Raw genomic sequence first — 129,054 nt, 5'->3', positions numbered from 1 at the left:
ATCTGGAAAAATAATTCCATCTAATTTATCACTAAAAGAAAAAAAATTGCATTGTCTTTTTCTGTTGTAAAACAAATACGTGATTTGGAGATCTTATGTTACTCATAAATCATATTTGTCAAACATTCAACTTCTGTCCATTGTAGATTGTTTCCAATAAATAACTTTTTATGGTATAATTTTTTTATTGTAAGGAAAGTTCCAAATCCTTCTTTGGTCTTTATCCTCGTGGATTTTTAATACTTATCAATAATACTGAGGTTCTCTCTATTCTTAAGTACTATATTCAGTTCTTCTAACTTTCTTTTAAAATTATGGTTAATGCCACTCCATGCAGTAGCCACCAGATGGTAATGAAGAGCAGTGTAGCTTCGTAGTCTTCTGAGAACCAAATATATTACCACTGTGTCATGTTACGTGTTCCTGTGCTTGTTTGGAAAATTTAGTTCCAAACGCTGTGTTGGTTTGATGGTCAGCCAGTATACACCTGTGATACTTCGATTATTTACTTTGTGTGAACCTGATTTGTGTGTTAGATTCCGTATTGAGGATTAAAAAAAATACTGAAAAAGACATACAACTACCTGACATTATGCTTTTCTTCAAAAGCTTTTGTTATTTAAACAATTTGAAAGGGCAAAATATTTGTGTCTATAACGATTAGTGAAAATAAATACATCTTTAGGCTAATTTAATTTTTCTTCTGGTTATGAATATATTTGAAGTAGGAGTCTCTTCATATCACAAGTAAAAAAATGATAAAAATAATGTGAATACATACAATAAAATTGCATAAAATACACAATGTATTCCACATCTCTACTACTTGGGCTTATTTAATTGCCAAATATTTTCACTACATACTGTTTTTCTTAAAGTTTGCAAAGCAAATAGTGATATTTCTTCAAAGGCTTAAGCCCTTTTTTCCTTAAAGAAAGTTAAAAGGTGTTTTATTTGAATAATTGTACTGTACATATTTTTTTTTGCTAGTGTTATATATTCTCCAAAATTTCTATAATGAACATATATTATTTGGCTGATTAAAAAATCAAAAAGACAAACACAACATTGTAAATCAACTATACTCCAATAAAAATTTTTTAAAAATCAAAAAGACAAAATTAAAATATAATGATTCATTTAGAACCTCAATTATGGCTCATGTACGTTTAACATTTATACATGCTCACATATCATAAGTGAGTCCTTACCTGTGTCACAAAAAACTGCCCATCCTAAGAACAACAATGGCAATAAGTTATTATAAGATAACATTCAGGATTCTATAATAATTTCATACCACTTATTTGGGGAAGGATTTAATGGCATTTGAAAGGTAAGAAAATAATTACTTGTTGAATGGACACAGCATTCAATTTTTCTCATACCCAAAAGATTCAGTAAACATTTAGTCTTATATCCCCATACCACTTGTGTCAGATTAGGGCTCTGCAAATAAACAGAACCAACAGGGATTGAGAGAGAGAGAGAGAGAAAGAGATTTTAAGAAATTGGCTCACACAATAATGGAGCCTGGCAAATTCAAAATCTATAGGATAGGTTGGCAAGCTGGCAACCCAGGGAAGAGTTACAGGTTAGATCTGAAGGTCTGCTGGTAGAATTCCCTCTTCCTCTGGGTAGGTCAGTCTTTTTCCTTAAGGCCTTCAACTGATTGGATGAGGCCCATCCACATTAGGGAAAGTAATCTTTACTTAAAGACTTCTGATTTAAATGTTAACTTCATCTAAAAAGCACTTTCACAGAAACATCTAGAATAATTTTTGACCACATATCTAGGTACCATAGCCAAGCCAAGTTAACACATAAAATTAACATTCACACCACTCATATAAAATGCTATTCAATTTTTCTATGAAATATTTCAGGCACAGAGAAAAGTATATGTGATAACTAGTCTTCAAAGATGGCCACCCAATGAACCATGCCTCCCATGTGCATCCTCTTTTTATGGATGTGGCTTGGTCCTATAACTTGATTTGACCAATAGAATGCAATAGTGGTGACACTCTAACTTCTAAGGCTTAAGAAGTTTTGCAGCTAAGTCTGACTATCCTGAGACCATCCTGTTGTGAGGAAATCCAAGCTAACTAAGTAAGGAGGCAAAAGACAGAGATCGAGAGAGATCTAGTCAACCCTCCAACTGTTCCAGATATCCTAGCTGTTGTGTCAGTCACGTGAAGCATTAAGCTATCTTCATAGACAGCTCGGTCAAACCTTCAGAGGACCACAGCCCCAGTTGTCATCTAACTGCAACAGGGTGAGGCACCTCCATGGAGAACCACCAGCTGAGCCTGGTTAAACCATGAACACTGAGAGATCATCATAAATTGTTGTTTCAAGCCAGCGAGTTTTGTAATGGTTTATTATACAGCCATAGATGGTCAGAACAATACCAAAAAGCAATATAATGAAGACTCAAGTTCTTACAACCAGATTTATCAATATTTAACATTTTGCCGTATTTGCCTCATTGGATAAATAATTGAAGTAGCCAATGTTCCTCTTCCTATTCTATTCCTTTCTTCAGATAGCCATTATCTCTAATTTGGTGTTTATTTTTTCATGCAGGTTTATCACTACATGTATACCCATAAATAATGTAAAACATTATGTTTCATGTTTTAAATTTTGTATAAATGATAATTTATTGAAGGTATTATTCTGCCACTTGTTTATTTTGCTTACATTATATTCTTGGCATATATCTATATTGATATATACCTGATTTCCTTAATTGCTTTATAGTGCTTCATTTACACCACAGTATAATGTATCCATTTCCCTGTTAAAGGATATTTAATCTGTGGCTATTTCCCCACTATTACAAACAATATACTATTGTGTAGGTCCCTTGTTGTGAATATGTATGAGAGCTTCTATGGGCTATAAAACAGGCATGGGATTGCCTCATCATAGGTTATGATCATGTTTAACTTATGTATACGTATTGCCAAACAGCTTTCCAAATTGGTTGTAATCCCGTATTACTCTTGAAACAAGACAACGCAGACAGAGAAAGACAGATACTGTATGATCTCACTTACATGTAGAATTTAAAAATTAAACTCACAGAAACAGAGTAGATTGGTGGTTGTCAGGGTCTGGGGGTGAGGGAAATGGGGAGGTGTTGATCAAAGGGATTTCAAACTTTCCATTAAAAGAAGAATAATTTTTAAGGATCTAAAGTATAGCATGAAGACTATAATTAACAGTACCATATTGTACACATGAAATTTGCTGAGAGTAGTTCTTAAATGCTCTCACCATACACACACACACACACACACACACACACGCGCGCGCGCAAGGTAACTCTGTGAGGTGATGGATGTGTTAACTAACATTATTGTGGTAATCATTTTACAATATACACATATATCAAAATAAAACAACGAAAATAAATTTTATCAAGTGGTTCTTCAAGGAAATGGAATAAAATCTTGACCCTTCTCATTTTCTGGTCATGTAACCACGAGAAAATTATTTAACATTTTTAAGCCTCAGTTTCCTTATCTATAAAATGAGCAAAATAATACCTAACTGTAAACATATTTTTCTGAAGATTTAAATGAGATTAACTATTAATAAAGGATAATTGCTATTATTATAATAAAGATTATTATTATCATCATTATTACTATTGACATAAAAAAAATCACATATGTCTTTGTGGCTTAATGAATTTAAAAAATCATTACATGCACATTACTTTCATTTTGTTTACTATATATAGTTGAAGGCAGATCACCACTGTTACGTGCTGAATTGTGTTCCCGCCAAATTCATACATTGAAGTCTTAGTCCCAATGCCTCAGAATGTGACTCTACTTGGAAATAGACATTTTAAAAAGGTAATTCAGTTAAAATGAGGTCTTTAGGGTGGACCTGAAAGGTAATTCAGTTAAAATGAGGTCTTTAGGGTGGACCTTGTAAGGTCTGGTGTCCTTACAAGAAGAGGAAATTTGGACTCAGATGCACACGCATACAGAGAAAAGTCCATGTGACACAGTGAGAAGACGACCTCCAATAAGCTGCAGAGAGAGGCCTCAGAAGAAACAACCAAGCTGACATCTAGATCTCAGACTTCTAGCCTCCAGAATTGAGAGAAAGTTAACTTCTGTTAATTTAGCTAAAAAAAAAAAAATAAGAAAAATAATCAAGACAATATACTTATCATACGATAGGCACTTGGCAGCAAATGTAACGATATGTTTAATTTTGAGCCCTATTGGTTATGCATAAATTGCCCTTGCTAATCATTACTATTAGGTGCTGAAAAAAAACTATCACTCAGTATTTTTTTTCAGAAACTTTGAAAATACACACATGTACGTCACTGCAATCAAGGGAATGTTCCTTCTAATACTTAGTACTTTGTATAAAGTTTATAGAATATTCACACACAAAAAACAATCTTGGCTCTTTGGAGTCTGGTATAAAATAGTACCTCTGTAATTACTCTGAGAATTCAAGGTCTAACAAATAAAAGAATGCTTCGTGCATCATTAGTTATTTGCAAATAAGCCTAAAAGTATTTATTAAATTCATTACTTGGATTCCAAGCCCTTAAAATGTATTCTTTCTACTTATTATAAACTGTTGGACTTTCAAATGACGCAAAAGCTGATATTGGAGAGCTAGTATTTCCTATTATAGTTTAAATTAATGTGGGATCTTGGAGACTCTTAAGTGTGGATATACTTTCTTCGATGTCCAACTTGGTCATGGACAATCACAAAAATATTCAATTAATAATTTAAAATATTTACTATAATAGCTGACTTACCAATTTCATGTATAGAAATTATTTGGATAAGATACACATATTGCTTAAATGTTATTTTCTTTCAAGTAATCACATTGGAACAACTAAATCTGCATTAACTATATGGCCAAGAAAAATAAACACTTATTCTGAAAGTAGTAATCAATTATGAAATATTTATTCAAATAGATTCTGTTAAGGTACCCCAGCTTATGTCATTTTTAATGTAGTAACCATTAAAACAATAGACACGGTATTGGGATGTCTTAATAATAGAGATAAAAATCTACAACTAGACAATAATAACAGATTAGCAAACAGGTAAATTTTCATAGAAGTGTTGTTTTAATACAAATGAGGAAAGGCATGATTAGAGAGCATCAAATCAATTCTTCTCACCTGTCCTAAATATATAGGACAGAGAAATGCATTAATGCAAAAATAATCAATAGCTTCTATATTCTCAGAATTGAACTATTTCAACTAGATGTATATACACAAGCCTTCAGAATTTAAAGCAGTAATTCACATCATTACCCTCTTCCAATAGTTAAAATTGGTTCAATCTTTTACCAAAAATAATTGTAGAAAGAGAAACAGGTTGAACTATTACAAATTATTCATTTTATTACCACCCCAAATTTTTGTGTACCAATCTAGTTGCCATTTAATAAATTGATAAAAATCAGGCTGAGTACTTTCAAAGGAGACTCAAGATCTACATAATAGTCTATAGAAACTGGCAATGGATAACTTTATCAAATGGGATAGAGATGTTTGTCACATATTAGTTACAAATGTTTGTTTGCCTGTTTGGTTGACTGTTCTATTATATATGTCATCTTTTACATTAAAACATTAGTCCATACTATGGGTGTTCATAGCCTTTGAGAATCTGATAACAGTTTTGAAGAGTCACACAGAAAAAATGCGCATGCTTACATGAATACAAAGTTTTGTATTAATTTTCAGGACATTTCATAGGCATTGTGGACAAAGTGTCCATCCTAAGACTTCAGCAGTAAGGTGATCTGTATTACTTGCATCCCACCATATCAAATGTAGACCTTTATGATACATTTATAATATGTTGCTGACTTAACATAATAATGTTTGGAGGTAGTGCACTTGAATATAGCAATCAAAGACTTATGTCAACTTTAAAGAAGGAAGTTATAGGTACAATTTTAATACCTTCATACTTCTACACAGCTATATACAGGAAAAGTTCACTCACAATCTAGGCCATAATGGATAGGAGTTTATATGGAAAATAATAGAATATTTAATGATATTTGTAGGTGAAAGTAAATTGTAATTTTTTTGAATACTGGATTTATTTTAAAACTCATAGAGACAAGACATATATATATGTATATATATATTTTTTAAAGATTTTAGACAGTAAAACCCAACATATAACTTTAATAATACAAAGGTAGCATAAATGAAAGGCTATGTTATAAAATAAAATGAGATATAAATATCTCTACTGTTATCTTCAGCTGATCTTAAGTACTATATACCAGTTAAGAAAAATATAATTGGAAGTAGCTATATATAAAGAGGAATCTTCTTTTTATCCCTTTGAAAGTTTTAGTTTCACATACTTAAAATTGGAATTTTAAAGATAATTTGTCTTTAACTATGTGGAACTTTTTTTCCTAAGGCCATTGCTTTCTATTCTTTATATATATATATATATATATATATATATATATATATATATATATATATATTTATTTAAGTGGAATTGTAAGGAAAAGTAGAAAATACTGAATTAGGTTTTAGAAAGTATAGGAAAGCACTAAGATTGGAGAAATAATATAGTACGATATAATAATACTATAATGTATTAGCAGCTTTTACGTGGATAATCTGAGGAGACAAATGCTTTCACGGCATATTTGGGGAATACACTAGTATTTCCATTTTTTCTCCAAGAGGGTGAGCTTGAATTTCATCCAAATTAATTAAGATGGATCTGGAAACAAGCGATTCATTAATTCGTTTAATTGTTCATTCAATAAATATTTATTGTCCTTGTACTAGGTGCCATGCACTGTAATAAGAGAAAAAATAAACTCAGATAAACAAAAATCACCCAGCCCAGGCCCTCAAGCAGATTACAGTCTTTAAGAGAAGAATGATACAGATAGAATTAGGATAAAGTATAATAAATGCCATGAAGGAAGCAATATACAATACCATGAGAGTACATACCTCTGGCTATTATGCACTTTTGGCAATCAGAAAAGGCTTCATCTTTGCAAGAAAAACTTTAACCAGGAGATTGAAACAAACAAACAAAAATAAACAAACAAAACCCCCATACTCCCTTGGTTTGATTGTTTCCATATCAAATCAGTCCACCAGTCATCAAACTTTGAACAAACCGTCAAAGTCCTAAACAGAACATAATTATCGGTAGTGACTGGTTCCAGGGACCTAACTTTACGGAAATTACTTAGGTCATTGATCCATCATATAAACATTTCCATATGCATCACTATTAAGGTGAAAGACACCTTTTCCCCTTGGAACCAATAATTAACATTTTTGAAAGTTCTATTGGAAGTGCTTATCTCTGTTCAATAAAACACTAAAGTTATGGTGCTTAGTGTTCCTTTTCAAGTCATTAGTGAACTGTGAGGCTTCCCTTCTATTTTAATCTCTCTCTCTCTCTCTCTCTCACACACACACACACACACACACACTTTCTCTTTTCCTGCTCTCTCCTCTCCCTCTCTCCAGCCATCCTTTCCCCCTCCCTGAAGCATTCTGGAAGTCGAGTCAGCTCTGTTGTGAAAGAAAAAGAGCGTCAACTGTCTCAAGAAGTGAAAGTGATTTTGACCAGATGTCCCTTTTCTCCACCTCTTTTCTGCCCTCCAGAAAAAGGATGGAGCAACAAAGCAGAGGGCCTGTGCGTGCCAGGCGGCTACGGGTACCGTAAAGGAATTTGGTATCTTTGCAGCAACAGCTTGGCAAAGGAGTTGACTACAGAATGAGGAAGGAGTTGACTGCAGAATGGGGCTCAAGTCCACTTCCTAACAGTTTGGCGAGAGTCCGCCCAGTGAGTTGCAACCCCTTTTACCAGGAAGAATCTTCTTTCCTTCGGCGCCCCCCAACACCTGAAGGGGAGAGTCCCAGAGGTTGTTTTCCGTTCAGATTTGATCCCCTCTCCCTATCCTGGTCTTCCACTCCCCACGCCCAGCAAGCCCTGCCATGTCGCCCTTTCTCCACCTCCAGCCTTGAAAATGGGTACAAACAGGTCCTCAAACAACCTAAAGAGAGAGGAGCTTCACGCGTTCGATCCACATCCCAGCGGGAGGCAGAAGTGGAGCCTAAGCTTTGCTGTGGGAGGGGACACACCTGTGGTGGGGCGTTGCGAGCGCGAGGAGGGGCGGAAGCCCCCGGTTCTGCTGCCTGGGGTTAAAGGTCGGAAAGAACTTGGCTCAGCCCTTCGGTGCCAGCGCCCCAGGGTTAACCCCAGCAGGCTCGGGGTGCGGGCACGAAAGGGTGTGAAGGGTATATACACAGCTCTCCATACACTGGAGAGCTCGGCAAGGAAAGGAGGGGGCGAGGCAAGGCAGGAACCGCCTCCCCGGCCCGCGTGCACACACGCGCCCACCGCGGCTGGGGCTGGCTGAGCGCAGGCGAGTGTGAGCGCGGGCGAGTGTGAGCGCGAGTGTGCGCACAGCCGCGGAGAGCCTCTGCCCTCGCCTCGCACCCTGCTCAGGGCATCTGGAGAGCCTGGAAACCTGAACAGGCTTAAAGTATGGCATGTTGCAAAGATGGTTTCTGCCAAGAAGGTACCCGCGATCGCGACGTCCTTCGGGGCCAGTTTCGCCCTCCTGCACTTCCTGTGCCTGGCGGCTTGGTGAGTTCCCCGAGGTGCTGGGGGCCAGGGGAAGGTGGAGAAGGGGCCAGCTCTGGGTCCCCTCTGGCCGCCAGCCCCCCCTCCCCCTCCAGGGCGAATTAGACCCTCTGGTCTCCGCTGTAAGGTCAGCGGCCCGGAGCCGGGCTTTGCTCTGCCCACGTAGACGCCGAGAGCCGAAGGGGCGCGGGGTGCAAGAAGAGTGTGGATATTGGGGTCCGTGTGCGCGGGGTGCGCCTTTCCTGACCATTTCTCTCTCTCCCCCATCCCTCCGCCCTGCCTCCTTTAGTTTGGGGCAAGAGACTCTTTTCCTAGAAGATAAATCTGTTTCCACCTGTTCGCTGATCAATTCTTAAAATAACCCCCTCCGCCCCTGTTTTGTGTGTGTGTGTGTGCGTTTGCAGTTTAAACGAATCCCCAGGACAGAACCAAAAGGAGGAGAAATTATGCCCGGAAAATTTTACCCGCATCCTGGACAGTTTACTCGATGGTTATGACAACAGGCTGCGTCCTGGATTTGGGGGTATGAACGATTTCAAACGCGCAAGTGTGTCTTGTCTGTCTCTCTCTGCGTCTGCCTGTCTGTCTGTCTGTGGGAATATCATTAGGTATGCGTCGCGTGCAAAAATGAAAAATCTCTCAGTCTCTCCCTCTCTCCCTTTCCCTCTCCCTCTGTCTCTTTTCTCTCTCTCTCCCCTCTTTTCATGAGACCTCTGACCAGAAACCCGCCCCCACCCGTACTTTCCCATCTCCCTGCCCCCTCAGAAGCTTGGCCTCTCCGGAACACTAATTACCTTCCGGGACCTGACTGCCGGGTGGGCGAGGTTGAAGGGGAAGTGTCCAAAATGGGAGCTCGAGGCTCAGCTGCCCTGCTGCGCTGCGCCCCGAGAATGGACGGCCCCCCAACCTGGCCACTGCTCAGAGCAGGTTGCACTTGACACAGCTGATCCGAAGTCCCCTGTCCTCCCACGTGGAATCAGTCCCTCTGCCAAAACCTCGACCCTGTTCTGCCTAGGACATGAATCAGGGGCACAAGCTGCCTGCTCTCCTAGAGAACCCAGTCCTTTCCTATTCTTTTCTACCTTGGGATGAAAGTTTACTTTATTTGGAGAGGTGGCATTTACTACCCTCCTAAGACTTTGGAGTCAGGGGTATTTCTGCTATATTTCTTCCTTCAGTAAATGTGTATAAAGGGTCTAATAGAGGCACATCCATTAACAGCACTGTTGTTCTTTTCCATATTCATAGCCCCTTTGCTTATGTAATGAGAATCTGTGTGGCAAGCCTTGTGCTAGGCACCAGGTTCACAGAAATCTCAAGATATTATTCTTAACCTCAAACACCCTCTCAGTCCAGTTCAGAGAGAGAACATGTGTCTTCACCCAAAGTGTTGGCCCATGGCTTCTGACCACCAAGTTCCTGTTCTTCCCACTTCTCTGAGCTAGTTACCCTCTTGGGAAATGAGTTGAATAAGACATAGGCTCTATCTTAAAGGATATAGATACTTTACTGTTTAACCCTCACAGCAACCCCAAGAGAAAGCTATTACTATTCCTATTTTACAGATGAAGAAATTGAGGCTTGGAAAGATAAGCAACTGGTCCAAGTTCACAGTTAATAAGTGTCGTGGGCAGGATGTGAACCCAGATCAGGTTGTGTATTTAAAAGACAAACCCATGAAGACTGGGATGCTATCAGATACTCTGTGATGAGTATCATAATATTAGAAGCACTGAAGCATTTCATTTAAGCTTCCTATGGAGGGTGTTTAAGAGATAAGATGGGGAGTGTAGAAGGTAAAAGGGAGCAGGATATTCCTGGGAAAGAGGACAGAATTAGACATTATTTCAAAGGTGTTTGGTCCCAGCCTATAAAGAATTGTTGGAAATAAAAGAGAAGTGGATAGATTAGAGCTGGATGAGTCTTTAGAGTCTGTCTAGTCTTGTTCTCCTCATGTAACAAAGGAGAACACTGAAGATTCAAAAGAGAAAGTGATTTATACAGGGAAACATAGCATATTAACGATAGGCTGGAATCCGGTCTTCTGGAATCAGGAGCCACTTTTTTTCTGGATTTTATTGAGAAGGTTACAGGGAGCCATTGAAGGTTTTAATTCAGTTTTTGTATGTTGACAGTGATAAAGATGGATGAGAAGGATGAAAGATTCTCTTGGTCCTTTTCACGTTGCCTCTCCAGGGGTAGGATGCTCAGCACCACATTTGGCTTCATGCAAATCTGAAAAGAGGCTTCCTTACAGAAGTGAATCATTTGTCAATGCACGATCTTTCATAAGTGACTGGGAAATTATCACTTTAGATTAAAAATAATTTTGTAGAGAAGGTTTCAGATGATGTGATGCCATTCAAGGCTATATTATATCAATAAAAGACGATTTATCTGACCATAAAGTTTTTAAGCTTGACATTTCAAGTAAAGAAAAAAATGATGGAAGTATGAAATCACATGTAGTTTAAATATTCATTAGTGAATTGATGTCCCTGAACCTAAATTAAAGTGAAAAGTTATTGAAATCATATGGTTTTATTATTTAATGTTGAAAATTAAAATCATATCTACGCAGTTGGTTATAATGCAAGTTTTAATTCAAAAGAAGAAGGGATCCATTGGAGTTGCATCTTTTTTACCAACTACCCTCTGCCATGATAATATATAGACAATAAAATGAATGAAATCAACCTACGTAAGACATTGCTGGATTTTGGTTAGCTGCAGTATTGCTAAAGTGTTTCAAGGGCAATATTAGTCATCTTATTTGTCTCTGCCAAGTGATCTTCATTGCCCACCTGGAGATCCTTTTATAGCTTTATGGGAAGGGGTTGAATTCACATTACTTTAAGTGTTAGCAGTTGATTAATTGTTAATAACTTACCATGTAGCACAATTTTGGGGGTTGTTGCTCATAAATATTTGTGGTAAGTGTAATTCATTTTTTAGAAGTGGGTCATTCTCTGTAAATACGTAGTATTCCAAATGTGACAGAGGAATAGTAATTCTCACCTGCAGAAAATGTGTAATCTGTTTACAAGATGTTATAAATGAGCATCACTGAAAATAATAAGAAAAATCATTGCTAGCAGAGACTCTTGGATGCCACAGGTATGATCCCTTCTTTGACATTTTATACTTTGTGGAAAGTTTGACATTTTATAAATGAAATGAAAACAATTCAGATTTTGACCAGTGTGCTATAAATACAGATTTACTCCCTGGTTCCTTTAATCCTACTTCTGCTCTCTGTAGAGCATTTACTTTATATCTGTTTATACAACTTAGCAGTGTTCCATATAAAATAAAACTAAAAGCAAAGATCTGAATTGAAATTGGAAGGTTTGTGATTGCTCAGTAGGCCAGGCAAGGGTTGAAATAGATTTGGAAATGAAATTATATATTTTTAACTCAGCAGCACAGATTGCAATGGGGAAGTAAAAGGAACTGAAATGGTTCTTGCTTTTCATCCCTCCAGGATCTCCTTTCCCTTGTCTCCCACATTCTCCATTAGAGAAGGAAAGGGGAAAGGTGAGAAGGGAAGGAAGGAGGCAGAGTGAGAGAAGCTAGATTGGGACATCTGAAAGGGTAGAGTTCTTCCAGCTGTTGACAAATCAGTCTGCTACCATCCAGAAGTAGCTTGCAGCTGCTTAGAAGCAGCACACAGTAAACCATGCCACAAAGGAGCTAGAAAATCATCCCCTTGGCCCGTATCCACTTTCAACACTGTTACACACCATCTTAAAAATGCATAGCTAAGGTACTAACCACCAGGAGATAGCTTAGGAAGCCAGCCCTTACCCACTTCCATTTATTGAAGGATTATACAACCTTTTGTGCATGTCAGTCTTTTGAGGCAAATGATCTGGAATAATAAATGCTTCCAGATACATATAAACAGAGATGATTGCCTTAGATCATCTTCTACAATCTCTCTGAAATGGCAATGGAGCACTAGGGTCAGTTTTGCAAGGTTGTTCACCAACACAGTAGGACTTCAGATGAGTAGGGTTTTCTACAATTTTGAAAACATTTTCACATACAGTGTCTAATAAGATTATCTCAACAAGGCAAAAAGATAAGCAGGGCAGGCATCATCCTTCTGTCAGAGAGGAGGCATGAATTACCCAATAACACTGTAATTGATAAGTAATTGACAAGCAATTGACAAGGCCAGAACTCACTTCTCATTCTTTAAACCCTTAGGCAGCTGGTCTTCTGCTACAACCACTTGTAAGACTTTTTTGCATCCTTCTGTTGAACAAGAGTCAAATTTTCATTAACAGACCTTCTTGTTACTAAGTAGGTCATTAAAATAAGCAAAACTACATTTCCCCCAGAGGAGTGAAATGAGAACTTTTATTTTAAAGCTCTAATAACATTTTTAAATGGAAAAGCAAACACTGGGGGAGTGTATACGCTTAGGTAAATTTGGAAGAATTTTCCCACAGAAATGAAAACATCTTTGCAGTGTTTTCAAATGATCTATATCTCAACCTAAAAATTAAATTGATGTGCCATGTGCTAGCTTTATTAATTGAACATTGACAGAGAATATATCTTTTAAAGTATATAGATGAAATGAACACTTGAAATGCCCAGGGCAACAGAAAAATAAAGCTTCATTCTCTTCTGACTTGTCACGTTCATTCATTCATTCATTCATTTGTTGAACTAATAGATAGTGAGAGACTGTTATGTGCCAAGAACAATGTTAAGTTGTGAAGATATAATTCTGAATCAGATACAGGCTAAGCAGTGTAGAGAGATAAAAATAACAAGGAAACAAATAACAAAGTAAATAAAGACAATGCTGTGGAACAATCCAATAGGATGCTAGAATAAATTGGGTGAGAGATCTATTTCAGATACAGTGGACAAGGAAGTCTTTTAAGCTAAGACCTAAAGGTGACAGACATGGAAAGAGTAAGCAAAAGTCGTTCTCAGGCAGCAAAAAAAGCGAGTGCCAAGATCCTAAGGTAGATAATAAATTAGTGAGATTTAGACAGTGAAGGGTGTCCAGTGTGCCTGGAATCGAAAAGCAAGAGGAAGAATCTCACGGGACTAGCTTGGAGTTGTTAGCAGAGGCCAGATCATACAAAACCTTTGGTAAAGGAGTTCCCTTTTATGAACCTGGACATCATTGGAGATTTTTAGGTGGAGGGAATGACGTGGTATGACTTAGATTGTAACATGATCCCTCTGGCTGCTACATAAGAAAAAGAAAGGCTTAGATATGAAGTTGGAACAATATTAGAAGCAAGGAGACCAATGAAAAAACTTTTTATTCCTTGGTTCTCTCCATTAAGTTAATGGTAGCTTGGAATAAGATGGTAGAGGTAGCAAAGATGAATATAAATGGATAAAAGTGAGATATATTTTGAAGGTATAATTCAGCAAAGAATTGGTGATGGATTCCATATAGGTGGTAAAGGAAAGGGAGAAATCAAAAATGACTCATGGATTTTTTTAAGAAAATTGACAGAGAATAGTGTTATTTAAATTGGAGAGGATTGGAGGAGGAACAGTAATGGGAGGGAGGGTGAAATCAAGACATCCCTGGATATGTTAAGCTTAGCATACATGTGTGGCATCCTAGTGATTGTACTTGTCTGGATATCAGAGGAGAGTTTTGTCTGGGGTCATCAGTATGTAATGCTGTGAGAACAGATGTCTAGAGAGGAGTATAGAAAGAGCAGAGAAAAGAGCCCACAGCCAAGCCTCAAGGAACATTGACAACTGAAATAAGGGAAGAAAACGTAGAATTGTCAAAGGAGAATGAAAAGGAGTAGGCTGTGATATAGGTGGGCACTAGGAGAGTGTGAGTTACAGTAAAGAGAATGGAATATCTTAGGAAGGAGGGATGAGACACCTCTCAAGTTCTTCTAAGATGTTAAGTAAGATAAGAACTGGCCACACGGAGATATTTCATTTTATTCACTTTCATCAAAAATTCATTGAGGGGCTTCCCTGGTGGCGCAGTGGTTAAGAGTCCGCCTGCCAAGGCAGCGGATACAGGTTCCAGCCCTGGTCTGGGAAGATCCCACATGCCGCAGACCACCTAAGCCCATGTGCCACAACTACTGAGCCTGCGCTCTAGAGCCTGCGAGCCACAACTACTGAGCCCACGTGCTGCAACTACTGATGCCCGCGTGCCTAGAGCCCGTGCTCCACAACAAGAGAAGCCACCGCAATGAGAAGCCTGCACGCCGCAATTAAGAGTAGCCCAGCTCGATGCAACTAGAGAAAGCCCGTGCACAGCAACGAAGACCCAATGCAGCCAAAAATAAATTAAAAAATAAATTTGTAATAATAATTTAAAAATTCATTGATCATATAATATACGCCAGGCGCTGTTCTAGGATGGCACTGGGGATACACTGGTGAACAAAGGAGACACTGTTTTCTGCCCTCCTGAGCTGATACTCTAGTGAAAGAGACAGAAAAGGAGCAACAGAAATAAGCCAAATATAGAGTATGTCAGATGTTGATAACTCCTATCGAGTAATACAAAACAGGAGAGGAGGTTGCAATTTTAACTAGAGTAGTTAGGAGGGAGAGACTTGAATGAAGTGATATTTGTTTTTTTTTAATTAATTAATTTATTTATTTATTTTTGGCTGCTTTGGGTTTTCGTTGGGGCGTGCAGGCTTTCTCTAGTTGCAGCGAGCGGGGGCTACTCTTCGTTGTGGTGCGTGGGCTTCTCATTGCAGTGGCTTCTCTTGTTGTGGAGCACAGGCTCTAGGTGCGTGGGCTTCAGTAGTTGTGGCACGTGGGCTTAGTGGTTGTGGCTTGTGGGTTCTAGAGTGCAGGCTCAGCAGTTGTGGCGCACAGGCTTAGTTGCTCCGCGACATGTGGGATCTTCCTGGACCAGGGCTCGAACCTGTGTCCCCTTCATTGGCAGGTGGATTCTTAACCAGGGAAGTCCCTGAAGTGATATTTGAACTATGATTCATAAGAGCATAAGCTGTATTTGGGTGGGGTCTTCTGGTTAGAAGTAACTCTACGTGCAGACATGGTAAGCATGGAATTGTCACTGCAGTGAAGGTAACAGGGCTGAGGAGTAAGAAAGGGTCAGTGTGATATAAGGATGAGGTAGTATAAAGCTTTGCAGGCTGGTGAGAACTTTGCTTTTACTCTGAATCATGTCAGAAGTAAATGGAGGGATTCCATTAGGGGCGAGACCTGAACTGGTTAATTTTCAAAGGCTCACCTTGGTTGCTGGATTGGGAACAGTGAGTCCGGGTCAAGGGCAACTGCAGAAAGGTTTTTAGAAGCAACCAGGCAAGAGATGATGGACATTTTGACCAAGTTGGTGGCAGAGAAGTTTGTAAAATTGTAAGAAATGGTTGGCTTCTGGCTATTTTTCAAAGTTCTAGTCTACTGGTGACAGCTAGAATATGGGATGTGAGAAAAAGGGAGGTGTCGGGTGTCACTCCAGAGTTTGGGACTTGAACATCTAGAAAAATGGAGCTGCCAAGACTGTGGCAGAAGCAGCTTAGGGATGTGGCTGAACAATTTGTATGTGAATATGTTACGTTTGAGATGCTCATTAGATGTAAAGTGAAGATAGGCTTGGAATTCAGGGATACTGGGTATGTCAATAACGTATGGTATTTAAAGCCATAAAACTGAAGAGATCACCAAGGAATTAATGGTGATAGGGAAAAGGTACAAATACTGAGCTCCAAAGTCCCCAGTGTTAAGAAGTGGGGAAAGAGGTGGAGGAATCTCTGTCCCAGGAAGACTGAAAAGTAGTGACCTTTGAGGTAGGAGGAAAACCTCAAAGAGAATGTACATACCAGATGTTAAGTAAAGAAAGAAAACAGTATTTCAGTGTGGAGCAGGATTGGTCGATTATGTCTAATGCTCCTGGCAGACAAAGAAAGATAAGAACATAAAATGGACCACTAGATTTAGCAATATCTACATTTTCAGTGAGTTTGACAAGGGCAGCTTTGGTGGCATGATGAAGGTGAAAGTCTGATTGCGTGGGTTCCAGAAAGAATGGGAGGAGTTTCTTTCTGGGCATTTGTACAGAGGAGCAGAGAAATGGGCTGGTAAATGGAAGGAGAAAGTAGCATCAAGAGAGCTTTTTTAAAAATGAGAGAAATAAGATTTTTTTAAAAGTTTGTGGGAAAAGTGCTGTAGATAGGGAAAAACTGGTGATATTGACAAAAGGAATTTTAGTGGGTCCTGAGCGCGAAAACTAGATTATAATAGATGATGGAGTGAATAGAAAGGGGAGAATTCCAGGCAGTAGGCATAGGTTTTTTTTTTCCCCCAGAAGTTTAAATACGAAAGAGAAGAGAAAGAGGGAAGGTTGCCTTTTTTAAAGCTGTTTGTGTACCACTGGAAATAGACAAGTAGAGAATAATATTAGAGTGGAGGGAAGGGATAACTGAAAGAAAGATGCCTGTGTGACTGACAAGAAGAGACTGTAGAATCCAGAACACAAATTTACTTTCTTATGCTCTTAGTTTAAGAAAAAAGATGTACTGGTGCTAATATATATTTACAGGTTCTTTAGGGCAAGAATATGCAAAATGCATTTGTTGTTTCCTAAAATAAGCACTAAAAATCTAGATATAGGTTATCAATAACTTAGTGGACATTTAGATGATATTTCACTGGGATGTTAGCTTTCTTTTAGATGAAAAAATACATCAACTTGCATTTCGTATATCATTAAACAAATAGCTGCTTTATTGTCTAGGCCTTTTTTATGTATTTATTTTAAAAAAGCTTCCGCTGCACAGAACTGGATTCTGGATTAATAATCCGTGGTTCATGACACACTCCCATGATTGGTCCCCATATCTGTGGACCTTCTTTTTATCTATCCATCTATTCATTCATTTACTATAATAAAATAAAACCTACTTAAATAATTAAACCTTGACAACTTACTCTGCTATATGGTCTCCCTCATCCTATTTGCCTGTCTTCCCCACTCAAAGTAACCACCATTCTGAGTCCTTTTTAAATTATTGCATAGCATGGGACTTCCCTGGCGGTCCAGTGGTTAAGACTTCGCCGTCCAATGCAGGGGGTGCGGGTTCGATCCCTGGTTGGGGAGCTAAGATCCCACATGCCTCGTGGCCAAAAAACCAAAACATAAAACAGAAGCAATATTGTAACAAATTCAATGAAGACTTTAAAAATGGTCCACATCAAAAAAAAATCTTAAAAAAAAATAAATTATTGCATAGCTTTATTTGAATATCATTTTAGCTCAACTTGACTCTTTAATAAATTGAAATTTTAAAAATTTAATTGTTTTGAACATGCTATTTACAATCTTTTGATGCTTTTTTCACTTAATTGTGTATTCCTAAGACTCATTCTTATTGCTGTGTATTGCTATAGATCATTCATTTTGACTGCTGTGTGATACACTCATCGCACAGGAACCAGCTGATTCATCTGCTCTGTTGGCAATAGGCATTTTGCTTGTTTCCAGGATTGTGTTGCTGTGAATATTCTGGCCCAAATTTCTTGCTGTAAATGTGCAAGAGTTTCTTTTGCATATATATCCAAGAATGGATTTTTCTGGATCTTAGTGTAAGTGGGAGTTCAACTTGATGAGATAATGCCAAACTGTTTTCTATGGTAGTTTTACAAATTCAAACTCCCATTTACAGTGAATATGAGATTCAGGATCCACAAACCCTTCAACACTTTGGAAAAGAATATATATATGTGTATATATATACATATATATATATATATACATATATATGTGTATATATATGTACATATATGTATATATATATATACTTGAAATGGTATTTTAATGTGAAATGATTTGTATTTTTCTGATTTCTAATGTGGTTGAACATCTTTTCAAATCTTTATTGCCTACAAGAATTTTCCTTCTGTGAATTGCATTTTCATCTTTTGCTCACATTTTATTGCTGTTTTTAGTACTTTATTTATTCATTTATTTGATGCCTTTAATATTTAAAAAGTAGAGCTGGATTGATAGGATCATACCATAAAGGAAGCACTAATCTTTAAGGTCATCTAAATAAAGCTCTATAGTTATTTGCTTTCTCAACAATATCAGTAGACATCTGTTCCCTGTTTAATATGCAGGAACGCTAGTTTTTCTATATTTTGTAAGTGACAAAGAGAATTAGAGCCTTATTTAAATATTTCACTAAGATTCCTTGCTGTTGTTGTACCTCTTAAGTACTTTAGGTCTCTTGATTTGGGAAGACACATTAATAGTGTTTTGTAAGATGTAGCTGGATGCATGGATTTAGGGGGCCGAAAACCCAGAAATCTTTCCTCAAGTGCGTGGCTGGGGAGGCAATGTGGAGAACAGGGAATGAGTCGTTTCAGCATCTGCAGAACTGCTTAAGTCTCTTTCCTGGGTGTGATAGCAAATTGGATCCTATTACTGGAGAAGAAATTAAAAAGTGATATTTTTGTCCAGGTCTCTACAGCTGAAGTAAACAGTGGGAAATTTTCTGAAATGTTAATTGCCTTCCCACTTTCCAAGCAAGTTAGATTCATTAATAAGGTGGGAGTATTCCTCTGAATTTGATCCTGGTGGTGTTGGCTCCTTCTTTCAAAGACTGTTGAAGATCACTTTGCCTTAGGAACTGTCCACTATATTTGGGGGATTAAAAACTATTTCCCTATTAGCAAAGTAGTAAGATTTTAAAATAAAAGATGTCTTTTATGTTACACAAATGCATAGAAAATTATGAGAAGTCCTTCCAAGCTGAAAATTATCTGGTTTCTATGTAATTATGCTCTTAGGAGGGTTGATTTGAACATCCTAAACAGCAGTGTTAGAGGAAGCGTCTCTAAGAATTATTCTTAATTGCATAGCGACCGTGATTCATTGAAAACTGATTTATTGGAAACCTATTACATGTAAGGCCTGGGATTTGTTCAGGGAGAGGATATAAATATAAATAAAACACGAATTCTACTTTAATCAGGAAATATTTTTAGCTTAACTGATGTAACAAATGAATCCCAGTACTTTTTCCTTTGGGGAGATTTTAAAATCACTGCTGGAATGATATTAGGAACACAATCAAATACATAGTTTTCACTACCTAGTATGTGTAAAGCACTATGCTCATTTGGGATTTCCAAGAGGATTAAGATTGGTCTTTGCTGTTAAGGAGAGAAAGACTCAAGCAGGCTACAATAAGAATAAGAGCAATGCATAGGAAGAGCTGCAGGAACGTAGTTCAGAAACTACTCATGAAACAAAATGGGAGAGGTAGGTATGGCATGTTATGTACTAGATAGAAAATTATATGTAAGTAATTAATGGTTGATTTATTATTTAATGATATAATTAGCATAGTAAATCTAGAACATACTTTGTAGATCAATCCAGGGGGTTATAATTCTGGCTCTGGAATATAATATTTAACCTCTGTGAGCTCAGTTTCCATGTCCATAAAATTCTCATGAAATATCATCCCTGGAGGGTGTTGTGAGGATTGAATGAAATAGCATATAGGAAGAGCCTAGTATCCTGCTTGGCACATAGTAGGCCTTAAATAAATAGTAATAGTATCTCTGCTTATTGTTCTTTGGGAAAAACCCCATTTCTTGAGAGCAGTTCCACACATACATGCCCCTTGATCTGTCCACTCTCCATCCCGACTGCCACATCCTTAGTCCAGGACACCGTCATCTCTCACCTGGCCTAGTACAGCAACCTCTTAGAAAAGCCTTCTTTTACTCTTGCCTTCCTGTAATTCGCTGTCCGTACAACTGCCAGAGTGTTTCAGATCATATATTTAGATCATATATTTTCCTTACATCAAACCTTTGATGGTCTCCCAATGATTACGGGATACAAATCAAACTTCTTACCACAGCCTATATACAGAGGCAGAGCTGGACTGCGTATCAGAGGGAGAACACTTGGGGAAAGAACACAGGACAGGTGATTAACCTCTGTGTTCATTTGCTTCAGCTTCCGTAACAAAGCACCACAGACTGGGTGGCTTAAATAACAGCAAATTTATTTTTTCACAATTCTGGAGGCTAGAAGTCCAAGATCAAGATGTCAGCAGGGTTGGTTTCTTCTAAGCTCTCTCTTCTTGGCTTGTAGATGGCCATCTTCCCTCTGTGTCTTCACATGGTTTTTCTTCTTTATGTTTCTATGTCCTAATCTCCTCTTCTTATAAGGGCACCAGTCTTATTACATTAGGGCCCATTCTAGTGACCTCATTTTAAGTTTATTCCCCTTGTAAGGACCCTATCTCAAAATATAATCTCATTCTGATGTACTAGGTGCTACTTCAACATATGAGTTTAGGAGGAACATAATTCAGCCCATAACAACCTCTCTCATGAAGATTTATACAAGTTTAAAACAGTGACAATAACATATATTATAAATATGTTGCTTAAAACATACCACTTTCAGAATATGGCCAGAGAAGTAGGTGCTCTGTCCGAGCCTTTCCCCTTGAAGTTCTCCTCACCTGAAATGCATTCTCTCAGCTCTTCCAATGGCTCGTGATTATCATCCAGATCTCAGTTTAAAAGTCACTGCTTTGAAGAGTGGCTAAATAATCTAGAGTGGCTCTCCCAGACTCTCACTCTGTTACTGGCCTCTTTTGTTTCTCTTATGAATGACAGCATTCTTCCATTTAATTCATTTCCTTATTATTTATATTTTCACACCCCCAGTAGCATGTTAACTCCCTGAGGCAGGGAACTTGTCTGGTTTACCATTGTATCACCAGGGCCTAGCATGGAACCTGGCATACAGCAGGTGGTCACTCAATAAATGTTGACTGAATGGGTATCCGAATGAAATTTCTCTACCAGTTATACATTTTTAGGATCTCATTCAATCTCAAAGACCTTTGTGATCTTATAAAACAAATACTGAATAATGTCACGAATACCAAGCAGTTTTCAAGAATCATTGAAAAAGTAGTATGTTATGTAAGAATTTGAAAAGATTCATTATTATCATGGAATCATTGTAACCTTAAGAATTAGCATAAACCCACACACCTTAAAATAAATGTATAAGGAAAAATATGATTGGCCTAAATCCTCCCTCTCCTACCCTTCCCCCACTTCAATAGAACACCTATGGTATTAATATTTTACAGGACATGGTTTGGTAAATAAATACTGTTCTAGAAAACAGATAAATGCTTTCTGTGAACTGAAGTGAACAGCATCACCTAGGAACTTGTTAGAAATGCGAATTGTCAGGCCCCACCTTAGACCTAATCTAACAGCAAGTCTGGGGTGGAGTCCAGCAATCTGTACTTTAACAAACCTACCAGGTGATTCTGATCCAGTTAAAGTTTGAGAACCAGTATCCTAAATTGATCTTCAAAATAACTGGATTTCTCAAGATTCTCATCAAACAGTCCTGTTGTCAGGACCTACTCAACCTTATTTGTTCTGAGTAACTTATCTCTCCTTGTCCTGACTTGCACTGAAGTAGTGTTTTTAACACTTTAGCAGTTGTCCTTAAGAAACAAGCAGAGTGATTTTTCCCACTTTTGAATCTTTTTGAATGAAATCTCCATCTACTAGGGTTCAACACAGATTACCTATCTATTCCTGAAACACTTTGGCTTTAATAAGCTTGTTACTATCATATTTTTGTTGTTGTTGTTTTCAATTTCTCATTCAAATAAAAGTTCAATTAACTTCTCACACTTATTCTCTCTGTTTTCCAAAGGTGTTATTTTTTAAAAATGAAAACTCATGGCAGATCAGCCTGATCTCTACTTTTTCTCTCACTATACTTCCAAAGGATATATTTTTCTTAGGATACTTATTCAAAAAAAGAATTTTCTTTCTCCTTCAAACTATTTTTCTTTCTGTGGCTCAATCTTCACCATATAGAGGGAGAGATATTCTCATTTGTTATATGAGGGTAACTTTAGACCTAGGGCATTAAGCTATCCCAATTGTTCTTTGTCTTTTTTGACGTTAAGTCCAATTGCCCAACCATTATTCAAGGGAAATAGTCCATCTTGATAGCAGATGTTATTCTTTCCAGTATGGAATAGGTAGCCCCTGGACATACAGTGTTATAAACCATCATTTAAGAAATGATGTTCAAGATTGCAACAATTTAAAATGTTTATTAGTAATTAAAATTGATATGTATAATAACAATTGCTATCATTATTGAGCACATTATGTTCTGGAGACTGGGACAAGTGATTTACATGTATTATTTCAGTTAATAGTCATTAAAACCTTTACCTCTGATGATATGTGACTTGACCAAGATCATACAATTAGAAAGTGTTAGAGCCAAAATTGAACTCCAGAATTTCTGATTTTAAGCATTGTGCTAAACCCAGATTGCAGCAACTTTCCTTTGTCTAAAATCTGTCAGCCCATTGTCATGATGCTCCCACATTTCTCTTCTGCCAGGCACACCCATATACTTGTTCCTGAACCAGTTTTATTTAGACGTAGGAAAGAATCTCAGTAGTGGCCATTATTGGAAGAAAAGAGAAATGAATACCTGATAAGTACTTTCATGAGAGAGTAACTGTGTTCAGGGTCTCATAGGAGCAATTTCATTCGATCTCCATCAACAGTCTTGCCTGATGGTTATGGTTGCTGCTGTTGGGGAGTTAAGTAACTTGCCCAAAATCACACAGCAAGTAGGTGGTAGAGCATAAATAGGTCTAACTTTTAGGAGAGCTTGACTTTGGTCCTAATTACCAGTGGATGCTTTACCTATTGTTAAAGGTGACATGACTCATTTTTGTGTTTAAGTTATTTACCAATATCCTTAACTTGCCAAAGATGCATTCCTTACAGCCATTATGGGTTTTCTCCTCCTCACTCTTGTGGTTAAGTTCCCTCTTTTTAACAGCTCACTTCTTTACTAAAGGCCAATCAGATGATGGACTAAAAAAAATCACAAAGGCTAAAAGCTTTTGTTCCCTGCACTGCCTGTTGTAACAGTGCCCAGGGGTGATGTATCTTTGAAGAAATAAGGTTCCTGGTAAGTAATTGGGGTTTCTTTTTGACTGTAAGTAAACATTGCTTTCTGGTTTTGTTGTTCTTTTGTCTTCATTTTTTGTAGAGCTGCACTGTCTCACTGAAAATTTAAGATGCTCGTAAAAACATGATATATAACCTGTCTTTACTTTTTAATTATCAAACCCACCTTGCCTATAAGATTGGTAATTATTTTTTCACACTTATTTACTTCATACTTACTAGGTCCTGTTACAGAAGTGAAAACTGACATATATGTCACTAGCTTTGGACCTGTTTCTGATGTTGAAATGGTAGGTATTTGGGAAATTAAATGTACTTTTTGAGGTTTGAAAAAAACATGCAGAAAAGAGGGCAATTAGCATTTATTTTGTAATCGATCACACAGAGCTAGAAAGTCAAAGAACAGCCTAAAAAGTTTACAAAAGTAAGACGTTGAACTTGCATTTCAGCTCTAACATTTGAGTATTTTTTGATTTGGAATCATTCTCAACAAAGAAAAGAACGTTCTATTACTAGTCCCCATAGTGCAACATGTATGTAGTATTTTTTTCCCTTAGAAAATTATTGAGGAGGAGAAAATTAGAGAGTGTAATTAGTTTTGGTATGAAACTATATTGTAGTCCTAACTGCATTTAGAATTCCTTGTTGGCCCAATTGCTCACTACCCCTCCCCCCCACTTCCATCTCTCAGGCATAAAGAGCTTAGAACATCAAGCACTGGTCAAGATAGATTTGTCCATTCAGTTGTGTTCTCTCATATTAAAGATTTTCAGTTTCCAGGTCAAAGAAACTACTTAACTTTTTTCCTTGACTCTAGGCAAATGTGAATAAATTCTGTGGTCATAAAATTTCTCTTACATATTTTACTTTGCCTTAAAGAGATCCCTACAATTTTATGATTAGTTATGCAGTGATATTTGTTACACATTAACTAATTTTGCCACTTGATTTAAAACAAAGTACAACCGTAATTACCTGGTGCTGGTAGTTTTATTAAATTATAGTAATTATTCTTGAATGATTAATATGTATGATTATTTATCTAACAAATGTAGAAGATTAAGGTATAAAGATGGACATAACATGCTTTAATTGCTGACACTCTTTTTTGCTCCATTCATTTTTTTTTTTAAATTTTGCTCCTATTTGTTTTTATTTGGGGTAGTCTTTTTGGAGTGGGAAAGAGACTAGAATTTAATATATTTTTCTGCATATTTATGTGTAGTCATCTGTGATTGAATGTGTCATAAACTAATTTCCCTAGGAATACACAATGGATGTGTTCTTCAGACAGACATGGATTGACAAAAGACTAAAATATGATGGCCCCATTGAAATTCTGAGATTGAACAATATGATGGTAACAAAAGTATGGACTCCTGATACTTTCTTCCGGAATGGAAAGAAATCTGTCTCACATAATATGACAGCTCCAAATAAGCTTTTTAGAATTATGAGAAATGGCACTATTTTATACACAATGAGGTAGTCATTTTTCTTTTTTGCTTTTTATCTTTTTAACTCTCTTTTTTCCTTTCTTCCCTTCCTTCCTGTCTTTCTTTTTTTCCTTCCTTCCTGCTTCCTCATTGAGGGATCTTTAAATTACTTTTAAAGAAAGTGTTGATTTTGTTTAATTGCCTTTTTCCATCATAGACTCACCATAAGTGCAGAGTGTCCCATGAGATTGGTGGATTTCCCCATGGATGGTCATGCATGCCCTTTGAAATTTGGGAGTTGTAAGTTACAATAAAAATGTTGTTAGAATTTATGATTATCTCACGCAAGCTGATATTTTTATATGTGCATGATTTTCCATAGTCCAACATTTAAACCACTGTCCCTGACAACAACTGTCCAAGGTTTGACTTACAGGAGACTGTTTATTATCTAATATATTTAAATAAAGAACTAAAAACAACCCCTTTTCCCCCAAAAAGCAAAAACATATTTCTACTTACCTAGCCTACCTAGATAGCCTAGGTAGATTGACTCGTAATTAATAGGTTGATGATCCGTGGTGAAATTTAGGGGCCTCTGAACTCCATGTGTTGGTGGTGTAACATAGAAAGTATAAATGATTTTTTTGTTTTTGTAATTTAATAGTTTCTGTTACAAGCAGAATCCTTTATGGCAGACTTGAAAAAAGCAGAAGAAGGTTCGGGGCTTCCTGACATGACATAGGTTAGAATAGCATAAGCAGCACTCTTAGTATAAAAACGACCAAAGCATGACCAAAACAGAGTAGGAGGTGTGGTCTGATATGTAGACAGAGCAAGACAGTATAGTGCCTTATAGACCACATTAAGGAGTTTGGATATTATTCTAAGTGCTTTAGAACACCTTTGGAAGGATTTACTAAGGGGTGTGGCACTCTTTGACTGACATTTCACAATTTCACTTCAGCTTTTCTACCTAGAAAGGATTGTAGAGATGCTAGAGAGAAGCAGAGAAGAGTTGGAGGCTGTATGTGTTAATATGGATACCAAGATGGTGGTGGCTTAGACTAGGATGGTACCAGAGGAGATGTGAGACAGATGGATTTGGGATATTTTGTGGATGTGAAGGCAAGAGGATAAAATGAATGGGTAGGACAGAATATGGAATTCCTTTCCCCCAAGCTGCCTTCTCAGAGATGGCAGCAAAATGTGATCGTCTCTTCTAACGTCTGCCTCAAATATTTGACTCAATCAGAATCTACCAAAAATAGATGCTGGCTTTTACTATTGCTTCACATTATTAGTCTCACTGATTGTGAAACTGTTGCCTGCTGTTATCATTGCTCATTGCTTAACTTAATGAGACTCGGCAGTCACCATTCTTTTTATAAACCCCCAGTAATCACAATATTCCGTTGGCCTAACTTGAAGCTAGAGTGGGTCCTTTGCTCCCTGACCAGTGATTTAATGAGAGAAGATAAAAACAGAAAAAATACGTGGACAGAAAGGTCGATCTTACTGGGGCCAGAATTTAAAACCATTTGTGCTATAATTTAAATTTCACCCAAGATAGCTCTAATCTAGGGAAAGTCCTTTCCCACCCATCCCCCACCACCACCCCCAGATCTCATGGAACACTCTTCAGAGTGACTTGAGCATAGTTGGTCCTCCATCAGGGTTTATATTAGAATAAAGAAATTATTCCTTGGAAGCTGATGATTTGGGGTTGAGAACTGAAAAGAGAGGCCCATCACACTTATCAAATAAAGATACTTAATTACTTTGGAAGGAGAAGAATAACATTTAACTATGTTGACAATTCATAGGCATGAGAAAAAACAGGGGGAAAAATGGTTATAAGATAACCAAGAGTAGGATACCTGATTTAAAATATCATGCAGGATCATAGCATTCTGGGACTTTAAATGTATGATTAAGCATAAATATACTTCAGAAGATAAACCTTGACACACAATTGTATAGTGCTAAATGACAACACAAGCCTTATAGTTTGTTTTGCAAAGTCGCTTATAAAGATAGTCTCCCTAGGTATCAATTCCTTTAGTAGAATTAAACACTTTCACTGAGGACCTACTGTGCTCTAGGCCTTTTAGGAAGGTTTGCAGAGGGTAGCATACAATTCCTCTTTGTTCTTCTGAACTCATTTGTGTGTGAGCCAAGCTATCTGTTCTGGGTAGACTGGTAAGCAAGCAGCTGGTCTCCATTTGTACTGAACACCAAATAATAGAAAATGGGTTTGAATTGCCGCTGGGAGGGATTTGTTGAAGATGGAAGGGAAAATGTTCTGATTGTGAGAGTTTAACGGTAGTAGAACTGGTTGTGTAAGTACATTCCCTGGAGAGCTTTATAAACAGCATAGCCAGTTGTTACCACAGAGTGGTTCCCAAAAAGCATGGGTATTGCCCAGAGGCAGAGTCTGGAATAGGTGACCCCTGGAGAGCTCTCCCAACAGTAGGATTTGCTCTTTTTGTTTTTGTTGTTGTATTATTATAGGCAGGATCTGGTACATTTCTAATTGGCAGAGCTGCATGAGAATGGAAGAAGTCGATATTGGTCAAATACTGGAAGTGAGTTAGAAAGGAAGGGAGTAGCAGTTGGACAGTACTTTTGGAGGGTTTATTATTTCTGCTTTTCAACTGTTTATCCTATTAGTATGGAAACATACCATGTGCACTGATGCATACATAGCATTTTAGTTGCCTTAGTTGTAGTCTCCCCTCCAAACCTTTGGCATAAAAATAAGAAATATGCCCAGTTGCAAGCCTGTTTATTTAATCTCTACAGTCTTCTCAATCTTAAACGTGTTTGAATAAATCATAATGATTCTTGTTTTCATTTATTACATCTTTCCTGAACATGTGTAATATTCTTAATCGTTGACCATCAATGCTGATGGAAAAGGAGCTCTGAATCTAACCACATTCTGTGCTCTCATCCAGATGCCTATCCGAAGAGTGAGATGATTTATACGTGGACAAAAGGTCCTGAGAAATCAGTAGAAGTTCCAAAGGAGTCTTCCAGCTTAGTTCAGTATGACTTGATTGGGCAAACTGTATCAAGTGAAACTATCAAATCCATCACGGGTGAGATGTTTAACAATTTGAGTCAATATGCTACCTGGCATTAGCAATGGAGTTTTGTCCTAGCTTCTTCATTGAAATATCTCGTGTTTTCAGGGGACAACTAAAAGTTTCCAGAAATAGAGTTGATGCATAAATCACAGTTCAGACTTTATTTATATTTAAATCTTGTTTTAGTTTAAAATAAATTCTGAGTTGGTGACATGTGAGAAGTGAGCTGGTTTTCTTATTCAGAAACAAAAGCCAATAATCAAATATATCAAAACTATTTTCAACAGAATTCTGAGGCAGGAAATCTGACCATTGATTTTTGAGCACTGGATTTCCCTGTTTTTTGGTGCTTTCCCCAAATCTTTTTTTAAAAATCTCACCCAATTTTTGTGGTGCTACGCTACCCTCTTTTCAAAAGTAAAAGCAAAATATAAAGCTTAATTATAAAATATATTAAGGGTGTATATTAAAGCTGTCACATGAGTAGATGGATGATTATTATTGATGATTCTTGGTCTGTACTTGCTTTGGAGATGTGAATGGTAAGAAGCATAGGATTTAGTTTTTGTCATATTCAATGGGGAAAAACAGCTAATTATTGCTTGTTCTAAAACTATTCCTTACATACACATATCACCAGGAAAAAATTTTTTTTTGAAGACATTTCTTTTCCAGCCTGTAAGTGGGATTAAAAATACATTTTGGGAGGATTTGAGGCTTCTGAATCTTGGGCTTCACAGTCTGAGAATAAAGCTACTGCTTCCTAAGGAACTTTCTCAATACGTTACTTTCAGATGTAACATTAAAAATATTATCAAGAGCTACCAGAAATCTTATGGTATATTTACTTATTAGCTTTTTTAGGTTTTTGTCTAAATGCCAATAAAACATGCCTGAACTCAGGGATGTTACGTATGGCTCTATGTTATATGTGTTTCTTTGTATTTTTCTTCACATATACCACATTTAGAAATAAAGCTCTTTCCTAAGACTAAGACAGTAAGGTAACCTTTCCCTAAGCATATATGTATGTATAATGTATACCTGTGTATTGCAATTCTTTCTAAAATTAAACTTTACATTTTCATGTGTGTGTGTATTTTCATTTTTTTCTAGTGATTTTCCATAGAAGTTAGGTCTAAATTCTGCACTAGAAAATGCTGAAAATGAAAGCTAATTGCTTTAAAATAGAAAGCACTGCAAGAATTTTTATAAAGTTATAGCCCAACTTATTAAATTGCTTAATTACTACATGCAACAGAAATGTTTTTCTGTGTAATGACGTGCAATATCATTCCTCCCCTAGTTGGGAACTACATATTTCTCAGTGCTTGTGTTGTTACGCAATCCGATACTTTCTTTGCCTAGAATACTGTTTGTTAGTCTGAAATATGATTATAAAGCCATTGAATAATTGCCTGCAGAACCTATAATGTATTTTCCCCATGTTTCATTCGCAGGTGAATATATCGTTATGACGGTTTACTTTCACCTCAGACGGAAGATGGGTTATTTTATGATTCAGACGTACATTCCATGTATTATGACAGTAATTCTTTCTCAAGTTTCATTCTGGATAAATAAGGAATCAGTTCCAGCTAGGACTGTATTCGGTAATTATAATCATTTCTTGGGTATTTTTGTCCACCTTACATTTTGATCATGGGAATAACCTTTAGATATCATCTCTAACAAAATATTAAACAGTAATATATCTGGCTGTGCTAAGTAAAGAATCACATAAGGTTTCATTTTTATCAGCCAATACAAAGTAACAAAGCTTGAGAGGATATGGGCAGTCCATCCCTTCCTTTGGGGCTCCACCAGTTTTCCTTTATTGAGAACTAGCAGGTGGAGACCAAGTGTGAATCTGAATATAATTTCACTTTGGGTGATGTTCTTGGGTTCCTAGCTTAATGCTGTGTAATTGAATTAAAAATCATATCTATGTGTTGAAATGAAATGCATTGGGAGCTTAAAGTAAAACAAATAAAAGTCGTGGATGAATGAATATGAAAACCTTAGAATAATTTGCCTTTTAATGAAGAGGAACAAAAGGCAAATGGTTTAAATGCATGGAATTGGAAGTATTATATGCTTAGTTTATTAGCTCATTATTATATTCTACCTACATCTTTTTTTTCAGAATACTACACATTTTATTCTTTTTGTTTTTACAGTGGCTTCCTATATATCATATTCTTAACCATATGAAGTCCAGAACACCTGAGTTTTAAATTTTTATAGCTGAAAATAAGCCTTTTGCATATCAGTCTTGCTTTTAAATATTAAAATTAGTTATAATGATATTTATTTAATTTAACGGATCTCTCTATTCTTTTTCTGTTGATTGTGAGTGGCAAAAGCATTCAGTTATGGGATGAAAATGATCAGAATTGCTCTGGAATGGAGGTATAGTCCTCACAAGAGATGCCAATTTCCCTTTTGCTTTTTCTACTTGGTAGAAAGCCAGATAGAAGCCATGGTATAATATCCCTCATCACACAATAGTTGAAGGGATGCTGGTGAGAAGGAACTGGAGAGAATGGGAACTTCTCATCCCACCCCTGATCCATTTAGAGAACTTCTGATATAAGGGCATCTTAGTGTTCTCAGTGGACCTGAATGTGGGGTGTTTGCCACAGACACCCTCCCCCACCCCTTTAGGTTCACTCAAGAAGGTTTTGGAATCCTACCAGGGATACTCTTAGAGGAGGGTCAGTGCTGGGGGTAGGGTGTGACCTCACGAAGGCAGTGAACAGGTGTTATGGCACTACCTACTTCGTAGAGTTGCGAGGGTTCATTGCAAGTGTTGAGTAAATTTTAGCTATTAAAAATAGGTGTGAAAATGAAAGAGAAAAAAACACATCCAAGCTTTGGACTCCAATAGGTCAGGTTTTAAAACCCACATCTGCCACTTATTTTCTCCATCCATAAAATTGTGATAACACATCTCTCCTTCATAGACTAGTAAAGATTTAGAATTATGTGCGGTACTCATTACAGGGTATATGGAGCACTTAGCACATATTAGTTACTCTTTCCCATATGCTCTATTGCGTAGGGGAGATTTATTTTGTTATGACCTGGTTTCCTTGATTATTAACTGTTTTTAAAAGAAAATATGCATTATTATGTAATGCCAGACACTCTGCTAAATGCTTTTTTTTAAATGAAATACATTTTATTTGCAGTGTTGTGTTAGTTTCAGGTGTACAGCAAAGTGACTCAGTCATATATATATATATATATACACATATATGTATATTCTTTTTCATATTCTTTTTCCAAGGTTATTACAAAATATTGAGTATTGTTCCCTTTGCTATAAGTAGGTCCTTGTTGTTTATTTTATATATAGTAGTGCATATGTATTAATCCCAAACTCCTAATTTATTCCTCCCCCCACTTTCCTCTTTGGTAACCATAAGTTTCTTTTCTATATCTGTGAGTCTGTTTCTGTTTTGTAAATAAGTTCATTTGTATCATTGTTTACATTACACATGTAAGTGATATCCTATGATATTTTTCTTTCTCCATCTGGCTTACTTCACTTAGTATGATAACCTCTAGGTCCATCCATGTTGCCGACAAGGGATTAATCTGCTAAATGCTTGATGTCCATTCTCTCATTGAGTGCAGTGAGCGCTCAGTTAACCTTGGGTCTACACATCATGTCCAGAGGCAGCCTGACTGGGCAGGAGGTATCTGCTGAGGCTGAGAACCAGATCAAAGTCCCTTAACTTTTCCTCATACAAAAAAATATTAATATTTCAGGAACTCTCATCATTGAAAATAAAAATAAAATTACTTTTACACATATACCATCTTCTTTCTATGTTCCTAAATAATTTCTAGAACAGATAATATTGACCCATTAATGATGCCTTTGATTAAGAGGTAGTCATGTCAAAAGTGCAGACTCTGGAGCGAGACAAAAGTTGTAACCCCAAAGTCTACCACTTATTAGCTGTGAACCTTCAGTGAGTTATTTCTGCCTGTTTCCTCACCTGTTACAACAGGATACATTGTTGCTACTACATAGGGTTGCTAGGAGGATTCAATGAGTTAATTTGTTTTTGTTTTTGTTTTTGTTTATTTTGGGATTTTTTGCTTTTTTTTAAATTTTTATTTATTTTTGCCTGTGTTGGGTCTTTGTTGCTGCACACGGGCTTTCTCTAGTTGTGGTGAGCTGGGGCTACTCTTCGTTGTGGTACTCAGGCTTCTCAATGCGTTGGCTTCTCTTGTTGCGGAGCACGAGCTCTAAGCGCCCGGGCTTCAGTAGTTGCGGCGCATGGGCTCAGTAGTTGTGGCGTGTGGGCTCTAAGGCATGCGGACTTCAGTAATTGTGGTGAGCGGGCTCTAGAGCACAGGCTCAGTAGTTGTGGCACACGGGCTTAGTTGCTCCGCGGCATGTGGGATCTTCCCGGACCAGGGATCGAACCCATGTCCCTTGCATTGGCAGGCGGATTTGTAACCACTGTGCCACCAGGGAAGCCCCCAATGAGTTAATTTGGATAAAGCCCTTGGAACAATGCCTACCACACAGTAAATACTATTTTTAGTGTCATTGATTACTATGACAGTTCACGCTGCCACCTCCCTCATTTGAGAATCACTACTTGATACTATAATGTGAATGTTCTCCATAATTTCTAGTTATTGTGATTGGTTGATAAGCTTTGAATGCTTTCTTGGTTGATTATAAACTCATAGCCACTGTTTTGTCCCATTTGTCCCCAAATAATAGAAATTTCCAGCGGTATGGGGAGAGATAGCATTGATTATATATTATATTGCCCACCCAACGTTTCCTATCCAGATAAGATACTGTAAGGAAATTAAGTAGCATGTGGTAAGGATACCGGTAACACTAATAATAATGATGATAAGATTTGCCATGTACTGATAGGGGCCATCTTATTTAATCTTCACAATAACTCAGCAAGGTAGGCATTATTAATTTCATATGGCTAAGGATATAGACTCAAAGAGATTAAGAAACTTGTATAAAGTCATATATTTAAGCGATAGACCCAAGACAATTTCTGCCTAACTTTGAGAACTCTCCCATTTCTACTCTGCCTTTCTTTCTTTACAGGGGGTCTGGGGACATGGGGGCTTGTGGAGAATTCCAGAGCTGCTGAGTGAAATTGTATGGCTGTGTGCTGAGGATACTTTGTGGGTAGCTTTTTCCATTGGTTCCTTTCTGATTGTGCTCATGTACCAAGATATTGGTTTTGATTGACCAGGGAAATTATGCCCAATAATTAAGTCTTTTAAGACCTAAGATGTGTCAGAATGGTAATTATTAAATTGTTTATTGATGCTTTCGATGGTATTTTCTTAAGGAAGTTAAGTTTTCAGTATTTGCGGGCACGTAAGCACTCTTTCATTTGAGATTCAGGTAAAAAAATTAATTCTGGTCTAGTATTTATCTTTCCTAATTCTCATTTTCCTCTTCACTCAAGGAGAGAATTTTCTGGATCAAGGGTGTCTTTCAAGATCATGCAAAAACAAAACCAAAAAATATCAGTGTAAATATGAGAAGTAGAGTGTGCTAAATTCTCTGGAAAGGACTTCTATCTCTAAAGTTGTATGCCTCTAAGTTTTCTAATTATTCCAGTATAGTAAAACATGAAATCTGAGTAAATGCCAGCTGGCATATGTACATCATTACTAGTTCATTTTCTAGGAGTGGCTAGCCAAAAATTCACTCTTGTGTACAGTCTTAGCCTACTCGTACATGTCCTCTTCCAGCTTCTGGGCCAACCAATATGGTGCATATTCAGCACTCTAAAAACAGGAACTGGCGTCAATACTTGAATGTGTCAAAAAAATTCCATGGTTATTAAAGTGCTTTCAGGGTAGATATGGTAACGGATGTACTATCTTCCTCGATGCAGAGGAAGCATGGCTTCTTATCTGAAAAGTTGGCATCTGTTTGCTATTGTGTTGGGGTTTATTTAACCAAATGTTCCACCTAAAAACAGGTGTAATAAGCCCATTCCTGTTGTGCTAGTGCTTTCTTAAATTTGAACTCCAGGCAGAGAAACTTTTTAACGTCTAAAGGGATGGCAACTTCAAACACTCAGCCAATTGTTTATGCCAGCTACTTTCCTAATTTTGCCAACAGTCATAAAATAAGAGCCATAATATCTGAAGGGTCTTTCTACAAACTTTAGAATCAAGTTTACCCTAGACAATGAAAGAGAGATGGAAAGCGGCCACATATCCCATGTTTTTGCGTTGATGTCCATACATTATTTAACATATTCATCAACCTGGTGATCCACCCTCCTTAACGTTCAGAAAGTAATTTTTGGATTCATGGCTCAATAATTGAATTAATACTCTGCTTACTTGGCATTATTAATGGAATTTCTTCTCATACTGCAGGAGAAGAGGAAGACCACTACTTCTGGTCCTCAGGAGAAATCGTTCTATTACCAAAAACATGTTCAAAGCAACATGGAGAATCTTAAGTTGCTTATATTTGAGTTTCAGTTTCCTTTCTGATTATCACAGTATGGTCTCTGTGAATTTTTCTGAGTTCTGAGCAGTATTCTTATTTACACTGCACTGTTCGTTTTTTATTTTCAAGTGCTTTCAGCACAATTTCTATGCTATTAGAGGAAACATGCCTAATAAAGTTGTAGAATATTTTTGAATTCTTAATAGGCCATTAAACTTAAGTTGTTATGATTTCGAAGAAAAACTTTGATATATCTTCAAATTTTGTAGCTAAAATTTTTCAGAATTAATTTAGGGTTTATTCACATATTTCACAATGAGCATGGGAATGGTGCCATTTTCCTGAGATTTAAGATAGAGACCTAAAAGTCCTGAGGTCTCTTTTCATAACAAAGTCTACTAAATTCACAAGATTGCATTTTCATAGGCATTTAGGTATTTATATATTTGACTGAATAAACACATTTTAAAATCTGTTTTTGACTAATAAAATGCTAAAAATAGCATGAAAAAATTTTTAAAGGGAATACAACCAAATTCTCAGCTTTCTTCCTCTGTATAGTTTATAGAATGTTTTTGAAAGATCCATAGCTCAGAAGCTACACAGTTGCTCTAATTTTTCATGTTCTAAACATTGACAATTCAGAAGGGACTAGAAAGAAAATGGATTGGTGAAGAGCTGAAAAACGTATTTTTATTTACAGTGCATTTATCGTGTGCTCGGCACTACGTGAAATATGGTAAATCCCGAAGCAGTGTTAGACATTCTGCCCTTAAGAAGTCTATGCTCAATCAAGTAGTGGAAACAAAGCTCACACAAATGGAACAATTAGGGAACAATACAAGGCAGAACATAATTAAGTGCTGAGTTGAGAAGACAATATTATTTCTCCCTACATCAAAATATTATTATTCTTTTATTATTGCATGGGACTCACTATTTTTTCAGTTTAACATGTGTTATTTGGCTTTCAGCTATGGATTGGCATGGACTGGATATAGTTTATGCCTTCATCATTGTTATTGTTGTCATCATCACCATCCCCAAACACCTGGGTGTGTCAATTCAAGAGATTGCCTAGGCATTACATAGAATGAGTTTAAATGGATATGGTAAATCTCCATGTAAATTTCCAAGCTTAACTACGTAACATGGATTAGGTACACAGAGAGACAAAGATTCAGAAAGGGACAATTGTGCAAATATTAGCATCCTTACGTAATGCATTTCTCTATAGTTTCAGTGGCAAGTGGAATTTTTCCATTGAGAATGGGGACTGACTTTTTTCCCAGGCTGAGGAGAAGGCTTTTCTGGAGATGATATGCTTCAGAAGCCTATTGATGCGTGAGAAGTACCTCTATTCTTGTTGCCAATATTTTCCTGCCAACCAGAAACTGATGGCCAGTAGATGTCCAATATTTTTAAAGCCAAATTATTCTAGAAGTCTATTTCTCAGGAGTATACCTATGGTGTTTATATAAATTAAGCTATTTTACAACTAGTAAATTTAGTATTTTAATTCAATAAGTAATATTCAGGTAAAGACTATAAATACATATAACTTGTGCTTTTTCTGATAGAGATTCTCAACAGCAGTGGGCCATGCCTACCCCAGGAATTCTGAAGCTTCAATTTTCATTGCTACCATCTTCCCACTCCTGGTTGAGAGTCAGTGCTTCAATGAGTCACACTTCCTGTTAGGTGTGTGTTGAGTTTCTCAGGTACATTGGCCCAGGTACTAACATCAACCCAATATATGTTAGGTGCCTTACATACTTTTAATCTTCATTGTAAACCCAATAAGTGGGTATCAAATGAAACCAGTGAGTTTTCCTAACTTAATCCAACTCACACTGAGCCAATGATTAGAAGAGCCAGGATTTGAACCATATCTGTCTCTCACTCCAAAGCCTGTGCTAATTTCACTGAACCACTATGACTGGAATCTTACATCAAAGATGGTTTGGTTTGAGTTATTGTAAACTTTGTTACCCTCACCCCACCAAATTTCCAGGTCTTTTTTGTTTGTTTTTTTGCATTGAAGTAACCATAAAGTATTTTGTCTCTTTGCTCTTTTGCTTTGAAGGAATAACCACAGTCCTCACCATGACCACACTGAGCATCAGTGCACGGCATTCTTTGCCCAAAGTGTCCTATGCGACTGCCATGGATTGGTTCATAGCTGTCTGCTTTGCTTTTGTGTTTTCGGCCCTTATTGAGTTTGCTGCTGTCAACTACTTTACCAATGTTCAAACGGAGAAAGCCAAAAGGAAGACATCAAAAGCCCCCCAGGAAATTCCAGCTGCTCCAGTGCTGAGAGAAAAGCATCCTGAAGCACCTCTGCAGGTATTTGACTTAATATCCTTTAGTTTAAGATTTCAGCGTCTTGGTCAAATTTGCATTGCCGGGGAAAAGCTAAGAAGTTGAAGATCCCAATGACAATTTGTAAGTCATTTAAAAATCCAGAAAAATATTAAAGGATAATCATGCATTTAAACTTTAAAACTGTGATTAGTGGCTTAAAAGTTAAACAGCTCTGGATGAGCTTGAGGTACACAGCTAGTTGTCTGAAAGTTCTTTCCAGGATTAAAAAATTTTTATAGAGAGGGGCAAAATCTTATGTATGAGCTTAAAAGAAACCTGTGGATACCCTTAAGTGGGTTGGAAAGGCATCTCAGTAGAGTTCATTGAACAAAGTAAAGCAGCAGTTCTTAACATAGCTGCACATGAGAATGATCCCATGGGGCTGTGCCCTTGTATGGAAGAAGAAAACAAAACCAATAAATAAGAAGACCCGTAGTTGTAGGTTATGCACATCCAAGACTGAGAATTCTTGTCCTAAAGAGACATATCTAAAAGGATATGAAAGCCTAATAAGAGCTACTGTAATTTACATTGGGCACATAAGTGATTCTGTGATTAAAAAAATTAAAAAGTGACTTCTTCCTCATGGAGGCCAGTTGTACAAAACTAGCAAGATCCTCATGAAAATGAGAAAGCTAACAGCCGTCCCTTCTTCCCTCTCCTCCTCTTCCTTCTCTACATTCTCTCCCTCCTGCTCTTCCTCTGATACTCTGCTCTCTCTCTGTCTCTTTTTCTCACTCCACTTGGCTTCCTCCTTGAATCAACAAAATGTCTGTGGTCCCTAGGGCAACCTTATTGTGGTTACCACAAATGGTGTCTAAAACTCCTTTTGTCTACATGTGCCCAAATCAAAATATATATAAATCATCAACTTTATTCTCTATAGGTGATAACTCATTCCCTTAATTATTCACACACGCATTCATTCTTTTTTTTTCACTCATTTAACAAACATACATTTAGTACCAACTGTGAGCCAGACACTGTTTCTGGTCTGAAAAGCAAGGGTATACAAAGCCCCCTGACAAATATCTTACTCTATATAACTTATCTTTCAGTGTGTAGGGGGACAGACAATTTAAAAACATATATAGTAAAACACTTAGGTGTGTTAGATGGTGATAGTGCTATGACAGTGCTGAAGCACCAAAGTGGGAAGGAAGTGCTGGGGCCTTGTGACAGGGGTGGGATTCAGTTCAGAGACCAGGCAGGCAGGAAAATCCTGCCATAGAAGATGACAGTAGAACAATTAGGTTAGGGATTTAACCTGGCAAGGATTAACTGTTAAGGCTCCTACAGTTTATAGCTCTCCTCCCACAGGGCTCTGGACACTGGTTCTCTAAGAATGGCATGTGAGCAGATAGGAAAATTATTGTCCTTCCATTAAGTAAGTTTGGATAGCTTACATTTTCCTCTAAAGGAATAAGTTTCAACAAGATTTTCAAAATTATTAGAATGAATTTTGTATACTATTTTCAGTCAAAAAAAAACCCCTGATTATCTACAGTTTTATTCCCTTTCCAATTCCCCATAGGTAATTTTATGCCCTTTCTGCCTTTTACTGTTATTTCATTTGCTTTGCTTTGTTGTGTTGAGGCCTTGGTAGAAGAATTCTATTTACTCTCCCTTTAAAAAAATTATCTTGTATTTACTTGTTTACTTTACTTTTTTTTCTAATTACTGACTTAAGATTTATTTTAATTTCATCTTTCTGCAGGTTAATGTTGTTACTCTTTCTTAGCTTCTTGAGTTTAGTTCTTATTAATTTATTTTCACTGTTTCTTATTTAATAATAAAGTTTCCTTTATTGCAATTTGCTTTGCATATAGCATTTTGCTTTGCTTTGCATATAGCATTAGCCAATTCATAACTTTTGATATGTTATATTATTATAATTATTTGCTAAGTATTCTGTAGTTATACTGCTATTTTTCTCTACAAGCTCAGAATTATTTGGAAGATAACGTTAAAGTTTCCAAGTGGGATTTTGTTTATTTGTCTCCATTGTATTTTTCGTTGTATCACTTTATGTTCAGAAATGTTACTTGTACAAATTTGAATGTTGTTGATATTTTCATTGTGCCCTGAGTTATGCTAAAAGCTTATAAATGTTTGATGGCAATTTAAAGGAGTTGACTGTTAGTTATTAAATTAATTTTACCTAAAACATTATTATTTCACCCTCTTAATAAGTCACTCTTGATCTTTCAAATACCAAGAAAGTTATGAGAAATTCTCCCACAAATATTATGAGATTGTGTTAGTGCGTTTTGCATTTTAACTATTTTTGTTTTATGCGTTTTGATGCTTCGATATTCAACATGTAAAGATTTATAACAGGTCTATTTTCATATCAATCTATTAATTTAATCATAAAATAACCTTTTTGGGGAGGTTCCATATAATGCCCCTTGAATTCTATTTGATCTGATTTTATTATTATTTTTTTATTCTTTCTTAATATTAACTTTTGTAGTATAATTTTATTGCTAAATTCTCCTATTTTCTCTTTTCTCATGTACTTTGGAAGCTATATATCATATTATTATATAACCAGTGGTTATCTTTAAGTTTTAAAATGACATTGTAACTTATGATTTTCTAATATTGTTGAAATTATAACATATACTGACTCTTCCATGTAGCTGTTAACTCCCCCCAACCCCAGGATTGCTCAAGTCTAAAGATTCTGCATTTGGAAATATTTTATATATAATTTTTTTTTCTGTTTATAATGAGTTGATGTAGTTCCCTTTTCATTTTTGCAAGGTGATGAGGCTCCTTGCGCTAGTGTTATAATAGTATAAATACTTGAAAGTACCCCTTAATCAGCGAAAAACCATTCTGCAGAATTTCCAAAGGTGGGACGAGAACCAATAGTTCCTTGAAACATATCTCTTGACTACTACAGCATCACTGGTGAGTGGTAGGTTGAGTGCATCCAGTTGGCTAAGCCCACTCTTGGCAGCATGGGCCACATGCTGGGTGCAAATGGCATAATCAAGATTAAGAAGATGAAATTTGTTTGTGAAGGGCATAGAGTCATAGTATTTAAGGGTTGAGAAGGAGTTTATAATAAATCTCATCAAAATATTCATCATATGTTTCATGTCCTCTACAGTGTGTAACCATATATGTATCATAACTTAGGTTGCCACAGCAGTTTCCTGAAGAATATCTATGTTCTACGGACAGTGATTAATGGGTTGGCCCACGCATCCTCCAGAGTACATATTACTGCCAGAGCACAGCTGGCTTTGGAGTGTCAGTTGTCATTGAATAGTTCAACTTTGAAGGTTGAGAACACATTAAAATTGAGGAAGGGAGAGAGAAAGAGAGAAAAAAATATATGTAGATAAATAGGGAGAAGGAAATCAAGCTGGGGAAAAAGTGTGTTAAGAGCAAAATTTTAAAACATGTTACTGGAAGGAAATAGTCTAATAATCTTATGAAGTTTGGAGTTTCAGTAGAGATTCTAATCAGACAGTTGAAATTTGCTTATTCTAATATGTTTTCCAACTTGTATGGCTATTTGCTAATTTGAATGATGCTGCTTTGTTTAAACTGTGTTTAAACTCCTCATTTGAAATTGCCTTCAGTCTGCGCAATACTTGATAATTCAATAGTCCTTTGGGTTAGCTCACTAGTGGTTTGATTCATCGTCACCATATGTGACCTATGGACTGTTAATGGCCTGACAGAGGTTTATGGTGACCATTTTTATTTCTTGGGAATTGGAAAGCTTATGGTTTATGGAATATTCATGAAGCAAGGAGAAAAGGCCAACTGGAAGACTCTAAGAGCAGCTATGGGCAGCTTGAGTATGTCTTTAGGCATCTCAGGAGGCAAAGCAGCTGTTTTGCTTCCGCTCAACATCACCGTAATTCTGCCTTTGACTCTGTCCTCCCAATATTTAAGTTGAGCTCTAGTCTCGTGGTTCTATCCTTCCATACCCTTACTACTTCTTAGAGTACCTACTCACTCACTGACTCAGGTGATTTGGATTAATAGGATGATTTGGAAAATAAATAACTATAAAATAAAACGTGGAGATTTCTTAATAAAATCATACTTAAAACTTACTTGAAAATATATTCTGTAGCCCTTGTTCAGTTAGAAAGTATACATTAATGTATGCATGTTGTATGTTGTGAAAAAATCCAATGATATAATGACTAAAATTACTTGGACTTTTAAATTGTGTCAGGTACTATGTGATATGCTTTACATGTGCTACTTAATTTCAAGCTCAAAATAACTATTTTATAGATGAAGAAACTGAGTCTTTCTTTAAATATCTTTATTGGAGTATAATTGCTTTACAATGGTGTGTTAGTTTCTGCTTTATAACAAAGTGAATCAGCTATACATATACATATATCTCCATATCTCCTCCCTCTTGCGTCTCCCTCCCACCCTCCCTATCCCACCCCTCTAAGTCTTGAAGTTGTTAAGTGATGTAATCAAGATAACACAACTAGAAATGGTAGACGAAATAGAATAGAGAAGAGCAGTGAAGCACGTTTAATGAAGAAGCTAATTAGTTCGCGTTTAGACATGTGGAAATTTCCAGAGTGGGACATTTTCTTCTATCCCATGATAACGATGACTTACTTTTTTCGAACTACAAGTGCGTATTTCTCCACTGTGCACCTTTCCTTTCCCATCTACCTAATTTCTTTGTCTATTTCCATTTTACTGTAACTATTCTTCATGGACTTCTCAATATTAAAGTGTTCATAAATTCTTGCAAGGGTATTTGTAAAATTAAAGAGCTATTTGCTCTGTTTAGAGTCTTTAAGAAAAAGATGATACAAAAAAGAATATATAAATAATTCAAGATACACCTTGGATTCAATAATTCAACTGTACTCATGAGAATCTCCTTCTTTACTATCCATTCTTCAAAGTCAAACTTTAGCCCTATTTCCTAGATGAGGATCATTTTGATAGAACTTAAGGATGCCAAGGATATGGTGTCAAGTATCCACATCTACAAAATAATAATGGAATCTGCCAGAAAGACTGATAATGAAGATTAAATTACATCCTGCATGTAAAGTACATGGTACAGTGCTTAGTACCCAGTAAATAATAACTGTGATTATTATTTTTTTAAAGTACAGTTGATTTACTATATTATATTAGTTTCATTTGTACAAACATAGTGATTGAATATTTTTATAGATTATACTCCATTTAAAGTTATTATAATATAATGGCTATATTCCCTGTTTTGTACAATATATCCTTGTAGCTTACTTATTTTATACATAGTAGTTTGTATCTCTTAATCCCCTACCCTCATCTTGCCCCTCCCTGCTTCCCTCTCCCTACTGGTAACCACTAGTTTGTTCTCTATACCTGTGAGTCTGTTTCTATTTTGTTCTATTCATTCATTTGTTTTTTAAAAAATATTTATTTTATATATTTATTTTCCTTATTTTTTTTGGCTGCATTGGGTCTTAGTTGTGGCACATGGGATCTTTGTTGAGGCATGCAGGATCTTTTCATTAAGGCGCACTGTCTGCTCAGGTTTCTCTCTAGTTGTGGCGCACAGGCTCCAGGGCACATGGGTTCTGTAGTTTGCGGCATGCTGGCTCTCTTGTTGAGGCGTGTGAGCTCAATGGTTTTGGCGCATACGAGCTTAGTTGCCCTGTAGCATGTGGGATCTTATTTCCCTGACCAGTGATCGAATCCGCGTCCCCTGCATTGGAAGGTGGATTCTTTACCACTGGACCACCAGGGAAGTCCCTCATTCATTTGTTTTATATTTTAGATTCCACATATAAGTGATAACATAAAGTTTTGTCTTTCTCTGTATGATTTATTTCACTAAGCATAATACCCTCCAGATCCATCCATGTTGCTGCAAATGGCAACATTCTTTTTATGGGTAAGTAGTATTTCATTGTCTATGTATACCACATCTTTTTAATCCATTCATCTATTGATGGACACATAGGTTGCTTCCATATCATGGCAACTGTAAATAGAGCTGCTATGAACGTTGGGGTGCGTGTATCTTTTCAAATTAGTGTTTTTGTTTTCTTTGGAAATACACTCAGGAGCGGAATTGGTGGATCATATGGTAACTCTGTTTTTAGTTTTTTGAGGAACCTCCATACTGTTTTCCATAGTGGCTGCACCAATTTATATTCCCACCAACAGTGTACAGTGTTCCCTTTTCTCCACACCCTCTTCAGCATTTGTTATTTGTGGTCTTTTTGATGATAGCCATCTGACAAGTGTGAGGTGATGTCTCATTGTGGTTTTGATTTTCATTTCCCTGATGATTACTATAGCTGTGATTATTATTATCCTTTATTTCCTTAAGCATCTTCAACATTTAAAGTCTGCATCACATAATTTATCACTTATAATATCCTGAAGTATTTTGCATACATTGTTTCATATGTGATTGCTCTATTTACCTACCTAGATGGTGAGCTTCTTAATAAAATTGGTTATGGCTTCATTCTGTCTTCCCATACAGCCCATAGCACAGTGTTTAATAGTCACAGTTGTTTATTATAATGAGCCAACTATAGGAATCGAACAATAGGAAATGTGGGGCCTCTAAAAACCAATATATTTATCAACAATTTCCAAAAACATTTGTATTTATGTAAAATTCTTCTGTAAATGTGAACATTAGGTGGACATTAAGTAGTGAGCTGGAACTGGGTCACTGTGAGGATCGAGAACAGCAGCTACTCATTCTGAGACACACTTGTCAGCAGTTGGACTTTGCTAGTTGACAACAACAGGGAACTGAGGATGACACTTTGAAAAACAAAAGAAAGCAAAACAAAAAGCCTCTGTAACTACAAGTGCAGCTATGCATTATGAGAAAAGCATAGTTTGTTGTCCTTGGGCCATTTTAGTCACCTCACTTACACAGGTATCAGTGCCTTTGACACCAGTGTTAAATACAGTGATATCGCAGTAAATGGTAATACACAAGCTTCATTCCCTTTTAACAGGCTCTACAAACTAGGTCAGTTTCAGATTTTCATTTCAATCATTCTCAAAACTCCTCTTAGAAATGCTGTGCTTTAAATAGTTTAAGCTAACATGCAAAAAACTTTCATTTTTCCATTTATCCTTATTTCTCTCTTTCTTAACTTAGTTTAAAATCTCTTTCCTTGGCAGTTTGAACAAGGACATGATGAAGTATTGTCAGTTCACTTGACATTTCAGTGTGTTGGTGATAGAAGTTTAATGACATTCTTTGAATCATATAAATTGTACCTCCCGGAAGCCATACCTTTTTCAGTACAGAATGTTCTGTAGTTAGTAATGCTCTTTAGGCAATGAGTAATTGTTTAATTGCACAATTATTAAACTGGGTGATTTAAGTGTCAAGAATATCAGAATTATGTTTCATTTCCAACCATATTTTTCATATGGTAGTTTTGTTATGTGTCACATGCTGATTCGTGAGAAATCGTCATTTTGCTAAGGCAAGAGAACAAATCTCAGGTAGTAATTTAACAAGTGTTTACTGAGCAACTACTATGTACTAGTCACCATGCAAGGCACTGAGGATTCAAAGAAGACAAAACCTGGGCACTTAGTCTAGTGAAGGAGACAGGTTATTAATCTTGTAAGTGACTATATGTAGTATATAGAAGTATGGTCTGAATCTTGGTTTTAGAATACTTCAGGCATGCTTATAGTAGTATAATCTTACTCTCAAATATTCACTGCTACCTTTGACCTATGTGCTGAAATACAGATCTATATATCCAATTACATACTGGGAACCTATTTTATTTATGGCTACTTTTATGGAATACCTATCAAGTGTCAGTAGGCTGGGAATACTCTGAGGGTAGTGGGGAGGTTGACATTCAGCAATTAACTTCAAATAGTTAAATAATGATAAATGTGAAAAATGCTATGAAGGAGAGGTAGAGAGGGTCATGATAAATTACATCAGAGAGTTAATTTGAGACTTCAAATTAGCCTTTGAAATGCAAAAAGTGACAAGGTAAGGGATGTCGTTTAAAATGACAAAGGGAGGAGAACCGATCAAATTTAGTAGCTTATTGAAGCAATATTGTGCATATCTTGGTAATTGTTGGTAGTAACATCACACGGGAAGAAAAATGCCAACATTAGCATCACAATTGAATGGCTATTTTCTCCTCCAGAAGGGGAAATGCCATAATTTCAATGCTGCATCAGGAAGGCTTGATATATTGCTAGTGTTCAAGGAAGTAGTAAGGCATCTTGTAAACCTAGTATAACACAGTTTAGGAGTGTGTGTGTGTGTGTGTGTGTGTGTGATATAGATATAGATTAATAGTAAACTTGTCCATTTATTTTCATGTATTCTGTGTTCACAAATATCATGACAAAGGAAGAAGCTGTGAAGCATATTTACATAGTACATAGATTGGGGGAGGTAGCTTGTCACCATCATCATCATCATTGTTATTTATTTATTGTCTTCTATGTGCCATATATATATATATGGTGCTAGTTGCTTTACATGTGTTATCTCTAATCTCCACAATACACCCTGAGATGAGTTGTGTTGTTATACACATAGTTTTATGGTTGAGGACACTGAGCCTTGGTGAAGTGTTTTGGACACTTTCAGATGCACCGTGCTGTCTCTCACCTAGAGAAAACAGGCAGGCATCGAGGGATTTTGTCTCTACTCTCAGTTTTCCAGTGTAGCTTTGATCACACAACCCAATATTTGAGTTTGAATTTCTCTGTTAGATGACAAAGTTAAGCAAGATTATATCCAAATTCCCTTCTAATTTAAAAACCTGTTACTACAAACTCATCCACTATCTATAACTAATGCCAGCTTGCTTTATACTCTTTAACATATGCTTACTTTCATAAGAATGGATTCTAGCGAGGATGGTTCTTTTTGGGTTCTCTGAGACAGGTCAAATTAAATATTCAGATTATTTTATGCTCACCTACACAGCAAAAATCCATACTGTTCCAACAGCAATAAGAGCATCAACTGATCCTGTGTTTAGTATGCACCAGAGAGTATTTTAAATATTTTACATATATTCACTTATATAATTGGCATAGCAATCCTGTCCCATTTTCATCCTGTTTTATAGATGACTAATTGAGGCACAAAGCGGCCTAAGTGATTTGTCCAATCACACACCTCCTAAGTAACTGAACCAAGATTTAAACCCAGATGGTCTGGCTCCAAAGTCTAGGTTTACAGCCCCTAGAAATTGCCGCCCCTCCATTGTAACCTCATCCCACACTGCTGACCCTCTGCTGTGCCTACCCTCACACACTCACTCCCCAGCCCATTCCTCATTTTTCTGAAGGTTGTCTTAATGTTCACATTGTTGAAAGTGTAAGCCTACTCTAAAACTCTACCCCATTTATAAACAAGCCCTATCCCTTAGCTGGTGGTTCAGCTTACATAGAAGCCAAAATCTCAGAAAATTAGCCACACTCTCCAAACTTCTAGTTTTGCATAAAATATATGTGGATTTTCTCAAGGCTAAAAGTCACCAATTGATTGAGGTCATTTTGACTGTAGACCAATCCATAGTTTTCCCAATGTTTGGACATTTTAAACATCTAAAAATGTTAAAAAGAATTTCTTTTATTTTTGTCTTGAAATAACCGATCTGACATGCATTAATATATTCAATCAACAATATTTATTTACAACATATGTTCAAAAGAATTCTGTTGTAAAGGTGGTGAGAAAAATTTTAAAGAATTTCAAAAGATAGTTTTTGCCCTAAATGAATTTATACTATGTCAGGTGACAGTATATTGATGTAAATAATCAAGAGGAATAGGTATTCTGTAGGGACCAAGAGATGTAAAATATGTGCTGAACTTTGGGAGGGGCTGGTAGGAGAACTCAGCTTGGCAGTGAGGTGTATTTAACTGATGGTCAGCAGACAAAGGAGAGTAGCAAGGAAATAAGCCAACTCATTACTAGAAATATCATTAGTTTGGTTTGTGATTTTTATGGGCTAGCTTGAGGATCACTCTAGAATCGCTATACAATTAATAAACTTTTACCGCATTGTTGGAATTTTTGTTACTTCCCCATTTTCTCTGTTCCTTCTCCAGCACACCTGGCACAAATTTGCTAAGAATCTAGCAGTTGCTCAAGAAACACCTACGGACTGGTTTCATTCCTCCTATAACTGAGATAGATGCTCAATTGTCAGGGATAGCAATATATGAAGGAACTGTACGTTTCCCCAGGTGAAATTTCTGTTATTAAAATTTTTTCTTAATGGTGTTTCCGATTATTATTAATTTGGTGATCTTTTTCTGTGTTAGCAATGTGAGTGGGCCAGCACTTCTTTTTAGAGGGGAAAAAAATTCAGTCAGCTTCAGAAATATACAGACACTTGAAACAAATTCCCTCAATGTTTAGGTATATTTTCCAGCAAGTTCTCTTCCCTAAGCTACTGAGTAAGATTATTCATTCCTTCTGGTTTATTTGGCTAAGCTGCCAATTTCCCTTTTGCTATTTTGAGGGGCTAATTTTCCCACAACATAATATACATCGCTAAATCTCCAGCTTTTCTCTCAGCCTCAGATAATTTAGAAGTTTCAAGATGCATCAGTTCGGGTATTACTTATTTCATTTCATTTAAATAAATCAGAGGATATTATGCATAAAAATGTCTTTGGCAGAAGGAAATTATTATGTATTTTGGTCAATTTAAGGAGAGGGCATTTTCTCCTCAGATTGTATGGCATGGTGTGTTTTTCTTAATATTTTCTAGTATCTCACCTTCCAGGAGATTCTTGCCCTGCCTAACTTTGAATAATACATCATATTCTTCCACAATGTCTCTTTTGCTGCTTTTATTTGTGAGCCTGAATTTTCACATTCCTCTTGCTTAGCTATTCTGTAGGATTCTATTCTTTCTCCTTCATTAGCTCTTTCTTGAACTTTGACTTTAATTTTTAAAATCTACTGTCTTCATATAGACAACTAGCATGGGCATTTCTTTAGTCTCTCCAGCGTCATGACTCCCTAATGATGTAGTCCTGTGAATTTAGCTTCTCTCTCAAACTCTCTCTCTTTTGGGAGTAGTTTAGCTAAAGCAGACTTTTTTACTTACTTTTACTTACTTTTTGTTTAGCTAATTGAAAACAGTTGTAGGTTCCATAGTCAGAGAAAAGTCTGTCTTTAGGGGATTCAAAGAGGACAATGGGGGTGTGAAGATGAGGTTGGGGGTTAGTTTCCCTGTGAATGCTTTCTATTTTTGCTTCCCTAAAAAGTTTTTACCAAGTCCAATCAGTTTAATGTAGATATCGAGGGGGTCACTTCAAAGTAAAAAATTGTACCATGAAAATTTTAGATAAAGGGGGGGAGGTAGGGAATGAGAAGGACGCCCACCATTTAGCACATCTGCACTTTTTCTTTGGCCAGGTTGTTGGCACTTGAGGATTAACATTTCCAACATTTCTTGGCAAAACGTGGTGAGAACTCTGTATCCAAAGAGCAGAAAGTCAACTCTTCATATACAAAATGAGTGTATTATTGTCTCCAGCTTATCCAACTATGAACACTTGTGTATATCTGGGATTATTAGTCTGTTGAACAGATTTTTATTTTAAAAGAAAGCAATTTGAAGAATACAAACTATAAGACCAATGCTTAACACAGAGCCTGGCACCCAATAAATGCCCCTCCAATATTTGTTGACTGAGTCAATGAGTAAAAGAATGAATGCAATGTGGTCTCTGTAAAATATTACTACTACTAATAATGACCGGAAAGAGAAGTCCTAAATGACAACAATAACAGAGAAAACTCCCATAAACCCATTCCAGCATTGTGTTTTTATTTTTGAGGCCCACACAGAACTTTGGGATTCCATGAAGCAATGAGCCTGTGATTTGTTTTGAGAAAAGCCAGGTTTTATTTGGTTGAACCATGTAAAAACACCATTTTTGCTGGTTAAAAACAATTTTTAGAAAGTCAAAACTGGTCTTTTGAAGTGAAGATGAGGCCAAGATCTGACTTTTAATTTCCTTTATCAGCTGCCTCTTTTTGACAGCAAAACAGGTAATTAGTAAGAAATTGTGCTAGTGATTATAGTGATTAGCATTTTAAATTTATTAGTTTGTATTCAAGACAAAGATTGATTTTTGGAGCTGAGAATGTCAAAACTTTGGAGCTGTACTCCTGGTGCCTGATGGGGGCACATCCTCTGTGGGCATCTTAATGCTCTCAGTAGGATTGTGTTGTTGGTTTGTTTATTTAATTTTGACTTGAAGCCAGAGGAGCTTCAACAGGCACTTTCCCCTGTGCTGAGCTCATTCTTGCTGCTTCTGCAAGCAAGAAACCCACTTTGCTAAAGCCTTAGCTGATCCTGAAAAATGTTAACATGCTTTCTGCTTAATGTTTGCCAACAGGCTGATCTAAAAATGGCACCAAGGAGGTTACCTATTATCCACGGAACAAGAATACATTTCAGGACAGAAATAGATTATGGGTCAATGGAGACTTGATCTGCTGACAGAAAGTTATATTAGTATCCCTAAGCAATTCATAAAAATAGGAGATTGTATACAGTGAATCCTGTTTTTTTTAATTAAAAAAAAGACTCTCTCCTTTAGTAGCTTTCAATATTTAAGCTCTTTTTCTCTTATTTTTCCACAGTGTTTATTTGTTGAATTGCATTCATCTTTCAAAACTCCATAAATCACTCATTTTTGCACATTTGCAATGGGTTCGTACCATAGCCAAATTTATTTTATCAAACTCATTACTGCATATATTTTAAAGATGTGTATCGAAGCATCAAATGAGATAGAATTTGGGATGATTTAAAAATAATTTTTTAAATGGAACATGCAGTTATTTTCTATGTGATCATCAAGTTCCTAGCAAACTGGAAATTTTTGTTATTTTTTTCAATTAATGTATGATGGATAGGTTGACGCTCTCTTTGCCTGTAACTACGCAAGTTTCTGCCTGTTGACCTACCAGTAAACATTTGTTCTGGACAAAATATCCTGGCTTGACCAATGGAGTGTATGGTTACCCTAATGATGGAGCAAAAGTCTTCCTCTAGCACTGAAAATTTGCTAAAGTATTTCAGTTAAATGTTTTCCAGATAACAATCTGAATGTATATGACTGTAATATGCATGCTAAAATGGAGTCAAAGGTTAAAATTACAATCCATAGGGAATTTCAGAACATCATGAGGCAATCTGAGATAATTATTTGCTACAATTAACTTCCTGGTTACTATCCAGTCATTCTGTAGCCATTAAGTGGAACTAGCCACTCACAGTATTAGAAATTAGAGCATCTAAGTTATGTAAAATCTTAGTGTCTAACTTCCAAGACTCATAAAATTGAAGAAAACAGAGAAGTAAAAAGGATCTCAAATCTTCATTGTTTGTGCAAAGTAGGGGCCAATTGTTCTATAATGTAAAACAGTTAGATACTGTTGCTTTATTCTCAGAGATTTTATTATTGGAGTGTCTTCCTCATTTTGGAAAAAAAAAGATACAGAAAGATGTAAAATTTGGGGCAGAAATATGTAGGGTGAAATCAGAAGTATAAAAGTTAGAAGAGAAATACTAAATAAGATATCTCTTCTTCTGTGTTACTTGCTGGGCTCTGCTTTGTGTATTACCTAAGCACTTCAATTTTTAGGGGTTTTTTCTGTGAAGCACTAATCGAGGAAATCCTAAAGTTTCAGCGTATATGTTGGCCTGAATGAGAATACATGCTGGACTTGTACTGGGAAGAGAGGTACAAATCCAATTGTCACATTCTGGATAGAACACTGCTGTTATGTGGGATTCTGGGATTCTACCGGATAGACCTGATTTTGCACTGAGTAGTATAACCTGACTCGTTATAGAGCTGTTCATCTCAGCAATAGCTACATTAAATATGAACATTGTATATGTTTATTCCAGGCCAATCTGCCAGCACAGTAGAGCTAGCGCAATCATACACTCTCAGCAAGGCAAGCAATGAGACAGAATTTGTTGTTGTTTTCTCACTAGCTCGCCATAATGTGCTTCCCCAGTTTGAATGCTTTCTGCAATCTGATTATTGTGTTTACTCCGTGGTGTTCTTTCTTCATGTCATTAATATCCTATTTTCTGGCTGAGGTTCTCTTTATTTATGATAATAGTTTGATAGGTTTCCAAAGGATAAACAAGTGTGATTATTTTAATGGTTCAAGTACAATTTGGAAGTTGAGTGGCGGTCTTATGGCTGTTTCAGATCAGCCAGATGTGTTCATGGCCTAGGCCCCAGCTAGGTTCACTACTAGAACAATTTTAAAGGGTGCTGAGATGATAAAGACATTAGCCAGAAGCCTCCTGATATATTGATGGTAGATGATATATTAAGATGACAAGAACATATGTCCAAGTGGACTATGTTACCCCTTGTAACAATTCATTCGGTGCTACCGTTTCCACATATGCGCTCCCCATGCTGAGCAGATATACCTGTAATTCAGGTCGGAAAATCCCAGTTATCCAGGTACCAAAAAGAACCAAAAAGCTAAATTAGGTAAAAGCACTTTTTGGTATACTGCATAGTGCCAACCTATATGCATATACCACAATATATTTAGTTTTAGTGCAAAGCTAGTTTTTATGATACCAGAATGCTTCGAAAGCTGACAATGCATGAGTAAAAAGGGACTCTCTGTTAAGGACAAAAATTTAATCAGAAACTCATTCCAAAGTTTAATTTCAGTGTTCAGTTTTGTTTTGTTTTTTTTTTCAGTAATTCAGCAAGCTAACATTAAAAGTTGCTCCAGTCCTCTTTTTAGACTGATCATTTTAACTGTTCCCTCCCTAATTACTCCACCAAGCAGAGAGAAAGAGCCTATGAAGCCTGGCTCCCAGGCTTTTTAAGAAATTAATGAATATTGCAAAAATTGTGTTGTGCCAGAAATCATTTTTCAAGACGGCTGCAATGAGAACCCCACCCCCACCCCACCCCTGCCGCAGGCTATCCATTCCACATGCATTTCTTACAATGTATGGCGGACTCTTTGTTCCCTCACCCTTGAACCTGGGTGGACCTATGACCACAGTAGAACTAGTGCTTTATGACTGTGAGGCTGGCGACTCAGGACTGCTTACTTGGATCCAGTCACCATGCTGTAAGGAAGCCCAGGCCACATACAGAGACCACAAGTAGGGTATTCCGGCTGACAGTCCCAGCATCAATGGCCAGGCATGTGAGGGAGGTGACTCTAGTACCAGCTGCTTTGACTGAAACCACATGAGAGACGCTGAATGAATGAGAACTGCCTAGCTGAGTCCAGCCAACCTCCAAACCCACGAAAGATGGTGTTAAAATGATTGCCTTTGTTTAAAGCCATGATCATTTGGGGTGATTTGTTATGCAGCACTAGATGGGTGGAAAACACATCTTTTAATCAGACATACTCAAGTCAAATACTGACTCTTCCTCCTGCTAATGAGATGATGTCAGCCAAGATCTCAAATTTCTCTACTTCTCTTTGTTCATCTTACAGATGTTTAATCTGGTATACTGCAGATGCTCAATCAACATGAGTTTCCCCCATCTCCTCCCTCCCTCCCTCCTTCCTTCCTTCCTTCCTTCCATCTTTTCCTTTTTTGCTTGCTTACTCCTTTCCTCCCCTTCCTTCCCATGTAAATTCAATGGAGTGCAGCTGCTTTTGTGGTGGGCCATTTTAAACTGGAATATGTTAGTACCAGGTGCGGATTTAATTGGACCTTTACTTAGAATGCAAGCAGACAGAATTCAGGAGGCTTTTTTTTTTTTTTTTTTTTGGTGAAAACTGCTGAATCACTTGTTCCAAAATCGCCATAAAATATGCTCAGACCTTCCACAGACAGTGTGTGTGGTGTGATCAAGTGCCTTGGGGGAGTGGGGTAAATACATTTTTAAAAAAGGAAATGTTTCCATCAGTTCACAGTGAACATTATCTGAATTCAGTTCAGGCGAAGAATATCTTAAAAAGCTAGATAAAGGAAATGAAGGCATGAGCAACATGTTATTTGTAGGAATGACATACATTATCTCCTTGGCAACTGCAGGGTGGCATGCAATTTGGCAATCTATGTTGTGTCATCTTGGATGCCTGGAAGTCACTGTTTCCTATGGAAACAAAGGAAAGAACAACATGAGAAAAAGAGTTCTGATTTTAGTATGCTGAGAAAGTATTTTAAAACCGAGGGGCCAGCAGGCTTTCACAACAGAATCAGAACTCAAAATGCATTAAATTTTCATTTATTAATTCCACAGTGCTTTAGAATATGGATGAGATCCAAATTTGCTTTGGCCCTGCTGAGCTTTTTATTCATGCTTTGTGGTCAAATGATGACTCCAGACATTTGTGTGGAACTTTCAATGCCCTGGAGTGTAGTAGGTCTTTCAGAAACATTAGGACATCAGCTTATGCACGTTTATTTGTTTACTCATTCAACAAATATTTGTCGAGTGTCGAATTTGTGCCAGGCATTGTGCTGGGTATTGAGGCTACATAGACCCTTTGCCTTATGTCTTACCATCATCTTGTCATATCCATGGGATATTGTGGTAGTTCTTTATTTGAAGTGAGTCAATAATTTAGAAAATATTCATTTAGCCCCGGCCTGGAGAGCCTATGATATCGGAGCCAAGGGAGAGCAGAAATGAACCACATGGCTGCACAATATTTGATGGGGCACAGAACAGTTCTCATCATGGCTTTTCTTTGGTCAGTGATTTTGGTGAATTTTCCTAGGTACAGTCAGCTTGTTTTCATCGCCAGCTTCCAAGTGAATGGCTCCAAAATATTTATGATAGCGACTCATGCTCAATATAATTTCATTTGGTAGGTAATTTGATGAAAATGAATGTCTTAAATGAAGGAAATTCACACTGCAATATAGCTGGCTAGAGTCTAAAAGTTTCCACCTTGATGAAATTCAAAGAAGTATCAACATTATAGGATGCTACAAAGGCAGCCCACATGGTTGCAGTGGGACAGCTTGATCACAGCAGGAGAATGAAATGGCTGGTGAGGTGAGATTAAAGCATGACCTCGGTGTTGCCAGTGTTACCAATGGGCTCCTGGGAATTCTTCCACAGTAGTGCTGGAGATAAGGACTTGAGATTCACTGTGGAATAGAAGCCTGGATTCAAGAGTCAGTTCTTTCCAAGGATGATCTTGCCTTTCATTAATCTGCTTAGTGTCTCCAAAGCATGGCCTTTCCTGCTTATTCTACATCCACTCCCAGCCTCATCACAGCAGAAGCTGAGGCATTTATCCACGTTTCTGAGACCTATAAAAGAATGACTGTGAAATAGACAATGTCCACCAAAGAGCCTCACAAAAAAGCCTTCTAGACTGCCTATTCTGAATAGTGATTTCAGGTGTTCTAGCTCTGAGGAGTTGAAGCCATATGGCTGATTTTATAATTTCAGTATTAAAATTAACGACCGGATTTCACTTCCTGGATTTTTCCTCCCTAAGGTCTTATTTTACTATGTCCTCTCTAAGAGCAATATTTTAGCTTAGAATTTTCTTGGGTTTGTGGATATATTCATGGAAGATTTAAATAGCATTGCAGCTGTACAGAAAAGCTGTTCTAGTGTGTGCTTTGAAAATCAGCTTTTCAATAACTGATAGCTTTAGAACTGTGATTGAGAGGAAAAATCCAGTCCTTGTTAAACAAGCTATTTCAGCCACTGGCTCCGTGTTTCAAGCAGTTTGAAGGAAGAGTGGCTTACGACCTCATCACTTTGCTCCCAGAGAGGCAGGCTGGTGCCCATGGCCCTCATGCATTTCCTGTGTGGCAGCGGAGGGCACGAAGAAGGTGGGGCTAGATCCGGGAGGTGACTCTCTTTTGCTCCATAACGATCATTCAGCCATACTTTTAAATAGGCAAATGCATGAAATGGGAGAGGAAAGACATTTAATTCTGGTTATCAGTTAATATTCCAGGATTGACTCATTAAACAGTCCATTAACTACTGTAGTGGCCCAGGAAGTATAATCTGGATAGAATAAATGTCATCTGGTTTTCAAGTGGATTTAAATGGGCTGCTTTTGGCTATATAGCTTTGCCAACTACTATCTCTAGGGACACATTGTGTGAGACTCATTTTTGCTGTTTTGAGTGTACAGGAGTGAATGATTTTGTTGTTGATTTATTTCAATACAGTTTACTCATCACTTATTTACATATTATTTAGTCATTGGACTTCCTTTGATTGAATGCTTCTTAGTTTTTGGTCCTGTGCTGGTCAGTGGGGAGAGGAAACTGGTAAGGCAGTGTTGCAGCCCTAAAGAAACTCACAGTTGGGAGGGGCACTCACGCAGCATGCTGGATGCTAGGCTAGGAAGAAGCACAGGATACTGTGTGAAGATGTCACAGTCCAGATTAGCGTCTCTGTGGTGGGAGATTCTGATGAGGGTGGAGGGGCTGTCAGGTTAAACTGCTCAGAGGAAGCGATGGCTAAATACTATCTCAAAAAACACAAAAGGGAGGCAAAGGTGATAGAGGAAAGGGAGTGAGAAGAGGACGTGACAAGACCCTGAGGCAAGACAATACAGCTCATTCTTGTAGAACTAAGCGAAGACATCCTGGCTAGAACCCAGGTATTTTAATTGGGTTTCCCCCAAAGCAGACTTCGTTGCAAGGATGTGTGTGCAAGCAATTTATATTTGAACTGATCCCAAGATCACTGTGAGGAAAGTGAGATGGCAAGGAAGACAATCCAATAAAGTGTTACTAATGAGCAGATTTACCACGGCGTGCTCATCGCGCCCGAGGCTCCCCCAGAATACGTGTGGACCCCACCTCAGAATTGTCCCGTTGGGTGGCAGAGAAGTTGAGGTACTTATTTATCAACTCTTATCTCTGGTTGATGAGGTTTATTCAGGAGATGTTAACTTTCTTCTACTTCTGGTCAAACCCTCTCTCCCATTCCAGTCAAGCTCCTGTAGACAGAGCTCCCCTTAGGGGAGAAAAAGGTGGTAAGACGTCAGCCTGTCTGGAGCGATGTCTGGGTAAACCAAATGAATACAGACCAGGCACTCATAGCATATGCTACACTAGGGTACCCAGAGTGGCTAAGAGGAGGGTTTGGGAGTAAAGGGGAGATGTAGCTGGACTGGAAAGCAGGATCCAAGTCGTGTAGAATGTTACGTCATGTAGGTGTGTGTGTGTTTAGAGAAACAATAGCGTGCCGACTGAAAGACTTTAAACAAGGAAGTGGCATTATTGCTGTTACACTGTGTAAATACTATTTGACACATAATAGAAGAGAGAGTAGAGAGAGGGAATGTTCATAAGGATATGAGGTCTGAGAACTTTAATAGCCTCTGAGTAGCTAAGTGAGAAATGTTGAATGCCTTTCCATGGCTTTGAAGAAAAATAGGAAGATTGGAAAAATACTGAGGAAGCTGGATGGAAAAGAATAAGGCAGAAGGAGGCAAGAATCATTGAAGTTCTGTGGCTTGCAAAGCTAACTGGAGCATGTGCTAGTCTCTAAGATCTAGCATGTTTGTTTGGATAAATGTATTGGGTTCATTGGATATGAATAAATTTGTACACAGATTTGACTTTGGTCAAGAGGGTTCCTTAAGGTTAAGAATTTGGGGCTTTCCCCCCACCTTTTTTTTAAATTAATCTATTTATTTATTTATTTTTGGCTGCGTCGGGTCTGTTGCTGCACGCGGGCTTTCTCTAGTTGTGGCGAGCAGGGGCTACTCTTCCTTGCGGTGCGCAGCCTTCTCATTGCGGTGGCTTCTCTTGTTGCGAAGCACGGGCTCTAGGCACACGGGGTTAAGTAGGGGTGGCTCACGGGCTTAGTCGCTCTGCAGCATGTGGGATCATCCCGGACCAGGGATCAAACCCGTGTCCCCTGCATTGGCAGGCGGATTCTTAACCACTGCGCCACGAGGGAAGCCTTGCCCTACTTTTGTATCACCAGAGCCAAGAACAGTGCCTGACATACAAATAGGCACTCAATAAATATTTGTTGACTAATCAAATGAATGAATGAATGAATGAATTAAAAGTTTGTTATGCCCCTAGTACATGTCCTGCTGGAGATATGGGTCTTCAGGTTGGAGAAAAATTTGGGAAGCAGACATTGATTTTATGATATTGATATAAAGATGGTAATCTAAGCCACTGGACAGGTTTATTTATTTACCTGAAGACTGAAAAAACAGAGATGTCTGAGAGTTGAACCCTGTGGAAAGGTGACAATTTAGGATTGGGTAGAGGAAGAGCATTCCACACTGGAGACTGAGAAGGGTAAGGGGAACGTACCTAGATTATGGAATTTATAGGACCAATTTAAAGAAGGAAGAAGTGATAAGCAGTGTTAGATGCTGCCAAGACAGTATGTAAGACGCAGATTTTAAAAAGTGTCTACTGGATTAATCCACAAAGAGTTCCAAGGGAAAGATGGGAAGAGAAATAAAACAACAGTGGGTTGAAGAGTAAATGACAGGTGAAGAAGTGGAAACATTAAGTGTAGACAATTTTTCCCTAAACTGGCAGTGATAGAAAGAGTGGTAGCTGGAAGGGGTCAAAGGTTAAGGAGTTGTGGGACTTGATATTTTCATTTCCTTCTTTGTAATATGAGAAAAATTTTGGTATGTTATATGTTGAGAAAGTGCAAATATTTTTTAAATTGCTAATATGATTAAGTAGAACGATATCCACAGGATTGTTGATTTTATGCTCCCTTCAAACATCCATCAGCCTAGAAGGAAACCTCTTAAATGGGAATCCTCAATTATCTCTTCCTACAGTTGGCAGATTCGGGCAAGTTGGGTTTTAGCTAGTTCTTAGCATTGCTGCAAGGAGTGGAGCTAATTATTTTCACCTAGGAATAGAAAGTAAGATGAATTTTGAAGAGAGCACAAAATGTAAGGTTCCCACACATTCCCAACATTTTCTGAGGTGGATAGTTACAGTATTAATTTAACACTTAGTTCTGTTGAAAAAATACAATGAATATCTGAGTATAGAAATAATGGAAACTTCTATTATAATATTTTATTTCACAGTGACTATCTATATTTTTGTCTTAGACTATGGATAACAATATCAAAATAATATTTAACAAGTATTGATCACTTACTGTGCTTCAGGTAGGGTGTTAAGCACTTTATGAATACTAATTCATCAATAACTCTGAGTAGTTATCATTATTATCCTCATTTTACCCTGGAGAAATACATAGCACAGAGAGGCTAAATAACTTCCCCAAGGTCACACAGCTAGGATTTAGCAGAGGCCAAAGCTTGAATCTACCTGATTTTAGAACCTATGGTTCTGACACTGGTTTTTAACTACCAATATACTGCCAATAAGGATGAAAATGAAGATAGATATTTGGTAGCTTTTGGTTTTAGGATTCATATAATAGGTGTCTATAGAGGGCACATTTCTCTTCCTGCCTACCAGATACTTGTGTCTTAGTTTCTGGCCTGCTTGGCTGAAGTGGTTACGTTGGTGATATACATTAATGTGCTGATGAGCCATTTGCCATAAATTGCAACTCAGCTACTGGTTTAATTCCTGCTAAATTTGCAATCTGCCTTTACTAAAGTGCAAAATTTCCTTTCTTGTCATAAAGTGGTAGAACGTGCAAAAGAGTCTAATACCTTATTTTCTAGCTCAAGTAAAATTATCTAGGCTCAGAGAGAGTTTTAAAATTTTCACTTTGGAGGCACAGCTGTTTCAGCATGAGAGCCTTATTAAATGTCGAATGGTTTTGCTAATGCCTCGTTGGAAACTACAGCTGATAGCATGGCACTTACTCCTCAGGACAAGTCAAATTATTTCCTGGAGAAAATCAAAATGGCTTCAGCTGTTTAGGGGGTTGTCTGTTTGACAACTGGTGTGGTAGAATATCAATTTCTTCTGCTGACTTAATATGCTGTTTTACTATGGATGGAGATTTGTAATGAATTGTGTTAATAGGATAATTCAACATATGCTTTATGACCAATTGACTGTGCTTCCATTTGTAAAGACTAGGGAACGGGATTGATTTTTAAAATATAAAAGCATACACAATAGGTGCTTAATGAGTACTTTTCTGCTACATACACATGTGTACACACATTAACTTTATACATAATTTGGCGCATGCATTGCTGAACTTCATTAACTTTAATTATTTGTAGATACTTACATGTTTGAAGAATCATTTTCAAGTCAGAAACTAGAGCTAGTGCTTATGTTGATATCTTCCCTGGGTTACAATTAAAGTTGAAATTGCAGTTTCCTATGCATGGTGGGGGGGTGTTTTAGTTTTTCCATATATTTGAGTAGTAGTTTTATAAACGTCTTTTGAAAATTCTATATTCAGACTTAAGGGGAGGTCTGCGGAAGGAAGTTGGGGCACAGCTTCCTTCTTGTAGAAGAACTTCATAAAAATGTGTTTATCATATAGAAGATGCATATTTTGAGTGGTGATGCTGGTTCATTTTTCAAACAACCTGAAGAGAAGTTTTCTTCAATTAAAAAAGAAACTTTGCACAGCTAGATTACATTTGTGGTTAAGATAAAATTTTCTGTAAAATAAATCATCTAAATGTGGACCTATTTATAAATATTTATTTAGGCCTGAATGTAGAAGTTATATGGGATACAAAGTCATATCCATAAGCCCATTATGACAACTAAGCACCAAAGAAATTGAACGAATATCAAGAAAAACAGGAGCAAGGACAGTTCATAAAAACTCTACAATTTTTACAGATACTGGAAAGGAAGGATTAATCAGAGGAAGATTTTTCATGGGATAATGTGGATCAAACGGTAGTACAGTATTTACCTTATAATAGAAACTAAATAAATGTAACTAAAATCCAAATCTGAAAAACCAAGCTGTTCGTAAATGTCACTTAATCTGGTTTGGGTTGTGTGGACATTTTTCAGGTAAATTCTTTTTTGCTTTCTTTTAATCCTATTAGTGTAGCTTTTTAACATAGCAAATTAACATGTTTGCTGTTGTAAGGAGCTTCCTGAAGTGGCTAAAATTGTTAGTTTGGGATGCAAATCATGACTCTAACCCATTTTAACTGTCTGACCTTAGGAGAAGTACCCAACTTTCTTAGGCTTCAGTGTCCTCATTGGAAAAATGAGAATATTAATACTATTTCCTGGGTGGTTGTAGATGGTGTGTGAGGTTATTTGTGAAAACCATGTAGTGTAGTGCTTGGTCCATAGTAAGTGCTCAATGCATTGTTAGAGATGTTGATAAAGATTCAAGATTTCTGTCTGGCAAGTGCTAATATCAGACGTTAATTATTTAGAGTAGCCCCTGAATGGGAAGCATTGCCTTAACAGTCTATTTCAAAAAAATGTAAAAGAAAAGAAAAGGAAGATTTTAGAACATCCTCAAGGTATCTCAAATTTTAATTGACAAGGAAATTTATTGGTCTTCTTTATCCTTGTACCACTGAGGGAAATCTTTGAAAATTGTTCCCCTACCACCAGGCACTTAGTTCCCTTTCCCCACAGTCCCTCTTCCCCCTTACTTATCCTAAATTTCAGCTTATGTGTCACTTTCACAAAGAGGCTCTCCCAGCAATCAGGCTATGCTATGTACTCCCTAATTTAAAAAAAGTTTCCTTGATAGCATTTATCGCTTGTTATAACTTTTTAATAATTCCTGGCAGAAGTTGCAAGGCCTATACTTTTTCACCTCTGTATTCCCAGTTTCAACAAAGTAATTTGAAAAAGTGGACACTCAATTCATATTGTTGAATGAATGAATGAATTGGGTAAATCAGTACCTTTAGTAAGTCCTTCATTGCTTTTGAGCTTAAACGTGGATCTTCCATTACTCACTTCCAGCAAGAGATGAAGCATGGGACTTGAGGCTTTTTTTCCTAAAAATAAATCTATTAAAGCTATCATGAATGTTTAAATTCAGTAGGTAAACATTATCTAATATTTCAAAGAAATTCAGCCCCCTTTAGGTAAGATTCGTAGCTCATCAAAGACTTCCTTACACAGCATAGCTATGATTTTACAAAATGACTTGGATGATAATTCTTGAGCTTTGGAATTTTCCCCCCAAGCAGAAGTATAATGAAGATCTGGCCTTGATAAATTATTCCTTTTCAGACATTGCCCCTGTTGCCTTTGCTGATGCAGATAAAATTATGACTCAGACTACTTGCTATGCCAGCCTCCTATAGGGTTGGCAGGGATCTGAATTTTTCTGGATGGCTATTTATTATAGCACAGTTTCATTATGATCAAGTCATATCAAGTCTATATTAAGAAAAAAAGCATTGTCCAAATGTTTTCTAAGTTCAAATATAACTTTCTGAATATTTTAAGGCTGAAACAAATCATTTCCATAGGATGATTGCTTTAAAAAATGAATTTATTTGGACACCCAAGTTAGGAATTCAAAAACGTAGTAAGATTTCTTTTGCAATATTTTATCAGATATCTACTTATATTACCCCTACTTTTAAGGATTTAAAAAATATTCTTAATATAAAATGTGAACAGAAGTTATAAATTGTTATTAATGACATTTTTCCAATATTTAAACAAACGCATGCTCTGAAATCCACAACACATATGCACACACTGTGACATAAAAGTCATAATCTGCAAGGGAGGCAAAAATATTTAGGGAAAAAATATTGGGTAGTTAAAGAAGGATCTGGAGCTAAGTCCAAATTAGAAGGTTAAATGAAAATCCCAGTTAACTGAAGTCCTCTGATTTGGGTGAAGAAAAGCTGAAAGGAACTCAAGAGGTATCCTGGAAGAACTCATATGCAGGCAACTTGGACAGTTTAGAAAGATGATGTAGATGCCCCCCTGGTGGATATATGGAAGTGTTTTCATTCACCAAGGACAAGTAAAAATATTACAAAGAAATCAATGCTTAATTCCTGTCAAAAGCATCTCAATTTCTCTACGTGTCTAGTATCTTAAGTCTACCTAGGATTTGGGGTTATCAGAAAAGGATACTGGAGAAGAGAGAACAGACTAGAAACAAAGAAAATATCTGAGAAGAGAAAGCTGCAAGTATGTTTAGGTTTTATTTTTTTCCTATGAGAGGGTTAACATTCACTATTTAAAAATCTTAAGATAATTGTGTCTTAAATTTAAATTTATTAAAGTTAGATGATTGTCTTAGTCTCCTCAGGCTGCCTTAGTCAAATTACATAGATTGGATGGCTTAAATAACAGAAATGTATTTTCTCATAGTTCTAAGGGCTAGAAAATCCAAGATCAGGGTTCTGGCAGGTTTGGTTTCTGGTGAGAGCTCTCTTTCTGGCTTGCAGACTGCTGCCTTCTTGCTGTGTCCTCATATGACACAGAGAAAGAGCTCTCTGGAGTCTCTTCCTCGTTTATAAGGACACTAGTTCTATCTAATCAGGGCTCCGTTCTTATGACCTCATTTAATCACACTTCCTTAAAGATCTTATCTCCAATATAGTACCCTCCCTCAAAAGGGGACACAGTTCAGTCCATAGCAATGATTAAAACCTCTTAATGTTTTTTTAACCTTCTTTGACATTTGTTGCCTTGTACTATCCCCAGTCTGGTGTCCTTCATTGTCCCATTTCCTACTTCCAATTTAAATGTGGAAAAAAGTCCTTTTGGCTACTGTAATTGAACTAAGAGATAAAGTAAAAAGAGTGCCAGACCAATAATGCCAGACCAATATATCCACAGATACAATTCTTTTTAATATTCCATTACATTTAGAAAGTGGGCCAGCCAAACTGAGTTGCTGAAGTTCTAATCGTGAGCCAGTGTTCTGTGTATGTCTTTTCATAGCATGTTGAGGTGTGAATATCATCCTGTAGGTTGGATTACAACAGTTCCTCCGGTCTTTGCTGTTTCCCTGATTACCAGTTTCTAGACTTTACTGATAGGTGGAAAGTTCCGGAAAGAGATCAGTGATGTGATACGTTAATACAATGAGATGCCTTTTTTAGACAACCCACATCTTTTCCGGACATTGAAATACCTGTGGCTGTAGGTATTTCCTACATGTAGCTTTGACATATGGTTGTGGCAGCTGGGTAGTTAAAAGCATGTGAGCTGGATGCCGGGTGCAGAAGAACCGCTCAGTAAAAATTAACCATTGTTGTTGCTGTTGCTTTTTTCCTAGATGAGCTTTTTATGTTTGTCTTACACCATCAGTTATAGGATTTACTCTAGTGTTAATCCTTACCTTTACAATGTCTAAAATGTATTTTAATTTTGTTAATTGCATTTTATATTTCCTTGTGTTTATTCTTATTTTAGCCAGCAGCATTCCTTTCATGGCTGACTTCACCACAGACTGTCCTTTGCTTCAGTGGTCCTCCACCTTTCTGATTATTCAAAACAGTGGCCTTATTTATTTATTTATTTTTTTTTTTTTTGCGAGGGCTTTCTCTAGTTGTGGCAAGTGGGGGCCACTCTTCATCACGGTGCGGGCCTCTCACTATCGCGGCCTCTCTTGTTGCGGAGCACAGGCTCCAGACGCGCAGGCTCAGTAGTTGTGGCTCACGGGCCCAGTTGCTCCGCGGCATGTGGGATCTTCCCAGACCAGGGCTCGAACCCGTGTCCCCTGCATTGTCAGGCAGATTCTCAACCACTGTGCCACCAGGGAAGCCCAGTGGCCTTATTTTTATAGAAATACAGAAAAAATATTCTAAAATCTTGTCTATAATGATTTGTTCATGAGTGACATACTTTTTTATTTTGGAGGAAGGATCTTGTTATCTGCCTTCTGGATTATTTCTATATAATGTTCTTTTGATGCCTATTATGTACTAAGCGCCTTACAGGCGTTATCTTATTTATTCCTTATGAGGAGCTACCGTTATTACTCCTGTTTTAACAAGGACTTTGAGGTTTCAAGAGGTCAAGTAACGTGTCAAATATCCCACAGCTAGTAAATGGCAAATTCAGTATTCGAGTCCAGGTCTGTCTGATTTGACGGCCCACGATCCTAACTATTTAGCCCATGTTTCCCAACTTCTGATTCCTGATGACTGGCGATAGCATAACTAATAATTAAGACTTCCTCCAAAAAGGCCCTGAGACTGATCCCAGGTTATTCTTATGAACACTTGGTGTGACTGTAATGCTACTTATTGAGTGAGAGAAGAGTCATCCAGCTCAGTGTTTGCATTTGGAGAAAGTGAGTGGAGTGTGCTTTGCCCTCTACCCTCTCCAGTGTTATGTTGGCAGCGTTGGTGAACACAGCTCCTGGAGCATTTCCAGGTAGCATTCTGGTCAAGTCCAAGTCTGCTTGATCAAGCTGAGAACTTCTGCTCTGACTGGTGACGTCTCCGACAAAAAAATTTCCTCTCCTAGAGCCATGTATTTATACAAAGCCTTGGCAAATAAAAAGAAGCCCTAGGAATCACTATGAAGCAAAACTAACTACAGAATCGCATATCTTCAAGAAACCCTACTATTTTAAACTTTCAACTTCTAAATATGTAAAGACAAAATGAATGCATTCTGTAAGACATTGTTCTCTGATAATTCCAAATTGAAGACATAAATTTCTTATCCCAGTGCCAGATATTGAAAGTAATATTTGTATAGCTTATGGAAATCCAAACATTGAATTAAATGCTAACATTGGGAGGAAATGAAATACAGTAAATAGAGAACTCAGCGTTTTCATTTCTACATTTTGTTGTTCAGTGTGTAACAATTGATGAAATATTTAGCATGTTTATTTGTAGGGGACGTTTTTCATTTCTATGTGGTAGCAGCTTTTAAAAACACTACTGATGGTCCTCCATAAATCATTACCTTGGGGTTTAGTTCCAGCTGCTCTACCATAGTTGTTTATTTCCTTATTAAATAAGATGTGTGGCCAACCCCTGAAGCCCTGTCAGAACAGCCTTGAATAAATGTCTTTGCATTATTGGATTTTTTTTTTTTTGGTATGTGAATCATTGATATTCTAGAAGATAAACCTGTTCATTATTAGCTTTGTTTGTTTTTAATTTAGAAGGGTTAAATTACATTTTATTAAAGTTCATTAGCTTCTCAAGCAAGCAATATGAATGTAGCTTGCATTCTGCAAACCTCGTCATAGTCACTTTATCTCATTGCTGCTAGAGTAATTAGTTGAGTTGAATTTTCTTTTTGCAGTTGATAAGACTTCTTTAGAAATTGTGTCAGATCACAGTCATGATTGACAAATTACTTGGATGTGCTCCTGTTTGCCTGTTGCTGCTTTAATTTGTTGGTAATGTTTGAATCTACCACCTCGCATCTCTATCCCACCAGTTTCCCTTGAATCTGACTATTGTGACTAATGACAAAATGATTTCAAACTAAATCATCTTTTAAAATTCAAATTAAGCTTAGGTGCTTTTCTTGTTTGGAACCACTGTGTGTCTGCTGAATACTGATGGAGCCACTGTACACTCTGTGTGAAACATAACATCATTCTGACTGTCGCATTTGTTGTTCCAAAACTTGAAGGCTTTGTGAATATTATTCCCAGTGAGTCCCGTGCCAGGTAGCTCAGCAGATTTTTCAATCCTTTCATAGTTTGTCATCATGGAAAATGACAACTACTTTTTACATAGTAGACCTTGAGACATCAGTGTAAAATAACTTGAGTATCATTTGGCTGCCTGACAGAGAACAAAGATTTAAGCCTCAAATCAGTCTAATTCTCTTTTCCATATATAGGTTATGATATTTAGAGTGTTGAGACTTCTTAGGCATTCTTAGTCAGCCTTGGGATTGAGTCAGGATAACTTATATAATTTAGGTACTACCTGCAATATTCTAGAAATATGCCCATAAACAAAGAAATAGTAATCTGAAGGTCAGATAGACAGTTTCTGACACTTTCTCTTTAATTTGAAAAAAGAATCTTGACTCTGTATTATATCCATTTCAGTGAAATTTATTTAAAAATGAAGTAGGTGCCTGCTGTGTGCATTAGCCTGCGATGATTAATAAGATAGTTTTACACTCTAGAAGTTCACTAATAACTTTAAAACTGGGAAAAAAAAGATTTGACCTTTGTTTTCAGATGTTAATCCTAGTGGCACACTTCATACTGCTCCCTCCATTTTCATAAAGTATGGTGCTTCATTGATTCTTTTTTCTGGCCACCTTGAACTGATCCTCTCTCTTTGACTTGGGATCACTGTTTTCTTCAGACATATTCTTCAAGTCTATGCTTACATTTCTTTGATACTTATAACTTGCATAGCAGTGGATGTTGTCAGAATATAATTTTCAAACGGTCAAAAACATGAGTCATGCAAATGTGGAATGAACCTGTATCAAAGTTTTATCTAACTCATTAATTAAGGAGTAATTAAATAGTAAAACTGGTTCAAAATCTTTTTTGAGAAATGCCTATAAGTAGCCATTAAATTTTTTTCAAAAAAGGATACTAGAGTGAGATTACTAGATTAGATACAGAAGTAGTTAATATCCTTCAGGGCATCAAAACCATAACCTTTGGGGCTCTTTTCTACTGAACAGGAATCTATACGTTAATATGCAACTTCACAGTGTTTGGGGTCAAATCCAATATTAAACAGCAAACTCAAACTCAAGTATCTTCCCCTAGAGACTTAATAATCCTTGGGTGGACTTTTTAAACAATACTGCATACTGACATTGCAGGGACATGCTGTACTCCTTTCTTATTTCCAAGTCTTGAATAATTTTTTAACATTATACTTGACTATTACAAATACTTGACTGACTCAAATATATAGGTGTAGTTTATCAAGTTCCTTAATGCCTCGTCCACATTTGTGCATCCAAAGGCTGTGCAACATGGCAGAGCACTCAGTAGGTCACTCACTCTATGACTTTCATCCACCATAACACTTCTGCTGTTATTCTCCTCTACCGTAAAATGAGAAACCGGAATAAGTTGATCGCTACAATCTCTCCTAGCTTTAAAGTATGGTTATTCTTTAAGAATGGAATTATAAAGGGCAAAATATCTTGGTCCTTTAAAATAACATGGAATAGACAATAGGGTCCCCTAATGGTCTTTGATGAATTCTGGGCAGACTAGCTCTCTAATTATCCCAGAATGTCTGAGAAACTTCCCCTGACAAGAGGTGTGGCAATAGCTCCTGTTAGGCCCTTGATTTAATTGGTCTGTATGCGTTGTCTAGTGCCACAATAATGCTGCATAACAAACAACTACAAAGCCTCGGGGGCGTACAAAAAAAACATTTATTTTTGTTTTCAAGTCTGAGTCAACTGGGAAGTTCTGTTGATCTTGCTTAGGCTTGGCTCAGCAGGTCATCATTTCTGAGCTGGGACAAACACAGGTGTCTAGTGGTCAGCTATCTATTGCGTGATGTAGGATAGCCTCACTAGGATGACTGGCTCTGCTCCAAAGGATCTCTCCAGCAGGCTAGCCCAAACTTGTTCTTGTGGTGTTGGTGGCAGTGTTTTGAGAAAGAGTGGAAGCAAGCAAGGACTCATAAAGCTAAGACTCAGAAATAACACACCCCCACTTCCACCACATCCAGTTGGCCAAAGAAAGTCATAGGAAGTCTGTGGGGAAAGAGAGTCCATTTCTTGATGGGAGGAGAAGGGGAAATTCATTTTACAAGGGGCATTAATATGGAGAGGGAGAACAAATTGGTGCCATGTTTGTATTCAATCAGCCGTATTAGAACATAATTCACAGTTGGGATTTCAGCATGTTCCAGAAGGATTCTGATCTGGAGGGAAGGAAGACAGGGTCCTATAAGTGTTCTTGTGCTTCCTTCTGGGGTGCAGTTAAGTCACTTAGAGTTAGTTTCATCTGTTAAGGTCTTACTTTTAAAATTCATTAGGCAGGATTAGAGCAGTCTTGGGGGTAATTATTCCATATTACTGAGGCAAGGCCCTTCTGAGGACTTTACCAAATGCTACATGAATGTTGAGATTTTCCATTATGTCTGGTAGGAAAATGCACTATTCCTGGCTTGGTATGTGCTAGGTACCATTTCTTCTAATCCTTTCAGGTGGTTCTTCTTGCCTTGGGTAGTTACGCTCAAAAATGGATCTGTGCTTAGCAAAATTCTCAGTGGGGACTCTTTAGATTTTTTGGACTTTTCTTTTCGGCATCAGCTTCTCTGGTACCTTTTCCTGTGAACTCTAGCCACCTTGATTTCCTCACCTTCTCAGCTTCATCTCATCAATTTAGGTAGTCTGTCAGATTGTTCCTGGATTCTCCTTTCCCGCTCTGCAGCATGCAAACTCAAGTTTTTTTCTTCTCTCTCAATGATTGTGTCCTATGTTGTCTAATGTCCGATGTCTTCAAAAACGTTTGTTTTACAAATGTTTTTAGTTTTTTTGTTATTTCGTGCAGGAGAGTAAATTCAGTCCCTCTTACTCCTTTTTGGCCAGAAGTAGAAATCTCCAATTCTTAGAATTTAGTCTGAGGGAAAATATGAGTTTCTAAAGATTATGGGCAACCCAACTTTTGGTGGAAGAGGGCAATATGCAAATATCAGACTATATTTGAAAATATATATTTCTCTCCTGCTTATCCAATTGGTCCTTTATTACTCCCTTCCCTTCTCTTCTTGGTATATTTAGCATTTTGCCACAGTTTGACCCATCATTCTATTTTACTTTTTGTATATTTTTGATTGTGTCATGTGTGGGTGTGCATTTTATCTTCCTAGGGATAGTGTAAACTCTTTAAATGTTGTGGATATACCTTATCCTTCTTTATATTTTTCACCATGTGTATAACATTTTAGAATTAATTCTAATTAAGTGATTATCCCTTTCTGTAAAGAGGGACTCAAAATCTGAGGATTAATTAGGTGGTGTTTACAATGTGCTTTGTAGAGGAAAAGTACAAGGTAAATAATGGTACCTTTAACTTTTAGGTTGATGTCAATTTTGGTTTCACTTGTCTCCACCTAAATTGGCTGCCATATGTTAGACTACAATTTCTCATGAGTTCAGCTGCAAACTAGAGGAATACTTCAGGCTGACATGAAGAATACATTCTAAACCTCTCAGAACCTGCTTTGGCTCTGCATGTTGTGAGGCTTTTTCTTCTTTCTCTACTCAGGGAACTTGAAGCCATAATTCACAAGTATATAAGATATGGATTGAACACTTTCAACCTGCTTTATAAGTGTAGTATTGAAAAAAGATTCTACTTGTTGAATAAACACTTCTCTGTAGAGCTTACAGTTAATTGTATATAATATTATCCATAAAATTCCTTGCAGACTGGCTCCTTCTAATCACCCACTTGTGAGCTGTTCTTCCTCTCTCTCTCCTCTACTTCTCCATCTCCTCACCCACCATTTATTTCATAAAATGGTGGTCAAAGAGGGTAGAAAAAGTAATTACAATATACCCTTAATATAACTTAGAATAAACACAATTAAGGCGGAAAAATGGTTGCAAAAAATCGTAGTATCTTCTAAAGACAGACATGATTATTTTGGGAATCATTTGAGCAATTACTTTCCTTCATTAGTATGGACAGTCTATAGTTGGCTATATGGTTATTTACCATGCCTGTCAAAATATAAGAATTAATTTTAATACTGACCATCTGTATTCAAATGCAGTCTTTTTCTACAGATAAAATAATTTTATGGAAAGTAGTGAATTCCATTTTGATTTAAACACTCTTTATTGGTAAATAGTTCGAACTCAGATATTTATGCAATGATATGGTGATGCTGTTTATATGTATGATACAACATTTTATTTAAAAATGATTTTCCTTTTTTTCGGCTGTGCCACGCGGCATGTGGGATCTTAGTTCCTGACCAGGGATTGAACCCACGCCCCCTGCATTGGAAGCATGGGGTCTTAACCACTGGACCACCAGGGAAGTCCCCAAAATGGTTTTCCTTTGTATTCGCATTACTAATTGTGGTGAAAAACTAAAATGCATGAGGATTTCTAGACTTTATATAATAATGTCTATGTAAGATTATGAAAATAATTCCCAGGGATTTGGAAATTAAAGCTTTTGGAGCTTCTGTGTTTTTTTAAGGAATGTTATACACATGTGGATGGTTACTATTGTTTTTATTCTGTGCACAAAAATAGATATAATTCTTCCTGTTTATAAAGCAAAACTCACTGAATGTACAAAACTCACTGAAATGTATACAGCATATCAGAGAATATTATTTACAATAAAACTCAACAAAGAAGTTGTACAGCTATCATCATGAATTCTTAAAGTAAAATCAAGTATAACTCTAGCTTATAGTCCTAAAAGCCTAACCCTTCTATAGATTTAAATTCTAATAATTTATAAGAATGGATAATATTTTGAAATAGCAGATGTTTGATTCAGAGTTTCACATATATATATGCCCTTTTTTAGTTAGGTATTTTCAAGCTCTTACATCAAGTTGAGTGACTATAGCATATTAATAAAGGTTTATTTTATGAAAACAGCTAACTTGTAATTATTTGACCCATTTAAATTTTGTATAACTCTACATAAAATCACATAGCCAATATAATTTTTAATATACCTTTTCAGAACTCAAATGCCAATCTGAACATGAGAAAAAGAGCCAATGCCTTGGTTCACTCTGAGTCTGATGTTGGCAACAGAACTGAGGTGGGAAACCATTCGAGCAAGTCTTCCACGGTTGTTCAAGGATCTTCTGAAGCCACACCACAGTCTTACTTAGCTTCCAGTCCAAACCCATTCAGCCAGGCAAATGCAGCTGAAACTATATCTGCCGCAAGAGCAATTCCATCTCCTCCTCCTTCTACTCCTGGTAGAACTGGGTACGTGCCCCGACAAGTTCCAGTTGGATCTGCTTCTACCCAGCATGTGTTTGGATCAAGACTGGAGCGGATTAAGACCACAGTTAATAACATAGGGGCTTCTGGGAAGTTGTCAGCCACTACTGCTCCCTTGGCTCCACCACCTTCTGGATCTGGCACAAGTAAAATAGACAAATATGCCCGCATTCTCTTTCCAGTAACATTTGGGGCTTTTAATATGGTCTATTGGGTTGTTTACTTATCTAAGGACACTATGGAGAAATCAGAAAGTCTAATGTAATTTTGTTGCTATAGTAGTTTCCTAAAAGATGATGAACTTCATGCAGAATGTCTTTTTAAATGTTTTTAAAGATAAACAGTTGTTCTTCACTAAAATAAAAATTCCATGTAAGTTTTCCATTTAAAACATTCAAGCCAGTCATTGGGAGAGTTAATGAATTCCTCAGTGAAGGGAAAGTGAGCCATCTTTCATTTCAGAAAGATGATTTAAATAGAATCAATTCAACATTCAAATTAGACAGGATACAGACCATCCTGGAAAGTTGGGACAAGAAAAATAGGGCTATTAGAGATCCATGGTGCATATTTATGCATTGAAATTTGAAAACAGACTATGACATTTTCTAATACACACTATGAATATCAACCAGCCACCCTAAATTTCCCAGTGGCACTGCCCTTAATCAGAATTATCAGGTATGATATGCGGTGACCTTTGGAGATCCTCTTAGTATCTTCAAGAAAAGGACTTTCCCTGTTAAATGAAACATTTTTAAAAGGAAAATGGAACACAGCAAATACTGACCAATAGAGTGAAACCTCTGCTGCAACAAAGACAGAGACCAGGGAAAATGTGTTCCCTGCCATATGTTGGCCAAACAGGACTTAACAGTTGACTTGAAAGTTTGTGCTTTGAGCCAAAGTTTAACTTATTGTATGAATTCCTTTTGATAATAGTTCATTCAGTTATGTATTCTTTCAACATATAGTTATTCCGAGCCTACCACGTTCCAGGCACTATGCTAGACACTGTCTCTCTAGATAAGCTTATTCACCTTTACCTGCAATGTTACTCAAATAGTAGAACAGTCAGTGCATGCTAATGAACCATCAACTAGCAGCAGACACTGCATTCTTTAATGGAGGAAATTTATTTAGAGTCTGATGACATATACAAAATATTTGTTTCTCCTATATTGATAGAGGATAACAAGTGTATTGTTCATATAGCCACTTCTGAGATTAGTACACATTAGCACAACTTCAGCAATTGACTTCAAAGTATAATGAAAATGTGGTACAGATTGTTCTCTAAGTGAAAAGCACTGTGTACCTCAAAGTAGAAATCTGGGCACTGTAAGACCTTATAGATTACCTGTCTCAAATTTGATCAGAATCACAGAATATAATTTGATCAGAATCACAGAATCATCAGAATTAGGAATCCAGTACAAGGCTTTTTAGATGCTTTTCCCAACATAGGTCTATATCAACTGGTGAAATGCTAAGCTTCTAGGGAGTTTTTGTGTCCATAGTTCTGTATTTCTGGGCAGTTCTGTGTTTATTTTGGAGGGGGGGGAGTTTTTGTATAGTTTCATAATGAAGGTGAGTATTTTAAAATTAAAAGAACAGCAAAGGACTGGAGTAAAGAAAAAAAATTATAGCCAGGGCGTAGAATACTGCTGACTCTGTTATGCAATTTATCAGGATTTTCATGAGCTGATTTTTCTTTTTCATTAGGTAGGCTTAACAACTTAATTGAATTTCTTGCAGCAGTCCTAGGCCACTAAATCTGGGTCTAGTTTTTTATTGTGTTACTTCCAAGATTTTTCTTCTGTACTTCTCTCTTCCTGATCTGGGGTATGTGAATGAATGTGTTCTGGATGTTTGGGGAACATTTTGATAGAAATGGCCACCTTGGAAACAGGATCTCTTATTTTTTAGAAAAGAAATGATATTAATTAATCAGCATTAGTTTTTTAGTTGTTGCATTGCCTTGGAATGGTTGTATATGAGACCTGTAAAATGTGCAAACGCCAAATATTAATTGTGGGTCATATCTGACAATTCCTTCTTGGCTGTGTCTCTAGGTATTTCTTAGAATCACCAATAATTTTAAGGCTGAAGAATACTTTAGAAATCATCCAATCCAAACCCCTCATTTACAAATTGATGCCAGTAATATGAAGCCCAGTAAAATTTGTATATATGTATATATTTAATAAAGAGTACTTATACAAAAAAGCTGATAATAAATTATTTCATGACTGTGAGTAGATTTCTAGCCTTGAGGACAATGTTTGAAATTGTGGTTGGAAGCTATGATTGGTCTTTATTCCAAAAAAATGACCTTATTTCTTTGGTAAGGAATATACTCCTTGCTTGTCTGTTAGCCTATTCTTAAGAAATAGTTCATTGGCTTCCTTTTTTTAAAAGAAATTCTTCTATAAATTTTTACAGATTTTTAAAGGGATAAAAATAAATGATTTTAGATTTGTAGGTCAGTGATACAGACGGATTCACAGTTTTTTCCTTACCTTTGTATTAGAAAAAGATTTTAAAATAAATCAGGTGGCCAAACAAAGAGAAAGGACAAAACTTAACCAAGGATTCTTAATTGTTAATTGGAAGAATAAATTGACCAGTATGTTTAATCATTCGTATGAAAAGAAATTATTTCAGTTGCACACAGTGTTAGTAATAAAAACGCATAGTTTGCTTTCCTTAACTCAATTCCATCAAATTAATTCAAAACTAAATTTTTTATTTTGGTCACCATTTCTCTCTTTTCAATAACTCAGAGCTGCATTAAATGGAACACTTTTGTGAAGAACCAGTCACTTTTCACTATGAGAAAACTTCACAAGAGTCATTATTAGAGCCTAAGTCCTGGCAATTTGTGAAGAGGAATGGCTGAGAATGATACCTTTGTATGTCTCTATCTTTTAAAGATGAAATTCAGAATTGTTTTCTTTAGTACCAGGATCTATATTCTAGCTTTCAACTCCAAGTTGGCCACTAACTGCTACATAATAACTTCTAGTTTCCTCCAGGCATGACTAGGGATGATAATATATTTACATGATTAATCCACAGTTGAAAATGACTTGCATTTGTGTACATACAGAGCATTTGAATAATGTGTACTTTAAATTGGACCTCACAAATCTTGAATTCAAGTCGGCAGAGAGTGGAGTCACCCTTTTTCACAGATGGACATGAATCATAGAGAAGTTAGTGACAAGGATAAAAGCACCGAGCTGGAATGAACTTTGAAAGGTCATTTTTCAATCATTTAAAAAAATCAAAATTTATGCAAAAATTGATGAGGAACAAAATACCCAAATTTTAAATAAATATGGGATCAGTATTAATAATTTTTCCTTTTGCATCAGGCTCTAATATTACTTGGCATGGCATTGGTATAGATGGTGGAAAAAAGGATGCATGTAATTTTATGACTGTTGATGTGGAGAAAAAAGAGTGATGGCAGGGAAGGCGCCACAGAGATATTAACTGAATTTTGTAGAATGACTGGGAGTTCTTGCCCCTCTGCCTACTCCCACAAGCAACAAAAGCACATGTGTACCGCCATCTGAAGCTTGAAAAGAGATATAGATTTGGAACTTCAAGGGGAACTCTTACTACAAATAGTTCAGGGTATTGGGAGGGAAGGTGAACGTGGGAAGTGAGAGTTGCTGATGTTGGAAAGACCTGCTGGGGTGGATTAGAGAGAGTTTTGTGTAAATTACCTAAGAGATTAGTCGTGATCCTGGATTAGTGGCAATTTATTGAAAATCTTGCAGGATAATAAGATGAAAATGAACATGCTATGCTTCTGTTTTAGAGAAATCATTTGATTGCTGTATGAGCTATGGAATGGAGCACCATGAATCTAGAGGTAGTACAAAAATTGAGATATCTCATTTTTCTTTTCTCTCTCAATTAATCTTTGCCTTCTAATTCTTTTTTTAATCCCAGTGACTTCATTGTCATTTGTAAAAATGCTATGAGAGTGTTAAAAATAAAGATAGGTATTGCAGAAAATTAAAAACAGTCTCAAAATCCCACCATGGAGAAACTGTTAATATTTCATGAGTATCATGCCAGATACTTTTGTATAGATGTTTGTTTTGAAAAGCAGACTGATTGATTAAAAGACAGAATTTTGTAAATTTAGGAGCCAAATATGCCATATATGAATACTGTTAAATAATTTTAAAGCATTAAATTTACCTTTGTCTAAATTTAAGATAAAAATATAAGGGTAAAACTTAAGAAATTATTGAAATTTTTATAGTGTTTAATCAAAGCAGAAGATTTGATGGACACCATGTCTTTTTATCCCAGATTTCAGTCTTTATTTCAGGAATTATTTTTTTCCTATTATGTGTCTAAATGATTTTTTTCAGAATGTTCTTTTGTTTCCATATCTCCTTATAGTATTCTCTACAATCACTTTTATGTTTTTAAACTTGTTGTCAACTTTTGTCAGCCATAACCCAAGTGAGTTTTCAGTTGTGTTTACTCTGTTTTGTAACCTCTAAAATAATTTTCATCTTCATAATGGTTTTCTTCTTTTCCCTTGCTTTCTTGGTCTGTGCCACTTCATTTTTTCATTTCTTTCTGCTTGTTTTTATAATCTCTTTACTCAAATATCTCTTCTTAGAGCTTCTCACTCTCTTAATGAGATCATGTCTATAATTTATTTGAGACTACAGAGAACTATTTATAAAAATTTTTCCTCTGTTTCCTGAAAAAAAATTTTTCCCTGGTATGAACTTCATCTGCTTTTCCATTGTGTTTTTGTTCTTTGCCTATGTTCCAGGCTGGTTTCTTTCTATTAATCACTGAATGAAGCCAGCTATTTACTGAACTATAGTGTGGGAAGTGATGGGAGAATGAATCAGATCAGCCCACAGCAGCTATTTAAATTTCAGGTTTCAAGCCCACCTCCCCAAATCTGTTTTATCTTCTGCCCATGGACCATATTATTTCTCTGTTGTTGACATCTGGGTGGTCTATTTGGCTCACAGTGTAGAACTCTCAGTTTTACTTTCTCTGTGTTGTTAGTGCTTTAATGGTTATTGCCACTTCTTCCAACTTTCCCACTGTAATGCCAGTAATCCATATCATCCAGCAGGCTGTTGCACAGCTATCAAGTAGAGTCCACTGGCAATTTTTTCTTTACCCTCATATTCTACCATTTGGGAACAAATAACTGGAAACCTATGCTTTTCTCTTGCCTTTTCATACTCCATGTCATGGTGGCTTCGGTCTTTGGAGGACATCTCAGGACCCTAACACTCAGTAAGATCTGTATCCTATCAGGATATGTGTGCCAGTCAATATTCTTTCTCCTGTTAGTGCAAATGTCTCTTCATTTGCAAGCTATTTATTATCGTTTATGGTCAATTACTTGTAATTACAGATATGGTTTTCATTTTTCTTCCCAATTTTTCATTATTATGCTGTTTTTGGAGGGATTTCATAGCAGAGGAGTGCATTATAAATGCTTTTATTTCACCCTTTTAAATTGAATTCATCTATCATTTTTATTTCCATTAAATCAAGGTTGACCAGATTATCTTTTGCTGATATCTTTTACTAACAACCAGAGCTATGTGGTTTTTCCCTTTTGCTTATCAGGTGTCATTGGAATCAGGTATTAAAACTGGATTAAATCTGTGATAATACAGTTGATAGAAGGGACTTCCCTTTGGGGAAGGAAAAGAAACTATAATAATAGAAAATAAATATTTAATATTATTGCAGTTAACCATTGGCTGACATATTCTTTCTCAGCCATTTGTATCTGTGAATGGTAGTCTGCATTCCATCTTTGCAGATGTTTGCTGATATAATGGAGCATGTTTGTTGTCATTTTACTATTATGTATACTGTTTCCTAGTTCAAACATACAGTAAATCAGGGCTTTCATTTTTCAAGATACATACAAATTATTGTTGGTTGATGAGGTAAGGCTTTATGATTTTACCAAGTTTCACTGTAAATTGAATCAAAATCCAAAGTTTTCATGCAAAGCCGTACTCTATGTTATAAGACATTGAATGGCCATAGTAAATAAGAAGTTAAATTTTCCCCTGGTTTATCCTTAATGATGAAAACTTAACAATTTTCTGCTAAAAATGTTGAAAACTGAAGAAGAAATATAGTATTCTGTTTGGATTTTCAAGTGGAATATTTCACAAACCAAGGAATAAAAGCTTATCTGCTTGCCCTCTGAATAATTTTAAGTTGTTTGCTTCATTGTACAATTGAAAATATTCCTTATCATGAAAGTAAAGAACAATAATAATACATATTTTATTATATCATAAAACCTAATTTTGTCATCCTTTGAGCTTCATTATTCTTGCTCAATCAGAATAGCAGATAATAAAGTATGATATTTAAACAGTTCAAAATTTGGTAAGAGATACAGGTGTTTTGATTTCATGGGAATACAGTTTTCTTACAAATTACACATTTCTGGAGCTTATAGCAATCACGTTTGCCCCCCTGAAATTGATGATTTTATTCTATGTAAGAGTATTATAAATTATAATGAGGTAAATTATAATGAGGAGCACATAGTCATTATGATTTTGTTTTGGCAGATTTATTTTGAAAATAGGGATATTATCAAATGTTGGTTTAGTATTTTTAAATAATTCATCAGAAAGTGATTTTTTTAATTCTATCTCTTTAAGCAAACTTCCCTTGCTTCTCAAAGTTAAACTTATTACTGGTGGTAATGAACTTCCTTTGCTTCTTAGAAACAAAATTTATACCTGAGCATAGCATGGGAAATAATTCAGGTTTCAACTTCTACTGGAGAAGGAGTATTTAAGGTAATAAGGATTAAAATTTCCATAAAATTTGATCACAGATACTTATATTTTAAGGTACACATATTGGAGCTAAACTCTGGAATCACTAAAATACAAACATTGTATCTATCTAATGCAATTTTTCTATTTCAATTTAAAACAATAAACATAAATATCTTTGGAATATTTGGGGAGCTTAAGAACTTTTTTTTCTGCATAGAAATATCCTTCCTTTAAATAGGCCACAGTATCGTTTCTGACATAATATTTCACATTTGAAGCCCTGTTTTTACTTACCTTTAATTCCCTGCATGACCAATACCATCATCTAGGTTGTAGTTTTGCGAAATTCTCATGGTTGGGAAATTTCTTTGTGGGTGACGTGGATGAAGAAAATTTATAAGGCCCATGAGATCTAATATGACACAATAAAAGCCTTTATGTGGTTTTGATTAACTAAAAGGGTATCAATTGTGTGTGTATTTTATATATATATATATATATATATATATATATATATATATATATACACAAAATTTCTTTTCTGATGAGTCAAAATGAATAAAGTATAGCTACCTATGACTTAATCCTAACTTGTGAAACCAAAGTTCTGAGAAACTGAAGAATGCTAACTTATAAAAATATGTGAGCTTATGTTTTTAAATATCTAGCTCAGAATATTAGTGTAATTATTTTGATGAGATGAAGCACTTTGAACATTTCTGATGGTCTTTAATGAAAATTTTGTTTTTGTTTTTTTAATGTTTTATAATATACCATGAAACATTTTTAATGTAACCTTTCTTGTTCTAAAACAATGGTTTTCTGAAGAAAAATTCAGCTTTTTGATTTATATCTTTAAAAAAGAGAACATACCTGAGAGAAAAAAAGTTGACCACAGATTTTCCACAACATACACACACATGTTTGTGTATTATGCACACCAATAAATTACATAGTGTAAGTAGTTTCCTTTTTTGTTGTTCACTTTTATGATATATTAATTAAGTCCCCTTCATACTTAATTGTATTTGTTCAGTTAAACATGATTCTTGTTATGGACTGAATGTTAGTGTCCCTCCAACATGCATATGTTGAAACCCCACCCCACCATGTGATGGTATTAGGACATGGGGCTTTGAGGAGATAATTAGGATTAGATGAGGTCATAAGGGTGGAGCCCTCAAGAATGTGATTAGTACCCTTATAAGAGTCAGGAGAGCTTGCTTCTTCTCTCTGCTCTCTGCTACATGAAGATACAATAAAAAGCTGGCAGTCTGCAACCTGAAAGAACCCAACCATGCTGGCACCCTGATCATGGACTTCCAGCCTACACACTGTGAGAAATACATTTCTGTTCTTTAAGCCACCCAGTCTATGGTATTTTGTTATGGCAGCCTGAACTGACTAAAGCAATTCCCTACACTTTTTTTTTTTTAATTTTTAAATTTTATTTTATTTTATTATTTATACAGCAGCTTCTTATCAGTTATCTATTTTATACATATTAGTGTATATATGTCAATCCCAATCTCCCAATTCATCCCACCACCACCACCCCCCCTGCCACTTTCCCCGCTTGGTGTCCATATGTTTGTTTTCTACATCTGTGTCTCTATTTCTGCCCTGCAAACTGGTTCATCTGTACCATTTTTCTAGGTTCCACATACATGTGTTAATATATGATATTTGTTTTTCTCTTTCTGACTTACTTCACTCTGTATGACAGTCTCTAGATCCATCCATGTCTCACAAATGACCCAATTTCATTCTTTTTTATGGCTGAGTAATATTCCATTGTATATATGTGCCACAACTTCTTTATCCATTGGTCTGTCGATGGGCATTTAGGCTGCATCCATGACCTGGCTATTGTAAATAGTGCTGCAATGAACATTGGGGTGCATGTGTCTTTTTGAATTATGGTTTTCTCTGGGTATATGCCCAGTAGTGGGATTGCTGGGTCATATGGTAATTCTATTTTTAGTTTTTTAAGGAACCTCCATACTGTTCTCCATAGTGGCTGTATCAATTTACATTCCCACCAACAGTGCAAGAGGGTTCCCTTTTCTCCACACCCTCTGCAGCATTTGTTTGTAGATTTTCTGATGATGCCCATTCTAACTGGTGTGAGGTAATACCTCATTGTAGTTTTGATTTGCGTTTCTCTAATGATTAGTGATGCTGAGCAGCTCTTCATGTGCTTCTTGGCCATCTGTATGTCTCCTTTGGTGAAATGTCTGTTTAGGTCTTCTGCCCATTTTTGGATTAGGTTGTTTGTTTTTTAAATATTGAGCTTCATGAGCTGTTTATATATTTTGGAGATTAATCCTTTGTCCATTGATTCGTTTGCAAATATTTTCTCCCATTCTGAGGGCGCTCTTTTAGTCTTGTTTGTAGTTTTCTTTGCTTTGCAAAAGCTTTTAAGTTTCATTAGGTCCCATTTGTTTATTTTTGTTTTTATTTCCATTACTCTAGGAGGTGAATCAAAAAAAGATCTTGCTGTGATTTATGTCAAAGAGTGTTCTTCCTATGTTTTCCTCTAAGAGTTTTATAGTGTCTGGTCTTACATTTAGGTCTCTAATCGATTTGGAGTTTATTTTTGTGTGTGGTGTTAAGGAGTGTTCTAATTTCATTCTTTTACATGTAGCTGTCCAGTTTTCCCAGCACCACTTATTGAAGAGACTGTCTTTTCTCCATTGTATATCCTTGCCTCCTTAGTCATAGATTAGTTGACCCTAGGTGCGTGGGCTTATCTCTGGGCTTTCTATCCTGTTCCATTTATCTATATTTCTGTTTTTGTGCCAGTACCATATTGTCGATGACTGCAGGTTTGTAGTATAGTCTGAAGTCAGGGAGTCTGATTCTTCCAGCTCCATTCTTTCCCTTCAAGACTGCTTTGGCTATTTGGGGTCTTTTGTATCTCCATACAAATTTTAAGATTTTTTTTTTCTAGTTCTGTAAAAAAATGCCACTGGTAATTTCATAGGGATTACACTGAATCTGTAGATTGCTTTGGGTAGTATAGTCATTTTCACAGTATCGATTCTTCCAATCCAAGAACATGGTATATCTCTCTGTCTGTTTGTGTCATCTTTGGTTTCTTTCATCAGTGTCTTATAGTTTTCTGAGTACAGGTATTTTACCTCCTTAGGTAGGTATATCCCTAGGTATTTTATTCTTTTTGTTGCAATGGTGAATGGGATTGTTCCCTTAATTTCTCCTTCTGCTCTTTCTTTGTTATTGTATAGGAATGCAAGAGATTTCTGTGCATTAATTTTGTATACTGCAACTTTACCAAATCATTGATTAGCTGTAGTAGTTTTCTGGTGGCATCTCTAGGATTCTCTATGTATAGTATCATGCCATCTGCAAACAGTGACAGTTTTACTTCTTCTTTTCCAATTTGTATTCCTTTTATTTCTTTTTCTTCTCTGATTACCGTGGCTAGGACTTCCAAAACTATGTTGAATAATAGTGGTGAGAGTAGACATCCTTGTCTTGTTCCTGATCTTAGAGGAAATGCTTTCAGTTTTTCACCATTGAGAATGATGTTTCCTGTGGGTTTGTCGTATATAGCCTTTACTATGTTGACGTCGGTTCCCTCTATGTTCACTTTCTGGAGAGTTTTTATCATAAATGGGTGTTGAATTTTGTGAAAAGCTTTTTCTGCATCTATTGAGATGATCATATGGTTTTTATTCTTCAATTTGTTAATATGGTGTATCACATTGATTGATTTGCGTATATTGAAGAATCCTTGCAGCCCTGGGATAAATCCCACTTGATCATAGTGTATGATGCTTTTAATGTGTTGTTGCATTCTGTTTGCTAGGAGTTTGTTGAGGATTTTTGCATCTGTATTCATCAGTGATATTGGTCTGTAATTTTCTTTTTTTGTAGTATCTTTGTCTGGTTTTCGTATGAGGGTGATGGTGGCCTCATAGAATGAGTTTGGGAGTGTTCCTTCCTCTGCAATTTTTTGGAAGAGTTTGAGAAGGATGGGTGTGAGCTCTTCTCTAAATGTTTGATAGAAGTCACCCGTGAAGCCATCTGGTCCTGGACTTTTGTTTGTTGGAGGATTTTTAATCGCAGTTTCAATTTCATTGCTTGTGATTGGTCTGTTCATATTTTCTGTTTCTTCCTGCTTCAGTCTTGGAAGGTTGTACCTTTCTAAGAATTTGTCCATTTCTTCCAGGTTGTCCATTTTATTGGCATAGAGTTGCTTGTAGTAGTCTCTTAGGATGCTTTGTATTTCTGTGGTGTCCATTGTAATTTCTCCGTTTTCATTTCTAATTGTATTGATTTGAATCCTCTCCTTCTTCTTGATGAGTCTGGCTAAAGGTTTATCAATTTTGTTTATCTTCTTAAAGAACCAGCTTTTCATTGTATTGATCTTTGCTATTGTTTTCTTTGTTTCTATTTCATTTATTTCTGCTCTGATCTTTATGATTTCTTTCCTTCTACTAACTTTGGGTTTTGTTTGTTCTTCTTTCTCTAGTCCCTTTAGGTGTAAGGTTAGAGTGTTTATCTGAGAGTTTTCTTGTTTCTTGAAGTAGGCTTCTATTGCTATAAACTGCCGTCTTAGATGCTTTTGCTGCATCCCGTAGGTTTTGGATCATCGTGTTTTCATTGTAATTTGTCTCTAGGTATTTTTTGATTTCCTCTTTGATTTCTTCAGTGATCCCTTGGTTATTTAGTAACGTATTGTTTAGCCTCCATGTGTTTCTATTTTTTACAGTTTTTTTCCTGTAATTGATATCTCATCTCATAGCGTTGTGGTCAGAAAAGATGCTTGATATGATTTCAATTTTCTTAAGTTTACTGAGATGTGATGTGATCTGTCCTAGAGAATGTCCCGTGTGCACTTAAGAAGAAAGTGTAATCTGCTGTTTTTGGATGGAATGTCCTATAAATATCAATTAAATGTACCTGGTCTATTGTGTCATTTAAAGCTTGTGTTTCCTTATTTATTTTCATTCTGGATGATCTGTCCATTGGTGTAAGTGAGGTGTTAAAGTCCCCCACTATTATTGTGTTACTGTCGATTTACTCTTTTATAGCTGTTAGCAGTTGCCTTATGTGTTGTGGTGCTCCTATGTTGGGTGCATATATATTTATAGCTGTTATGTCTTCTTCTTGGATTGATCCCTTGATCATTATGTAGTGTCCTTCCTTGTCTCTTGTAACATTCTTTATTTTAAAGTCTATTTTATCTGATATGAGTATTGCTTCTCCAGCTTTCTTTCGATTTCCATTTGCATGGAATATCTTGTTCCATCCTCTCACTTTCGGTCTGTATGTGTCCCTAGATCTGAAGTGGGTCTCTTGTAGACAGCATATATATGTGTCTTGTTTTTGTGTCCATTCAGTGAGCCTGTGTCTTTTGGTTGGAGCATTTAATCCATGCACGTTTAAGGTAATGATCGATACATATATTCCTATTACCATTTTCTTAATTGTTATGGGTTTATTTTTGTAAGTCCTTTTCTTGTCTCATGTTTCCCACTTAGAGAAGCTCCTTTAGCATTTGTTGTTGAGCTGGTTTGGTGGTGCTGAGTTTTGTTAGCTTTTCTTGTCTGTAAAGCTTTTGATTTCTCTGTCGAATCTGAATGAGATCCTTGCCGGGTAGAGTAATCTTTGTTGTAGGTTTTTCCCTTTCATCACTTTAAATATATCATGCCACTTCCTTCTGGCTTGTAGAGTTTCTGCTGAGAAATCACCTGTTAACCTTATGGGAGTTCCCTTGTATGTTATTTGTCATTTTTCTCTTGCTGCTTTCAATAATTTTTCTTTGTCTTTAATTTTTGCCAATTTGATTACTATGTGTCTCGGCGTGTTTCTCCTTGGGTTTATCCTGCCTGGGACTCCCAGTGCTTCCTGGACTTGGGTGTCTATTTCCTTTCCCATGTTAGGGAAGTTTTCGGCTATAATCTCTTCAAATATTTTCTTGGGTCCTTTCTCTCTCTCTTCTCCTTCTGGGACCCCTATAATGCAAATGTTATTGTGTTTAATGTTGTCCCAGAGGTCTCTTAGGCTGTCTTCATTTTTTTTCATTCTTTTTTCTTTATTCTGTTCCGCAGCAGTGAATTCCACCATTCTGTCTTCCAGGTCACTTATCCGTTCTTCTGCCTCAGTTATTCTGCTATTGATTCCTTCTAGTGTATTTTTCATTTCAGTTATTGTATTGTTCATCTCTGTTTGTTTGTTCTTAATTTCTTCTAGGTGTTTGTTCTTTAATTCTTCTAGGTCTTTGTTAAACATTTCTTGCATCTTCTCAATCTTTGCCTCCATTCTTCCTCTGAGGTCCTGGATCATCTTCACTATCATTATTCTGAATTCTTTTTCTGGAAGGTTGCCTATCTCCACTTCATTTAGTTGTTTTTCTGGGGTTTTATCTTGTTCCTTCATCTGGTACAAAGTCCTCTGCCTTTTCATTTTGTCTATCTTTCTGTGAATGTGGTTTCTTTCCACAGCCTGCAGAATTGTATGGCAATTCCCTACTCTTATGTGAATATTTTTATTAAATTTTCAATATTTAAAGTATATAGCCCCTTTATTGTGTAGTGATTTGTGCTTTTTTTTTTAATTTCTGAAAGTCTCATTGATCACCAGATCCTATTTCCAACTGAACTGAATACTAGTTAGAAAGTACCTGCCTTTTATTGTCAGTATTGATAATAGAGAGGTGTAGCTAATGTAGAAGAAAGTTGAAGTCAACATCAAACAAAGCTATTCTCAAACACAAGCATGAATAGAGAGGTAAGAAAAATAAGTTAATGGAACTTATAGAGGTATTATGACTTTTCAAATTGGATGACATCAATTATTTAAATTATCCTAGTTTCATTTGTTTTAAACTTCTATGAATAATTTCTACATAGCTCATATTTAAACATTAATTTTCTTTCTAATTTGTAGCAGAAGCTCAATGCTGGCCACTTGGTTATGAGAATAAACCCTGGGCTGGTTCAGTAATTGTGAACTTGCTTACAATGTTACCTAATCTGTATTATCATCCTCTGTGCATTTTGAAAATTAATCACTCTCCTGAGGTAAATTATATGATATTCTTGCTATTATATTCTAGAATGTTTTCTTGATGTCAAATATGCATCTGTCATGTGAATTCTTAAATGTTATCCCTCTCATTTTATTCTGGAGGATATAAATAATGTCATTCATTTAACCTTGTTTGGATTATGTTCTCATTTAAAAACTCTTCAGTAACATTCATCAATCTGGTATTCTAGACAAACGAATTCAGGAATCTGTATCATTACCATTAAGATAATTGCTAATCAGTGCTATCTTTTATTAAGTAAGGCCCATATGTCTGCTTGTAGAATATTATTGTTAAGATGTGCCATGTGCATTTATCAGTTGAAAACTAAACAGATTGATACATGTGTACTCTTAACAGAGGGAGATATCTCAGTTGGCATTTATTCCAGCACTCTGATACATTTCCATTTCTTCCTTCAGTCTCCTGCATTTTGCCTCCTCACTCACTAGTGTAAACTTATGGTGCCAAAACGCCTTCCCTCATAGTTTATGGTGTTCCTACCAGTGTCATGGAGAGAAAGTAATGAAAAATCCTGTCTTCTCCTGAATGCAAAATGGAAACGGTAAAGTCATCATTCTATTTTTGTGTATTTTCAAGTGCATAATTTTCTAACCAATCCATCATATAATATATAATACTCCCCCATAAATGAGAACAATACATTCTGACTCATAAGTAAGGCTCAGTCTAATGTTTCTTTTAGCAGAAAAGCAAATGTGAGGGGAAAAGCTATTGCTTTTTATTTAGGAAAAGGAAGCATTGTGAATAGAATAATACCTTCTGGCCACTCTAAGAATAAACCATAGAATTGCAAATGCCCTGTAGAGACTGTGCTAACTGAATTATTCGAATACATCCTTCAAAGAGCAGATCTAAAATGCTGGCATGCATCATAAAGGTTGAGTGATATGTAATCCATTTTTCATTACACAATTACTCCTTGCATTTCTGCTCAAGTGGTGGCCTTATTTAAGCTCCTTGATCTCGCATCTCCAGCCCCACCCATTCTACATACTGATGTCAGAATATTTCGGTTCATTTTACACTTACCTTTAAGTCTCTGTTGGTTGGTTCTCCATCACCTTTGGAATAAAATATTAATCCTGACCATTACATTCAGGGTCCAACACAATCCAACTCTGATGTCACCTTCATCCCCTCCTTCCACCTCTTCTATCATCTGGCAACCCAGGACAACATGAAATTCTCTGAACATATGCATGACGGTACATTGGTGTCTTTTCAACCTATATTCTTTGCTGTGATTGCCTTTCTTCTACTCGTCTTGTTGACGAACTCCTATAAATCACAGCACTAATATCCCCACTCACTGAGTGCATTTCTGATTCTCATTAGTAGAATTAACTCCTGGCATTTCCCCATGTTTCCTACATCTATTTTTGTAGTAACTTTCATATGAAATTATGATTATTTGATAACATTTGTTTTTTATCTGTGAAGTGACTATATTTGGATAATCATTGAAGGAACTATGCTCCCTGATCACAAGTTCAGTTTTATCTTGTAAGTTTAACAAGATTAAAATTAATATGCCCATTACCTTATAACAAACTGAGGATCATAGCATAGTGCTTGTCTGTTTATAGGTTTAGTTTATTTTATAATTTGAATTTAGTTGACTGCTAAAGAGGACAGTATGCCAACAATAGCTTTCACTTTATTTATACATTTTGATAAAATAATATGTAATTATTTAAAAGAAGTAGGATAAACAAATTCCTTCATACAATTCCAATTTAAGATTGTGTATTATGATTAAAACACCCATTTTTTAATGTGGAAAGGTCTCCCCCTCCACAGTTTTATTGAGATATAATTGACATACAGCACTGTTTAAGTTTAAGGTGTACAGCAGCATAATGATGACTTACATACATCATGAAATCATTATCACAATAATTTTAGTGAACATCCATCATCTCATATATATATAAAACTGAAGAAATAGAAAAAAAGTATTTTTCCTTGTGATGAAAACTCTTAGGATTTACTCTGTTAACAACTTTCATCAGTAACATACAGCACTGTTAATTATATTTATTATATTCTACATTACATCCCCAGTACTTATTCACCTTATTTATCTTATACCTAGTTTGTACCTTTTGACTGCTTTCATCCAATTCTCCCTCCACCTCGCTCCCCACTCCTGATAAGCACAAATTTGCTCTCTTTTTCTGAGTTTGTTTGTTTTGAAGTATAATTGGCCTATAATGTATGTTAGTTGCTGTTATACAACATAGTGATTCGATATTTCTATACATTTCAAAATGGTCACTAAGTCTGGTTATGTCATCATACAAAGATATTACAAAGTTATTGACTATATTTCCCATACTGTACATTTCATACCCATGACTCATTTATTTTGCAGCTGGGAAGTTTGTACCTTTTAATGTTCCTCACTTATTTCTTTTCTCCCCCCATGTCTCTCCCCTCTGACAACCACCTATTTGTTCTCTGTATCTATAACTCTTTCTGTTTTGTTATGTTTGTTTGTTTTGTCATTCAGAATCCACATATAAATGAAATCATATAGTATTTGTCTTTCTCTGTCTGACTTATCTCACTTAGCATAATACCTTCTAGGTCCATCCATGTTGTCCCCAATGGCAAGATTTTATTCTTTTTTATGATTTATGGCTCAGTAATATTCCATTGTGTGTGTGTGTGTGTGTGTGTGTGTGTGTGTATGTGTATGTGTATATATCTTCTTAATCCATTTGTTTATTGATGGGCATTTTGGTTGCTTCTAAATCCATTTGCTTATTGATGGGCATGTAGATTGCTTCCATGTCTTGGCTATTGTAAACAGTGCTGCAGTGAACGTAGGGGTGTATATATCTTTTCTAATTATTATTTTCATGTCTTTGGATAAATACCCAGGAGTGGAATTGCTGGATCATATGGTCATTCTGTTCTTATTTTTTGAGGAATCTCCATACTGTTTTCCATAGCGGCTGTACCAATTTACATTCCATCTAACAGTGCAGGAAGGTTCCCTTTTTTCCACATCGTAGCCAACACTTATTTTCTGTTGTCTTTTTGATAATAGTCATTCTGACAGGTGTGAGGTGGTATCTCAGTGTGGTTTTGATTTGCATGTCCCTGATGATTAGTGGTGCTGAGCATCTTTTCATGTGCCTGTTGGCCATCTGTATGTCTTGTTTGGAAAAATGTCTATTCAAATCCTTTGCCCAGTTTTTAATTCAGTTTTTTTTTGATGTTAAGTTGTATGAGTTCTTTGTATATTTTGGAGATTAACCCTTTATTGGATATAGTATTTGCAGATATTTTCTCCCATTCAGTAGGTGGCCTTTTTGTTTGTTGGTGGTTTCTTTCACTGTGCTAAAACTTTTTAATTTGATGTAGTCCCATTTACTTCTTTTTGTTTTTGTTTCCCTTGCCTGAGGAGACAAATCCAAAAAACTATTACTAAGACTGATGTCAAAGAGCTTACTGCCTATGTTTTCTTCTAGAAGTTTTATGGTTTCAGGTCTTACAGTTAAGTCTTTAATCCAGTTTAAATTTATTTTTGTGCATGATGTGAGAGAGTAGTCCAGTTTGGACAGCTACGTGCAAAAGAATCAAAACAACCATTTTAAAATGCGCTTAACTAAAGGTATTATCCTGATTCTATAATTATAATTCTGACATTTAGTTGGTAGCAATTGGACAGAGACTCAGACCTGTGTATTTCAAAGTTGTTGTCGGGTTGTATGTTTTTACTAAATAATAAATATAGCTTTACTGTTCTTGACCGTCTTTTCCCCACTTGCCACTTGGTAAGAGCATATTTATAGAAAACAAAAAGGATCAGCTTCACACTAATATCATGGTTGAAAATTTTTATATCCCCTGAGAACTTTTGTTTGCCATTTAACTGTTCATTTGTGATTCTTTGACAATAATCATTCTTTGAGTTAAAGTCATGCCTTACTCCGACAATACAAATTGTTTTGCAATAAATGTTCTGATAAGTAACTATAGGTTAGAATCGGTTCCACTGGTTTTAGAAGTAGAACATTGACATTACATTGTCATTCTGTGAAAACCTTACTTTAGTGCATTGCTCATGGTGTGTACCAAACTCCTTCCTACAGTGAGAGTAGGAAGAGAAAAATGGTATCAAGGATATAAGAGAGTGAGAAAAATTAGAAACAGTGGTAAGAAGTATGTTGAAAGAAGTTCCACAATAGTTTTTAAAGTTGGCCAGGAGTAGAATGAATAGAAATACATTACAAAGAAGGGATGCCATTCTACCACTTTTAGATCAGTTTTCAAATCTTATACAATTAAAAGTTAACCTTGTGCCACAACAATAAGTTGGAGAAGACAGAATGAGAAGAGTCTTTTTCAATTAATATAATGTGATACATATTCAAGCTTGCTGCTGTTCTTATTTCTGAATTGTTTGTGCAGAAACACAGGTGTTTAGTGGTGTGGACACAATCATAGGTGTTTAGTGCTGTGGATACCATTTTTGTTGCTGATCTAGTGTTGGTTGGTTTTGTGGATATAAATGCAAAAATAAATGAGTCATTTCTCCTACCTGATGGCAAGAAATGACTTTCTTAGAATACAAATTGATCTTTATATTATTATGTAAGAATAATTTAAAGATAGAAAAGAAACTGTGGAAATAAAAACAGAGTAAGGGAAGAAATACTCTGAGGATATGAGGTACATAAAAGCAAAATTAACACTTTTAATTTAAAAAGTGATCTGTTGTATTCCTTGTGTCAACATGCCTTCATCTTTGGGAATTCTAACTGCCCCTGGCTATGAACGCTTCAAGAACAGACTACATGTGATCTAGTATTTTATTTTACTTTCAATGTTTCAGTATTACTCTTAAGACTACATGATGTACATATGGATGAGAGCTTATATAGCCATGATTTTTATCCACTTGTTTTTCTCATTTGAGGGAAGAAGCATGTCTGGTACTATGTAAGTAATGGAAACATATGTATATGATATAGATATATTTTTGTATTAATAGTAATGCTTTTACTTTTAAATTTAGTCTTTATAGTGTCTTCATAGTTTATATACATCTTGCCATCTGATATGTGGAAGCTGAAGGTATTTTCAATGAGTTCAATGCATGCTGGCATAAATTATTAGGCAGGCACGCACACACACATACACAAACGCACAATATTGTAAATGAGAGACTACAAACTGAGATATGTAAGGTGACAATATACTACCTAGAGGTAGGTTAACATAGTGCTGGTCTAGGGGCTCTAGGTTCATATATCACTTAGTAGTGTTTGACGTTAGACGTATTATTTAATCTCACTGCTGTTTAGTTTTCTCATCAGTCAAATAAGGATAATTACCTCAAGAGTGATTTTGATGTTTAAATGAGTCGATTCATATGAATATGTTTTGAAAAGTACCTGGCTCATAGTTAAATGCTCAATAAATGATGGGTTTTATTCCCAGTTATCAATTGAGACTTAACGAACTTCCCCAACACATTTGGTGGCTTAAAACCATAATTTGTTATTTTTCTTTGTTGTTCTCTTGGCTCAACTGAGTGGTTCTCACTTGGAGTCTCTCATGGAGTTGCAGTCAAATGGCAGGTGAGGATGGAGTCACAGGAACTTTTTTTTACTCACAGGCCTGATGCATGGACTGAGAGGCCTACAGTCGTGGCTATTTGAGGATTTCTCTCTGTATGTGGCTACCTTGTGCCTTCCCATGGCATGGCAGTCTCATAAGTCACATTTCATACAGGGCAGCTAGCTTTCCCCAGAGCAAGCATTCAGTGATAGGAAGTGGAAGCAGCAAGTCTATTAATGTCCATCCTACAAACTGGCACAAATATGGCACTTGTGCCATATTCTATAGGTCAAAAGAGAGTCCTCTCAGATTCAACAAGAGGGCACTCAGACCTTACCTCTCAATGGGAGGAGTGTCAAACAATTGCAGGCAACTTTAGTCTGTCATGCATATTAACATTATTCAGTGGCCTATTTAATGAATACCAATGTTTCATTACTTCTTGGCAGTTGATAACCTCTGTGGAATTTAGATACATTTGCCCTAGATTCTCCACACTGAGATATTTTAAAAAACACAGTATTTGGATAATTATATTTATAATCAGTACAGAATTTCAGCCTATGAAAAAATAACCCCAGCCTTATTCCCCTTTGACCTGTGTTATTTGGTGTGCTGTTGTGTTCACTGCCATTGCCCAATAGCCAAAAATCAGTCCAGAGGACAGGACATAGAGGAAGAAACATTCGTCCTTCAATAAAATCCATAGAGGATACATATCTCTACACTTATAGCACATGGAACAAGATTGTGAAGAGAATCATACATGTTTCTCTCAGCAGGGTGTAAAAATTAGAGGTCACTCAGGTTCCAGGGAAAAGAATTACCAGGGCAGAGTGGCTTCTTCCTAAACCTTAGCTAAAAATGGCAGTACAATTAAGGAAAGGGACTCCAAGCTTTGGGATTGTGACGTGGAGATATAGCCTTCTACTGCTATTAAACCATCCCTTAATTTAGCTAATTGACTCCAGACCTTAGTGAGCTGGCAGTTGAGCCAGTTAAGTGGCAATTTGAAACAAGGAAAATTTTAAATTAGTTTTTGAAGTGCAGTATCAAAAATTTAGACAAGCATTTCATATGATCTAGATAAATGGAGATGTCAGTTCTGTCAGGTAACCTGCAAAGTATTAGTTATAAAGAAAATAAAAACAAAAACTTGCCAGGAAGCATAGAGTCTCTCAAGAAATTGTGTGTGGATGGTCAAGCTGTAAGGCTGTGTAGCTTGGTATCATAGACTAAACACATCTTATAAGTCCTAATATAGTTAGATAATTATTCTAAAGTTGAATCATTTCTTGACCAAGACATTATTTTATGACATTTTCTCCTGAATTCCATTGTTTGTTTCATTTTGTATCCTATTGAAATCATACAATTGCAGTATGATGGTTGTAGAATCACAGCACAGCAATTAAAAATCAATTTCCAAGTAAATTAATTTATTCACTTGGATTTCTTAAACACCTTGAAGTGTATGCATATATAGAAATGAACACTTCTTAAAATTCCCTTTTATGTCCCATCCATTTCCCCATATTCCACAGTTATTCCTTTATCCCTGCCTCCAAAACTCTCCATAAATGCCTCCCCAAGACCTATATCATGCACTTCTCATCTGTTTTACCCTTACTGTTTTCCATCTAGCTCTCTAGTTGAATTCTTCCTCATATTCCATTATGAAGAAAAGAACCAATCTGGCAACTGACAAGATTTTCCTTAGAGATTTCCAATCACTCCTTCTCCCCAACATGGATTTCTTAGTGGGATCTATACTGAGAAGTGGGGAGGGGCGGTCGGTATTCAGAGATAGAGGAGAGAGAGTTATGGGAAAAGAAGAGATGCAAGCATAGTGTGCCACTTCTCACTTCTGAGATTCAGCTCTATGATTGGACAAAACAAAATCTGTATAGTTAGAAATAACTATCAAGGGAGGGAAGTAAACAAAATATATTTAGTTTGTTTAGAGAAGATCTTCTCAAATGGGACTCACTTCCACTCCTTATCTGGAGAGTTCTGAAGGTGTCAGGCTCACAGAAGCATGCCACACCAAAGAATGTATATCCTATTTCTTGGCATCTTGTCAAATATAGTATTTATCCCAGATTTTTAATTTTTGATGAAAAATAGTATTTACATTTGCATTAAAATAAGTCAGGGTGGATTTGTTAGCTCTCGACCTTATTCTTTTGGCTTCTGCCATGATCTCATTTAGAAATGTGTGAAACATGTATAATAAACAAAATTCTGATGTTAACACATGGTCAAACCTCAAAGACAACCCAACAGCAGATTGTCTCTGGTTCTGATCTTTCCAGACCCAACATAACCAAGATCTTTCTCTTAAGAACATTATGGAAGACATTCACTAATAAAGCAATCTGGTCTGGGACACTAGCAGCTCAGGACAGCTAGGAAAGCTTGGTCATGGTGAGCAAACTATCTGATGCTGTTCTCCTTACCGTCCAGTTGGGGTACCATCCAGCTGTGGCCTGGTTCATGCACAGGCCTTTGAGAGGCAGGGGGCCTCCCTAAGATACCAAAAGGTGGGCTCAGTGGAACACTACAGATAAGGGTACCCAAAACATGCCTGCGCAGCTGAGGCTAACTTATACTACTCTTGAGCTCAGACATAGTAGGCTGAATTTTCTTATAGCTGTTCTGTCATTTACTATATATTATAAATACATAAGTATTTTATTGTTCAGTAAAACTTAAATTTTGCAATAAGCCTTTTCATGAGCAATGAGATTGAAAAAAAGGAAAGTGCATGTTTAATGAGATTTTAGATACTAAATTTCTGTTTTTAAGTGAGTTGATAAATAATAAGTACACAGAATATGTGACTCTTTGTCATCCACCATGAGAACATTAGTGATATCACTATGAAAACCGGAAGACATAGACTTGCAGAAGAATCATCAGCATCTACTTCAAAGGTTAGTAGTTATTTTAAGAAGAGTGTACTGGAAGATAAGAAATTAACACACACATGGCTGCAGAGGGTACATCTACATATAACATTGTGAAATAGACATTTTCCTTTAGAGTAAATGACTATTCATCTAGTTAGTTTTTCTTATTTTTAATCCCCAATTTTCTAGTGCATGTAGTTTGAGACATTGGCTGTTACATAAGGCCAGTTTTATATTGTTGCTGTCAGATGCTTCAAGAAGAAAATAAGTTAAATAACTTCCCATGCTTTTTTTTTTTCCCTTTCAGCTCATGGAATCACATTACAACTTGAAAATTCATTCCTCAAAAGTAAAATGTCTGCTATTTTTGTGAATGTTATTTTGTATTAAGTTAAAAGGATTATATTTAAAATAAAGTTACTTACAGTAATATGAATTTAAATTCGGCAGGGCATAAGGTCATAGTAAAAAATAAAAATTCGTGTTGCGAAATGTATGCAGTGACTACATTTGCAAAATTGCCTGTGGTGTGTACATAATTCATAAATGCATCCAAACTGCAATTGACTTATAAACTGTAATTGTCAAACTTCACAAATATTGTTATAATGCATACAGACATACCTCGTTTTATTGTGTTTCACGTCATTGCGTTTTGTAGAGGTTTGTGGCAAATTGGAGGTTTGTGGCGACTCTCTTTGGGGCAAGTCTAGTGGAGCCATTTTTCTAAGAGCATCTGATCACTTCATATCTCTGTGTCACATTTTGGTAATTCTTGGAATATTTCAAAGTTTTCATTTTGTTTTACTTGTTATGGTGATCTGAGATTAGTGATCTTTGATGTTACTTCTATGACTTGCTGAAGGCTCAGATGATGGTTAGCATTTTTTAGCAATAAAATATTTTTAAATTAAGGTATATACATTGTTTTTTTAAAATATAGTGCTATCGTACTTTTAACAGACTACAGTATAGTGTAAACATAACTTTTATATGCACTGGGAAACAAAAAATTTTGTGCAACTTGATTTATTTCGATATTTGCTTTATTGTGGTGGTCTGGAACTGAACCCACAATATCTCCAAGGTATGCCTGTATATAGTTGGCCGTCAGTATCTGTGGGTTCCACATCCACAGATTCAACTAAACACAGACTGAAAATATTTGAAAAAAAAAATTCCAGAAAGTTCCAAAAAGCAAAACTTAAATTTGCAGTGCACGGGCAACTATTTAAATAGCATTTACATTGTTTTAGATATCATAAGTAATCTAGAGATGATTTAAAGTATATGGGAGAATGTGCGTAGGTTAGGCTATATGCATATACGATGGCATTTTATATAAGGAACTAGAGCATCCATGAATTTTGGTATTCTTTGGGGGTAGAGGGGTCCTTGGAACCAATTCCCCATTGATACCAAGGTACTACTGTATATAATAATTTGATGAACCAAACTACAAAACTCTTTGTGATAAAACCAGAATTGAGTACCAAAAAAAGAAAAAAAAAAAAAAAAGACTCAAACATAATAGCATATGTTTTTTCTCTTTGGTTGCTCCTAAATAGGATTTTATGAATATTTAATTCTTTACAAATACATTTTGTAAATAAATTTCAGTGGTCTACAGAGCTACTCAATTTTTTATAAACAAAATTTACAAAATTTTGTTGCATTGTTTTAAAATCATTTAGAAATTTTAATTAAACAATTAAAAATTGTGCTAATAAAATTCAGGTTTTGAAGATTTTGTAGACTGCAGTTATTGAAAAAAAGTTTGTGACACAAGGAAGACATTTAAATTTACCTCTACAAAATCAAGGAATAACCTAAACAAGTTCAAGTGGATTTTAAATTCTGTATAATATTGTTGCAGGAAGGGGAACTCCTTCCAGGGCCTGAGAGTGGGCTCTTGTCTAACACTCAGAAATGAATTGTTCGAGGAAACACACATGCTGACAAAGCAAGAGACTTTATTGGGACGGGGCACCCGGTCGGAGAGCAGGACGGTAAGAGAACCCAGGAGGACGGCTCTGTCACATGGCTCGCAGTCTCAGGTTTTATGGTGATGGTATCAGTTTCCGGTTATCTCTGGCCAATCTTTCTGACTCAGGGTCCTTCCTGGTGGCACGCGCATCGCTCAGTCAAGATAGATTCCAGCGAGAAGGATTCTGGGAGGCTGGTAGGACATATGGACTGGCATCTCCTCTCACCTTTCCCGAATTCTTCTGGTTGGTGGTAGCTTGTTAGTTCCGCATTCCTTACCGGGACCTCATGCCAGTGGTTACCATGGTGCCTGGCCAGGGCTTGGCGGTTTCAGTCAGTGGTTCCCCTAACAATCTGAGATTTAATTTTGAAATTCTCTAATTGTTCCTTAGGATATTTTAACCCATGTGAGCAATCTTTTGATGGAGCTCCTGTTATAACAAGATAAATTCACGTTCTTAGAGAAATAAAATGAACTTTAAAAGGCTTTCCAATTTGCAGCATCTAAGTTCGGCAAAACCTTCAAAAGGATCATAAATAATGGAAAACTTATTTTATGAAGCTTGTGTCCTACGAATGTTTGCTGAAGATTGTTACTTGGAGTAGAGGCAGAAAGACAGTACTTGGGAAAATATTTGGACTGAAAAATTTACATATTTTAAGAAAAAATAGGAATGAGATTTTGCTTAGCATAATTTCTCTGAGTTTTTCTTAATTTAAAGTATTATCATCCACAGTGAAGAGGAAAGATGTCAAAATTTCCTATATATCAACCATAAAATACGTATTTGAGAAGACTGTAGGCAATTAAAAAAAAATTTTTTTTAAAAATAATCTCAGCTTTGGTTTGTTTGTTTATTTATTTATTTATGGCTGCGTTGGATCCCCGCCGCTGCACGCGGGCCCTTTCCAGCTGCAGCGAGCGGGGGCCACTCTTCGTTGCGGCGCACAGGCCTCTCACTGAGGTGGCCCCTCCCGCCGCGGAGCATGCGCTCCAGGCGCGGGCTTCGGTAGCTGCGGCTCGCAGGCTCCAGAGCGCAGGCTCAGCAGCCGCGGCGCACTGGCCCAGCTGCTCCGCGGCACTCGGGATCCTCCCGGACCAGGGCTCGAGCCCGTGTCCCCCGCATTGGCAGGCGGACTCCCAACCACTGCGCCACCACGGAAGCCCTAAAAATTTAAAAACAATAACACCGTATTAAAAATGTATTCTTCAGAAAAATATTAGTGACTATTACAGGCGATAAAGGCTGAAACACTAATTAAAATACATTAATATGTGTGAAGAATTATCATTCTGTTATTTTTAATGTTCATATAATAATGAAGACATTTTAAAGTTTTGCTTAAATATAGCTGCTTTAATTTTTAGAAATAATTTTATTTTACAAAATGAATTTTGAATTGCCCTCTGTATAAATCCATCAATATAAAATCTCAAAAATTTATAATTTTAATTAATTTTATTGCCCCCTTTCACTTTCAAGGGTCATAGTTTGGAAAACATTATATGGTTACCATAATTAACAACCTGGCATGTTTAGGAGAGGTCAGATACACTACAAGACTTGTAGCTCACTCTCTGGTTACAGGCAAAGTTTCCTTGCGGCCCAGTGGGATTAAGATGTAACAGAAAGAAAGAAACAGTGAGTTTGCCAAAAGATTGCTGTGACATGGAAGGAAAAGATTCCCACCGGAGAGACTATGCATTATGTAGAGGAACGGGAACACCTGTCCCAATGCTGTTTCCTTCACTGTGGAGGGACATATATGAGAACAACACGCCTAAAGCTTCTCCGTCTTTTTACTTCTTCCAGTGGAGCCGGCAATCAGCTATCTGATTGGTCAGTTTTGAAAGAGAACGTCTGCGTGTGTGACCCACCCCTTCCTTTCCTCTTAGGGAGGAGCGGTCTCTAGAAAGTGCCCACTTTACTCCGCCCCCCGGCAGGCAGTAAAGTTGACAGGTGCGGAATTTGCCTGTGCGCCATCTTGCCGTTGGCTGCTGTCCGTGCCGTAGTTGGTAAGTTTGTCTCATTCTGGAGTTTAGTATCAGCAAACCTGCCGTTATGAGCCAGAGTCTTCGCTAACATTTATAAGGAAATAGTTTGGTTTTCCTGCTGCGTTATTTCTTTTCTTTTTTTTTTTTCATTTCTCTCTGGGTAAAAGAGAGACGTTACCCGCATGACCCTCCTCCACCCCAACATCTAGGATATAGAGTGGGGATAGAGAGAAAACGAAAAAAGAGGAATTCTGTGCTGTGGAGTGTTTATGGAGTAAAACTTTGGGCATGCTTATGGCATGGCTGGAGTGGGAGGTGTTAAACTTGGACAGTTTTGGACTAGGCGCTGACCACGTATTTTCAGCTGTAGTGGGTTGTTGCAGTTTGTGGCGATTTTGTTGACAAGAGAGTGGCCGGTTTTATATAAGCAAACACCCATTTCTGTAGAGGCAAGTCTGCAGGCTCTGGGCTGTAAGCAAAGGCAGGCAAGCTTTGATAGGCTCAGGAAGCAAAATCTGACCGGTACCTCTGAGATATCCTTATTAAATGCGTCCTAGCCAAATAGTTGCTGCTGCTTGACCATAAATTCTGCATACCTGATTTTTTCTAAGGAGCCTTGTCTGAGGCAAGGGTTTAATTATAGAGAGTCTTTTCATGTAGTGGCCTTTTTTAGGTCTCAAAGTGTTTCTACTATATCCAGCGGTATCTGCAGGACGTGTTTAGTGCCAGGCTTAGGTTGGTGACAGAGAAAGTCTGCTGAAATTCTGATTACCTTTTATATATATATATATATTTTAAGATTTATTTATTATTTATTTATTTAGGCTACGTCGGGTCTTAGTTGAGGCACGCGGGATCTTTCGCTGCGGTGCGCGGCCTCTTCGTGCACGGGCTTCTCTCTAGTTGTGGCGTGTGGATTTTCTCTTTCTCTAGTCGTGGCGCGCTGGCTCCAGGGTGCGTGGGCTCTGTAGTTGTGGCTCGGGGGCTTAGTTGCCCTGTGGCATGTGGAATCTTAATTCCCTGACCAGGGATCAAACCCAAGTCCCCTGCATTGGAAGGTGGATTCTTTACCACTGGACCACCGGCTAAGTCCCCCTTTTATATTGTTTTGAGTCTCCTTCAGAGTCAAGAGAGGGAACGTTGGAGGAGTCCTATGACTTGTTGGTAAGTTTTAAAGTTGCTCCTACCTCTTGATCTCAGGTGGCTCTAAATTTGATAATTTCATACAGTCTGACCATGACTTTTCACTGCTGAGATTCAAACTGTGACTCTACCCATAGGAGGTTGATGGACATCAAAATTAAAAAAAAATGGGGACCCTTGCTGTAAAGAGCATATAATTTCTTCTTAAATTCAGAATGAGAAACAACTAAATAAAATTATTGCAAAAACAGTGGCTAAGAAAGCAAGTCAAAAAGGCTTGCGCTTGGGGTGCTCTGGTTCTAGTAATGGATTTTGCTTAGGAGTTTGCGATGTTAGAGTAATTTAAAATCTGTGCTTCATGTTAATATAGAACAATGGAAGAGTGGAAACAAAAAGAAAAATAGGGTGGAGGAAAGTAAAACTTTTTTTAGAAGAAAACCTGAGAAATTAGGGAGTGAATTGATAAAGGTGACATAGAAAGTGACACTTTGAAGTTCCAGTAGACATCTGTAAGAGAGAAGTGGAGATTCAAGAGGATCTAAATGCTGTACAACAGAGTATTGGAAAAGGGAGAGGTGTTTAGTTGTTACTAGATTGAAATAGAGTCCCCAGGTCCCAAATTAATCAAAAAGAGAAAGAGGCAAGATCTCAAATGGTATGACTCCTTCAAAGAGAGTCAAGAAACAGGAAACCATTGAGAGGTCACAGATAAGAAATGATGTAAAATGCATTAGAACAGAATGTTAAACAGTGAGAAAACTAGGAAGATATGTAGAATACACCAAGTATCATTAGGTGATTTTCAGGTAATATAGTTTTTGTAGGTTTGCAGGGAGATATAGTTTGTGCCTCAAAGGAACATGCCCAAGAATTAGGAATCAAGACAAGGCTCAGCAAGATAAGGCATACTGAAAGGAGCAAGGCAAAAACATGAGTTAAGTTTAAGCTTGAATGGGCTTGATATCAGTCTGATGGGAGAAAAGTTTTTTTTTGTGGTATTATCCATCTCAGGGAAGTGGAGGAAAAGAGATTTGTTTAAACAGTAGATACTTTCAGTAAACTCAGAATTTAGTGATTTCATCTTTGATGGTAGAAATGATTCTGGAATTTAAGAAACAGGAAAAAATTAGGAAAAAACTGATGTCTAGAAAAGATAAAAAGGAAGGCAAGTATTCATTTCCAGCAAACAGCAATAATCCTTTATATTTTGGAGAGGAGAACAAATTAATAAGCAGGGTAAGCTGTTAGAAACTCAACTTCCTAAACAGATTAAATGGTTAAAAAATTAACTAAAACTTTTTGAAAGGTTTAGGAGAAGGAGAGAAGAAAATAAAAACTAGAGGCATATTTGATTGCTGCAGAAAAATATGTAGCAGAAAAAAATGCTATTCAAGGTCTGAACAATTCAGTGATGAAAGACACTGCCTACAGGAGCATATGGAAGGGGTATTAGTTCTCCGTGGGCCCCTAGGGTCTCGGCTTCAGAAGCATCAATTGCAGCTTCAGTTCAAGAATCTGTTGAGAGTGATTTTCCAGCCGAAACAAATGGGATAAGAAAGAAGCCCTCCCTGAGAGGCAGGTTTCACCAGCTTAGCAATTCTATAACAAGAGGCAGTGGAAAGAGTCACTGTGGTATAGGATTGAAAATATCTGCTTCCTGGAGATAGTAGGGCTTGTTTAGAATCTCCACTTCCAGCAATACCAGAGAGCCAGAAACTGGGAGTTAAAGGAGGGAACACAAATGAAGAGGTTTTTAAAATATGTCGCAGAGGGAAAAATTGTACTTCAAATAAAATCTGGTGATCTTGAGTGCAAATTTTTAAACTTTTCTGGAAGGCAGGAATGTTTCAAATGTCATTCTCTCAGAGAGGCAATGGTATGCTAAGTGCATTTTGCTCCCACTTCCCCCTTTTTGCTCTTACTTCTGTTCTATCCTCTGTAAGTTTTACTTATTTAAACATTTCTATAATACTTAGTAAATGTCCAATACTGTCCTATGTCCTTTGCAAATGTTAACTCATTTATTTTATGTATCAATCCTATGCAGTAAGAATTCCTATAATTTCTATTTTATAGATAGGTTCAAAGAGTTTAATTAATTTGTAAGTGGAACAGACCCAGGCAGTCTGGTTTGAGTCAGACTAGTTAGGTAAACTCTTTAGTAGGTCCTATATTATGTATGCCTCCTGTGTCATTTTCTAAATGCAAATGCATGCAAATATGAATATATATTCTTAATTTTTTCTTTTCTCTACAAAGGAAATCAAATTTTATACACTGTTCTGTACCTTGTTTTTTTCTCTTAATTGCGAATTCTGGAAATATTTCCATATCAATATGTAGAGAGCTTCTCATTCTTTTTCATTGTATAAAATATTAATATAACTGTAGTATTAATATTTTGTTATGTGAATGTATCATAGTTTATTTAAGTATTCCCCTGTGGATGGACACTTGGGTGATTTCCACTCTTTTGCAATTAAAAATAGTAGTGTGGTAATAAATAAGCTTATATACTTGTCATTTTTGGCAGGTATATCTATAGTATAAATTCTGAGAACTTGAATTGTTGGATCAAAAGATAAATGCAGCATTGCATTGTTTATTGTTATGCTGTTTATGCAGCATTGCATTACATTGTTGATATGTAGCATTGTTTATATATTGCCAAATCCCATAAGTCTTTTACCATTTTGCATTCTGCTTACAATATGCTTCATCATAGCCTCATTAACAGAGTGTTATGAAATGTTGAGATTTTTGCCAATCCGATAGGTGAAATGTGTTACTTCAATGTTGTTTTAATTTGTATTTATTATTTAATAATAAGATACAAATGAGTTAAATATCTTTCCATTTGTTTAAGAGTCACTTGAATTTCTTTTTCTGTGAACTGGCTGTCGTTTGCCCTTTTTCTAGGGAACTTTTTGTGTTTTATTTCTGTTTGAAATCTAGCTGCTCTTTTTATATGAGAGAGATGGACCTTTTGCCTCTGATGTGAGTTTCAAATGTTTTTTCCCATGTCAGTCATTTGTCTTTTGACCCTGTTTATTTTTTTAATATAGTAAAATATATCAATATTTTCTTTTATGGGTTTTGAGTCACATTTAGAAATGTATTTCTCCAAGTTTATAAAGGAATTTGTCAGCTTTAGTACTTTCGTGGTTGCATTTTTTTTCCTTTATACATTTAAATCTTTGATTCTTTTTGAGTTTATCAGTGGTCGTGGAGTATGATATAGATTCAACTTTATTTTCTTCCAGATGACTATCCTTTGGGCTCTTTAAAATGTGGCTAGTAAAAACCTGTCTTTGATATGATACAATTTATGAATCCCTGAAGGAACTATACCCATTTCAGATACTGGGAATGCCTCTGACTGAGAGGAAGCAGAAAAAGAAATTCATCAATATGAGTTTTGGACTTTCTCCTAACAGTCTGATTTTAACATTTTCTAGCTGCAGCTCACAAAGGCATGAGAATTTGACCATAGACGTTAATTCCTTTGAACCTTAAAGTTTTTTGTATTTGACCTTTCAAGGTGATCTAATGTTTGGACTTTAATTTCTCCTTGGGAATTTAACAATTTAAAGAGGTTACTTTCAAATTTGGGATATGTCTATAATGTCAGAATTTTATTCTTAGAATTTAAGCCATTTGATATAATTGATATAATTGCAGGACCTCTGATAGAAAGCGTGAAAATTTGGAATAAGAAATAGAATTGGGAATAAATTTTCAGCTCTAGATTTAGAATGACTACAGATTTAATTTAGTTAATGTGGTTTTTGACCTGTTTTGGAGTATTCTGGGCTCGAAAATCTAAACTGCCAACAGTGGTTCCAGAAGGATACCCAGAATCATAGTTGGGGTGGGTGACTCAGTGATGGGAGCAGGAATGTCTTGATAGGCTGCTGATTCCTTTCTCTCGGGGGAAGCCACTCCCCTAGCTGAGCTGAAGCTTAATGATAAAGCTCAGTGGTTTAAGAGAACAGAATGCTAGAGAATATTGGTGTATGGGAGGGATTGTAGAATGCTTCCTCCCTACGTCTGATGTTTCCTTTATGTGTAAGATCCATTGTCATAACATGTCTGGCCTTTCAACCTAACTTCTTCCTAAGTAGTTCAGGGAGTTATTTGATTGTTGAATTGAGAAGAAGAAACTGGGAGCCCCTTTATCTCAGCTTGTTCTTGGGATTGAACTGTCCTCCGGAAGCTGCTCTGCTCTTCCATTTTACAAGGGTGGGTGAAGGACTGTCTCCATACCGTATTACTGAGACTAAAAGGGAAACAGCATAATTTTGGATTCAGTGCTAGAAAACATGTTAATGGATAAACCGCACTCTCCACCATCTGCTTTAATCAGACACAAAGGTAATATTTGGATCTCCCAATAAGCCAACTAATTTGTATTTCTTAATTCTTCAAAAATTGAGTAGGAGTGCCAATTATTGACCTTCCTCACCTCCATCTCCATCAAGGTGGGAAGCCCATGATAAGGACAATGGAGTGACTGAACTGAAATTTCAGATGCTATATTGTGTCTCATAACTGAGGTGGGAATCAAGTCAGCAAGGACATCACCATTCAGTACACTCAATACATGCTCAGTAGCAATCTATGTTTAATAGCTGTGTGGAGGGAATATATGCAAGTTATATCTCCACAAGATATCTCCAGAAAAATGAGCAAGGATCATATGCATACCACCCTTGATACCTTAATTTTACATATACCTTTTCTGACACCAAAGTGTGAAATTACAGGAAAGTCTAAATTTAAAAACCAAAATTGAAGTTTTGTGTTAGGCTAAGTTTTTAGAAGCAGAAATAATGAGACGTAGAAATAAAGTAAGTTATATGTTATACACCTGAGTGTTTAGAACTGCCAAGACTGTAAAGTCACATCACGTTGAGTTTTGGGTTTTTAATATTCATCTTTATTAATTTTATTCTGAATGAGCCCTTGGATACTTTGTATCAGTGACAGATTTTTATTAATAATAAAAGCACCATCCCCACCTCTGCCCTTTGCCTTATATTTCTGGTGACACAATGAGAGCCAAGTCAGTTGTTCCACTCAAGTAGCCAAACTGTCTGTAGGCAAAGAACATATTTTTTCTCCGCTTATGAAGTGGAAAAGAGGTAGCTGTCTTTCTCTCATCCTGAAAGAGTCTCCTTGGAAACATGATGGGCCTGATTCGTAATTATAATACTTTTGTATGTAAATAAAGTCTCCCCAGAAGCCAGATAGCCTTGTGTATCTCAAACTGAGAGGTGTCTCTAAGTCCTGGGTCTCATTCCTCCTTGAAATGTAAATACCTAGGGATACTCCCCTCAGTGCTTTCACCCAGTACTTACAGACCTATGCTAGAATGTAACCCTTTGGCTTTGGAGGAGATAAATTTTATTATCCTTCTGGATCAGAGCAATTTAGTACCATCATTAGGGAAACAAATGGCTACAGATTTAATCCTATGATATATGAAAATGTTTCTAGGAGAAATGAAAGAAAGGATTCCCTAACTTTATAATGAATTCATTTTCATGTGGCAGGAGGCTTGGACTTTTTATAGGAAATCTTTTATTTCCCACACATCCCTTACATGATTTTTCTGTCATTTCTGCTGGATAAAGATGTTAATACTATACTTGGGACATAGCAAATAATTCACAAATGATAGCTATTATAATAATTATTATGCTTATTATTTTAAGATCTCAAAAATGCCTATATCCATGTTGCAGAAAGAATCATTAAAATTTAAATTACTTTTTTTTTGAATTTTATTTTATTTTTTTATACAGCAGGTTCTTATTAGTTTTCCATTTTATACATATTAGTATATATATGTCAATCCCAATCTCCCAGTTCATCACACCACCACCACCACCCTCCCCGCCGCTTTCCCCCCTTGGTGTCCATACATTTGTTCTCTACATCTGTGTCTCAATTTCTGCCATGCAAAACGTTTCATCTGTACCATTTTTCTAGGTTCCACATATATGCGTTAATATACGATATTTGTTTTTCTCTTTCTGATTTACTTCACTCTGTATGACAGTCTCTGGATTCATCCATGTCTCTACAAATGACCCAATTATGTTCCTTTTTATGGCTGAGTAATATTCCACTGTGTATATGTACCACATCTTCCTTATCCATTCGTCTGTCGATGGGCATTTAGGTTGCTTCCATGACCTGGCTATTGTAAACAGTGCTGCAGTGAACATTGGGGTGCATGTGTCTTTTTGAATTATGGTTTTCTCTGGGTATGTGCCCAGTAGTGGGATTGCTGGGTCATATGGTAATTCTATTTTTAGTTTTTTAAGGAACCTCCATACTGTTCTCCATAGTGGCTGTATCAATTTACATTCCCACCAACAGTGCAAGAGGGTTCCCTTTTCTCCACACCCTCTCCAGCATTAGTTTTTTGTAGATTTTCTGATGATGCCCATTCAAACTGGTGTGAGGTGATACCTCATTGTAGTTTTGACTTGCGTTTCTGTAATGATTAGTGATGTTGAGCAGCTTTTCATGTGCTTCTTGGCCATCTCTATGTCTTCTTTGGAGAAATGTCTATTTAGGTCTTCTGCCCATTTTTGGATTGGGTTTTTTTTTTTTTTTTAATATTGAGCTGCATGAGCTGTTTATATATTTTGGAGATTAATCCTTTGTCCATTGATTCGTTTGCAAATATTTTCTCCCATTCTTAGGACTGTCTTTTCGTCTGGTTTGTAGTTTCCTTTGCTTTGCAAAAGCTTTTAAGTTTCATTAGGTCCCATTTGTTTATTTTTGTTTTTATTTCCATTACTCTGGGAGGTGGATCAAAAAAGATGTTGCTGTGATTTATATCAGAGAGTGTTCTTCCTAATTTTTCCTCTAACAGTTTTATAGTGTCTGGTCTTACATTTAGGTCTCTAATCGATTTTGAGTTTATTTTTGTGTACGGTGTTAGGGAGTGCTCTAATTTCATTCTCTTACATGTAGCTGTCCAGTTTTCCCAGCACCACTTATTGAAGAGACTGTCTTTTCTCTATTGTATATCCTTGCCTCCTTTGTCATAGATTAGTTGACCCTAGGTGCGTGGGTTTATGTCTGGGCTTTCTATCCTGTTCCATTTATCTATATTTCTGTTTTTGTGCCAGTACCATATTGTCTTGATTACTGTAGCTTTGTAGTATAGTCTGAAGTCAGGGAGTCTGATTCCTCCAGCTCCGTTTTTTTCCCTCAAGACTGCTTTGGCTATTCGGGGTCTTTTGTGTCTCCATACAAATTTTAAGATTTTTTGTTCTAGTTCTGTAAAAAATGCCATTGCTAATTTGGTAGGGATTGCATTGAATCTGTAGATTGCTTTGCGTAGTGTAGTCATTTTCACAATATTGATTCTTCCAATCCCAGAACATGGTTTATCTCTTCATCTGTTTGTGTCATCTTGATTTCTTTCATCTGTGTCTTATAGTTTTCTGCATACAGGTCTTTTGTCTCCCTAGGTAGGTTTATTCCTAGGTATTTTATTCTTTTTGTTGCAGTGGTAAATGGGAGTGTTTCCTTAATTTCTCTTTCAGATTTTTTATCATTAGTGTATAGGAATGCAAGAGATTTCTGTGCATTAATTTTGTATCCTGCAACTTTACCAATTTCATTGATTAGCTCTAGTAGCTTTCTGGTGGCATCTTTAGGATTCTCTATGTATAGTATCATGTCATCTGCAAACAGTGACAGTTTTACTTCTTCTTTTCCAATTTGTATTCCTTTTATTTCTTTTTCTTCTCTGATTGCCGTGGCTACGACTTCCAAAAGTATGTTGAATAATAGTGGTGAGAGTGGACATCCTTGTCTTGTTCCTGATCTTAGAGGAAATGCTTTCAGTTTTTCACCATTGAGAATGATGTTTGCTGTGGGTTTGTCATATATGGCCTTTATTATGTTGAGGTAGGTTCCCTCTATGCCCACTTTCTGGAGAGTTTTTATCATAAATGGGTGTTGAATTTTGTCAGAAGCTTTTTCTGCATCTATTGAGATGATCATATGGTTTTTATTCTTCAATTTGTTAATATGGTGTATCACATTGATTGATTTGCGTATATTGAAGAATCCTTGCAGCCCTGGGATAAATCCCACTTGATCATAGTGTATGATGCTTTTAATGTGTTGTTGCATTCTGTTTGCTAGGAGTTTGTTGAGGATTTTTGCATCTGTATTCATCAGTGATATTGGTCTGTAATTTTCTTTTTTTGTAGTATCTTTGTCTGGTTTTGGTATCAGTGTAATGGTGGCCTCATAGAATGAGTTTGGGAGTGTTCCTTTCTCTGCAGTTTTTTGGAAGAGTTTGAGAAGGATGGGTGTAAGCTCTTCTCTAAATGTTTGATAGAAGTCACCTGTGAAGCCATCTGGTCCTGGACTTTTGTTTGTTGGAAGATTTTTAATCACAGTTTCAATTTCATTACTCATGATTGGTCTGTTCATATTTTCTATTTCTTCCTGCTTCAGTCTTGGAAGGTTGTACCTTTCTAAGAATTTGTCCATTTCTTCCAGGTTGTCCATTTTATTGGCATAGAGTTGCTTGTAGTAGTCTCGTAGAATGCTTTGTATTTCTGCGGTGTCTGTTGTAACTTCTCCTTTTTCATTTCTAATTTTATTGATTTGAATCCTCTCCCTCTTTTTCTTGATGAGTCTGGCTAATGGCTTATCAATTTTGTTTATCTTCCCAAAGAACCAGCTTTTAGTTTTATTGATCTTTAGTATTGTTTTCTTTGTTTCTATTTCATTTATTTCTCCTCTGATCTTTATGATTTCTTTCCTTCTGCTAACTTTGGGTTTTGTTTGTTCTTCTTCTCTTGTTCCTTTAGGTGTAAGGTTAGATTGTTTGAGATTTTTCTTGTTTCTTGAGGTAGGCTTGTATTGCTATAAACTTCCCTCTTAGAACTGCTTTTGCTGCATCTCATAGGTTTTGGATCGTCGTGTTTTCATTGTAATTTGTCTCTAGGTATTTTTTGATTTCCTCTTTGATTTCTTCAGTGATCTCTTGGTTATTTAGTAACGTATTGTTTAGCCTCCATGTGTTTGTGTTTTTTACGCTTTTTCCCCTGTAGTTTATTTCTAATCTCATAGCGTTGTGGTCAGAAAAGATGCTTGATATGATTTCAATTTTCTTAAATTTACTGAGGCTTGATTTGTGACCCAAGATGTGATCTACCCTGGAGAATGTTCTGTGTGCACTTCAGAAGAAAGTGTAATCTGCTGCTTTTGGATGGAATGTCCTATAAATATCAATTAAATTTATCTGGTCTGTTGTGTCATTTAAAGCTTGTGTTTTCGTATTAATTTTCTGTTTGGATGATCTGTCCATTGGTGTAAGTGAGGTGGTAAAGTCCCCCACTATTATTGTGTTACTGTCAATTTCCTCTTTTATAGCTGTTAGCAGTTGCCTTATGTATTGAGGTGCTCCTATGTTGGGTGTATATATATTTATAGTTATTATATCTTCTTCTTGGATTGATCCCTTGATCACTGTGTAGTGTCCTTCCTTGTCTCTTGTAACATTCTTTATTTTAAAGTTTATTTTATCTGATATGAGTATTGCTACTCCAGCTTTCTTTTGATTTCCATTTGCATGGAATATCTTTTTCCATCCCCTCACTTTCAGTCTGAATGTGTCCCTAGGTCTGAAGTGGGTCTCTTGTAGATAGCATATATATGTGTCTTGTTTTTGTATCCATTCAGCAAGCCTGTGTCTTTTGGTTGGAGCATTTAATCCATTCACATTTAAGGTAATTATCAATATGTATGTTCCTATTACGATTTTCTTAATTGTTTTGGGTTTGTTTTTGTAGGTCCTTTTCTTCTCTGTGTTTCCCACTTAGAGAAGTTCCTTTAGCATTTGTTGTAGAGCTGGTTTGATGGTGCTGAATTCTCTTAGCTTTTGCTTGTCTGTAAACCTTTTCATTTCTCCTTCGAAGCTGAATGAGATCCTTGCCGGGTAGAGTAATCTTGGTTGTAGGTTCTTCCCTTTCATCACTTTAAGTATGTCATGCCACTCCCTTCTGGCTTGCAGAGTTTCTGCTGAGAAATCACCTGTTAACCTTATGGGAGTTCCCTTGTATGTTGTTTGTCATTTTTCCCTTGCTGCTTTCAATAATTTTTCTTTGTCTTTAATTTTTGCCAATTTGATTACTATGTGTCTCGGCGTGTTTCTCCTTGGGTTTATCCTGTGTGGGACTCTCTGCACTTCCTGGACTTGGGTGGCTATTTTCTTTCCCATGTTTGGGAAGTTTTCGACTATAATCTCCTCAGATATTTTCTCTGGTTCTTTCTCTCTCTTCTCCTTTCTCTCTCTCTTCTCCTTCTGGGACCTCTGTAATGCGAATGTTGGTGCGTTTAATGTTGTCCCAGAGGTCTCTTAGGCTGTCTTCATTTCTTTTCATTCTTTTCTTTATTCTGTTCTGCATCAGTGAATTCCACCATTCTGTCCTCCAGGTCACTTATCCGTTTTTCTGCCTCAGTTATTCTGCTATTGATTCCTTCTAGTGTATTTTTCAATTCAGCCATTGTATTGTTCATCTATGTGTTCTTTAATTCTTCGAGGTCTTTTTTAAACTTTTCTTGCATCTTCTCTATCTTTGCCTCCATTCTTTTTCCTAGGTCCTGGATCATCTTCACTATAATTATTCTGAATTCTTTTTCAGGAAGGTTGCCTATCTCCACTTCATTTAGTTGTTTTTCTGGGGTTTTATCTTGTTCCTTCATCTGGTACATAGCCCTCTGTGTTTTCAACTTGTCTATCTTTCTGTGAATGTGGGTTTTATTCCACAGGCTGCAGGATTGTAGTTCTTCTTGCTTTTGCTGTCTGCCCTCTGGTGGATGAGGCTATCTAAGAGGCTTGTGCAAGTTTCCTGATCGTAAATTACTTTTAAATTCATTTATTTCACTTTTAAAATGAATTTGTGGTTGAAATTTAGGTGGCATGTCTATCTTGAGTGTTGAAATGTTCAGAGAGGTATCTACATTTTTCTCATGGAAGACCACTGTTTGATTCACAACTACTTTTTCTCCCTCCTTGGTGAAAGAGTACCTCCCACCCCCACAAACATACATATCTGTACAGATGTCATGTATACACACATACACACATGTGCATGTCTTCAAGTGCACTTAGGTTTCTCTTCTCTCCACAGCTTTATCGCACTGGATTTTATGCCTTCTAAGGCATTGAGACTTATTCCCTACTATTTGCCAAACCCGATAGTTGGGAGATGATCTCTTATACACTTGCCTTTCTTAACTCATGTTTTAGATTCTAGTTATAAGGATTCAAATTCATTTTATTTCCTGTCTAATATGGTGACAATTTTTCAAATAGACAGGGTACAATAATATCTAGCTAGAAAGACAAAGCTACTTCTGGTGAAGTGGAAAATAGAGTATTGTAAAGCTATAGTAGTTGAAAGAGGAGAAGGATCGGGACTTCTCTGGTGCTCCAATGGTTGAGAATCCACCTTCCAATGCAGGGGACTTGGGTTCGATCCCTGGTGAGGGAACTAAGATCCCACATGCTGTGAGGCAACTAAGCCCACGCACCACAACTAGAAAGAAGCCCACACGCCGCAACAAAAGATCCTGCATGCTGCAACTAAGACCCAATCCAGGCAAAAATAAGTAAATACATATTTTTTTAAAAACCTAACACAAATTATTCTTAAAAAAACATAAAAAGGAGAAGGATCAATATAGGTTGGAGGATTGATAATATTTATTGGAGGAGATAGTACAGGATTTGGACCTTGCTTTTAATAAGAAGTAAAGAAAGAAGACAGCATATGAGATATGGAAAATAATATGAACTAAAGCCATTTCTTGAACACACAATAAATTTTTTCTCTAAGAATAATGAAATACAACGATAAACAAGAAGTGGTGAACAGCCCCCCTTTTTTTCATGATTTTACAGTATAGTAATTTTACAGTACACTGTGATTCATTGATTACCTCTATGTTTAGGGAACAGAAGGAGATATGCTGTCAGCAATGAACCTGTCAGGTTAGACCAAAGAATTTAAGATAGCTGCTATACATAATGTAGGATCAACAGAAATTTTAAACCAGAAAGTGAAAGAATGAGCAGCAGTACTTTAGAAAATTTGGTCATTGATAAATTGAATAGAGAGAGTCTTGAGACAGGAAGACCAATTAGGGAAATAGGTGAATAATCTAAGCAATAAATGATGAGAACATCTAACTTAATTTTGACTTTTTGAACAGAGAATTCAAAAGAAGAATCAACAGTTCTTTTAGATTTAATTTATGAATGGAAGGGAAGAGGTAATTCAGAGCTTCAAGACTTGGAAAAAAGTATATAAGTTTGGAAGAGAAAGAGGCAAATTCTTCTTTATGCACATGTGGATGTTGGTCAGTGGCTATATACAGGAGAAAAATCTCTATGTAAATAATGAACATATGTTATTGGAATTCTAGGCAAGAGATGAAGGTTTGGAATTCACCAGCCTAAAGGTGGTAGCAGTCATGAGAGTGAGTAAGCCTTCTAAGTCATAAGGCTAACGAGTATATTTTAGAGAAATAGCTCACAGAAGGTTAGGAGAAGAAAAAGTGAGGTGAAGGTCAGAGAACATAGCCAGTATAGTTAGGGAAGCTGAAAAAATTGTGATGTCAAGCTAATGTGTCATATGCTGCTCTTAGCCTATTGATAACTAACTTGGCTGGACCGGCCTTTGCGGTTCTTATTCAGATTGCAAGATGTCCTCAGCAATAACTCAGGAAACTTTGAAAAAAACCAAAGCTTTATTACTTACTGGTCTTGGAAATTACATGGCACACCTGGGGCCATGTAGTGAGGGTGCAGTATGAGAGAGGGAGCTGGGGGGTGGGCAGGAGTGCTTGCTCAAGGGCATGGATTTGGGGTTCTGCTTTTACTGGGGTTGAGGGTGGGGGCCTAGGGTTTTGCAGGCTCACTCCTTACTAGTGAATTTAAATATAAAAGGGGGAATTTAGCAGGAAGAGAAAAACCAATGGGCCCAAATGGGCAATTATCCAAATCAACCAAGATCTTCAAAACAAAGGAGCCTGGGTGAGGCCTTGGTCTTTATCTAGCTATGTGACTGACAATGTGTTTGAGATAGCCATCTTTGAAAGGGATGCCCTTTGAAGTGGATGCCAGGGCAATCAAAGCTTAAGTCAGGCACTTGCATTACAAAAAGTAGAAAACTCAACTGTCAGGGCTTACACTGCAAGTGGTGAGCTATATCAAATTTTCTTGTGAAGTAAAAGAAAATGAGATCTGAGAAATTCTAATTAATCTTCAAGTTTAAAGTATTACCCAAGGTGGGGTGGGTGTGAAATGAGGAGGTCTGAACTCTTATATCCATATAAATTTGCACATTAAAACACCATCACCCATTATTGTAGAATGATTTGTCAGATAAATTGTGAATGAGCTATTTAGTTTGAGCAGTGGAGAGGGATTGGGGGTAGCAGTATGGGTGGTGATAGGAGGGCAGTGCTGAGTTGGCAGCCATAGGGGTTATCCTGAGGTGTGCTTGAGAAAACAGAATACTTGTGTAGGGGAGGAAAAATAATTTCCTTTACCCTTCTAGGTTCTTGGCTGAGACACCCTCTATAATAGAAGAGAGATTAACAGGAGAAAAACAAATTTAATTTAATTTTGTACATACATGGGCCCTAAAGATATGAGACCCAAAGAAGTGACCAAAGCTGGCAGCTTTTATACCTTTCAGGCAAAGAAAATGGACTGAAATAAAAACACACAATGTAAAAGTTTTGAGTTAAGTTTTATTCAGGGACCTTATTGAGGACTATAGCCTGGAAGACAGCCTCTCAGATAACTGTGAAGAACAGCTCTGAAGAGGTAAGGGAGGGGCCAGGATATATATGAACTTTTTTGCTGGGAAAAACATGTAGTCAAGCATAAAATAGATTACTGCTAATTACAAGGAATAGACATCTCAAGTTAATGATTTTAGTGCTTTTCTGTGTATGGGAAAATGTGAAAATACGGGATCATTGAAATTTTTCCTTAGGTGTGTGTCTTAACTCTCTAGGGACCAGCATATCCAAAGCACAGAATACTTCCTGTTTTTCTCCATCCTGAATTCCTCTGAGTGCACTGTCAGTGGGCACTGCAGTGACAATGGCTTGATCCTTGTAGAACTGGAATGGCAGGCAATATTTTTTCTGTTCAGTGCCCCCTGTTGGTCATAAATTTGACCAAGGTTTGGGAGGCATTTCATGACTAATTTGTCCCATGGCCCTAGTAACTTACTCCTAGGTTAGGGGAGGATCTTGGTGATAGGCCATTTATGTGCTATATCTGGATTAGGCCCTGTTAATAAACTAAAATTCTCTGGACCATCTGTCTTACTGGTCTGTTATGATCCATGAATTGCTTTTCCCTTGTTGCTTCTTCCCATATCTAGTGTTGCATAATTATAATTAATTTTATGTAGAGCTAAATAAGTGATCAGTTGCCACAAGACATGTAGCCATCATTAATTTTGTTGAAGGTCTGGTTACACAATGGGTAATGCAAGAGACAACAATCTAATAAAATAGACAAGATATAAGTAATATAGCTAGTAACACATTAATAAGGTCATAGTACAGCAGAGTGAGACACAAAGCACAAACAGTTTAAAAACAACAAGGAGAGAACAAGTTAAAACAATGATTAGTATAACTAGTTGCAGTCCGGATCACAGTAAGCCATCAGGTCCTGAGGGGAGCCAGCTGGAGAAGCCAAATTCTGGAGGGCTCACATAGAGAGAAAAAGATAAATGTTTCATCTTCATTTATAAAGGTATACTTTATTAACTTGCTATAGGTCATAGCATAAAAAGAAAGGTTTTCTGGAAAACAAAGATTAAAAGCCAGTAATATTTCAGACAAAAAGTCATAAAATTATAAATCATATTTATCAGTTCATGCAGTCCAGTTTAATTAATTTTTCTTTCACTGGATGAAGCCATAAGGTTTTCCATTAGAGTTTTGTAATTTCTTACCTAGTTCAGCAGTATGATCTAAAAATCACCAGAAATCTGTATTTGTCAAAAATCCTTTTTATGAATCTTCTTGAAGATCTTAATTTTTATAGAAGCATCTGAGTAAAATAATAACTGTCTATAAATGATGAAAGACTTAAAATGGCATGGTTAAAGATTTGATTACAGTGCAGTTGAAAAAGAAATTTGGTTAATTCTGTGACATACAGCATTTTAAGGTAACTACAGTTATGACTGATAACATTATACCAGCACATACCAGATTTTTAGGAATTCCATGTAATTTCTAGAATACCTATATTAATGGCATTTACCCATGCCATATAACCTAAGAAGGTTTATTACTACTTATTTGACGTTTCCCAGGTAATTGAACATACTATATAGACCTAATTAATTTAATATCTCTCTTTGGAATGTATCAGGGGCCCTCTGAAGCATCCCAAAGTTAGCTAGATGTCAAAAGAACATTTAGAATTTGATTTGAGGAAGTTTGTCAAAGATAGCAAAAGGCTTAAAAACACTTGGTCAACTAGGATCATAGGTCATTTGAAACAGTACTTATTCACTCACCCAAAGGGACGATAAAAGATTTGAAAGGCAAATACAGAAAGCTACACTGAATTAAAAGGTACAGAAACTTGACACTGTTATCAAAAGCAGATCAATATTCCAAGAAAACTTTGTTCTCTTAACACAGAGAGGGAAACAAATTCTAGTTTTGTACCAGCTTATTTTTACTATTAAAACTTATTTACTCAAGGGGCTTCCCTGGTGGCACAGTGGTTGAGAATCTGCCTGCCAATGCAGGGGACACGGGTTCGAGCCCTGGTCTGGGAAGATCCCACATGCCGCGGAGCAGCTAGGCCCGTGAGCCACAACTACTGAGCCTGCACGTCTGGAGCCTGTGCTCCGCAACAAGAGAGGCCGTGACAGTGAGAGGCCTGCGCACCGCGATGAAGAGTGGCCCCCGCTCGCCGCAACTAGAGAAAGCCCTCACACAGAAACGAAGATCCAACACAGCCAAAAATAAAAAAAAAAACAACCAAAAAAAACACAAAAAAACCAAAACTTATTTACTCAAATTCTATTCTAATCTTAGCCAATCAAGACCATGCACAAAACTCTTTTTTCAGGGTTCCTTTCCCACAAACCATCTATAACTTTCTTATTTACATTCAGATTTTGTCCTACATTTTCCCTTTCTTTTTCTCTCTCCAGGACAAAATCACTTTCTTTTCCCTTAACGAAATGCATTTCCATTCCTTATATCTTTTTTCCTTTCATACACAGATGTTTTTATTACTACTTTTAGTATTTTAATTACACATATTAGAATTCTTAGTTTTTAAAAACCTTAATTTCTAGTGAAAACTAAGAAGTAAACAATTATGAACTGTTTTTTACCGTAGCATTCTGTAGATTGGCAAACATAAATATTGTTTATGATTTCTAAAATGTACTTTTTTAAGGAAAAATTTTCATTGTGGCACCAAACATTTTTATCAATAATCCTAAATATCTTTAGTTTTTCTCCAAACAGAAGCCTATGTTCAGTAATTAATGTTTCGGTATATTATTGGGTTGGCCAAAAAGTTTGCTTGGGTTTTTCTGTAAGATGTTATGGAAAAACCTGAAAGAACTTTTTGGCCAACCTAATATTTTATTTTGGAATGATCTAGATATTTAATAAATTTCCATCATTTAACTTAACTTAGCAAAACTCTATTTACCAAAAATCTGAAGAAACTATTTTTTAGTAGGCATAGCATAAAACATAATTATTCTTAACAAGTTCACCTAAAAGTTCTTACCCCATTTATATCTATTTAATTCAGTTGTTCTCAGCAATTATGTTTAGATTAGCCATGAAAATTTCATGAGACAGTAGACCAAGTCAGCCATCATGCCAAGCTAATTTTTTTTTTTTTGCTCATAAACAGAGATAATATGACCTTTTTGACTTTTAGTGAACATAGTTACAATAAAAGTAAGACATGTCTGTATTAACTAAACCAACAAACTTAAACTTTAATACCACATATTAATTTAATATTGAATATTTCTCAGATCACATGAACTTGAAATTCATTTGGGTTAGTTTCTATTACATTTAGAAGTATTTAATTTATAAGCACTTACTCTTAAGTCAATTAAATAGAGCTCTTTTATAAATTAATTTTGATAATGCTATCCAGAGGTAGAGAAATATCAAATTTGTAACATACACACAGACATATAAACAGACATAACCAGCGATCTCATAGCTTCATTTCAAAACTTAATCATGAATCAGGGATTACAATATAAACTTACTGGTTTATAAATAACATTTGGAATAAGTTAAATTTATTTGCTCAGATGACTAAGGCTTTTTACTATTTGTGGAAAAGACTTTTAAGATTTTTATTTGTCCTTGATAAATCCTTAAGTAAGCTGTGAATTAGATTTTGAGTAAGGAGGTCTTTCCAGTAGTTTGTACTTTTAAAAAGGCCTCTTTTCCTTTTTTTTTTTTCCTTTGGTTTACCTGATTGAGTTAACTAGGCTCAGTCTCAGGTCATTGTGGGCTGTATTTACATTTCTGATTTGTAGAGATTTGCAAGACAAACACAGTTGCTTTTAATTCCCCAAAGAACTGGTCTGCTGCCTAAATGATAGCAAAAAATTGATTTGCCCAGCTACATTTTCTTTAATTTGCTTTTTTATATCAGTGAGACTATTTCCAACTAAACTGGAAATCAAGAGTTCTATGTTCTAGAACTTTAGGGTTCATTTTATCAAGCCTTCAAAAGTTTGCACAAGGTATTCAACTCTTTCTGAGTGCACAAATTAAACCCAGAGCAATTCACCTTAGAGGCAAAAAACAACAACAAAAACCCCTCTATTATTGCCTTTATTAGCCCCTGAATATTAGTCCCCAGTTTTTACTTCATATTGTATGGGTTCAGGTAACCCTATTGGTTTGTTTTAGAATATTTAATTAATATTGCCAGAGGGGCAGGTTTATATGCCCTGTCTTATAATACCAGGCAGGGGAGCATTCCCCAGTGAGACTTAATAATCTGTCCCACAATATTATAATTAGGTAAAAGAGATTTAACCATCTTATATAAAGCCCGTTCAAATGCACTGATTTTTATAAAATTTCATCTAATTCTCTCAACTCTTATACCTTAATTTTAGCCTCCATTAGGACCCCACCACCAAGTCTTATTCCTACAAGGACTCCCAGAAACTTTCCCTTTTATCCCCTGGCCATTTAACCTAATTTTGTATAAAAGGCATTGGGGTCCTCAGTGAGGGGTCGAGCCAAGGGACCCAGACCCTTTTGTCAATCTTTAACTTGATTAATTGGCCTAAATGTTGTACCAAGCAATTGCTGGTCTGGTATCTCAGTGTAATTTTTTCTTTCAGCCTTTTAAATTTTTTCTAAACTGGGGTTAAATAGAGCGGACTTGTTTGGGGCCCTTTAATGCTGGATGAATAGGGGGTCCCTTTGGACCATTCAACCTTAGATAGTGTTGTATCACAGCCTCTGTTTTTATCCCATCAATGTCCATTTTATTTATCTCGTTTAAAATAAACATCTAAAGATTTCCATCCTGTTGGGATGAGTCCCTTTAAGAGTTCCACCTTGTTGGGAAGAAATTGCTTGACTTTCCCCTTAGCTTCTTCCTGTTGCCTTGTTAATCATCTTAGTTAACATTAATTAACCTAATGTTTTTATTAACATCTGTAAGACTTATTAAAAGGAAGCTGAGACCACAAAAAACGCTTCCCAAACCATTCTTTTTTTTGGTTAGTTTGTTTTAAAATAAGGGAGTTTTTAAGGTTAGCCAATTATATTTTTTTGTATCCACCTTTTAATTTATTTTTTTCATAGGTACCAATAAAATAGCTGTTTATAATGAGAACTCTCTAGAAATTTACCAATTTAGAAGTATTTTTCAATTTAAAGCATCCATCCTCTGGCCATTTGCAAGTAGTATTAATAGTGACTCAAACCAATGAGGCACAAGAGGCATCCCACAAGAGAGTGCAAAAGATGCAGCCTCCACAAGGTCCAGAAAGATTACTCCCCTAAATAGTCTAAGAAAGTAAAGGCCTTTGTTGCACAGGTGGCTACAACAAAGGTTGAGATGAGGCCTTTGTTGAGATGAGACCCCTTTTGACAAATTTCCCTGAGAGCTGGCACAGTCAAAGGGACTGCTCAAAATCCCAGTCTATTCAACTGGCTACCAAATGTTCACCTTAGGTGTACCTTCCAAATAGCAGAGACCAAGCTCTCAAAACACAGAACAGAACACCTGAGAAGATCAGGTAGAACATTTACATCTCAAAGGCATGGGGAGAGAAATGCATGTTCCTCCTAGAAAGTTTTTCTTCCTTTAAGATATGAATTCTAGAAAAATGTTTTATCAAGCTAGCTTTCTTTAACTGTGTACACAAAAACCAGTTTGGGAATGTCAAAAAGAGTCCCATCTTGGCCATTTTTAAGGTGCGATTTCCTTAGTTCCCAATTAAGTAAGTACTTGCAAATATGTTTTGTATGTATTGTACATGAATCTGGCTGGGGTGTTAGGTCGGAGGCTGGCTTTCTGATGCCCCTCATTTAGGAAAGATGTTAGGCCAGCTTCCTACCTAATTACCCAGTCCAGATGGCTTAGTGTTTTTTAACTGAGCAAACCCCAGTATCTTTCAGCTGGGGGGCACCCCCCCAGTATCTTTCAATTGGATAAATCTTCCTCAGTGTCTCTCAACTGAGGAGTCGGGTATCTTTTTATTCATCACCAAAAAAAAACTTGGCATCATCAGCCCATAGCAGGAGATCTAAGACCTAGGAGATATTTGCCCAGTCATCTAGACTCACTGACGAGGTGGACTTGCACAAGTGACCTTTGCTGGTACCAAGGCTCCAGATCCTGGTGGAGTTCAGGCAAAGGAGAGAATTCTGTTCTGGGTCCCTTCACAGTCACCAAAACTGTTGACTGAAAAACACACAACATAAAAGTTGTGAATTAAGTTTTATTCAGGGACCTTACTGAAGACTATAGCCCAGAAGACAGCTTCATAGATAGCTCTGAGGAGCTGCCCGCAAGAGGTAAGGGAGGAGCCAGGATCCACATGAACTTTTTTGCTGGGAAAAACATGTAGTCAAGCATAAAAAGATTACTGCTAATCATCTCAAGTTAATGATTTTAGTGCTTTTATATATATGGGAAGATGCAAGAATATGGGGTCATTGAAATTTTTCCTTAGATATGCATCTTGAGTATCTAGGGGCCAACATATCCAAAGCACAGGATGCTTCCTGCTTTTCTCCATCCTGAATTTCCCTCAGGGTGCACTGTCGGTGAGCAACTGCGGTGGCTAATGGCTTGATCTTCGTAGAACTGGAACGGCAGGCAACATTTTTTTCTTTACAAAACAAATTTGTGAAGAATTGGCAAGGTGAAGAAGTCTGAGCTTAGGGTAGTAAATTAGTGAGGAAGAAACAAGTTTTGTTTATGTGGCCTTCTTGGCTCTGAATTCCCTATCTCTAGTGATAAGAATGTCTCTCTGTCTCCTGGTTCAGGGAGGATACCTTTCTTATGGAAGATTTATTTCCTGCTTTTCGGGGGACAGAGGGTCAGAGTGTCCTTGAACCAGCTATTTTTTAAGTAACTTTAATTCAAAATAATCAGTATGCCAAAGGGGCATATTTTAGGGTGGCCTGCCCTGCACTCTATCACTTGAGAGTGGATGGTAATGGGCTGGTTCCTAAATTAGTGTCTTCTAGTACTACTGGGGGTAAATAACTACTTTGTTTCTTAACAGAAGTCCAAGTGATATTTCTTTGCCTTAGCATTTTCCTGTTATAGAGAGAAAGAATCCCAACTGAGCTGATGTTGAATTGTTATCTTTTTTACATGGATAAAAACAAGAAGAAATATGAAGATATATCAACTCCTCTTCTGTTTAAAGACCCAAAACGAGTGGTGGTAGGGGAAGGCAGGGGAGAAAGGAGTTGGAAACTTAATTTTTACAAAAAAGCTAGCAGTTCATGACAGGGCCCACAGCTTGAGTGGCCTGTATTTCCAGACGGTTGCCCCTGTCTTGACCCTGTTTGTTTCTGGTTTTGTTGTTTGTGTCCCTGGGGTGAAGCTAAGGACAAAGGACAATTGGGAAGCCAGCCATGGCCCACAAAATAAGCCTTCAATTGTCATTTTAATGTGTCTACCATTTCACCTTAATTTAATTTCCCTACCTCCAAGAATATATCTTGTTTTGTAAGTTCACAGGCTGACACATCATCCAGAGAGACTATTTATTTTTCCTATCTTTTTCACACAAATGCTGAGATTATTCTTGCAACAGTAATCAAGATCTTCTGTCTTTGGGTTGCAAAGAAAATGCATTCAACTGTACTTGAAGGAGAAAATTGAAATTCGGCAACAGATGATAAAGCATATTCTCCTCTTTCAATTCTGTCTGCTCATATCAGCTGAACTGCATTAATAAAAGCAAAAGGGGACTGTTGCTTGCTATTGGCAAAATATACAATATTCAATTGCCCAAAACTCTGTATTAGGTGTGTTGCGGTTTACTCCTATTATGGAACCTCGTGCTTTTAGTCCTTTTTTTTTTGTCAGTGCTAGCATGGTGCAAAATAAACTACGAAAGTAGTCCCTAGAGGAAGGTGTTTCCCACTAGCTTTAATAGCAGAGCTACTGTGAATTTTCTAGAAATATAATCAAATCTCAAGTATTTGAGATTGCCTTGCCTATCTGCTTGCTGTAACCTTTTTACATTACTGGTGTAATTATTTTAGGAAACAACTCTGTAGATTTATTAGCATGCTTAATGCTAGCTTTAATTATTTATTGCATTTATTGGGTATGCAAGTCATGAAATTGCCACTGGGTACGTTTACGAATAACACAACCACCACAATAATAAAAGGCATCCAAAAATAAAAGTAGGTTGGTACCTCTGAGAGAAAGATTTCCATAAATAAAGGGCGTACTGCAGATTTTTCTTTTTCCGCCGTCAGACAATCTCATGGGCATGCCAATTGTGAAACCATAGTCAAATTTATAGAAATGCATGGGTAAGGACAAAATAAAAGTTCATACTCATATACACTCAAAATAATTCTTTTTAGCCAGCCCTGTAACGGGAGGCCAGTGGCTCAAGTATAGGCAAAATTTTGAAGTAGGAATAGTTCAACTTTAGGTGCCTTTAGACTCGTCTTTGTGTGCCTAGCAATATCTCCTTCTCCAGAAGACTCATTAATTTTCTCTCCCCTCCAAGATTATTTATGCTCAAGAGGAGATGAAATGCATTAACACTGAGGTTTAAATGATGATGGGGGCTCTTTGAGACCAAACAGCCCTAGCTTCAAGTCCACTTTTTATCATTTTCCAGCTATGTGATTTTAATGAATACTTTTTACCTCAAGGAAGTGAGGTTTTGGTGCAATTTGAGCTTATACAATTTGGGGGGCTGTTTTTTGAAAAATTCAAAACTATGTCTATACATTTAGGTAAGAAAGTGAATATTTATAATTACACATTGAAAATGACAAATAAAACAAAATTCAGAAGAATAAATTAACTTGGTATTCACCAACCATATTTGTCCATAAAAATTTTTCCACAACAATAAGAATACCTTACCAAAATAACTAATGGTCTTGGGATACAGTGACCTATTCTGATTCTTATTTTCTGAAGATGTAGGGGCTACTTTGATTTTTCTGTCCTTCTAATGAGTCATTTTTCTTTCTGATAATGGAAATTGATGTGGGTAAGAAGGGCAAAGTTTGGGATGAGTCAGGCACCATTGAGCAAATCATCTCTTCAAGTGCACTAAGCTCTACCTTTCATATAAAGTGGTGGCAAGTCCCCAAAGTAACTCCTATGCAAAGAATGCATGTCTTTGTGTGCTTCAGTTCCTGAATCATGGCCAAGCCAGTAAACACCTCTTGTAAGATGTATCATAAAGTCTGTAAAGGATTATAGAAATAAAGATACATGACAGTGACTTAAAAGATGCCCACCTATGCTGTTTGCCTATATTAACTCATGTGACATTTCTGATAAACTTGTCCTACTAACATATGAAAGGTATCAGTGAAGTCTGGTACCACGTGTGATACTGCTTTTCTTTTCCTTTTAGGCTGTATTATAATCTCAATACCAATAGTCCCTGCAGTTAGTATCAAAGTCAGGAAGACTCACAGGCTACTGGAGTTAGCAGGAAGGAGTACTTGACCCTCTTGGGAGGAAAGGAGTTCTTCCCTTTCCATTGATGCATTAAGTAGGCTGTTCTTTGGAACCTTTGGGTTGTACTCGATAATAGTCCTTAATATTTGCCTCTCCTAAAGGATGCCCAACAATAGCTAAAAATAAATTTAACTGAATAGGGTGAAAGGGTAAGGAAATAAATGAATACATAAGAGGTCCGTTGGCACAGAGCTGGAACAAAAGAAACCTACTTACATCTGAGATTCATTTTCTCTTCACTGTATCAGAATAACATGCCTAAAATTTAATTTGGTTTTACAATGCTCACAATCAAGCTTGGCTTTCAGGATGTGTTATTCTGAAAAATCTGTGGTGTCTTCAGCCTGTGCTGAATCCAGTGTCATTCACTAGTGACACAGGCAGGAGAACAAGGGGAAGAAGCAAGAGTAGGCTCAGGGTAAACAAACTAATCCATAATGGGGTAGCACTGTATTCACTAGTCTACTACATAGATTTCAAAGGGATGGGGGAAACTGAAATTTGATGTAAGCTCATGTCTTTTCTCCAAGTCCTCTGAGATCAGAGACAAGACAAGGAAAGTTTACATAGTTGTCTTATTCAAAGTGCATTCTCTTAGACACTTAGTTCACTTGGCTCTGGGGGCGTCTATCTTTCTTCTGATCTTCTCCTTTTCTCACTGCTTCTCCCTTTCAGTCCTCTCTGTTGGATTCCCTTCCTCATTCTGGCCTTAAATGTTGAAGCATCACGGGACTCTGTCCCTGGACCTCTTCTCTTCTTTAGACACTTTCACTCCCTAGGTAATCTTTTAATTACCATCCTGACACTGAAGGCTCCCCAGGTTCCATCTCTGACCTGAATCTTTCAGACCCATATCCAACTGTCTACTTAAACCTAACATATCTGAACTTGAATTCTTGATTTTTCTCCACTAAGTCTGTCTCTCAACGTGTTCCTCGTCAAGTAAATGATAACATTTGGTTGCTCAGGTCAAAAAATTTGGCATCACCCTTGACATCACTCTTCATTTCATATCCCACATCAGCAAAACTGTTGGTTTTACACTTTTGAAATTTATTCTGAGTGTGACCACCTCTCTCCATTTCTGTTGTCACCACTTTCATTCAAGCCACCGTCATCTGGAACCTGGACGTTTACTTTATCCTTCTACCCCTTGTGTCTACTCTTGCCTCCATTTAGCTATACTTCATACATAGCCAGAAAGATCCATTTAAAATGTAAATATGCTATTACCTTCTGAGTAAAACCCTCAAATGCATTTCTGTCACACTCAGTGAAATAAAAAATCCTTATTCTGACCCAAAGGCCTTACATTATCTGCCTCCAGACTCACTAGTTTCTATCTGTACTCGCTCTTCTCCAGCTGCTCTGCTATTCCTCCATGCTGGAAGGACTTTACCTCAGAGTCTTTGCACTTGCTGTTCCCCCTGTCCAGAATGATCTTCATCCAAATGTCCACGTGGTTTGCTCTTTTATTTCTTTCAGTCTTTGTCAGCTTGCCAGAGAAAACTTCACTGCCTGTCCTGCTCAAAGTAGCACCTTTACCCTGCTTTATTTTTCTTTACATCTTTATTTATTGTCTACATCTCCCAGTAGAATGTAAGATCTATGTGGAAAGAAATGTGGCCTGATTTGTCTTTTATATGCCCCAAGTCTCAAATGTCCTGGCATAGTATAGGCATTGAGTAAATATTTAGGGAATGAATGAATAAGGTGTCATTAATGCTCTAGGGGCTCCATTTGCTTTAGAGCAGTATCCTTTCTGTTCCGTAGTCAAATCCATTATATTGATAGTTCCCACAGTTGCCAGACCTGGCTTTTAGCAGCTAATCTGTACTAGAACAGAAGCCAAATCCTTGTGATTATCAAAACATGACATGTACTGAGGAAGGCCTAGACTTAGGCTACATTTCTACTTAGACACACCAGCGTAACATAAAGCTTCAGGACTCATTACAGATTCTACTTAATTGGGGCTTAAGTCTGCTATCTTACAACCTTCAGCTACAGCCATTGTTTCTGGAGTTTGGCTCAGTTGGCTGTGCTGGTTAGAGGTTTCAAGGCTTAGGTGAATTTCTTTAAAAAATGCTGCTGGTATTTATTCCTTTGTGTAAATCATTTTTTTCCCCTTGTAGTAAAAGTAACACAGACTAGATTAATGAGGAAACATTGGAAAAACAACAATTGTAGAAAAAATTCCACTCCTCAGAAACAACCATTCTTAATTTTTTTTTAATAGATCTTTAATGGAGTATAATTGCTTCACAATACTGTGTTAGTTTCTGTTGTACAACAAAGTGAATCAGCCATATGCATACATATATCCCCATATCCCCTCCCTCTAGAGCCTCCCTCCCACCCTCCCTATCCCACCCCTCTAGGTGGTCACAAAGCACCGAGCTGATCTCCCTGTGCTGTGCTGCTGCTTCCCACTAGCTAGCTATTTTACATTTGGTAGTGTATATATGTCCATGCCACTCTCTCACTTTGTCACAGCTTACCCTTCCCCCTCCCTACATCTACGTCTGTATTCCTGCCCTGCCACTAGGTTCATCAGTGCCATTTTTTTTTTTTTTTTTTTAGATTCCACATATATGTGTTAGCATACGGTATTTGTTTTTCTTTTTCTGACTTCACTCTGTATGAGAGACTCTAGGTCCATCCACCTCAATACAAATAACTCAGTTTCGTTTCTTTCTATGGCTGAGTAATATTCCATTGTATATATGTGCCACATCTTCTTTATCCATTCATCTGTCGATGGACATTTAGGTTGCTTCCATGTCCTGGCTATTGTAAATAGTGCTGCAATGAACATTGTGGTACATATTTCTTTTTGAATTATGGTTTTCTCAGGGTATATGCCCAATAGTGGGATTGCTGGGTCGTATGGTAGTTCTATTTTTAGTTTTTTAAGGACCTTCCATACTGTTCTCCATAGTGGTTGCATCAATTTACATTCCCACCAACAGTGCAGGAGGGTTCCTTTTTCACCACACCCTTTCCAGCATTTATTGTTTCTAGATTTTTTGATAATGGACATTCTGACCGGTGTGAGGTGAAACCTCATTGTGGTTTTGATTTGCATTTATCTAATGATTACTTATGCTGCGCATCTTTTCATGTGCCTCTTGGCCATCTGTATGTTTTCTTTGGTGAAATATCTATTTAGGTCTTCCATCCATTTTTTAATTGAATTATTTGTTTTTTTGATATTGAGCTCCATGAGCTGTTTGTATATTTTGGAGATTAATCCTTTGTCCATTGTTTCATTTGCAAATATTTTCTCCCATCCTGAGGGTTGTCTTTTTGTCTTGTTTATGGTTTCCTTTGCTGTGCAAAAGCTTTGAAGTTTCATTAGGTCCCATTTGTTTATTTTTGTTTTTATTTCCATTAGTCTAGGAGGTGGGTCAAAAAAGATCTTGCTGTGGTTTATGTCAGAGTGTTTTTCCTATTTTTTCCTCTAAGAGTTTTATAGTATCTGGTCTTACATTTATTCCATTTAGAGTTTATTTTTGTGTATGGTGTTAGGTAGTGTTCTAATTTCATTCTCTTACATGTAGCTGTCCAGTTTTACCAGCACCACTTATTGAAGAGGCCTTCTTTTCTCCATTGTATGTTCTTGCCTCCTTTGTCATAAATTAGGTGACCATATGTGTGTGGGTTTATCTCTGGGCTAAAATACTGTTCCATTGATCTATATTTCTGTTTTTGTGCCAGTATCATACTGCCTTGATTACTGGAGCTTTGTAGTATAGTTTGAAGCCGGGGAGCCTGATTCCTCCTGCTCCATTTTTCTTTCTCAAGATTGCTTTGGCTATTCGGGGTCTTTTGTGTTTCCATACGAATTGTAAAATTTTTTGTTCTAAATCTGTGAAAAATGCCATTGGTAGTTTGATACGGATTGCATTGAATCTGTAAATTGTTTTGGGTAGTATAGTCATTTTCACAATATTGATTCTTCCAATCCAAACACATGGTATATTTCTGCCTCTGTTTATGTCATCTTTGATTTCTTTCATCAGTGTTTTATAGTTTTCTGAGTAGAAGTCTTTCGCCTCCTTAGGTAGGTTTATTCCTAGGTATTTTATTCTTTTTGATGGTAAATGGGATTGTTTCCTTAATTTCTCTTTCTGATTTTTCTTTGTTAGTGTGTAGGAATGCCAGAAATTTCTGTGCATTAATTTTGTATCCTGCAACCTTACCAAATTCATTGATTAGTTCTAGTAGTTTTCTGGTGGCATCTTTAGGTTTTTCTATGTATAGTATCATGTCATCTGTAAACAGTGACAGTTTTACTTCTTCTTTTCCAATTTGTATTCCTTTTATTTCTTTTTCTTCTCTGATTGCCATGGCTAGGACTTTGAAAACTAGGTTGAATAATAGTGGCGAGAGTGGACATCCTTGTGCTGTTCCTGATCTTAGTGGAAATGCTTTCATTTTTTCACCATTGAGTATGATGTTTGCTGTGGGTTTGTCATATATGGCCTATATTATGTTGAGGCAGGTTCCCTCTATGCCCATTTTCTGGAGAGTTTTTATCATAAATGGGTGTTGAATTTTGTCAAAAGCTTTTTCTGCATCTATTGAGATGATCATATAGTTTTTATTCCTTAATTTGTTAATATGGTGTATCACATTGATTGACTTGCATATATTGGAGAATCCTTGCATTCCTGGGATAAATCCCACTTGATCATGGTGTATGATCCTTTTAATATGTGGTTGGATTCTGTTTGCTAGTATTTTGTTCAGAATTTTTGCATCTGTGTTCATCAGTGATATTTGTCTATAATTTTCTTTTTTGTTATATCTTTTTCTGGTTTTGGTATCAGGGTGATGGTGGCTTCATAGAATGAATTTGGGAGTGTTCCTCCCTCTGCAATTTTTTGGAAGAGTTTGAGAAGGATCAGTGTTAGCTCTTCTCTAAATGTTTGATAGAATTTGCTTGTGAAGCCATCTGGTCCTGGACTTTGGTTTGTTGGAAGATTTTAAATTACAGTTTCAATTTCATTACTTGTGATAGGTCTGTTTATATTTTCTAATTCTTCCTGGTTCAGTCTTGGAAAATTGTAACTTCTCAAGAATTTGTCCATTTCTTCATGGTCGTCCATTTTATTGGCATATAGTTGTTTGTAGTGTTCTCTTATAATCCTTTCTATTTCTGCGGTGTCAGTTGTGATTTCTCCTTTATAGTTTCTAATTTTATTGATTTGCATCCTCTCCCTTTTTTTCTTGATGAGTCTGGCTAAGGGTTTATCAATTTTGTTTATCTTCTCAAAGAATCAGCTTTTAGTTTTATTGATGTTTGCTATTGTTTTCTTCATTTCTATTTCATTTATTTCTGCTCTGATCTTTATGATTTCTTTCCTTCTACTGACTTTGGGTTTTCTTTGTTCTTCTTTTTCTAGTTGATTTATGTGTAGGGTTATTGTTTGAGATTTTTCTTGTTTCTTGAGGTGCGATTGAATTGCTATAAACTTCCCTCTTAAAACTGCTTTTGCTGCGTCCCATAGGTTTTGGGTCGTTGTGTTTTCATTGTCATTTGTTTCTATGTATTTTTTAATTTCTTCTTTGATTTCTTCAGTGATCTCTTGGTTATTTAGTAGTGCACCGTTTAGCCTCCATGTATTTGTGGTTTTTACAGTTTTTTTCCTGTAATTGGTTTCCGATCTCATAGCGTTGGGGTCAGAAAAGATGCTTGATACGATTTCATTTTTCTTAAGTTTTCTGAGGCTTGATTTGTGACCCAAGATGTGATCTATCCTGGAGAATGTTGCATGTGCACTTGAGAAGAAAGTGTATTCTGCCAGTTTCGGGTGAAATGTTTTATAAATATCAATTAAATCTACCTGGTCTCTTGGGTCATTTAAAGCTTGTGGTTCCTTATTCATTTTCTGTTTAGATGATCTGTCTGTTGGTGTAAGTGGGGTGTTAAAGTCCCCTAGTATTATTTTTATTTATTTATTTATTTATTTTTAAAAAATTTCCCTAGTATTACTGTGTTACTGTCGATTTCCCCTTTTATGGCTGTTAGCATGTGCCTTATGTATTGAGGTGCTCCTGTGTTGGGTGCATAAACATTTAAAATTGTTATCTTCTTCTTGGATTGATTCCTTGATCGTTATGTAGTGTCCTTCCTTACCTCTTGTAACAGTCTTTATTTTCAAGTCTATTTTGTCTGGTATGAGTATTGCTACTCCAGATTTCTTTTGATTTCCATTTGAATGGAATATCTTTTTCCATCCGTTCACTTTCAGTTTGTATGTGTCCTTAGGTCTGAAGTGGGTCTCTTGTAGACAGGATATATATGGGTCTTGTTTTTGTATCCATTCAGTCAGTCTGTGCCTTTTGGTTGGGGCATTTAATCCATTTACATTCAAGGTTATTATTGATATGTATATTTCTATTACCATTTTCTTAATTGTTTGAGTTTTTGTGGGTCTTTTTCTTCTCTTGTGTTTCCCGCCTAGAGAAGTTCCTTTAGCATTTATTGTAAAACTGGTTTGGTGGTGCTGAATTCTCTTAGCTTCTGCTTGTCTGTAAAGGTTTTAATTTCTCTGTCGAATCTGAATGAGATCTTTGCTGGGTAGAGTAATCTCGGTTGTAGGTTTTTCTCTTTTATCAGTTTAACTATATCCTGCCACTCCCTTCTGGCCTGCAGAGTTTCTGCTGAAAAATCAGCAGATAACCTTATAGGGTTTCCTTTGTATGTTATTTCTTGTTTTTCCCTTGCTGCTTTTAATATTTTTTCTTAGAATTTAATTTTTGTTAGTTTGATTAATATGTGTCTTGGTGTGTTTCTCCTAGGGTTTATCCTGTATGGGACTCTCTGTGCTTCCTGGACTTGGGTGACTATTTCCTTTCCCATGTTAGGGAAGTTTTCCACTATAATCTCTTCAAATATTTTCTCAGACCCTTTCTTTTTCTCTTCTTCTTCTGGGATCCCTATAATTCGGATGTTGGTGCATTTAGTGTTGTCCCAGGTCTCTGAGATTGTCTTCAATTCTTTTCATTCTTTTCATTTTTTCTTTAATCTGCTGGTTAGCAGTTATTTCCACCATTTTGTCTTCCAGCTCACTTATTCATTCTTCTGCCTCAGTTTTTCTGTTATTGATTCCTTCTATTGTATTTTTCGTTTCATTTGTTGTGTTGTTCATCTCTGTTTGTTTGTTCTTTAGTTCTCCTAGATCTTTGTTAAACATTTCTTCTATTTTCTTTAACCATGCCTCCATTCTATTTCCGAGATTCTGGATCCTCTTTATTATCATTACTCTGAATTCTTTTTCAGGTAGATTGCCTATTTCCTATTAGTTTATTTGGTCTTGTTGGTTTTTACCTTGCTCCTTCATCTGTGACATATTTTTTTGCCATCTCATTATTTTTTCCTTTTTTTTTATGAGTGGGATTGTGTTCCTGTCTTACTGGTTGTTTGGCCTGAGGCTTCCAACACTGCAGTCTGTAGGCTGTTGGGTAGA

General features: G+C 36.6%; 1 protein-coding gene across 3 annotated transcripts; it reads left to right on the top strand.

Moving 5' to 3' along the window:
• Positions 1 to 8,569: 8,569 nt before the first annotated feature.
• On the top strand, positions 8,570 to 71,026 carry GABRA4 (gamma-aminobutyric acid type A receptor subunit alpha4). Of its 3 annotated transcripts, none has more exons than XM_061191355.1 (9): positions 8,570 to 8,598; positions 9,068 to 9,186; positions 23,874 to 23,941; positions 24,916 to 25,136; positions 25,305 to 25,387; positions 28,048 to 28,191; positions 29,640 to 29,792; positions 36,741 to 37,000; positions 70,493 to 71,026. In XM_061191355.1, the coding sequence occupies exons 1-9, from the start codon at positions 8,570 to 8,572 to the stop codon at positions 71,024 to 71,026; spliced, it is 1,611 nt and encodes a 536-aa protein (XP_061047338.1). The 3 variants fall into 3 exon arrangements, with proteins under 3 accessions (XP_061047338.1, XP_061047339.1, XP_061047337.1); XM_061191354.1 differs by having other exon boundaries at positions 8,581 to 8,666; XM_061191356.1 differs by lacking the exon at positions 29,640 to 29,792.
• The last annotated feature ends 58,028 nt before the right edge of the window (positions 71,027 to 129,054 follow it).

The sequence above is a fragment of the Eubalaena glacialis genome, chromosome 5 (assembly GCF_028564815.1).
Source record: "Eubalaena glacialis isolate mEubGla1 chromosome 5, mEubGla1.1.hap2.+ XY, whole genome shotgun sequence".
Lineage (NCBI taxonomy): Eukaryota > Metazoa > Chordata > Mammalia > Artiodactyla > Balaenidae > Eubalaena > Eubalaena glacialis.
This window is presented reverse-complemented; position numbering and strand designations above follow the sequence as displayed.

Bases quoted from the DNA above. Each gene is read 5' to 3' on its own strand.
- GABRA4 (XM_061191354.1), top strand. From the start codon at position 8,581: ATGGTTTCTGCCAAGAAGGTACCCGCGATCGCGACGTCCTTCGGGGCC. The intron at 23,942-24,915 runs GTAGGTATTTGG...TAATTTCCCTAG, and splicing joins CTGTTTCTGATGTTGAAATG to GAATACACAATGGATGTGTT. The intron at 29,793-36,740 runs GTAATTATAATC...TTTGCTTTGAAG, and splicing joins TCCAGCTAGGACTGTATTCG to GAATAACCACAGTCCTCACC.